This window comes from Phacochoerus africanus, chromosome 2 (genome assembly GCF_016906955.1).
Source record: "Phacochoerus africanus isolate WHEZ1 chromosome 2, ROS_Pafr_v1, whole genome shotgun sequence".
In the NCBI taxonomy this organism is placed as follows: domain Eukaryota; kingdom Metazoa; phylum Chordata; class Mammalia; order Artiodactyla; family Suidae; genus Phacochoerus; species Phacochoerus africanus.
In genome coordinates this window covers 83,937,576-84,081,754 of record NC_062545.1, presented here as the reverse complement: position 1 = coordinate 84,081,754, position 144,179 = coordinate 83,937,576, and the positions used below count along the sequence as shown (strand labels likewise).

General features: G+C 37.8%; 1 protein-coding gene across 2 annotated transcripts; it reads right to left on the bottom strand.

Moving 5' to 3' along the window:
* Nucleotides 1–33,292: 33,292 nt before the first annotated feature.
* Nucleotides 33,293–135,576, bottom strand: IBTK (inhibitor of Bruton tyrosine kinase). 2 transcript variants are annotated; one of them, XM_047763349.1, is made up of 29 exons: nucleotides 135,387–135,576; nucleotides 124,511–125,198; nucleotides 118,959–119,055; nucleotides 117,707–117,831; nucleotides 114,399–114,509; nucleotides 112,207–112,377; nucleotides 110,397–110,514; nucleotides 110,127–110,307; nucleotides 107,956–108,079; nucleotides 105,190–105,367; nucleotides 101,779–101,953; nucleotides 99,804–100,397; nucleotides 98,878–98,964; nucleotides 97,557–97,639; nucleotides 97,439–97,476; nucleotides 96,915–97,011; nucleotides 92,440–92,541; nucleotides 89,506–89,623; nucleotides 85,972–86,032; nucleotides 79,702–79,823; nucleotides 77,951–78,063; nucleotides 76,039–76,187; nucleotides 73,844–74,007; nucleotides 72,149–72,241; nucleotides 71,477–71,620; nucleotides 47,594–47,728; nucleotides 36,315–36,386; nucleotides 35,789–35,921; nucleotides 33,293–34,513 (listed from the first exon to the last, which is right to left on the bottom strand). In XM_047763349.1, exons 2-29 carry the CDS (start codon nucleotides 124,829–124,831, stop codon nucleotides 34,382–34,384), a joined length of 4,038 nt encoding a protein of 1,345 aa, XP_047619305.1. In that variant the 5' UTR covers nucleotides 124,832–125,198; nucleotides 135,387–135,576; the 3' UTR covers nucleotides 33,293–34,381. The 2 variants fall into 2 exon arrangements, with proteins under 2 accessions (XP_047619305.1, XP_047619296.1); XM_047763340.1 differs by having other exon boundaries at nucleotides 101,779–101,956; nucleotides 135,387–135,548.
* Between the last annotated feature and the right edge of the window lie 8,603 nt (nucleotides 135,577–144,179).

Here is a 144,179-nt window from a genome sequence, read left to right as displayed (position 1 = left end):
GCTGTGCCTCAGGGGATGTGCATGCTCATATGAGGCAGGGGTTGGCATCCACAGAAGCTACTAGAGTCCACGGGCAGGAATCGAAATTTCTGAGGTCACAGAGAATTCCTCAGAGCACATTTAACCTATGAGATATCACTCTCCTGGACCAGCTGGGGTTAGCAACATGCCTTCCTTCTGCTGTCCAGACCCCACCTCCATAAGAAGTTAATTTGTCCTCATAACCCAGTCTTCTGGCTTAGACAAAAACATTTCATTTCTTTAGAAATTACCAGAAATATTTATAGCTTGACTAAGCTAATTTAAAACACACAGCAAAAGTGTGCCAGGCCTTACGTTTTCTGGGCTGCCTCTGTGGGAGTGGCCACACGTCTGGAAGCCAGCAACGCCACCCTCTCTGGTCATCAGGGCCGCTGCTCAGGTCACCCAAGACCTCTTGCTCACAAGGTGAGCACGTGTGCCACTCTTTCCTGTCACGTTTCCTTCAGAACTTAAAGAGTCCAAGGCATCAGAAGCCTGGAGCAAACTCCTAAACTCTTCTCAGATGGAGGCATTTCATGTCCTGACCCAGCAAAATATTTGACAATCCATTTCCTAATCCAGGAAAAGCTGAGTGTTACCCTTGCACAAACCGAAAATTTGCCCTGAACAATGAAAGCAATTAAATCAGACAGTTGGGAAAAGATTTCCATTGTTCTGCCCAGAGGACTCAACACATGCCCTAGGGCCGCAGCCAGGCCTGGCGAGGCTTCCTTTGGCACTTGAGCCAGACCCCAGACGTTTATGCATCTTCTCTGTGCTGCTTCAGTGCAAGCAGGGCTTCTTAATAGCTTCTTTACTGTTAAGGAGCACACCAGAAGGTTCTCTGATCTCCAGGTAGACTGGACAAACCATTTAAATTCAACTTGAAAAACTTGTGTCATAAATTAGAAGGCATGCCAGGAGAAATGTTTAAAAGCTTTTACTGGCTCCAAAAGATACATGAAGAAAATAGCAATGGAAGAGGGAGGCAGAAGGGAACCGTTGGGAAATGGAAGTGAGCGCCAGGCACGCTTTTTTAAAAAGTTCTCCAAGCATATGTTGACCTCACACGGGCCTTCCAATGAAAGAAAAGGGAGCAAAGTGACCAAGTCCAACACTGTCATCACCATAAAGTAACATGCAAATTGCCGGCTTAAAAGGAAGCCTGGGAAAAGCCTGGGCTGCTTCACCGCGTGAGAGCTATTTCTTTGTGATGTTCTTTGGGTTTAACCCGGCTCATGCTCACCGCCAAGGAAATGAACGTGGGGTTCCTACCAAGTGCGATGTTGTGATTCATGACATTTAACAGATGAGGAAGGCCCTCCCCAGAAATGAGCCACTGGGCTGAGACTGGGCAGAAAATTGCCTGAAATGAGTCACGCCATGTAAGACGGTACAAAAGATGAGTCATCAGGTCCTAAGGAAAATAAAAACCAGGGAAGGTCGGTTCTCCCCAGAGAGACTGGGTCCCCAAGGGCAGGCTTTATTGGTCCTGCGTCACACCGAGCCAGTGGGCGAGGGGCCGCTGCTGGGACTGTGAGCAGCAGTCTGGTCCAGGGTCTTGGTGGCTGGGGGTTCATCTGCACTAAGTGCTCGGGAGAGGGTGATGGGAAACGATTTATCCAGCAGACTGAACAGCTGGCGTCAGATAAAACATTTGGAATCGTTCTAGATGTACGTTACCTAGAGGCAACATTTCCTTTAGCCAACGCTAAATTTAAACCATTCCTGTCATTTCAGACTCTCTATTGAAATCTGTTTCTCATAGAATGTCTGTCTTGGAAGTAGCATGCGACACCCCCCGGCCCCAAAAATGGAAGGAAATTTGAAGCATATAAATCATACATTTTACCTCCATCCCTCTCTGCGCGCGCGCACACACACACACACACACACACACCCATCTTAAGAAACAGTTTCAGAGTGGAATGAGGAATGTATGGAAGGGAGAGAGCTGGGCTTCCCAGGACCAGGAGGCGCTGGGGGCTGGTCTCTGCCAAGGGCTCACAGGCAGTGGTGCTGACTGACTCATGCAAAAGCCCTGGGGGGTGGGTCACCGGTTTCCTCAGTCGCCCTTTAGAAGAGAGACAGAAAATGTGATATGAGAAATATTCCCACACAATCTCAGCCTTCCTAGATCCAAGGGAACCACAGGGTTATCCTGCTGCTCGCCATGCGTGAGTGTCAATAGACTGATGAGCCCTGCATAGCTAACAGCCTAATGGAAAACATTTCACATACACGAGATGCAGGATCCAGCGGGAAAGTTCACACAGTCTGCAGTGGGTCCTATTCTGTGCTTGAATATTACAGTAAGTTTTAAAACCTTCCAGTGTTTCTTGATGCAGTGAGGGCAAAATCAACATGTGAGTGTTAATATCCTTATCTCAATGGTAGATCCCATAACTATTTCAAGAAATTAAAAACCATGCTTAGGAAGTGCCTGTTGTGGCTCAACGGTAATGAACCCAACTAGTATCCAGGAGGATACAGGCTCCATCGCTGACCTTGCTCAGTGGGTTAAGGATCCTGCAGTGTAGGTCACAGATGCGGTTTGGGTCTGGTGTTGCTGTGGCTGTGGTGTAGGCCAGCAGCTATACTCTGATTCAACCCTCAGCCTGGGAACTTTCGTATGCCATGCGTGAAGCCCTAAGAAGCAAAAAAAAAAAAAAAAATTAAAAAAAATAAAAAGCAGAACTCAGGAAGATTTCCAGTTTGAAGTCCAATCAGAGATGCTATTTGCTGTCCATTAAACTGGGGTCTCGCTCACACCACTGAGGATTATAACCCACTGTTGCAAGAACCCCACATCTTTAACTTTTCCCACATATCTTGGTTCATCGTGATGACAGTGCTACTGCTCACCCTAGCTCTTCACTTAGCCTGGAGTGAGTTAGCCAAGGAATGGGGTGTGATTTCAGCGGGGCCAGGAAAGATGCCTGTGACTCTGCACCAATTTATAGCAGGGCTCATAAATGTCCGCAGGTGCAAGAAAGGGCTGGCCAGCTTTGTCATGTCTCAGTGTCCTCTGCCCTCCCCCACCCCGGGGAGGGGGGAGGTGCAGAAAGAGCCCCGCCCCTAAGGTGAGCAGCCTGCAGGCATCAGGAGCCCTTGTCAGCAGGGATTGAGAACTGGGGAAAGACTTGGACTGTCCTTTGCCCAAGGCAACAGGGCCTCTGAATACCTCCTTGGAGAGTTCAAACCCTCTGGCTGCATGGTCTTGTTAGTTCCCCAGGTTTTCTATCAAGGCCTTTTGCCAAAACTGCTTTGACCGCCAGGCTTTGAGATTATGGTACTCAGTTAATGTGGCTGGAAGCTTCTACTTGACTTTTAAGGAATGTGACATGAAGCCACCAGGGAAGAAAGTGGTTCTTTGTAGGAAGTCCTAGACCCCTACATCACACGTCACTTCCCATGTCAGAGCTGCCTCTTCTTAAGCCATATCATCAGTTCCTCTGGCTTTTTTTTTTTTTTTTTTTTTAGGGCCACAGTCACAGCATATGGAGGTTCCCAGGCTAGGGGTCAAATCAGAACTGTAGCTGCCGGCCTACACCACAGTCACAGCAACGCAGGATCTGAGCCATGTCTGCGACCTACACCACAGCCCACAACAATGCCAGATCCTTAACCCACTGAATGAGGCCAGGGGGTGAACCCGCAACCTCATCGTTCCTGATTGGATTGTTTCTACTGCACCACAACGGGAACTCCCCAATGCTTCTGGCTTTAATGTAAGGAAAACCACATGCAGGCCTCAAGCCACAGTTGGAGCTTTAGCCTTCCTGAGATTCTGCCACATTTTTCTCCTGTGTTAAGTATCGTCAGAACACCTAATACCCTCACACGTGTCTTAATGAGATATCTGCCATGGAGAGGAGGTTTTCTGAAAGGTCCACCCATTATTGACAACTTGGTGTGTATCAGTATTTACTGGTGAATGCAAATTACTGTTTTGTAGCACTTGCTGTATTACTTTGTGATGACTGGCCTACGAGTTCACTGCAAGATCAATTGCAACATCATCTGCAGAATGTCACCACCTCCATAGCAACATAGATGGCATTGCTATATTATCAAGACAAAATGTTCTACCCTGGCTCCAACCTACAAGCTGTATTGCTGCTTGTAACATTTTCTGGGTGGAGTCAGACCAAAGTAAATGTACTGCAATGAAGGTTGTATAAAGGAAGACCAGTCTACGCACTCACCCCCTTTATCATTGAAATGTAGTTGATTTACAATGTTGTGTTCGTTTCAGGTGCACAGTAAAGTGATTCAGTTATGTATGTTCTTTTTCAGATTCTTTTCCCTTTTAGATTATTACAAAATATTGAGTATAGTTCCCTGGGCTATAAGGAGGGAACTTGTTGATTATCTATTTTATATGTAGTAGTATGTATATGTTAATCACAAACTCCTAATTTATCTCTCCCCTCCTTTTCCCTTCAGTAACCATAAGTTTGTTTTCTATGCCTGTGGGTCCATTTGTTTTGCAAATAAGTTTGTGTCATTTTTTCAGATTCCACCTATAAGTGATATCGCATGGTATTTGTCTTTGGCTTACCTCACTTAGTGTGATAATCTCTAGGTCCATCCATGTTGCCACAAATGGCATTATTTCATTCTTTTTTATGGCTGAGTAGTATTTCATTGTGTAAATATACCACATCTTCTTTATCCATTCATCAGTCAATGGACATTTAGGTTGCTTCCATGTCTTGGCTATTGAAAATATTTCTGCATTGAACATTGGGGTGCATGTGTCTTTTCAAAGTGTGTTTTTCTCAAGATACATGTTCAAGAGTGGGATTGCAGAATCATATGGTAGCTCTGTTTTTAGGGTTTTTTTTCTTTTTTTTTTTCAGTAACCTCCATACTGTTCCTATAATAGCTACATTCCTACAAACAGTGTAAGAGAGTTCCTTTTTCACCACATTTAGCATTTATTATTTGTAGACCTTTTTGATGATGGCCTTCCTGACCAGTGTGAGGTAATAACTTCATTGTAGTTTTGATTTGTGTTTCTCTAATAATTAGCAATGTTGAGCATCACTCCCTGTTAGGTTGCTAAAATCTTTACTCAATGCGCAGAACAAAGTTTGATTCCCTGCTGACTTTCAGAACACACACAAAATCCATATTTTCTCTTTGATTAAAATATGCATTGATTAGCAGAGCCTGGCAACACATAGTCACTCGAATCTTTTTTTAAAGTATCAAGAGATGCTTGGGGTTCTCACTGGGGCACAGCAGTTTAAGGATCCAGCATTATCTCTCCAGTGGTTTGGTTTGCTCCATAGGAGCAGGTTCGATTCCTGGTCCAGAAACTTCCATATGCCATGGGTATGGCAAATATAAATAAGTAGATAAAAATAAGTATCACAAGATACTTTGTAGGCAAGGGCATCAAATCTAAAATGAGACTTTTTTTTTGTCTTAGCGCCGCATCCATGGCATATGGAGGTTCCCAAGCTACGGGTCGAATCAGAACTACAGCCAGCAGCCTACACCACAGCCACAGCAATGCCAGGATCCGAGTGGCATCTGTGACCTACACCACAGCTCACAGTAATGCCAGATTCTTAACCTACTAAGCAAGGCCAGGGATTGAACCTGTGTCCTCATGGATGCTAGTCAGATTTGTTTCCGCTGAGCCACAACAGGAACTCCAGGCGCAATTCTTGAGCATGTTTCCTTTCTAATAAAAATTATTTGCAGTGCTCTCCATTTGACATAAGAAATAGTTTGGGTTCTTCAGTTAGGTAGTTTGAAATCCTCGGTAGGGCCTCCCTAGAGTTTCCAAGCTTTTGGTCAAGGCTGGGCTGTGCTTTCTACAGAGGAACCAGGGTAATGCTCATAATGTGTGAGGGGGAGGAGTTCCTGTCGTGGCTCAGCAGGTGAAGAACCCAACTAGTACCCATGAAGATGCCAGTTCGATCCCAGGCCTACTTTGGTGAAGGATCCAGCATTGCCGGAACTGCAGCATAGGTTGCAGGATCCTGTGTTGCCATGGCTGTGGTGTAGGCCAGCAGCTGCAGCTCCAATTCGACTCCTAGCCTGGGAACATCGATATGCTATGAGTGAAGCCCTAAAAATAGAAAAAAAAGAAAAAGATAATGTGTGAGCTATGCCCTAGGGCCTGGACTCAGAATAGACAAATTTAGCCCCAGTATAAAAATAAAGGTGGAGTTCCCATCGTGGCTCAGCGGTTAACAAACCGGACTAGTATCCATGAGGACGTGGGTTTGATCCCTGGCCTTGCTCAGTAGGTTAAGGATCCAGCATTGCTGTGAGCTGTGGTGTAGGTCACAGGTGTGGCTTGGATCCTGCATGGCTGTGGCTGTGGCTATGGCCTAGGCTGACGACTACAGCTTCAATTCAACCCCTAGCCTGGGAACATCCATATGCCACAGGTGTGGCCCTAAAAAGAAAAGAAAAGTGAATTCCCATGTTGAGAGCTCAAAGAGCTTTATGATTTTAAAAAACTAACTTTGATGGCAACTCACTGAGATAAGGAACAAGTGCTAACCAGATTCTTATTGGAATATTGTGATACTAGGCCGGGGAGGGCACGGTATGCCAGCTAGCAGATTGCAGTACCATCAAACAACTGGGGTCAAACCTCAAGTACACTCATTTCCAGTCTGTACATCACCAGCCTGGGTTCCTGCTGAAGCTTCACTTCATGCTTTCAGGCAACACACTTATCTGATATGTGAAACTGAATTCAGAATCGTCTTCCTTTTACTCTAAAAACTCCTGCTCGGAGTTCCCGTCGTGGCGCAGTGGTTAACGAATCTGACTAGAAACCATGAGGTTGCGGGTTCGGTCCCTGCCCTTGCTCAGTGGGTTAACGATCTGGCGTTGCCGTGAGCTGTGGTGTAGGTTGCAGACGCGGCTGGGATCCCGCGTTGCTGTGGCTCTGGCGTAGGCCGGTGGCTACAGCTCCGATTCAACCCCTAGCCTGGGAACCTCCATATGCCGCGGGAGCGGCCCAAAGAAATAGCAAAAAAAAAAAGACCAAAAAAAAAAAAAAAAAAAAAACTCCTGCTATTTGAAGTCCTGGCATAAAAAAATTTTTTTTAAATAATAAATAAAAATGGGAGTTCCCATCATGGCTCAGTGGAAATGAATCCAACTAGTATCCATGAGGATGCAAGTTTGATCCCTGGCCTCACTCAGTGGGTTAAGGATCTGGCGTTGCCATGAGCTATGGTGTAAGTTGCAAATGTGGCTTGGATTCTGCATTGCTGTGGTATAGGCCGGCTGCTATAGCTCCAACTGGACCCCTAGCCTTGGAACCCTAAAAAGCAAAAAAAAAAAAAAAAAATCCTGGCCTTTAGAGCCATTGTGACATTTGGTACCATTTGGAGTCATGTTCTTTTTTTTTTTTTTTTTTTAAGGGCCGCACTCTCGGCATATGGAGGTTCGCAGGCTAGAGGTCTAATCAGAGCTATAGCTGCCGGCCTACACCATAGCCACAGCATCGCAGGATCCTTAACCCACTGAGCAAAGCCAGGGATCGAACCTGAAACCTCATGGTTCCTAGTCAGATTTGTTTCTGCTGTGCCATGACAGGAACTCCTGGAGTCATGTTCTAATGGAAAAATCTCTATGAAATACGTGCCAAATTTAAAGGTCATAATGGCAACTGAGCAAGTGCATTTATCATCGTAACTATTATTCACAAGTGCTCTGTGAACTAAGAGCATGCATTTAAGTAGTATCCTACACTACTGCAAGATTTTGAAGCACTGTTTATTCAGTAGTCAATGAAAACAGGCTTCCCATCTGTGTCGAAAAATGGATGATCAAATTGATTTTTTTGGGCCATGCCCCAGCATGCAGACATTCCTAGGCCAGGAATCAAACCCACGCCACAGCAGCAACCCAAGCCACAGTAGTAACAATGCCAGATTCTCAATCCACTGAGCCACCAGGGAACTCCTCAAATTGATCCTTTTTTTTTTTTACTCTCCTCTGTGTAAAAGTCAGGCATTCTGATTATCGCTAGAGATCAAATTTGGTCCTAAGAAAGGATTTGCATGTGTGTTCAGTTCTTGACATTTTTAGCATTCAGCTAGGGAACTGAGTCACAGCTATGTGGGGGGCAGGAGTATGGCATTGGAACAACTACAGGGCCGTGGAGGTAGTTCTGTATGGAACCTTAGTCCCAGGGATGGGGTGGAAAAGCACCAACTCTGAATGAGACAATCAGCATTAATTCACATGACCGTTTACAACCATCAGGAACATGCACGCAACCTCCTGGCCTATCCCAGTATCCTGGGGTTCAGGGATGGGAGGAAAGTGCAAATAACATCCCGGTTTACCATCTTGGAAAGGGAACAAGAGAGCTATTTGGTCAGGGAAAATTTTAAGCCCAGATGATTAAATGCCATTGACCTAGGTTTATTGGGGGATTACACTGAGATTATTTTAGAAGCTCTTCTTTCCTGTTCACAAAAGCAAGGACAGTGTCCAAGAAGCTCATCGCCACTGAGAACCCATCCCCTGTCCAAAGAAACAGAATGACCTCAATCACCCCTGGTGGTTTGATTCTGCCTAAGGATGACCTAAAGCAGTATCTTAGTTCTGTAAAAAGAAGTGTAGTACTTGCAGTTGTTTCCTGATTGCATTCCTCATGAGAAATGTAATGGTAAAGGAAAGGAGGTGACACTTAAGATTCTTCGGGGAAATGCCCTAGTTCTCTTTGTGCTTTGACCCTCACATGATTTCTGCTGTCTGCATTCTCTAGCCCCTCACCCTGAGGGTCTGTCTGAGGTCCAGGGCTGTTTCCAGTCTGTGCATTTTACCTGCCTCTGAAACCCACACTGTAGGGCTTGGTGATAAGGCCCACAGCCAGCACAGGACCCGCTGGCTTAGATCCCCCTGCTGCGGAACACCTGGAGTCTGCCTGATCCCATACTGCCCATTCCTTTCTCCAGTTTGGTCTCGTTCTCAGGAGTGAGTCTCAATCTACATTTTCCTTTAATTTTCATCAGTTGGCTGCCTTTAATTTTCATCAGTTGGCTGCCCTATCTGGTAGATGCTTCATCCTTGAAGACAGACACCACCTCCTGAGCCTGGGTTCCTGGAGATAGATGATTCTTTCCAAACCTGCCCTGTTGTCTTGTTCATTGGCTCCAAGAGCCCAAGTTCTCTGTTCCTGTGCTATTTATTCACTGAGTTGAGGGACTGTGTAACTTGTCTCCAAGGCAGTGGCAATGATCCCTTCCATCCCACATGCACTTTTTTTTTAAACTTTAGTATTTTAAAATAATTATAAAATATAGACTCACAAGAAGTTGCAGAAATGATTGAGTCCTCTGTAAACTTCAGCCACCTTCCCCAAATTATATCAGAATTACAGCTATAGTATGACATCACAGTCATCGGACAGTCTACAATGCTATATAGTACAGTATCGAGACCAGGAAATGGGAGTTCCTGTCTTGGCGCAGTGGAAGGAATCCGACAAGGAACCATGATGTTGTGAGTTCAATTCCTGGCCTTGCTCAGTGGGTTAAGGATCTGATGTTGCTGTGAACTGTGGTGCAGGTCGCAGACCCGGCTCGGATCCCGAGTTACTGTGTCTGTGGTGTAGGCCAGTGGCTACAACTCCGATTCGACCCCTAGCCTGGGAACTTCCATATGCCATGAGTGTGGCCCTCAAAAGACAAAGCACAAAAAAAAAAAAAAAACACAAAAAAACACAAACCAGGAAATAGAGGAGTTTCCACTGTGGTACAGTGAGTTAAGGATCTGGCATTGCTGCAGTGCAGCCAAAAAAAAAAAAAAAAACCTAGGAAATTGACCTTAGTATATTACTGTTCACTGGACTATAGACTTTACTCAGTTACCATCATTTTTTACCCTGTATTCATGTATGTGTGGCTATAGTCCTATTCAATTTTATACCATTTATAGTCACATAACAACTACCACAATTAAGACTCAGAACTGTCCCATTACCAGAAAAGATCTCTGTCCCCTGCCAACCATGAATCTCTTCTCCATCTCTATAATTTTTACCATTTTGAGAATGTTCTCTACATGAAACCATACAGTATGTAATCTTTCCAGATTGATTTTTTTTTTCTCTAAACATAAGATTCTCAAGGGCTTTCCAGGCTGTTGCTTGTATCAGTAGTTTATCCTCTTTCTTGATGTGCCAGAGTTGATTCAGTTCAGTATGGTCAGGAGGGTTGTTGCTGCATCTCTGAGACAAGCTATACAATCCTCCAGCTGAGTGAGTAGATAATGGGCACAAAGAGCAATTCACCCCTAAGGGGAAGCTTTGGGTTGAAGATTTCAGTTGCTTCCAGCTTTCACCACCACAATTAAAGCTGCTATGAACATTTGTATGCAGGTTTTTGTGTGAAGACAAGCTTTCATTTCTCTAGGATAAGTGCCCAAGAGTGCAATTGCTGGGTCACATGGTATGTGCTTATTTTTTGGTTTGTTTGGTTTTTTGTTTTTTGGCTTTTTAGGGCCACACGCATAGCATATGGAGGTTCCCAGGCTGGTGGGTCGAATCAGAGCTCTAGCTGCCAGCCTACACCACAGCTCACAGCAACGCCAGATCCTTAGCTCACTGAGCAAGGCCAGGGATCCAGCCTTCAACCTCGTGGCTACTAGTTGGATTTGTTTCCACTGTGCCACTATGGGAACTCCCAGTATGTGCACGTTTTGTTGTCCAAGAAACTGATGAACTATTTTCCAGGGTGGCTCTGCCATTTTACCTTTACACCAGCAAATAAGACACCTAATTTCTCCCCTCCTCCCTCACTAGCATTTGGTATTACCGATGCTTTTCATTTTAGCCATTCCAATAGGTGTATCATGATACCTCGCTGCATTTTAATGTGCATTTTTCTGATGGTGGACGATGTTGAACATGGTTTCATGTGCTTATTTGCCTTTTCTCCTCTTTAGTAAAATATCTGTTTATATCTTTTGCACATCCTATAATTGGATCATTCTTTTTTTAAATGTTCTTTATATAGTCTAGATAGAGCCTACAGCTTGTCTCTCATCCTCTTAAGCATTTTTCACAGGGTAAAATTTTATCTATTTTTTCTTTTATAGACAATATGTTTGATGTCATGTCTAAGGGCTCTGAAAGAAACAAAACCATGTGCTTGAATCTGCATAAAGGAATTGGGGGACAATGACTCTAATAAAAGCATTAAGTAATCTGTAGTGGGAAGCAGAGAATGTGGGTAGGAGCAGGAGGTGTGATGCATCCTCTTTTTCTGTTATTTGACTTTTTAACTATATGAGTGCATTAGTTTAAAAAATAGATCATGGACTTTGGAGTCAGATCAGAGTTTCAGTACTGACTCCACAGATTAGCTTGGGAAAGTTATTACTTCAGTTTTTTCATCTGTAAAATTAAATGTAAAAATAGACCATATCTCAGCACCTTTTTATGAAGATTAAATGAGATAATGTATGTGAAAATACTCAGTTTAATAAGTAGGGAATCAATTACAGGATCAAATTCTGAATCATGAACCAAAGAAAAATTTAGATTTTAATACACAAGGGTTCAACTTTTTCCTATTGCTTCACAATTGTCTTCATTGACATACTACTCAGATTTTTAGGCTTGTTACATTTGGCTGAGAAATCATAGTGGCTGCATTTGTGACCTCTGTTTCTCCAGTTAATGCTGTTTTTGTAAGTATTTGTAGTAATTATAATAAGTTATGCTCTTTACATAAAGTAGCAGAATCTCTTAATGATGACATCAGGTAGGAATTTTTTTTTTTTTTGTCTTTTGTCTTTTTACAGCCGTACCCATGGCAAATGGAGGTTCCCAGGCTATGATCCAATCGGAGCTGTAGCTGCCAGCCTATGCCATAGCCACAGCAACATGGGATCCGAGCCATGTCTGCAACCTATACCACAGCTCATGGCAACGCCAGATCCTTAACCTACTGAGCAAGACCAGGGATCAAACCTGCATCTTTCTGCTGAGCCATGATGGGAACGCTGGAATTACTATACTTTTTTTTTTTATATATAATTTATTTTTTTCCCACTGTACAGCAAGGGGATCAAGTTATCCTCACATGTATACATTTTTTCCCCCACCCTTTGTTCTATTGCAATATGAGTATCTAGACATAGTTCTCAATGATACTCAGCAGGATCTCCATGTAAATCTATTCCAAGTTGTGTCTGATAAGCCCAAGCTCCCGATCCCTCCCACTCCCTCTCCCATCAGGCAGCCACAAGTCTATTTTCCAAGTCCATGATTTTCTTTTCTGAGGAGATGTTCATTTGTGCTGGATATTAGATTCCAGTTATAAGTGATATCATATGGTATTTGTCTTTACCTTTCTGGCTCATTTCACTCAGTATGAGATTCTGTAGCTCCATCCATGTTGCTGCAAATGGCATTATGTCATTCTTTTTTATGGCTGAGTAGTATTCCATTGTGTATTTATACCACTTCTTCCGAATCCAATCATCTGTTGATGGACATTTGGGTTGTTTCCATGTCCTGGCTATTGTGAATAGTGCTGCAATGAACATGCGGGTGCATGTGTCTCTTTTAAGTAGAGTTTTGTCCGGATAGATGCCCAAGAGTGGGATTGTGGGGTCAGATGGAAGTTCTATGTATAGATTTCTAAGGTATCTCCAAATTGTCCTCCATAGTGGCTGTACCAGTTTACATTCCCACCAACAGTGTAGGAGGGTTCCCTTTTCTCCACACCCCCTCCAGCACTTGTTATTTGTGGACTTATTAATGATGGCCATTCTGACTGGTGTGAGGTGATATATCATGGTAGTTTTGATTTGCATTTCTCTTATAACCAGCGATGTTGAGCATTTTTTCATGTGTTTGCTGGCCATCTGTATATCTTCCTTGGAGAAATGTCTATTCAGGTCTTTTGCCCATTTTTCCATTGATTGATTGGCTTTTTTGCTGTTGGGTTGTATAAGTTGCTCATATATTCTAGAGATTAAGCCCTTGTCCATTGCATCATTTGAAACTATTTTCTCCCATTCTGTAAGTTGTCTTTTTGTTTTCTTTTGGGTTTCCTTTGCTGTGCAAAATCTTTTCAGTTTGATGAGGTCCCATGGGTTTATTTTTGCTCTTATTTCTGTTGCTTTGGGAGACTGACCCGAGAAAATATTCATGATGTTGATGTCAGAGAGGGTTTTGCCTATGTTCTCTTCTAGAAGTTTGATGGTGTCCTGTTGTATATTTAACTCTTTCAGCCATTTGGAGTTTATTTTTGTGCATGGTGTGAGGGTGTGTTCTAGTTTCATTGCTTTGCATGCAGCTGTCCAGGTTTCCCAGCAATGCTTGCTGAATAGACTTTCTTTTTCCCATTTGATGGTCTTGCCTCCCTTGTCAAAGATTAATTGACCCTAGGTGTCAGGGTTTATTTCCGGATTCTCTATTCTGTTCCATTGGTCTGTCTGTCTGTTTTGGTACCAGTACCACACTGTTTTGATGACTGTGGCTTTGTAGTATTTCTTGAAGTCTGGGAGAGTTATGCCTCCTGCTTGGTTTTTGTTTCTCAGGATTGCTTTGGCGATTCTGGGTCTTTTGTGGTTCCATATAAATGTTTGGCTTGTTTGTTCTAGTTCTGTGAAAAATGTCCTGGGTAATTTGATAGGGCTTGCATTGAATCTGTAGATTGCTTTGGGTAGTATGGCCATTTTTACAATATGGATTTTCCCAATCCAGGAACATGGAATATCTTTCCATTTCTTTACATCTTCTTTGATTTCTTTGATTAAAGTTTTATAGTTCTCGGCATATAAGTCCTTTACCTCCTTGGTCAGGTGTATTCCGAGGTATTTGATTTTGTGAGGTGCCATTTTAAAAGGTATCGTATTTTTGTATTCCTTTTCTAATATTTCATTGCTGGTATACAGAAATGCAACTGACTTCGGAATGTTAATCTTATATCCTGCTACTTTGCTGAATTTATGAATCGGTTCAAGGAGTTTTGGGGTTGAGTCCTTCGGGTTTTCTATGTATAGTATCATGTCATCTGCATACAGTGACAGTTTTATCTCTTCTCTTCCTATTTGGATACCTTTTATTTCTTTGGTTTGTCTAATTGCTGTGGCTAGGACTTCCAAAACGATGTTGAAGAGCAGTGGTGAGAGTGGGCAACCCTGTCTTGTTCCAGATTTGAGTGAGAAGGCTTTCAGTTTTTCCCCATTGAGTATTATATTTGCTGTGGGTTTCTCATAAATGGCTTTGATTATATTCAGGAATGTTCCCTCTATACCCACTTTGGTGAGGGTCTTGATCATAAATGGATGTTGGACTTTGTCAAATACTTTTTCTGCGTCTATTGAGATGGTCATGTCGTTTTTGACTTTTCTTTTGTTAATGTTGCGTATGACATTGATTGATTTGCATATGTTGAACCATCCTTGTGAACCTGGGATGAACCCTACCTGGTCATGGTGTATGATCTTTTTGATATGTTGTTGGATTCGGTTGGCTAAGATTTTGTTGAGAATTTTGCATCTATATTCATCAATGATATTGGCCGATAGTTTTCTTTTTCTTTTTTTGCTATTTCTTGGGCTGCTCCCACAGCATATGGAGATTCCCAGGCTAGGGTTCCAGTTGGAGCTGTAGCCAATGGCCTACACCAGAGCCACAGCAACGCAGGATCCGAGCCGCATCTGCAACCTATATCACAGCTCACGGCAACGCTGGATCATTAACCCACTGAACAAGGGCAGGGACCGAACCTGCAACCTCATGGTTCCTAGTCGGATTCGTTAACCACTGCGCCATGACAGGAACTCCCGATAGTTTTCTTTGTTGGCCGTATCTTCGTCTGGTTTTGGAATGAGGGTGATGGTGGCATCATAGAATGTCTTTGGGAGTATTCCTTCTTCTTCAACCTTTTGAAAGAGTTTAAGGAGGATGGGCACCAGTTCCTCTTTATAGTTTGGTAGAATTCGCCTGTGAAGCCATCTGGTCCTGGACTTTTATTTGTAGGGAGTGTTTTTATGACCTCTTCAATTTCATTTCGAGTGATCTGTCTGTTCAGTTGGCCTGTTTCTTCTTGACTCAGTTTTGGCAGGCTGTAGGATTCTAGAAAATTGTCCAAAACTGTCAAATTTGTTGGCATATAGTTGTTCATAGTATTCTCTTATAGTTTTTTGTATTTCTGCAGTATCTGTTGTGATTTCTCCTTTTTCATTTATAATTTTGGTTATTTGAGTTCTTTTTCTCCTCTTTTTTAGTGAGTCTGGCCAGGGGTCTGTCAATTTTGTTTACCTTTTCAAAGAACCAGCTCTTAGTTTTATTTATTTTCTCTATTGTTTTTTGAATCTCTACTTTATTGATTTCTTCTTTGATCTTTATAATTTCCTTCCTTCTGCCGTCTTTAGGTCTTGGAATTACTATTTTTTTTTTTTTGTCTTTTTGCCATTTCTTGGGCCGCTCCCGCGGCATATGGAGGTTCCCAGGCTAGGAGTCGAATCGGAGCTGTAGCCACCAGCCTATGCCAGAGCCACAGCAACGCAGGATCCGAGCCGCGTCTGCAACCTACACCACAGCTCATAGCAACGCCGGATCGTTAACCCACTGAGCAAGGGCAGGGATCGAACCCGCAACCTCATGGTTCCTAGTCGGATTCGTTAACCACTGCGCCATGACGGGAACTCCGAATTACTATTCTTAATGACAATAATTAAGTATAAGTGAGGACTCAAGGCTCAGATAAAATAACTTGCTAGTTTGTCTAATTCCAGGGCTTTTTATATCTAACTTTGATGCCAGTGTGATTCAGAATATTTTCCATAGAACTTCAGTCCCTAGGGATATTGCTACAAAAGAAAAGAAAAAGAGCTCACTGGTTAAATGAATTTAGATGCATTTTAAAGTACAGCATGTTATTAAAAGTCCCTTGTAACAGTTTTCAATGTCTATTAACAAATTAAGGTTCTGAGAAGTCCTGTAGTCTTTAACCCAGCACTTCTCAAATTAACTTAGCCACAGGGCTTTTTAGAAATACATAGATTAAGAGTTCTCTGGTAGTCTAGTCATAGGATTCTGTGCTTTTACTGCTGGAGCCTAGGTTCAATCCCTGGTCTACGAACTGAGATCCCACATCAAGCCACTGCTCACTGCAGCCAAACCCCTAGTACATTTAGAAATATATAGATCAACCCCCCCCCCCAAATTAGCACTCCATAGAAAACATTTTAGGGAACCCAGCACTGAGCCTTACATTCTGCCCTGTTTTTTGGTTTGATCTTTTTTTTTTTTAAGGTTTTTATTTTTTCTATTATCATTCATTTACATTGTTCTGACAATTTCTGCTGTACAGCAAAGTGACCCAATCTTACATACATATGTACGCACACATACATACATTCTTTTTCTCTCATTTTTCTCCATTGTGCCCTGTTTTAAAACACTTGATATTTCTGTAAACTATCTAATCCTGATGTGATACCAAAAGTGCCGCGGCTTCACCAAAATTCTACAAATAGTTCATCTCTATGGCATTACAGCATCTTACTGATGAAAGAATAATACTATGGCAGATTTAGTGAAATTTGATTCCTATGTATATCTACATGTATATAGATATCTATATGTGTGTCTATATATATGTATATAAATATACATACCTATATCTATATATATACACATACACTTTTGGTTTCTGAAGATAACCCTAGGGGAATAACAAGTTTACACCAATTCTACTGGCAAATGATATTAAAGAGAACATTATCGCCTTCCTAATCAGCCTGCTTTTCACCTTGAATGGTGTACAAATTTTGAAAAGTTTAAGATAAAGTCATTTTGAGGGCTCTAATTAATGCCAAACAAATGTTGTTTAATGTATAACCAAAGGACAAATTGATATTCTTTAAATGTCAGGCCCTACCTTCAATTATAGTACTTTGGTTACCAACGTCTCTTTGTATAAGCCTTTAGAACACACTACATTGTATTATTTTCTGCCACTCACGGCCAAACGTCAGTCCCTAGACAGGAGGAGTGGGTTCTATGCCCTGTCCTTGAACTCTGCCCTCTGTGCAGTAGCTATTTAAACAAATGCTTGGTGATAAGTGTGCTGTTACTGTTGATGGTTTTAGATAGTTATGGGCATATGTCTACCGTGATTTCATTCATGTTCAGTGCCTCTTTTTTATGATTTTTATTTTTTCCATTATAGTTGGTTTACAGTGTTCTCCCTTTTTTTATTTTTTAATGCCTCTTTGCCTCTAAAATTTTTCCATTTCTAGTGATGCAAAAGGAGTTAAATACACTATTTTATTTTATAGACCTGCTTTAGAGTAGTGAGCAAACCCAGGCTGGTCACTGCTGTTATTCTTAGAAGGTAAAGGAAAATTCATCTTCTCGATCCAGTTTAATTTTATTTCCATTTCCCTGGAATTGGAAATAAAAGGAATGCCAGAGTTATAAAACTTGAATGCTTTTCTGTTTTTATTGATAAGTGAAATTAGTCATTTGTTTCAAAATCATTTTTAAAATCTTTAAATCACATAATTGCTGCCATGCCTATGGAACAAATAGCACTTTAGAGATACAATAGTTATGAATTCATTTTTCTCTAAAAATTAAGATGTTTTATTTCCTCAAAATATTATGCAAGAAATACAGAATTTAGTTATAATAATGAATATAATACTTTGCTTATTTTAATAGTACATCTTTAATTTTTACCTATAGAATACTTTGAGTCTAAATTAAGACATTTAATAGTATAAGGCATAAGTTGTTATAAATTGAACTTAAGATGCTTTTATTTTCAATCTTATCAGTAAATCATTTCTTTCCAGTGAGAGTATACCTTTGTCCTAAACTGCTTAAAGTATACAAAATATACTTTTAAAATATTCTAAAATATATTATTTCCTAGAACTTTTTTTTTTTGAAAGCCATCATACATTGATGCTTTATTTTCAGGATATTCTTTTTTTTAAATTATTTATTATTATTTCCTAGAACTTTAAAGTTGGGTTATTAGAATAAGCTGGAATGTTGCAAAAGTTCGATTGATTTGAAGTTCTTGACTTGATTTAAAAAACAAAACCTTTATTTTACCTTCTGACTTTTTAAAGCTTATTTGGCTCATAATAAAAAGAAAACAAAAATAAAGTAGATAAATGCACTTTGTGCAATTCTGTTTAAACATTTATCTGCCTAGCAACTGTTTTCATACAGAATACAAAAACAAACAAACAAAACCCAAAAAAACAAAGAACTGTTAACTTTTCCAATTTTAAGCTAACAGTTGTGATACAATTCACGGTTTAAAATTCTAAGCTAACATACAGTCTGTTGCTATGAATGTGAAAGATAGTGCCTCATTTGGAGACTTATTAGAGCATGAAATTTGGACTTTTGTACTCCCAGTAACCTATAAAAAAAGCTATAATTTCTAATTTTGGAATATCTTTACGGCAATTCCAAAAAAGAATCTGAGGCTTGAGTGCAACGAAATTCAAACCAGTTTTACAAGTGCTTAACTTTAGAAATCAACTTGAAGCATTCATAAATTTTAACTGATTTTCTTAACTTTGGATTTATTTTCTTTACTGGCTGATAGTCCATATAGGAAGACAGTAATTAATATGCTTATTAGAAAAGGGTTTATTTAGGAGTTCGCATCACGGCTCAGTGCAAACGAATCTGACTGGCATCCATGAGGATGCAGGTTCAATCCCTGGCCTCTCTCAAGGGGTTAAGGATCTGGCATGGCCATGAATTTTGGTGCAGATCACAGATGCCGCTTAGATCTGTCACTGCCAGCAGCTACAGTTCTGATTCGACCCCTAGCCTGGGAACTTCCATATGCCATGAGTGTGGCCCTAAAAAGACAAAAAATAAAAATAAAAAAGAAAGTAAAGGGTTTATTCCAATCTGCTTCTCTTTTGCTATTGTAAGGCATATATTTATAATTTATTAGACTACATAATTTAGCTGTGTCTTCATATCATTAATGCATCATATAGGATTCAGAAGTTCAATTTTACTTTGACAATTCTAAAGAGTACTCAGGGCTATGAACAATATTTTATATATGTAAATAATCTAAATATTTGTTATATTCTGCCATAGATTATGCCTTAAAATACCTAGTACAGTGACAATACAGAGTGAAGATAGATGTTTTATACGTGCACATTTTCTGAAAGTAGGACTTGTTTTATGAGGGAAACTTGGCTTAATGATTAGAGCTTTCAGGAATTTCCTTGTGGTGCAGCAAGTTAAGGATCTGGTGTTGTCACTGCAGCAGTTTGGGTCACTGCTGTGGCAGGGGTTTAATGCCTGGCTCTGGAATTTCCACATGCTGTGAGTGTAGCCTAAAATAAATAGAGCTCTCATATTAACCAATTTTGGGGTACTTGTTTTACAGCCTTAAGTTTTAAGATTAAACACAAGTTAAATCAGTATTTATACTGAGCAAGAATTAATGTCTAGTTCTCTTTCTCTAAAGCCATCTATCTACTTACTACATTTTTGAGTTTATTGTTAATTTAGCAATCTCTAAATTACTATAAAATATACACTTGCAGAGATTAGAAGTCAAATTCTGCTAAAAAGCTTTGTGCCAAAAGTTGCCTCCAACCCCAGCTCAAACGCAATGATTTTCACCTCTTCTGTTTCTTTTTTTTAATTCAATTTATTTTTAAAACCACGTTATTGAGGCAAGATTGATATGCTAAAAACTACTATTTTATACAACCTGATGAGTTTAGGAATAAGAATAGCTCCATGAAAGCATCCCAACCATCAAGGTCGTGAATATATACATCACCTCTAAGTTTCTTCCCACCCTCCCTTATTAGATTAGTATTTTGCACATGTGCATGATAACACATGATCTGCATGTTTTAAGTATACAATCATACCGTTAACTGTAGGCACCGTGCTGAATAGATCTCCAGAACTTATTTTTGCAAAGTAAGTTAATGCTGGCCCTTTCCAGTCAACTGGGGAAGGAGCAAACTCTCAAGATCACTACAGGAAAAGTGAGGTCATGCTTTGTGGGCTGTACCACGAAAGCCATTGGTAAAACTGATGATGAGCCAGTGAGAGGCTGTGCTGGGGTCAGCCTGATACTGAAGTGGCTTGGGGAGTAAGCAAAGCAGCATACTGACGTCTATAAGCTTGTTTCATACGTTGTCGCACAATTCCTGAAACTCACCAAACTGGATGACCAAGTCTACTCTGAGCACTGGGAACATTTTGAAAGCTCAGGATAGATGTATTGGACCCAGAAGGGCTCAAATCAGAAGTAGCAAAAAAGTTAAATTCCTCAAGAACAAAGACTTTATATAGTTAAAATCAACAAATAAATGTGGAGGCCATTCTAGAAGTTTTTGAGATCCATATATTCTGTCTTCTTATCCTGTGTTTCATTCTTCTGATTTGATCAAAAGTGACTATTGTATTTTTGCTTCTTGCTTTCTTGTTATTTAGAAGTGATTTTCAAGGAGTTACCAGGTAACACAGCAGGCTAAGGATCCAGTATTGTCACTGTCGTTTGGGCGACTACTGTGGCATAGGTTCGATCCCTGGCCTTGGAACTTCTGCTTGCCATGGGTGCAGCCCCCCTCTCCCTCCAAAAGTGATTTTCAAGGGAAAGCTGAAGATGTCTTTCCTCTGTCATTCTAAAACTATAAATCATAGTGCACACCAAACTGTGCTTCCAAAGTCTCTATAAAAAATACAAAAAGTTACACCACCTCCAAATCTTATTTTTTGTCTTCTTAGGGCCACATCCATGGCATATGGAGGTTCCCAGGCTAGGGGTCTAATCAGAGCTATAGCTGCCAGACTACACCACATCCACAGCAATAACAAATCTGAGCCACATCTGCAACCTATACCACAGCTCATGGCAATGCTGAATCCTTAACCCACTGAGCAAGGTCAGGCATCAAACCCGCATCCTCATGTATCCTAGTTAGGTTCATTAACTGCTGAGCCTCAACAGGAACTCCCAAAATCTTTTTTTTTTTTTTAATCATCTCATGTGCTGATGAAGGGACTGGAGATTCCCTTAATATTTTTAGCCAAAATTTCTTAAAAGGTACAATATTATTTGCCATCTATTTAAAAAGTAGTATATTTATAGGCTCTTACTTTTTAAAAGCTCCAAATACATATAAAATTAAGCTCTGTAGCTAAACAAAAATTGTAAGTATTTAGAAAATATTTGTATTATAAATTCATATGTACAGCAATTCAACAACATATCCAATTCTTCATTTTCTATGCAAATGAATCTCAAGGTTAAAGATAATTTACCAGGTATGGAATAGAAAAACCCTATTTTAAGTGACCCTATCTGTACATAATTAAGTGTATAAAAGATGAGTGAAGGGAGATATTGTAAGACAAAATACCAAATTACTTGAGAAGTCGTGGTCTTGAATATTTGAAATTGAGTTTGGCCCTATAATAATCCCCATGCAGTCATGGCCTGAGCCATTTAATTTTTATTTTCAAAGAATGGAACTAGAAAAACTTGTTCTGATGTATAACTGACATAAACATTGTATTAGTTTGAGGTGTACAACACAGGGATTAGATATGTGTAAACACTATGACATGATCACAATAAACCTAGTTAACATCTCTCACCATATATAGTCACAGAAATTTTATCACAAAGCTGTACATTATATCCCCGTGACTTATTTTATAGTTGGAATCTAGTGCCTTTTGAATCCTTTCACCCATTTTGCCCACCCCTCACCTCCCACTTCTGGCAACCACCAATCTGTTCTCTATATCTGTGAGCTCTTATCTTGTTTTTTCTAGATCACATGTAATAAATGAGATCAAACAGTATTTATCTTTCCTGTCTAACTTATTTCACTTAGCATAATGCCCTCAAGGTTCATCCATATTGTTGCAAATGGCAAGATTTCCTTTTCATGGCTGGGTAATATTTCACTGTGTGTACATGTGTGTGTTTCACATTTTCTTTATCCATTCATTCATCGGTGGATACTTAGGTTGTTTCCATATCTCCATTATTATAAGTGATGCTGCAACAAATATGGGGGTGCATATATCTTCATGAGTTAGTATTTTCATTTTCTGCAGATGGATACCCAGCAGTGGAATTGCTGGATTGTATGGTAGCTGTATTTTTAGTTTTTTTGAGGAATCTCCATACTGTTTTCCATAGTAGCTGCACCAATTTCACTCACACAAACAGTGCACAAGGGTTCCCCTTTCTCTACATTCTCACCAAACCATGTTATGTCTTGTTTATTTGGTGAGAGCCATTCTATAGGTGTGAGGTAGTATTTCACTGTGGTCTTGATTTGCATTTCCCTTAAGATTAGTGATGTTGAGCACCTTTTCCTGACCATCTATCTGTATGTCATCTTTGGAAAAATGTCTATATGGGCCCTCTGCCCATTTTTTAATCAATTTTTTTTGGCAGCTGAGTTGCATGAATTTTTTATACATTTTGAACATTATCCCATATCAGACATATGAGTCGAAAGTATTTTCTTTGGTTTAGGAGGTTGCCTTTCCATTTTGTGGATGGTTTACTTTTCTGTGAAGAAGCTCTTTAGTTTGATGTAGTCCCACTTTTTTTTTTGTTGCCTTTGCTCTTGGTGACAAATCCAAAAAAAATCATCTCTAAGACTGATGATAAGGAGCTCACCAGCTGTTTTTTCTAGTTTAATGGTCTCAAGTATTTCAAATCTAATTCATATTAATTTTTATATGATGTAAGATAGTAGTCAGGTTTCATTCTTTCACATGTGGCTGTCCAACTTTCCCAACACCATTTATTGAAGAGACTGTCCTCTCTCCACTGTATCATCTTGGCTCCTTGGTCATAAATTAATTGGCCAAATATATGTGGGTGTCTGTTTGGTTCCATTGATCTGTGTGTCTGTTTCCATGACAATACCATTCTGTTTGGATTACTATAGCTTTAAAATCAAGAAGTATGATATCTCTAGCGTTGTTATTCTTTCTCAAGATGGCTTTGGCTATGAGTTCTTTGTGGTTTGATACAAATTTTAGGTTTGTTCCTTTTCTGTGGAATTTTGACATGGATGGCATTAAATCTGTAGATTGCTTTGGGTAATGGGAACATTTTCACAATATTCTTCCAATCTGTGTGCACAGAATATCCTCCCACTTACTTGTGCCATCTTCAGTGTCCTTCATTAGTATTGTATACTTCTATAGGTCTTTCATCTTTTTGGTTATATTTATCCCTAAGTATTTTATCCCTTTTGATGCAATTATTAATGGGACTTTCTTAGTTCTATTAGTTTATCATTAATATGTAGAAACACAACAGATTTTTATATAGAGATTTTGTATCCTGCAACTTAACTGAATTCATTTATTAGTTCTAAGTTTTTTCGGTGGAATCTTTAGGGTTTTCTATAAATAATGTTATCTGCAAAAGGTGATGTTTTACATTTTCCTTTCTGGTTTGGATGCCATTTATGTATTTAGCCTAATTGCTCTGGCTAGGATTATGTTGGATAAAAGCTGAGTCAGCATCCTTGTTCTGTTCCTGACCTTAGAGGAAAGAAAAGCTTTTAGCTTTTCACTGTTGAGTAGATGTTGGCTCTGAGGTTGTCATATATGGCCTTTTATGGTGCGGTACATTCCTTCTAAACCCACTTTATTGGGAGTTATCACAAATGGATGTTGGATTTTGTCAAGTGCTTTTTCTGCATCTATTGAGATGATCATACGATTTTTATCCTTCATTTTGCTAATGTGGTATATATCACATTGACTTACAGATGTTGAATCATCTTTGCATCCCTGAAATAAATTCCACTTCATCTTGGTGTATGACCCCTCTAATGTATTGTTAAATTCAGTTGGATACTATTTTGTTGAGGGTTTTTGTATTTATGTACATCGGGGATATTGGCCTATGGTTTTCTTTTCTTGTAGCGTCTTGCCTGGTTTTAGTATCTGAGTAATGCAGCTGCATCAGAGTCACCTGGAGGCCTTGATAAAACACTGGTTGTGGAACTGTCCATGTTTCGGATGGACCTGGAGTGGAGCCCGATAATTTGCATTTCTCCTAAGTTCCTGGTGGTGATGATGATGTTGCTAATGTGGAGACCAAACTGAGAACCACTGACCAATGACTAGCTTCAATTTCTTCCCTGAAGTTTAGGAGAAACAGATAGTACTTCCTTCCAAGATAGTACTTGATTCCATCTTCATCCCCATTCTGAATTTACTCCCTCTATCCCCAGCGCCTTCAGTCTCTTTCCACAGGCATTGACTTCTCACTTTTTGCTTTCTTGATGCAGACCCCCATTTTTTAAAACAGAAAGCAACTGCCCCATTTATCATTTTTGTGCCTCATGCATCTACCAATTCACTGACAAGTTACTAAATAAAATATCCTTGAATCAACTCCATTACTTGGATTATCTCTGAATCAACAGATAGCTCTCTCGACTTGGATAAATTACTAAAGGCCTCTTTATTAAAGTGTGGGCAGCATAGTGGGAAACTACAATGGATACTGTAGTAATCTGGATAGAAACAGTAAGAGATCTTCTGCCATTCCTCGAACTGAAAGGGTGAAGGGAGGCAACATTTACCAGAATCTGGAGAGTGCTGTGTGGCTAGCGAGCTGCCTAATAGGAGCTGTAATCTTTTAGTGAGAAGCGTGGCCCACAGCAACACCATGGAGGTGAAGGAAAGAAACAAACAAACGAAAAAAACCAAAAAAACTTCCTTCTCTTTTCTCCTGTCAATATGCCAGTATTATGCTAGTACTCCAAACTGGCTAAAGTAACCAGCACCCAGAGGGAAAATGAGCTGGCTGATACAGTCCTAGGTTCAGCCTCACAAGACATAGTAGTGGCGGCAGGGGGGGGAGGGAAGGGGGGGGGGGGGACAGAGAACGGATCTAAGATGCAAACGCAATATCGGAAGTTCCCATTGTGGCACAGCAGTAATGAACCTGACTAGTATCCATGAGGATGTGGGTTTGATCTCTGACCTCACCTAGTAGGTTAAGAATCTGGCACTGCCATGAGTTGTGGTGTAGGCCACAGATGTGGCTCAGATTCTGTGTTGCTGGGGCTACAGTGTAGGCTGGCAACTGAAATTCTGCTTTGACCTCCTAGCCTGGGAACTCCCATATGCTACACCTGTGACCCTAATATATATCTATCTAGCACTGTCCACCTCTTCTGTCCTGCATCTCTTCTCATCCTTTATATAGGTAACAAATTGTGTCCTCAACTAGGAAACTTACCAAGTCCTGTAAGCTACCATTTCATAAGAGGTTGATGCCAATTCAGTCATACTCTTCTCTTGAATATGATGAGAGTTTCTCCAGGATAGACCATATGATAGCTGATAAAACATGTCTCAAATTTAAAAGGAACGAAACAATACAAAATAAATTCTTCAAACTGAACATTAAATCACAAATCAACAACAAAAGGATATTGGGGGAAGTCCCCAGATATTTTGAAATTAAACAATATACTTTAAAATAATTCATGGTTCAAAGAAGAAATAGAGGAAATTAGAAAATATTTAAGCTGAGGGAACCCTCCTGCACTGTTGGTGGGAATGTAAACTGGTACAGCCACTATGGAGAACAGTCTGGAGATACCTTAGAAATCTATACATAGAACTTCCATATGACCCCACAATCCCACTCTTGGGCATCTATCCGGACAAAACTCTACTTAAAAGAGACACGTGCACCCGCATGTTCATTGCAGCACTATTCACAATAGCCAGGACATGGAAACAACTCAAATGTTCATCGACAGATGATTGGATTCAGAAGATGTGGTATATATACACAATGGAATACTACTCAGCCATAAAAAAGAATGACATAATGCCATTTGCAGCAACATGGATGGAACTAGAGAATCTCATACTGAGTGAAATGAGCCAGAAAGACAAAAACAAATACCATATGATATCACTTATAACTGGAATCTAATATCCAGCACAAATGAACATCTCCTCAGAAAAGAAAATCATGGACTTGGAGAAGAGACTTGTGGTTGCCTGATGGGAGGGGGAGGGAGTGGGAGGGACCGGGAGCTTGGGTTTATCAGACATAACTTAGAATAGATTTACAAGGAGATCCTGCTGAATAGCATTGAGAACTTTGTCTAGATACTCATGTTGCAACAGAAGAAAGGGTGGGGGAAAAATGTAATTGTAATGTATACATGTAAGGATAACCTGACCCCCTTGCTGTACAGTGGGAAAATAAAAATTATATAAAAAAAATTTTTGAACTGAATGAAAATGTAATGAAAACACAAAATATACAAATTTATGGGACTGATCCCCAACATGGTGGTGTCTGAGCACAGAGGATTGTGCCTCTATTGAAGACGTTAATTTAAAAACAAAATGACAGATCCAGATGGTGGTATAGGAGGATATGGGGCTCACCTCCTCCCACAAACACATCAGGTACACATCTACAAAGGGACCACTCCTCACAGGACATCTACTGGACACTGGCAGAAGAACTCAAACACCTGAGAGGACAAACAGGGTCTCCACATGACCAGGTAGGATGAAAGGGGGGATAAAAGAGGTGGAAGTGGTTCGGGACCTGGGCCCCAGGGAGAGGAGAGGTTGCCGTGCCTGGGGAGTACCCTCACCATCAGAGAGACCAGCTGGGCAGGAAAGGGAGGACAGCATAACAGTGGGTCTGTGACAGGCAGTACAGAATGAGGCCTACACTGAGTCTGAACTGGCTATCCACTGCTTGGGACAGTGGGGGGCTGAGTGTTGGAGTGGGGCTGGAGAACACACCTGGGGATGAGGATGGCTGCTGGCAGTGCCAGAAAGCCTGGAGGAGTGAGAGCAGAGTGCTAAATCCCAGAATAGCATCCCAGAATATTTGAGGTTGGGGCTGACACAGAGCCTAAGTGCCATTGTTAGGGTCATGAGAGGGGCAGAGCTGCTATTGTGGCTTCCTTCCCCACGAGGCCTGTGCCTCTGCAGCCTCTGGAGGAGGCTCCTGCCTGGGCTGGACGGGGCCCTCCTATAGTAGCCCTGCCACCCACCCCCCACTGGAAAAGGCCTGTGCACACCTCTGATCATGGCCACCCCTCACCCCCGCACTCTGACAGCCACTCTTCACCACTGGCTCCTGTGCACCTGCTGCCTCGGGAGCAGTCCCAGGTGGGTTGCCCCCATGTAGAGGTGGGGCTGAAACAACAGCTGAGCCCCAGGAGCCTTGCAACTAAGGATGAAGACCTGAAGCCTCTCCTCCTGGCTGTGTGTATCAGCCTTTTAAATTCAGTGCTGGTGAAAAACCAAATAGGCAAGTGCTCCTGCAGCTGTAAGGGGTTTGGGTTTAGTAGCTGTGGGCTTTGTGGACACATACACATGGGAGTTAGACCAGGCCAGAGGCTGAGATGCCTCCACAGCTCCCACAGCAGGCCTAAGTGCATGAAGACTGCAGTCCTGGGTCCTAGCCTCAGTGGATCAGTGCTGGTGGCCAGATGAAAAGATGACCTGAGAGACACTAGGGCCAATTACCAATATACCCATGGTTAAGGCTTAAGGTTTAAAATTTCTTTGGAAACACAAAAGACCCCAAATAGTCAAAGCAGTCTTGAGAAAGAAAAATGGAGCTAGAGGAATCACACTCCCTGATTTCAGAGTATATTACAAAGCTACAGTCAACAAAATAGTATGGTACTGGCACAAAATCAGAAAATCGCTGGAACAAGATAGAAAGCCCAGAAATAAAACCACGCACCTATGGTCAACTAATCTATGACAAAGTAGGCAAGGATATATAATAGAGAAAAGACAGTCTCTTCAATAAGTGGTGCTGGGAAAACTGTATGGCTACATGGAAAAGAATGAAATTAAAACAGTCTCAACACCATATACAAAGGTAAACTCAAAATAGATTAAAGCCCTAAACATAAGGCCTGATACTGTAAAATTCATAGAGGAAAATATAGGCAGAACACTCTTTGACATAAATCATAGCAATATCGTTTTGGATCCATCTCCTACAGTACTGAAAATAAAAACAAAAACAAACAAATGGGACCTAATTAAACTTAAAAGCTTAATTAACCGTCATGGTGCAGCAGAAACGAATCCAACTAGGAACCATGAGGTTTCAGGTTTGATCCATGGCCTTGCTCAGTGGGTTAAGGATCTGGCATTGCTGTGAGTTGTGGTGTAGGTTGCAGACACGGCTTGGACCCTCCATTGCTGTGGCTGTGGCATAGGCTGGCAGCTGTAGCTCCGATTCAACCCCTAACCTGGGAACCTCCACATGCTGTGGGTGCAGCTCTAAAAAAGCCAAAACAAACAAACAAACAAACCTTAAAAGCTTTTATATAGCAGAGGAAACCATTAAAAAAAAAAAAAAAACCCACAGAATGAGAGAAAATCTTTGCAAATAAAGTGACCAACAAGGGATTATTCTCTAGAAATACAAACCTCTTTTACAGCTCTATCTCAAAAAACAACCCAATCAAAAAGATCTAAATAGACATTTCTCCAAACAAGACATACAGATGGCCAACAGGCACATGAAAAGGTGCTCAACATTGCTAATTATTAGACAAAACTACAATGAGGCATCACTTCACACTGGTCAAAATGGCCATTATCAAAAAGTCTACAAATAATATATGCTGGAGAGGGTGGGGGAAAAAAAGGAACCCTCCTACAGTGTTGGTAGCAATGTAAATTTGTGCAGCCATTATGGGGGACAGTATGGTGGCTCCTTAAACTAAGTATAGAACTACCATATGATCCAGTGTTCCCACTCCAGGGCATATATCTGGAGAAAACCATAATTTGAAAAGATGCATGCACCTTGCCGTTCACTGCAGCACCAATTACAATAGCCAAGACAAGGAAGCAACCTAAATGTCCATCAATAGAAGACTAGATAAAGATGATGTGGTATATTTATACAACAGAATACTCAGCATAAAAAAGAACAAAATAATGGCATTTGCAACAACATGGATGGACCTAGAAATTATCGTACCAAGTGAAGACAGACAAATATTATATGAGATCAGTATTATGTAGAATCCAATTTTTAACATGAAACAAAAGAACTTATTCATGAAACAGAAACAGGCTCAAAGATTTTGAAACCCAACTTATTGTTACCAAAGGGGAAATGTTGTGGGGAGGGATAAATTTAGGAGGTTGAGATTAACATACACACTACTATATATAAAATAGATAATTAACAAGGACCTACTGTACAGCACAGGGAAATCTACTCAATATTCTGTAATACACTATGGGAAAAGAATCTGAAAATGAATGGATATATACGTAATTGATTTAATTTGCTGTATACCTGAAACTAACACAACACTGTAACTTTTATTGGAGTTATAGTATAACTCCAATAAAATACAATAAAAAAATTTATGTAATGTAGGAGTTCCCACTGTGGCACAACGGGATTGGTAGCATTTGGGGAGCACTGGATGCAGGTTCAGTTCCTGGCCCAGCACAGTTGATCAGGTCACAACTGCAGCCCGGCTCGGGAACTCCATATCCTGCAGGATGGCCAAAAAAAAAGAAAAAAAAATTGTGGAATGCAGATCAAGCAGTGCTTACCAGTCAATTTACAGCTTTAAATGCCTGTATTTGGAAAGAAGAGCTTAAACCAATAACCTAAGCTTAAACATCTCAAAAAGAAAAGCAAACTAAAGCTAAAGCAAGTAGTAAAAAAGGAAGTAATAAAGATGAGGGTTGAAACCAAAGTGTGGGGAGACAGTAGGGAAAGATCAAAAGTACCCACAAAGTTGGTTCTTTATTAGAACAATAAAATTGATATGATAAAGGAAAAAAAGAGAAATGGACTACCAAAATCAGGAGTAAAAGTGGGGCCTCACCACCGAACTTACACAAATGAAATGGACTAGAAGTAAATGCTATGAACAACTTTATGCCAATAAACTAGATAATCTAGGTGAACTGGAAAAACTTCTAGAGGCACAAATTATTTAAACTGATTCAAAAAAATACAGAAAATTGCCTGTGATATGTAAAGAGAAAGAAATTGAATAATTTAAAAATCTTCTGACCAAGTAAAGTCCATGCGCAGCTGGACTCACTGGTTAATTCTATCAAACATTTAAAAAATAAATAATACTAGTCATTTATAAACATAACCTCCAGAACATAAAGGGAATACTTCTTAAATCATTCTATGAGGCCAGTATTAAACTGATTCCATAGCTAGAAAAAGAAAGCAAAGGAAAATCACAGACCAGAATATCATGAATTGTAGAAAGAAAAATCCTCAATGAAGTATTAACAAATCAAATCCAGCACCTCTTTCCAAAGTGCTCTTAGTTGTCCATTTCTTGACTTACTTGTAAATCACTGAACTAAATATTTTTGTCTTGTGAAGTTATCTGTTTGTGTTATGGTTCAAGATTTTAAAGATATAAACACAAAGAGTACCTACTCTATGCTTTCAAACTAATTTAACAAAAGTTAAAGACTAACAGAAAAACAAAATAATGGCAGAATTTGACAAGTTTCCTAAAAGGTATAAAGTGTTAAGGAATGGGAACATAATTGATCCATGTATGCTGTTTTTCTTTTGAGTTACAAGAAGAAAAAAAAAAAGAAAAACTTTATAAAAGAAATAGAATTGAGGTTGCCTTTATCATGGATGGACCTTCAGTAGGTGAAGAGAAAGAATTTAGGCAGAGATCTTGCATGGGCAAAGCTTGACTCCTGTTTGGGAGAAATAACAGGTCAGGTTTGGCTCCACCACTCCATGTGTAGGTTAAAAATATTTGTCATTGGAAGGCCAAGCTAAGGAAATATGAACTTAAAATGGAGGGGGAAGAACAAGTTTTCAGAGCAGGAAAGAGACAACACATGTGCTTTGGAGGAATTCGTTTCAAAGTTAGAGTTTAATGTCAGAGTTCCTACTGTGGTGTAGTGGATTAAGAATCCAACTGCAGCAGCTTGGGTCCCTGCAGAGGCACAGGTTCGATCCCTGGTCCAGGGATTTATGGCTGTGGGTGCAGCCATAAATTTAAAAAAAATTAATGTCTTGGTCCAAGAAGACAGAGAATGGGGTAGCCAATTAAGCAGCTAAATGGATCACATTCTCAACCTTTTAAGAGTTTGGTGAGATCAAAACTATTTTCATAACATGTTATTTGCCTTTTTCAATTTCAGTCTTTTAAGTTTCCATACAGGATATGACATGTATTTTCACAAAAGATTAAATGCAGAAACAGACCTGAAAATCTAGGAGTACTCTATTAAACCAGGCAGTAAATACCTAAACCTCTATTAAGCCAGGCAGTGAAGAGACTTAAACCTGAAATATTGAGTTATGTATTTTTATATATGACCATGAAAATATAAAATAAGCTCACTCTAATTTTTTGTAGAACGGTTTACATTCTCACTAAAAATGTTATTTATGTTAGGATGTGTCAGTTTATAACTTTTACGTTTAAAGTTTGTTCTACATTAGAATATATTAAATATGGATAGGTATGTAGTCAACATATATAAAAAGATTAAAGAAATTGCAGAGACAGAACTGATAGAAGATGGACAATAAATGTCAGGGCAAAATAGGAAAAGAGTCAAAGAATCAGAAAGTTTAGCCTGAATGACTAGACGGAATGTGACATTAAGAGATAAGGAAATAAAAAAGATCAGAGAGTTTGGAGGAGACAAGAATTCAGTTTTAAAACAGACAGCCAAGGGCCAAGTGGAAACATCTAAGAAAGTGAAATACATAGGGTCTAAGATATAGTGTGATAGTCCTTTGTGTAGGAAAGACCAAGTTGTTTTGGTATCTTACATGACGGAGCATCACTTCAAGCAAAAAAGTTACATAAACATTACCATGAATATCTTGGATCACTTGTCCCCATTTCCTTGGTGGAAGGTTGTAGTTTCTTCTGCAAATAGCTCTTTTACTGACCATTCTGGAAGCTTCTGGGTTATATTTATTTTTACTAAGTGTTTTTTAATATTTTCTCAGTCTTGGCTGAACTGCTATAGACAATTAACAATTTCTAAGAGGCAGTGTGCTATAGCTGTAGACTTCAGAAGACAGAAGACTTCATTCTCAATAGTTACTTTCTTTAGAGTTCACTTTCTTCAGTTTATAAAATAGAGAATATAGAAGGCTAATCTATATGGCTTCCTCAGATCTTAAATTTTATGAATCAACTACAACACCCCCCCTTACCATGAACAAAAAAATATACCCCGGCCTCCAAAAGAGTTATAGAACCAAACCAATTATTAACTAGCAATAACCCTCTTAAATTACTGTCTGTTATTCTTATATAAAGTAGGATTGTCTTCAATTCATTTTAAAAGCCATCTCTTTAGAACTTCATGAGAAGTCCCAAATCCCAGTATTTTGTCAACAAATATGCCTTTGACTGGTAGACTTGATTTTGCAAATTTTAAGCATATTCTGCTCTGACACCTCTACCCCTAACCCCAAATCCCCATCTAATCATCACCTTTCCAGGCTAAGGAGTGATTGTTTTGATCCGTCTTAAAAACCTTCCACCCCATTGATCTCTTAATTGCCCACTTCTAGATGCTATTAAGACTTTCTTAAAATTATGGGATTAAAGGTGAGTTATTAGAATAATGTTAGGGAGAAAACCTGTCACTTCCTGGGCTTTTTGGTCACAGCATATCAAGTTGTTATTTTCATGGAATCATTTATGAATTAGTTTATAGCAATGCTTATCTTTCATTTTACTAGCAAAAAAGAATTTGTTTTTAACCCAAATGAAATTCTGTATAATATATAAACCGGGCCATAAAGTACCACTGCTCTGAATGAGGTTCGTAAAGACATAAAACTGTACAGACCTGGTCAGCTCCAGCTCCTCCTTCACATCCAACCTACTAGAGGCCCTTAAAGGGTGCTTTCCAGAGAGTGTGGAGTACGCCATGAAAATCATCACTTTATAGCATCTCTGAATATTAAAGATGCCAATATGCATAGAAGAATCAAAGTTTCAAGTGAAATAGAAGATCTCTTTAGAGCAATATCAATAAAACATAAAATTCATTGTTTGCAATTTACTCAAACATACATAATATAAAACTTTTCACAGGTGGATTTTAGGAAAACTGCCCCTTTTTAGGCATCTGAATGGATAGAGGATCAAGTTCAATAAAATACAGGCTACAATATATGACAGAATCATTAGGAATTCCTCCTATAATAGATATCAGTATAGTTTAAGATAGCAAACACATTACCAGTGAAGTGATCAACATTAGTTTTTATTGCACATTTGCTTACAAGTCTGCTGCTCTGGGTGGAGCTAAATCTCCTGTTGGGTTAATTTCAGCCCTATTTTTATCAACCTAATTATAGCAGTAATTTGCCCCACTCCCCTAGGCTTATTATGTCCCAGAAAAATTAGCTTTCCCAAATTGTCTAGGAGCACAAATTTAACATTTGTTTTTAAAATCTTTAAACATTCAAAAACAACCCAAACAGCATACTATAAAGAAAATAATGTCTATTCCTATAACCCAGGCTCAAAGAATCTGATTATGTAACATTGTAAAGGTAACTATAAACCAAAATTCTTGCAGATTTTTCAGTTCTTGGATGTATAATGAAGTATTTATTATAAAAGCCTAATTGTGAAAGAATTTTTCCAAGTGTTAAAGTTTTCTAAAAGGTCTCCTCATCCCAACCAATAACAAACCCCACAGTAACTCCAAATCTCACAAAGGAACTATTATCTTAGACTCTTCCTTTCTTTCTACCACATTCTACAGTTCAATGCAAAATGGAGAATGTGCTGTTCAAGCTGAAATAATATGACATTCAAGCAGTTCAGGTTTTAAATACCCAGAACACCCAATGCCTGATCAAAAGACACATGAATGGAGACATAACTACTGCAGCAAACACAAAATTTTGACCATTAATGATGCTCCTAATTTAAGTTCATCGGTGTCACACTAAAAAAAGACAGCTATTTGGCAAAAATCTTCTAAATTACTTATCCCAAATTCTCAAATGAAGTTATCTTTAATGCATCACTCTTAAATTTTATACTTCAATCACTCATGTTTTCCTTTTAAGACTATTCAGAATAAATAGTTCTATTTAAACTTAATCTACTAAGTTTTTCCTCTCACACATCTTTACATAGTTACTAAAATCACAATTCTGAGGAATTTCTTTTTAATCATATAAACATTATATGCTCAAAATGCAGTAAAGAAATTAGACCCTTTCTTATTCTATCTAGAATGCTGTTACCAATCTTCTGCCACAGCATTTATTTATAACAATCACAATTTATGAAAAATGTATCTCAAGTCCATGGTGAACTAGCATCCGTGCTTATTCCACATAGGTACTGCCAGTGGTCCCTGTGGTGTCCTTTCAACAATGACAAACTCATCAGGGTTGCCAAATGCCTCATAGAAAACCAATAAATCTTGAATCGCACGCTCCTCAATCTGAAAGGAGGAAGGGGGAAAAAAAGAAAATTTGCTTTACTCTTTCAATAACAAATTAGGCAGGATTCTATCAGCCTTCCAATTTCCTCTTGTGGAACTACCACTTTCTAGGCATACAATACAGCAGAATTACATATCCTACTATCCCCTCAGCACTTGGAGAGTTGAGGCCTAAATAGATTAATCAGATAGCCACCTGCCCTTTATTTTAATCTGGAGCAGAAGGAAAAAGTGAAGACAGCTGTTGGAATCCATTCAATCCAATAGCTTTTTCTGTGAGGTATTTTTTGTTATTGTACCAGTCATCTAATTCTTTAAGCTCTTTAGGGCAACTAAGAGTGTTATTTGCTTCCTAAACCCAGCTCTCTGGTTTTCAGCTATGTCAGTGGAATCTTAGTATCTCCTAAATAAATTCTCTTTTCCTTGTTAGCCTGAGTGTGTGTCTGTGGCTTACAACCTAAGAGCTCTTACTGAACCCAAGAACTAGACAATGCCAAGTTCTCTGTGGGTCACTTTCAACAACTAAAAGAGTCAAAAGCATCACCAGTGGGAAAACAAAACAAAACTAGTTCTAGCACAATTTATCAGTTCTAAATTAGTTATCCTGAATTACAATTCAGTTAATACTTGCTGATGCTCCAGTTTACTCTTGTACTGCATTTACATGTTAAATGTGATAAATATATGCACCTCTACAAAGAAAACAACAATTTTCCTTCTTTCTTTTTCTTTTTTTTGGCCACAGCACACATGCAGCGTCTTAATTCCCAGACCAGGACTGAACCCAGGCCACAGCGGTGAAAGTGCCGAGTCTTAACCATAGACCAGCAGGTAACTCCCCCTTCCCCTAATTTCCATGGGGTTAATTTCTTCCTTTTCTGCTGTTTTTGCTTAAATGTCACTTCCCCCAGAAAGGTGGCCACACATTCCACTCCAGACCATCTTCCTCTGTTCCCCCACCAGTCCTGCCTACCAAGCAGGGCTGAGTTAAGGACTAGGGTAAGCTGTTGGCCCAGTTAAAAGTCCAGTGAAAAAGAAAAATAGCAAGAACTATCATTATCAATCCCAAACTTAGGTCCACTCACCCACACACAGTGAAGCCAAACTACTGATACCAGGTTGTGGTGAAGAAGTGTAGTGTTAACTGCAGAGCACCAAGCAAGGAGCCAAAGAAGCTAGTGCTTAAAACACTAGAATTCCCAGGATTTTAGGACCTCAGGATGAAATGTAGTATAGTTCCTACCCAAAATAAACCCAAACAAGCATGTTATTTACCTGAATCAAAGCCAAGGGTTTTTCTCGACTTCTGATAAGGGCTGCTTCCTGCTGTAGCTCTTCTTCCACAATAGATGCGAAAGTGACTGGGGCTGCTGTGGAAGGAGCAGTCACTGAAGAAGATAGCCAGGGACTGAAATAGTAAAAATGAATTTTCATTCATCTTGCACATTTTGCACACAAAATCTCCCCGAAATACTCTTCATGTTACATTTTTTCCTTAATGACCTACAACATAAAGGGACCTAGAAACTTTTGCATTTCACTTATAGAATGACAAGGTGAGAAACAGAAGGAGAAGTAGTATTTTATTTGGATCAGAGCTATAGAGAAAACTTTGGAAATATCAAAAAGTAGAATGGAGCAAAGCAATATAACTAAACAGAAAGGTAACTCAAACTGTGGAGCAGGGAGTATTCCAATACATTCTATTCAGTATCATACTAGTCCCAGTTTCTTAACATTCTCTCTCAGGGCTAAGCGTCAGTCTAGCTTTGAGGTCCCAAAGCTAATCAATTAACCTTACTTGGGACTGTCTAGAAGTGGTACATCTGAAAAACGGTTGCCTTCTGGTCCTGGGGAACCATGAGTAGAGCATCTGCAAAACATATGCCAAAGTGGAGATTAAAGCTTCTAGTAACACTAGTAAAATCACTCATTAATAGAAGTGTCAAGGAGGAACTGCAAGGCCCTGGTTCAGCAGATTAACTAATATACATAGTCAGACTTATCTTTAACATCATTAAATAACAACAAAAAAGTCAAGAGGTAGTTATAGGAGTTCCCGTCGTGGCGCAGTGGTTAACGAATCCGACTAGGAACCATGAGGTTGCGGGTTCGGTCCCTGCCCTTGCTCAGTGGGTTAACGATCCGGCGTTGCCATGAGCTGTGGTGTAGGTTGCAGACGCAGCTCGGATCCCGCGTTGCTGTGGCTCTGGCGTAGGCCGGTGGCTACAGCTCCGATTCAACCCCTAGCCTGGGAACCTCCATATGCCGTGGGAGCGGCCCAAGAAACAGCAATAACAACAACAACAACAACAACAACAACAACAACAAAAAGACAAAAAGACAAAAAAAAAGAGGTAGTTATAAAATCTTGTGTATAAAATACCACAGGGGAAGATCTTAGAAGAAATCGACTATTTTTTCTAATAATTGTCATACATGGCCATTTATTGTAATCAATCATACACGAGGAAATAGACAAGTCTGTAAAGAATGTTTTACATTAACATTTTATAAATAAAAGTGACAAATTAGTACTAGGTCTCAAAATATATAGAAACCAGATAAATAGCAGCTGAACTGTATAACTAATACATAGTCTAAATTTTGTGAACAATAAGAATATAGTAGAGACTTTGAAACTGTAGGGACTACAGATAGGACAGAAATTTAAGGCATAATATGCCTTCTAGGAACTCACAAAAAGATGAGGAAACAACATATAAAATGACATAATACAACAGAAATGAACTTAAATGTATCTAACAAAGTTCTACTGACAGTATGGACTACAAAAATAAAGATTTGGTCATTAAGAAGATCTCATGGCAAAGACAATAAAAGGGTTTACAGGATTGGGGAAGAAGCATTCCTGTAAAGAAAAAAATTACCAAAGGAACTATAGAGAGTAGCCTAAGTGGAATTTTAGCCTTAGAAAGATAGCCAGAAATTACTTAGATTAATCCAATGCCCTCTTTCAGCAATAAGCAAATTTAGGTCTAGCTGGATTTCACAACAGCAAAGTCAAACAGAAGGTGAAGAAATAGGGCCTAAAATATTGACTTCTTGACTCATTTATGCACATTTACTGGCTATGTATCAGTTTTTGTTGTTGTTGTTGTTTTTGGTCTTTTTAGGGCTGCACCCACGGCTTATGGATATTCCCAGGCTAGGGGTCCAATCGGAGCTGTAGCTGCCTACACCACAGCCACAGCAACCTGGGATCCGAGCTGTCTGTGACCTACACCACAGGTCATGGCAGCGCAGGATCCTTAACCCACTGAGAGAGGCCAGGAATCAAACCCCCATCCTCATGGGTGCTAGTCGGGTTCGTTAACTGCTGAGCCACAACAGGAACTCCTCCATCAGTATTATGGTACTGAAAATCAGGCTGTTTAAAACTCAGTCCCCTCCACTCAAAAAACTCTTATTGAGTTTTTTAAAAGGTATTTAAGCAATGATAAAACAGTATGAGCGTATAGGAATAATTTGAGAGTATACCAACATGTACCAAGAGTACATGAACAACATTTATACCAACAATATGCCAGGTACTCAGGACTTGGACAAATTAATGTATCATGGGAGAGGGTTGGCTTCACTGAGGAAACGGCATGAAAGCTGAGGAGAGTGGCACTGAGACAGGGCTTTGGTCATACGAATACATGGATGGTTAAAGATTTTGTTGGCTTCAATAAACAGAATGATTTGATTAAGAGTATGGAAGATATTAAAAAGGGAAATAAAGTTAAAATGTACAAAATGCACTAAGAACTAGACATTCCTGTTGTGGCACAGCAGAAACAAATCCAACTAGTATCCATGAGGATGTGGGTTGGATCCCTGGCCTTGCTCAGTGGGTTGGGGAGGCAGCGTTGCCATGAGCGTGGTGTAGGTTGCAGGTGTGGCTTGGATCCCACATGTTGCTGTGGTATAGGCTGGCAGCTGCAGCTCTGATTCGACCCCTAGCCTGGGAACCCCCATATGCCATGGGTGCGGCCCTAAAAAGCCAAAAAAAAAAGCACTAAGAACTAAAATATTTAAACCTGATGTATATATGTGTAAACAAATTTACTGTAAGTGTTTTCACATACATTATCCCAATTAATTTTTGTAGTACTCTGTGAAGAAAGCATATATTATTTCCATTACACTGATCGGGAAACTAATATTCAAAGAATATTAGATAATTCGCCTGATTTGCAAAGTGAGTAAATGCTAAAGACAGAACTCAAATCCAGGCCTTTTCACTCAGAGTACAGTGTATTTCCCTTTCTTACAAAGCTACCTTTATTTCTCCTCTCCCCTGCAGTCTATAGACTACAGTCCATTACAAACGTCTTCTCATTCTTCAAGGACTGGCTCAAATATCGCCTTGTCTTGTGTGCACTGGTGGCACAGTGGTGAACACAGCTGCCTCCCAAACATCACCTCCTCTCTGCTCTCAGACCATGTCAATTACTACTCTAGACCTTCACACGTGGTATTTGTACTGTTTACACATCTGTGTCTTAACTGCTAGACTAGTCTCTCAAGGTACAGGACTTTTCTTTCATCTTTGTATCTCAATGTCCAGCAGAACACCCGGAATATATAGTTGTTTGTAAAAAACTAGAAAATAAATAACTGAAGCAGAAAGCCAAAGGATTTTAAGCATGGGATGGAATAAAAGCAGAGGTCTTTTTTTTTTTTTTGAAGTTCCTTATTGTTTTGAATTACTGATAACTTGTTTATTCTAGATGTAGGTACTGAAATACAAACTGAAATGAAAATAGGTAGATAACAGGCTCTTAGTTTTAATGAAGTTCTATGACTTGAAACTTACTGGATACCTGACCATTGATATCCAAAAAATAAGTCTCCAGGATGAAGTAAAAGAAAACTTCTGACCAGAAGAAAAATAAAGCCAAGGAGATGAACTAGAAGGTTGTTGGGTTAAACTTGTTATGAGATGATGAAAATCTAAACTAGAATGACTGTAAACTAAATGGAAATATGCTACATTCTGATAACTACCTTAGACAGACTAAATGCAAAATCCCCTTGGTTAAGTTCCTTGAAAAATTCTTAAGTCAATTAAGACTGGAGACTAGAGGCATTTTAGGACAATAAAGTATAACACAGAGTAACGAAAACATGACTTAACTGGTGCTCAAAAATCATCCTTGGGGCCTAAGGATCAGCTTGTGTTTTGCACTTTCAAAGAAATGTGAAAATAATGTAAAACCAATTATTTGCTAAGTAAGAAGCAGTAACTACAAGCCCTATCTTTGGTTAACAGAATTAAATATAAGGACTATAATATCCTACATAGGTTCTGTTAAAGTTAAGCAATCAGAGCTTAGGTAAAAAACTTTATGTAACATTGTATAGTTTACAGAGTACTTTCATATAAATTATCTGACATGAACCTTTGTAATAAACCTATATGGTAGGCATTACTGTTCTCAATTCAGAAAGGTTCACAGAAGGCTACTGGTAAGCATCAGACTAAAACTCAAATCTGTTTCATAAGATTATAACGTTACAATTCCATAGATGACTTTCAATGGAGAAAATCATCAATTATAAATTTACTCAAACAACTTGAAATCTATCAAAATTTCATCTTAGAATGAAGCAAACCAGTTAAAACAGAGCTATGATTAAATATAAAATGTCTAAGCTTTCAGATAAAAAATAATAACATTATGAAGCTTTAGGTATTTGCAACATAGAAAAAGACATCCCAATAGATAATCTGTATAAAATTTAGCCTTCTGAGAGAAGAAACAACATAAAATGGCTGGCTAAAGTCTTTCAAAGACTTTTGTTCAAAGTGAAGAACATTAATCTTGCCAAATTTAGACTTTAAGAGAACAACTAAATTACTTCTTGCTTATACAATTGACATTTTTAAAAAGAACTACGCATTATCCCAATTACAAAGGTTTTTATAAAAAATGGGAGCTGATATGATTTTGTCTCACACATAGTTTTTCTTACTAATTAGAAACACAAGTTCACATTTTCTGCCCAGAATTACATAAGGGGGTATTTCAGTGAAAGGAAAATGAAAGAAAACACATTAAAATGGAAAAGAACAGGAGTAACAATAAACAAACAGAAACTGCATAAATTTCTCTTTTCACATCAGTAAGTAACATTGCCATTCTTGGATATCCCTAATATTAGAGGGGGAAAAAAAAAATCACATTTTCTACAATTAAAACAAAAATGTGTTATTTGTGGAATTTCCTGAGAGGAATTTCCTCTCTCCCTGCTATCCTGATTCCCTAAAGAATAATAAGCATTCCTGTCTTCCTGCTTTAATTCCCACTATTTTCTCTATTTGTCTCTCCTCTCTTCTTTTAATGATCCCATCCTATGTTAGAATAAGCATTCCTATCTTCCTGCTTTAATTCCCACTATTTCTCTATTTGTCTCTCCTCTCTTCTTTTAATGATCCCATCCTATGTTAGAATAAGCATTCCTATCTTCCTGCTTTAATTCCCACTATTTCTCCATTTGTTCTCCTCTCTGCTTTTAATGATCTCATCCTATGTTCAAAAGCTTGTAGCAATGAAATGGATCAGTATTTTTCTAATACTGTTCATATGGCCATAAATATAATGATTAAATATTTGGAACAGGATAGGGAAAGAGTTTATAATACTCCAGCTTGTACTCCTCAATGAGTACAAGCCCATGGTCATTTTTCCTTCTCTGAACCTCTCATATAGCACTTAGTCATACACTGCTTTGTGACTTCTTTAACACTGTTAAACTGTAATTTTATTCTTCTGTCAATGAACTTCCATGTGTGCATATGTAGACACACCACCTAGACTTCAAATACATTTAAGGCTGGGCCTGTGTATTGTTTACCCAAGAGAAGCCAGCAGAATACCATACATATACCAAATGTCACATAATTTGGTGAATTAATAAATATTTTACTTTATCTGTTATATTTTATTACTTCCTTTTAAAAAGGCTCTTATGATTACATATTTCCTATGATTAAATTAAAATGAAATCCAAGCAGTTTTCTTTCTCAGTGATCAGATGACAACACATAACTATTTAAAACATTAACTTCCACTTACCAAACACCCAAACTATGGAGAGAGCATGATCCATCATATGCTCCTTTAGCTAAAATTTCCAAAACAGTGTAACAGCACCCTTTTCACAATTAAGAGCCCTGATGTTATAGCACACTCTAGTGATCAACTATGAAACCACAAATCCACAATATTTTAAAAGGTCCACAGAAGACATATTTATCCAAAGAAATTAAATTTTTAAAAAATAATGTAAAATTTTAAAATGTTAAAATATTAAAACCAACTGAACCATTCATATCTTAAAATACATACATCTATGGCATATAACCACTACATTAAAAACAAGTTACTGGAAAGAGAGCTACAATTCTGTTTCATTTATTCATCCTCTCGTTCACCAGATGCTCACTGAGCACCCACCACCTGCTAGGTAACATTCTAATCACTGAACATACAGCTGAATATACAGACATTCCATGGGGAGTACATTCCAGGTAGCCTAGTGAATGCCAGAAACTGCAGAGTACTGAACCCTATATATACTGTTTTCCCCCTATATATACATACATATCTATGATAAAGTTTAACTTATAAATTAAATTAGGCACAGTAAGAAAGTTACCACAATGATAAAACAGAATAGTTATAACAATATATTGTAATGAAAGTTAGATGAATGTGGTCTTTCAAAACATCTTATACAAACTTAATGTCTTTTCCACCTTAACTAAGAACTAATCATGCATGCACTTTGGCTTTTGCACATACAAAAAAGTTTGGTCTGATGTGCAATAGCAAAACTATTATGAATTTCTCCTTCAATAATTTTATAGATGAAGATTCATTTATGCCAAACTCCTTAGCAACCTCAACATACAATTTTTTTTCTCATCTTATCAGATCGAGAACTCTCCATTTTCTCACTTAAAGGAAGCAATTTATGGCTCCTCTTTGGCATATCTGAATTGCCAACATCACTAGCTCTGAAGGAAACATCCAAATAAGATGGAAATATCAAGAAGGCAGAGGGAGAGTTAAATCTGCCTTAGATGTGGACAGGCAATTCAACTCTTTAGTGTAGAGCTGATAACTAAACATAGAAGCTCATGAAATAGCATAGAAACAATATAAGTGAGGGAGTTCCCATCATAGCTCAGTGGAAATGAATATGACTAGCATTCATGAAGACACACATTCAATCCCTGGCCTGGCTCAGTGGGTTAAGGATCCGGTGTTGCTGTGAGCTATGGTGTAGGTCACAGACATGGCTCAGATCCTACATTGCTGGGGCATAGGCCAGCAGCTGCCGCTCCAATTAGACCCCTAATCTGGGAACTTTTACATGCTATGGGTGTGGCCCTTAAAAGCAAAAAAAAAAAAAAAAAATGTAAGTGAAATGAAAGACGACCTACTAGTGAACTTCAAGTACGATGAGTCATATAAAAAGTCCATGGTGTTGGCAATATGGAGGTCACTGCTGAACTTAACCCAGACAGCTTCAGTTTAGTAATGGGACTAGAAGCCAGAATGGATTAAGAAGTGAGGGTGCTGACAGCTCTTTTGAGAAATCTGGCTGTGAAGGAAGCAGGGAATTGGTAATAATAGGACAACTGCTAGAAGAAAGTGTGGGGGCTAAGTGAGGGATTCAATACCCCACCCATTCTACATGCTAGTGACTTGAGGATATTCAAAACCAGATGGGAAGAATCTACTTAAAAGGAAAAGGTTGAACATCTATGAGAGAGGGATAATAAATAGTTTAAGCCTTCAGAAGTGAAAAGCGGTTAAGATACAACTATAGGTCTAATTCCTAGTGTTAGATGGGAAGGATAACTCTTCTATTGCAAAACAAGAAAGGAGGATGAGATGAAGACAAACAGAGGTGGGTTTCTGTGTATTTGAAGTAGGAAAATAAAGAAGTTACATGTCTTTCTATAAGCATGCCTATGGGATAGCACTTATAACTCACAAAAACAATGGTATGTTTATTTTTCTATTAAAAAGTCTATTAAATTTAAAAAAAAATATTATCACAGGAATTCCCGTCGTGGCTCGGAGGCTAATGAATCTGACTAGGAACCATGTGGTTGAGGGTTCGATCCCTGGCCTTGCTCAGTGGGTTAAGGATCGAGTGCTGCCGAAAGCTGTGGTGTAGTTTGCAGTGACGGCTCTGATCCCACGTTGCGGTGGCCCTGGTGTAGGCCGGTAGCTACAGCTCCGATTGAACCCCTAGCCTGGGAACCTCCATATGCCATGGGAGCAGCCCAAGAAATGGCAAAAAGACAAAAGACAAAATATTATCACAGATGTAGGTTCATTACGGAGGATGACCAATACCCAATTAAATTTTTTTTTCCAACTGAAAATTTGAATAGAAAACCCTCATGAAATATGTATACATAATGACTATTTTAGAACATTTAAAAATTATAATTAGGGGGTTCTCATTGTGGCTCAGCGATAACGAACCCATCTATAGTATCCATGATGTTGGGGGTTCGATCCCTGGTCTCACTCGACGGGTTAAATATCCAGCATTGCCATGAGTTGCAGTGTAGGCTGCAGACATGGCTCTGATCTGGCGTTGCTGTGGCTGTGGTGTAGGCTGGCAGCTGCAGCTTTGATTCGACCTCTAGCCTGGGAACCTCCATATGCCATGAGGGTGGCCCTAAAAAAAAATTAAAATTATAATTATATAATAAACACATTTATGAAATATATATAAAATATACATGCATAAGTGTGTGTGTATATACAAGTAGCACTCAAATGTAGTTTGGACATGGAATGCTAAGAGGGGTTGATTTTTTTTAAATCATTTATAATGACATTTATTTCAACTAGGATTTTCTTAATACTGGACAAAACAAAATGAGAAATAAATTGAATGTTGAGGCTGATAAACTTCCTCCTCATAATGCTTTATACAGTTTTAAGTAATCATTTGTTTAAGGTTGTTCTTTCAGGCTGCATGTTCTATATGAGCAGGAGCTGTGTTAATATTTTTCACCACTGTAACTCAAATACCTATGGTAATATCTGATCCAGAGCAGTTAATAAATGTCTTACATTGCACCCAATTTGTATTTATAAGACTTATCAAAACAGCCTTAATATTATATTATCATAAGAATGTGTTGGGGTTCCATTTAAGATTTTAATTTAATTTTATTTATTTTTGTCTTTTTCTGGGGCCACATCCACAGTATGTGGAGGTTCCCAAGCTAGGGGTCCAATCGAAGCTGAAGCCACCAGCCTATGCCAGAGCCACAGCAATGCCAGATCCGAGCCACATTTGCAACCTACACCACAGCTCATGGCAACGCCGGATCCTTAACCCACTGAGCAAGGCCAGGGATCGAACCCGCAACCTCATGGTTCCTAGTCGGATTCGTTTCTGCTGCGCCACGACGGGAACTCCAACATTTTAATTTTAAAATAGCAATCCACTGCCAAAGCTATTTAAAAAGTTGGACAGACCAGATGACTCCTTCAGGTCCTTCCTAATCTCTGCTTTTCTGTACTAGAAGTAAACAGCTCAAGAACTTTAGCTGCAAATGTACCTGTGTATAATATGAAAGCAGGTCACGTTATCAACGCTAAAATTATGTTTAAAACAGTTCACCTAAACAGCAGTTTCCAAGGCTTTTAGAAGACCGACAGTTCCTGAGCTGCTTCAGGGCAGGTAAGGCAAGGTTAACTAATGATTCCCATCCCCTTCCTCACTTCAATCAGAAGTTTATATTTCCTAAATATAGATCAATTGGACAGGATAGAAAGCCCAGAATTAAACCCACACACCTACAGTCAACTCATCTATGACAATGGAGAAAAAACAGCCTGTTCAATAAGTGGTGCTGGGAAAATTGGACAGCCACAGGAAAAGAACACTCCCTAAGACCATACACAAAAATAAACTCAAAATGGATTAAAGACCTAGATATAAGACCAGACACTATAAAACTCTTAAAGGAAAACATAGGCCAAACACTGCGAAATAAACCAACCACAGCAACATCTTCTCAGATCCACCTCTTAGAGTAATGACAGTTAAAAACAAATTAAACTTAAAAGTTTCTGTACAGCAAAGGAAACCCTAAACAAAACAAAAAGACAACCCACAGAATGGGAGAAAATCTTTGCAAATGAAGCGACTGACAATGGATTAATCTCCAAAATGTATAAACACCTCCTACAGCTCAATACCGAAAAAACAAACAACCCCATCAAAAAATGGGCAGAAGATCTAAATGGACAATTCTCCAAAGACATACGGATGGCCAAAAAACACATGAAAAGATGTTCAACATCACTCATCATTAGAGAAATGCAAATCAAAACTGCTATAAGGTACCACCTTACACCAGCCAGAATGGCCATCATCATAAAGTCTACAAACAATAAGTGCTGGAGAGGGTGTGGAGAAAAAGGAACCTTATTACGCTGTTGGTGGGAATGTAAATTGGTGCAACCACTGTGGAAAACGGCATGGAGATTCTTCAGAAAACTAAAAGTAGATCTACCATTTGATCCAGCAATCCCACTCCTGGGCATCTACCCAGAGAAAACCATGACTCCAAAAGACGCATGTACTCCAGTGTTCATTGCAGCACTCTATACAATAGCCAAGACATGGAGACAACCTAAATGTCCACTGAGTGGCATGGATCAAGATGATGTGGTACATATACACAATGGAATATTACTCAGCCATTAAAAGGAACAAAATAATGGCATTTGTAGCAACATGCATGGACCTAGAAATTATCATGCTAAGCGAAGTCAGTCTGACAATGAGACATCAACATCAAATGCTATCACTTACATGTGGAATCTGAAAAAAGAAGTTTATATTTCCTATTTATTATAACTGGATATCAAACTTGATTTTAATGAAGGGCTTGGGGGGGTTTGAAATTATTTATCATTATGAAAAAGTTATTAACCTGGTCACGACTGATTTTTAATTTTTTGTTTTGTCTAAAACACTCTGGGGAGTATATTCTATCTTGGAAAGATGTCACATTAGCAGAAATAGGAAAAAAAAGAAAACACTATTTAGTCAACCAACTTGAAATAGTTTTTTCTTCCAACACTAGCCTAATACCCATAAATATTCTCTTTTGAACACTGATTGAGAGAACTTGGATGTATCATGGTGGGGAAACTATTTTTATTAAAATTCTACCTTTAAACTAGGTTTATATGTTTGTGTTTCATATAGGCATATGAAACATCTTTTTAATATACACTGGACTTTAAAAACCAGTATCAAAAATAGCTAAAAGTTGTAAACACCCAAAGGTTGGTTAACAGATGCAAATAAACAGATGATTTTTTAACCATACAATGAAATATTACTGAGTAATAAAATAGAATGAACTACTAATACACATAACAATGTGGATGAATCCTAAAATGTATGGTAAGTAAAAGACAGATTTAAAAAAAGTACAGGGGTTTCCACTGTGGGGATCAAGAGCCTCTCTGCAGCACTGGAACGGAGGTTCAATCTGGAGCCTGGCACAGTGGGTTAAGGATCCTGTGTTGCTGCAGCTGTAACAACTGCAGATCGGATTCTGATCTCTGGCCAGGGAACTCCATATGCCACGGGGCAGCCAAAAAAGGAAACAAACAAACCAAAACAAAGTACATGCTGAATGACTTTACAGGTCTAAAACTGTAGAATATATAAGCTAGTCTGTACTGAAGAAATGAGTGAGTAACTGCAGGGGAGCAGGATAGGGAAGGAAGGACCACACAGGGGCATGAGAGTGGTGGTTACATCCACCAACTGGAAAAGCTGTGATGATGGTTTCATAAGGGTCTCCATAGGCCAAAACTTCCAACTGTATACTTCAGATATGTACAGTTTACTGTGAGCCAATTATACCAAAATAAATCTTAAAAAAAATAAACACCGTAATTTTGAATGTAAAAGAATGTATAAAAATCTACCTCATAATTTTTAAAGACTACTTCAGCATGTAAAATCACCACAGAACACTTTAAGGTAGAATATGTTTATTACCTTACAACTTTTGGATCCTGGGAATTTTCAATTCCTTTGAAACAAACTTTTCTGACATAATCAGTAGCAGATTTTTTTTCTTCTACTAAGAAATCCGGGAATGACTTGGATGAAACTGAATGTAGAGAAGATGCCCTGAAAGAACAACAGAGATGATGTAAAATACTCATTGTTTTTAACAAGGTTGCTGCTGAAAGTGACAAGGGGACAATGGAGAGAATGTATTATATAGTTACAGTTTTCAATGCAATGTTGGATTCTTGCTGTCAACTGTGAACTAACAAAACTGTGTATTATTAAAGCACAACCAATGGAGACCAACATGGGCAATAACTCAGATGTTGAAACTAGCAATGTTAGGAGTTCCTGTCATGGCACAGTAGAAACATCCAACTAGAAACCATGAGGTCGAGTGTTCGATCCCTGCCTCGCTCAGTGGGTTAAGGATCCAGCGTTGCCGTGAACTGTGGTATAGATTGCAGGCATGGCTTGGATCTGGCATTGCTGTGGCTGTGGTGTAGGCCAGGAGCTATAGCTCCGATTAGACCCCTAGCCTGGGAACCTCCATGTGCCATGGGTGCAGCCCCAAAAAGAAAAAAAAAGCTATTATAACTATGCCTTAAGTAAAGACCAAAAATTTGCTCTGAATAAATTAATAAATAAGCTCAGCAGAGGGAAACTATGAAAAAGAACAAAAAAATTTTAAATCAACCAAAGTGACTTACGGGATAATACTAAGGTTAATTACATACATGTAACTGGAGTCTCGGAAGGAGAGGATATAATGGCAGATAAAAATACCTAAACAATAGCCAAGCATTCTCCAAATTTGGTGAAATACACAAAATTAAAGATTCACGAATTTTAACCAACCCCAAAGAAAACAAACACAAAGAAAACCACACTTGGACCCACACTGGGCAAACTGCTAAAAACCAGAGATCCAAAAAAAAGTCTTGAAAGCAGTCATAGAACTTCAACACAGCATGAAAACACCTAACTTATTAGAAACAATGAAGGCCAAAATCTTTAATGTGATGAAAGGAGGGAAAACTGTCAATTCACAATTCCACATCCATATGAGTGAGCCTGGGCAAGGATCCTCTCCAAGTCAAGCTCTGAAATAAACCACAGTCCTGTACGAACCTTGACTCAGTAATGTGGGAGACCTTGGACCAGGCACCCACCTAAATGTTAAGCTAAGCCATAACAGATTCCTGACCCAAAGGAACTCAGAGACAAAAACAGTGGTTGTTTTAAGCAACTGCTTAGGGATTATTTGTTACAAACCAATAGATAACTATAGAAGATAACATATGAGTTAAAAGGACAATGAAGACATACTAAAAACTGCTGAAATTAACTTAAAAGTTTACATGTCATAAAATTCACCCTATCAGAGTTCCCACTGTGGTTCAGCAGGTTAAGAATCCAACACAGTGTCCATGAGGATGCAGGTTCAATCCCTGGCCTTCACTCAGTGGGTTAAGGATCAGATGTGGCTTGGATCTGGCATTGCTATGGCTGTGGTGTACACTGGCAGCTGCAGCTCTGATTTGACCCCTAGCCCAGGAACTGCCACATGCCACAGGAGTGCCCTTAAAAAAGAGAAGAAGAAAAAATTTCACCTTATCTCAAAACAATGGGCCAGGGACCTCTTACCTCGCAAAAATACAACCAGCAAGTATATAGAAATTAACTGCCTAAGAGAATATGTGAAAAATTAAAAGGAGGGATGTGTACCTTACCTGAACATTTTATGTTGGTGGAATATAATGTAATTGGTCAAATAAATACCTACCTAAATACATACATAAATAACTATGCAAATTAATTTGATAATCTACATGAACTAGACATACCTTGAAAAAAACAATTTATCAAAGATAACAAAAAATAAGAACTCAAAAATATACCTTCATGTACATAGTCATTTTACTTTCAGTAACTGAACTGCCAAAGCAATCCAGTGGGAAGTGTTTTCTATAATAAACAAATGGATTAGAGAAGAAAAAAAAATAAACTTTTACCTTTCACACTATACCCCCAAATTATTTCAAGGTGAATTATAGACCCAACATAAAAGCTACTATCCTGGAGTTCCCATTGGGGCTCAGCAGAAACAAATCTAACTAGGTTCCATGAAGATGCAGGTTCGCCTCAATCAGTGGGTTAAGGATCTGGCGTGGCTGTGGCTGTCCTGTAGGCTGGCCGCTGCAGTTCCGATTTGATCCCTAGCCTGGGAACCTCCATATGCCGCAGGTGCAGCCCCCAAAGGGCAAACAAACAAAAAACTACTATCCTGGAAGAAAACAAAAGACTACCACAACAACTTGGTGGTAAGCAAAGGTTTCTTAAAGACATACATAGCAATAACCATCAAATCAAGAAATGATAAATTAGGAAGTTCCAGTTGTGGCTCAGTGGTTAACGAATCCGACTAGGAACCATGAGGTTGCAGGTTCGATCCCTGGCCTTGCTCAGTGGGTTAAGGATCCAGCGTTGATGTGAGCTATGGTGTAGGCTGCAGACCCAGCTGGGATCTGGCTGTGGCGTAGGTCGGTGGCTACAGCTCTGACTGGACCCCCAGTCTGGGAATCTCCGGTATGCCTAAGGATTGGCCCTAGGAAAGGCAAAAAGACAAAAAAAAAAAAAAGATAAAATTAGACTTAACCAAATTAAAAACTTCTGCTCACCAGGAGATATCATTAAGAAAAGAGAAAATATTTGTAAAACATACATCTGACAAAGGACTTGCATCCTAGACTCTGAAAAGAAATCCTAGAACTGAAAAACAACTCCAAATATAAAAGACAAGGCAATTTCAAAAAGCATGCATGAAGGATGTGAATAAACACTTCACAGAGGAAGATATGTTAATTGGTCAATAAGCACATGAAACAGTGCTCATTACTCATTAGGGAAACACAAATTAAAACCACAATGAGAAGCCATTATACACCCGCCCCTCACCCATGGGTAAAATCAACTGACAATACCTACTGTTGGCAAGATGTGAACAACCAATACACTCATAAATTTTGGTGGGAGGATAACATGATACAACTTCCGTGGGGAAAGATTTGGCAGTTTTTTTTAAAAAAGTAAACATATACTTTGTGTAAAATCCAGCAATTCTACTCCCTAGTATTTATGCAAGAGAAGTTAAAACTTATGTCTACAGAAAGGTCTAAACAAGAATGTTCAGAGCAGCTTTATTCATAAGAGCCAAAAACAAGAAAGAGTACAAGTGTCCATCAGCGAAGTTGTGCTGTATTCATACTGTGGAACACCACTGAATAAAAAAAGGAATAAACTATTGGTATACACATCCAGATAAATCTGAAAAGCATGCTTTCTGATAATAAATTATAATATTAAGCCAGATAGAAAAAAGTATATCATGTTACATAAAGTTCTAGAACAGGCAAAACTCATCTATGGTCAAAAAAGAAAAACCAGGAGTTCTCGTTGTGGCTCAGTGGTTAATGAATCCGACTAGAAACCATGAGGTTGCGGGTTCAATCCCTGGCCTTGCTCAGTGGGTTAAGGATCTGGCATTACCGTGAGCTGTGGTGTAGGTCGCAGACACGGCTCAGATCCCACATTGCTGTGGCTGTGGTGTAGGCCGGCGGCTACCGCTCTACTTAGACCCCTAGCCTGGGAACCTCCATGTGCCGTGGGAGCGGCCCTAGAAAAGGCAAAAAGACAAAAATAAAAATAAATACCACAAAAAAAAATCAATATAATTCATCACATTAACAGGATAAAAATCCTATGGAAAAGTTCTGTGATCAAGTCGATGCAGCAAAAAAATGAAATATTTAGGGATACATTTAACAAAACATGGATGGACATGATACATACACTGAAAAGTACAAAACACTGCTGAGAGATTTTAAAGAGGCCCTAAAGGACACCATGTGATAGATACTATGTTCATTCTTAGAAGGCTCACTGACTCAATAACAATAACCTATCCATACTGTGCCATTCATCTGTAGATTCAAAGCAATACCCAAAAAATCCCAGCAGGGCTTTTTTTTGATAAGCCAAATCTAAGATTTACATAAACATGGTCAAAACTGAAAATAGAGAAGATAATTTTGAAAAAAAAGACAAGTCAGAGAAATTGTCCTATCTGATTTCAATACTGATAAAAGCTATCATTATTGAGTCAGTGTGGTGAGGGCATAAGCACATACAAGCTGGTCAAAAGGAACTGAGTTAGGGTCCAGATCTAGACCCACACATACTTTTTCCAGCAAAAGTACAAAATAATAAAATGGAGAAAGGACAGTCTTGTAAAAAAAATTGTGCTGAAACAACTAGGAACATCTGTATGAGAAAAAAGAATAAAACAAAAAACTTGACCTCTACCTTATCAACATATAAAAAGAAACTTAATCATAAACCCAATCACAAAAGCTAAACTTAGGAAACATCGAGATCAAAACAAACACAAAATTTTGTAACCTTGGAATAAAGAATTTAAAAGCCCTAACTTTAATTGAAAACAAACAAACCCTGATGTAATAGGTTTTACCAAAATGAAAAACTTATGCTTCTCCAAAGAAAAAGGTTATTAAGAAATGAAAAGGCAAAATACCAAGTGGGAGAAAATATTCACAAAACATATAGCCAACAAAGGCCTTATTTCCAGAATAGAAAACTCTTAGAATTCTATATTAAGAAAATATATTGGGAAATAACAATTTAAAAAAATTAAAAAAAAAAACAGCCCAATAAAAGGAAAAGATCTGAACAGACATTTCAAAGATATGAAAATGGTCAGTAAGCCCCTGAGAAATGTAAAATAAAAAACACCAACTAGAAGAGCTAAAATTAAAAATTAAATATACAAAGTGTTGGAAAGGATATGGAATAATGGAAATTCTTTTTTTTTTTGTCTTTTGTCTTTTTTGTTGTTGTTGTTGCTATTTCTTGGGCCGCTCCCACGGCATATGGAGGTTCCCAGGCTAGGGGTTGAATCGGAGCTGTAGCCACCGGCCTACGCCAGAGCCACAGCAACGCATGGATCCGAGCCGTGTCTGCGACCTACACCACAGCTCATGGCAACGCCGGATTGTTAACCCACTGAGCAAGGGCAGGGACCGAACCCGCAACCTCATGGTTCCTAGTCGGATTCGTTAACCACTGCGCCACGACGGGAACTCCGGAATAATGGAAATTCTTATATGCTGCTAGTAGGAATGCATAATGGCATGACCATTTTGGGAAACTGGTACTTTTCTCAAACTCACTCACTTAGCAATTCTACTCCTAAGTGTTTACTCAAAAGAAGTAACACAAGACTTGTACATAAGTAATAACTTTTTTCATAAAGATAAACTGGAAACAACCCAGTATTTTTCAACAACAACAAAAAAAGAAGAAATTCCTAATACATGCAACAACATAGATAAAGCTCCAGAATGAAGGAAGCCAGACACAAGACAGAGCCCACTGCACACAGGTGCCAATTACATGAGTTCTAGAACAGGCAAAAACTAACCCTATTATAGTAATAGGAATTTCATTACTTGTCAAAACTACCACTATACACTTGAAATCAGCCCATTTTACTTTATGTAAATTATACCTCAGTAATTGCAAAAAAAAAAGAAAGAAAAAACAAACAAACAAAAAAACCAGAATACCCAATGAAATCTATACTCCTCTAAATGACAAATAATTTCTTATGGATAGGAACTGGAGAAACTGCAACTCACATACTGCTGATGAGAATGTTTAGCGGTATCTACTAAAAAATGAATACATGCATATCCTATGACCTGCTAATTTCATTCCTAGTTATATACACAACAGAAATGCAAACATGTTCAACATGGACATGAACTAGAATATCTACAGCAACCCTAACAGTAAAACAATAAAGCTACTCAAATGAAGTGAATGAATAAACTGTGGTATATTTACATATGGTATATTAGACAGTACTCATCAAAGCATAAATTTCATAAATATAACGTTGAACAAAAGCCAGAAACAAAGATGATTCTATATGTATGTATGCATATATTTCCAAAAAGAGAGAAATTTCTCCATGGAACTAGAAGTCAAGATAGTTGACTGGGGAAGAGGGGATTTCTGAGGTGTTGGTAAATATTACCTCTTGATTTGAGTGCTGGTTTCACAAGACGTATTCACAGTTTATGAAAATACAACAACCTAACGAACATAACTACACTTCTAAGTGTATATATTATACTTCAATAAAAAGTAATTAAAATTTAAATCTAATTTTACATGGATAAGAGTTCCTGTTGTGGCTCAGCAGGTTAAGAATCCATCTTGTATCCACAAGGATGTGGGTTCAATCCCTGGCTTCGCTCAGTGGGTTAAGGATCCTGCGTTGCCTTAAGCTGTAGTGTAAGTTGCAGACACGGCTGACATCCCACATTGCTGTGGCTGTGACATAGGCCAGCAGCTGCAGCTCCGATTTGACCCCTAGCCTGGGAAATCCCATATGCCGCAGATGCGGCCCTAAAAAGAAAAAATAATAATGATTTTACATGCTTACCAAAGAGGAAAATAAAACTTAAGTTGATCTGAATAATCAAAAATATACAAAATTAATCACACCCAATAAAGGTTGTAATACTTTGAGAATAAGGGTGGGATGCACTTTAGAATATCCACCAAAAAACTGTAAACAAGTTTAAAATCATTTATACAGATTGATTTAGCCTCCAAAGATTTCATGCTCATGTTTTTATGGTATTAGAATCATTTTAGGAGTTCCCGTCATGGCTCAGCAGAAGCGAATCTGACTAGTACCTATGAGGACAGAGGTTCAATCCCTGGCCTCTGGCGTTGCCATGAGCTGTGGTGTATGTCACAGATGCAGCTCAGATCCCATGTGGCTGTAGCTGTGGTGTGGTGTAGGCCAGTGGGCTCCAGCTTTGATTTGGTTCCCTAGTCTGGGAACCTCCATATGCCACGAGTACTTAAAAGACCAAAAAGAAAGAATTGTTTTATCTAGCAATCAGTGTTTTACTTTATAATCAAAAATATAAAAAGATTTTGCAGGGTAGTAGGTAAGGCACACAGGCTCTGCTACTGACTGCATGGGTTCAAATCTTGGCTCTGCCAAGTAAAAGCTTTGACCTTGGGGAGGCACTTAACTACTGAGTTTCAATTTCCTCATCAATAACATGGAGATACTAGTACCATCTCCTTCATTATAATGGTTGTCATGAGGATCAAATGTTAATTTATGATAAAATACTGAAACAGTACCTGACACATAGAAATGCTATGTTAAGTCTGTTACTATCTACAATTTTTACAGCATTCAAACAAAACTGATTTTTCCCCCTGCATTTATTTCTCAATTATTTACTTGGCTGCATTCCTGGGCCAGGAATTGAACCCACACCACAGCAGTGACAATGCTGAATCCTTAACCTGCTAAGCCACCAGGGAACTCCCAAAACTAACTTATTTTGATTTAAGAGAAAGACAAGAAAATAAGAATAACATAGACATTCTGACACAAAGAAATGTAGTCAGCTAATAGACATAATACCTCTTCCTTTCCTAAAATGTGACTTAGAAAATAAATTCAAAAAGATAATCTGTAGTTACTATTTTGTATACCAGAACTGTATCCTTAGCATCATTTTTGGAATTCTTAATAATAGTCAAAATTATGAACAATAATAATGTAAACAGCTTCCTAGTCTAACATTAATTTTCTTCTCTTTTATTTATTCAGAAAATAAAGGGAGTTCCCTTGTGATGCAGTGGGTTAAATATCTGGTATTGTCATTGCAGCAGCGTGGGTTCAATCCCTGGCCCACAACTTCCACATGTCACAGGCACAGGCTCCCCACCCCCGCCCAAAAAAAGAAAAAACAAAGTGAACACAAATGCTGACCAGTTAATTTAATTTAAATACTTCGAAAAAACCATGAAATCCACACCCAGATTAATTTCATACACTATTTGGGGTGCCCCATAAAAAATTGGCAAGGCCTTTTAAAATCCTTTATCTTGTTAGACCAGCTCACTTGTACTGACCTAACCACTGAAACACTTTTACATGCCTTATCTCATTTAGTCCTTACAATAACAACCCTTGAAGTATTTTCATCACTACCTAAGTTTAAAAAAGTGAAAACCAAAGCTGAGGGATCTCAGTGATCCTAAGATCACCCAAGATAAGGCAAAATGGGATCCAAACCCAATTCGTAATGATCACAGAACTCATTTTGCCATCTAGTCCACCACTGGCTTCAATACGAAATCAGAACAATACTCGCATAAAGTGCCAAAGATGACACAAATGGGAGGAATATGATGATTCATACTCTGTTTTGTTAGCATATGAGCTAAGAGCATCCTTTCATAACAAAATCAGCTACAAATTTTTACCAAATTTCTATTTGCTCAATAATAAAATCAATATAACCTGCCTCACATGGAATTTTTCAAAAAAAAAAATCATCATACACTTACTACATGTCAAAGAAATCAGTTAATCATGTGAATATATTACAAATTAAGTTACAGTTTAAGTATATAATAATGGTTAACATTTATACATTTGATTATACAATGTTAAAGGTACTGTGCTAAAAAAATGTGTTTCATTTATTAACTCAGTTTAGCTTTACAACACCCCTGGTGAAATTCCTTCTATGTTTAGCCCTATTTATGAACAAGAAGACAAAGACTGCATCACCGATCTGAATTCACACTGCTACCAGGCAAGGCTCTCTCCTGAACCCAGGCTTAATCATTATACCCTACTGCTGGTCCACACTTAAAAATTACATACCCTATGTAGAATCTTAAATTATATGAGAGAAATGTTCTTTACAGATTTGTATCTGAAACAAGACCTATTAAGTCACTCCTATTCAAGATATTTCTTCGAAAGGAACTTAACCATGATTTTATCACAAAATTTTCTCCAAAACATATAAATATATAGAACTTTAAAAAATTAAATACATATACAAAGAACCACTCCTGATTTCCTTATCAATTCCTTTCTCCTCCTCCAAACACACAAACCTGAAGGTTTCTACTGGAAAACAGGGTAACTATGGTGTAAGTACAGTACAGTGTATCATTAGTCATTTGGGAACAGTGCTGGGAAATATTATGTCAAAAAATTGCTGAGTGTCTTTTTAAGTAATTCATGTCTCTGAAACTTCACAACAATCTGTATAAAACCCACAAGTTGTCAGACTCATCTTGGTGGTAATTTGGAAACTCCCAGATGTGGTAAAATTTATATACACCTTAAAATTTTTTATTTATTTAATAGCCATTTATGATAATGTCTCCTTAAGAATAAATAGAGGTAACCGTGCTCAAAAAATATCTTAAACTCACAAGTTCATTAATCACGCATAGTGGTTACCTATAAAATGTCTTACACAGATCTCTTTTAAATGAGTTCTATTATTCTTTCCACTGATCATGCCACGATTTGACACAGTGTCTGATTTCCCAAGATCTTACTTTTCTAACTCAGGCTCTGGCTATTTTCCATTTTAGCAGCCAGAGAAACTTTATGAAGAAGCATTTCAAGACATTTGTAGCCACATAAAAATTAATAGAGATTTTGTTCTTTAAAGCAGCGCTAAAATTTTGCTTTAATGAATAACACTTCTAGCTTTAAAAAGTTACATAATTGAAATTAGTTTGTAATTTATAGGTTATCTCCAAATGGAATTCCGAAGAATTTACATTCATACATCAAGCCAGGCCACAAAGATTGTACATTCTTCCACTCAAGATGACTGGTGAGAAATGTATTATTCCTCCAAGTAAAACATTTGATAATGAAAAATGAGCAACTCCTATATACGCTTGGTGTTTTCACATTAGATTTAAAATGCAACTGGTTAGAACTTCACTGTAATGCAAAAACCAGTTGTCTTTAAGCATTTAACACTGCCACATGTAACTGCATACAGCAGTACTGCCTACAACTAAGGAGTCATGCAGACTAGGTGAATGAATGTGTGAACAAACTAAATAAAATTCCTTATCACAACCAGAAGCAGACTTAGAGGGCTAATTTGTGATTTGCTAAGAATTGCACTTTAACCTTATTAAAATAAACATAAAAAATAAGTATAAAGATAACATTATAAACATTGAGTATAAAAAAATCTTCTAATAAATAAAATTATATTAGATGATTCATCAGGATGATGAAGATGTACCTCTGAGAAGTACTTAAAAAAAACAAAGATAAATCACTACGGTAATGAATACATCCCATAAATACAATCTGTAAATCAGATTAATTTTCTACTTTTTTTCAAAGCTATGCTAAGTTTAAATTCTACCAACTTTTTTAAGGCCAGTATTTATAAGAAATAGTCTCAGGAAAACAAATCTTGCTTTTTTAAAACTCCTTCAAGTATATACCACATGCACTTACACCCTATGTGTATCTGATTAAAAAGCAAGTGATATACTAAAATGCAGCCTTCAAAGGATTAAAAAAAAAAACATTCAACAACTGAATAATGACTGTTTCCATTTATACTAAATACACATCAAAATTCAGGAATACCAACATCAATCATTTTACATAAGTATGTTCTTAAAATTTCTAAAATGTTTGCCAATCCATGCTCTATAATAAAATTTCCATGACCAAATTATATGTATATATTACATACATCTATGCTTATGTATGATTACTTACATATACATATTTATACCTTACATAAAATTTTACTAAGTTAGCTATTTATTTGCTTTATACTGCTTGAATATATAAATTCCAAAGATTTTAGCAGAAATGAACTTTGAAAGAGCCTTCATCTACCAAAAATATAGTCTCTCAAGAAGTTATAAAAAGGTTTAATAATCAGTTTTATGACAATTTAGATATCTCTCACTTTAATAAAAATTCAAAATAAAATTATAATCAAATTTAGTTCCCTAAAATATATAAGATCCATTATATGTTTGTATTTAAATTTTCCAGTTGCATTTTCATAAAATAAACATATAATAAACATCACTTCTAATTCACAGTCACCAAAATACTTTTCAAAGAAAAATACCCTGATTATATCTATGGCCAAATTTTATGGCATTTTTCTTCCCACATTCCTAGAATTCTCTTTAATAGACCACAACGGATTTCTTCTGAAATTTAGAAAGTCTCTTCAATGTAGGAGATGAGCTCATGTTGCTAATAGTGGGGAAAATGTTTTCCTAATCTGAAAACCAAAGTCTGAAGTTACAAATAAATGATTACTTTAATCCTTTTCTCTGAAATCCCATATAAAGAACGAGAGTAATCAGAAAGGCATAAACCCACAAAGGCAAAAGATGAAGGCATTAAGACAATAGCAGACTAAAAGCTGTGATATCCTAGTGGAATGCAGAAAAAAGCCAGATTGATCACTGATGTAGTGGAAATAAAGGGAACCTGCCCTCCAGTGGGGTGGTGGGAGAGCATGGAGCTCGGAACCCTGAAAAGGCATGTACACTGGACACATAGTATGTATCAATCCTGAAGTAGGCTTGAGAATGAAAACATGAATACTAGCTCAAAGGTGACCTGTGGAGTGGCTGAGAATGACAGCTGTCCCCCATCTCCATGTGGTCAGGTGACCTCTTCCACTGTGGTAGAAGAAAAATTTTGATTGAAAATCACTAATTATAGGGGCAGGTCAAAATGAATACAATCTAAACACTAAACAATGAGCTACGTAAAAATCTAAATCAGATGGGGAGAAGCTCAGTCCCAGTCCTAAGTGGTTCACCCCCATCAGTGGTGAGAATGCTGGGAACCAAACACAAAAATTGAAAAGCCTCCTCTGTAGAGAAACTGAGAGACCAAGGAGAAAAGATATGGGGATAGTGAATATTAGGTCCTCTATACTGCTAAGTTATCCTACAGTCACATTAACCAGTCCACCTATTCCTCACAGGCACACAGAGACTCCAAGCAGAACTTGAAACGATTAACCAAATAAAATAAAACTAAAATAAACCAAGATATACATAAGAGTGGATAAACACGAACGTAAATCATGACTATTTTTAAGTTTTATAAGTGAAATCATACAGGTTTTGTTTTGGGGTTTTTTTTTGTTTTTTTTTTTTTAGGGCTATACCTGCTGCATATGGAGGTTGCCAGGTAAGGCGTTGAAGCGGAGCTACAGCTGCCGGCCTACATCACAGCCACAGCAATGCCAGACCTGAGCTGTGTCTTCGACCTACACCACAGATCATGGCAATGTGGGATCCTTAACCCAATGAGCGAGGCCAGGGATGGAACCTGCAACCTCACAGTTCCCAGCCGGATTCGTTTCCACTGCACCACAACAAGAACTCCTTTTTTTTTTTTTTTAAATTAGGGCCAAACCCTCAGCATATGGAGGTTCCCAGGCTAGTATTTGAATCGGAGCTATAGCTGCCAACCTACACCACAGCCACAGCAATGCCAGATCCGAGCAACACTGGATCTTAACCCACTGATCAACACCAGGGATCAAACCCGCATCCTCATGGATCCTAGTCAGGTTTGTTAACAGCTGAGCCACAATGGGAACTCCCATACACATTTTTTTTCTTGATTGGCTGCTTTTGATCAATATCATATTTATGAAATTTATCCACACAGCCGTATTTAGTCAATTTGTTTTTCATAATTCACTACTCTACAAATAAACTACAATCTATCCATTTACTACTGTAGACATTTAGTTTGTTTCCAGTTTTTGGCTTTTACAAATAATATGAACATTCTGATACATGTTACCTGGTGAGGATATTAAGATATTTCTGTTGATATATACTAAAGAGTAAAAAAGTTTTATAAAGTACAGATATATTTAACAGTTGACTATTACATAAGATACTATAAAAACAGCACCATCAGAAAATAAGAAAAAGCTCATGGCAATTGAAGATTTTATTAATTAAAATACTCAGTAGAAGGGCTGCAAGATAAAGTCTGGGAAATGTTCCAGAAAAGTAGAATAGGAAGATAATTATGTAGACAAAAGAGCAAAAGTAAGAAAATTAGCAAAGTACAGGAAGAGCCACATCCAGCTAACAGGAAGGTGGAAAGTATCAATAGTACATAAGATGTTCCTAGAACTTAAAGACATGCTTTTCCCAATTAAAAGAGTACATCAAGTATATATTTTGATAATATAAAAGAACCCTCATTAAGTCACACCACTATGAAATTTGAGAATACTGGAGATAAATAAGTGGGGAGGGGGAAAAGATAGGAAGCTGCTAACACATTAAGAGTTAGGAATTGGAATGGTATTAGACTTCCTAATAGCAATGAGAAAGAAAAAGGACTCTACAAATGATTTCCAACTCAGACATCTGGTCTACCTTATCAGTCAATAATGAAGAGAATAATTCACAATAGCCAAGACATGGAAACAACCCAAATGTCCATCGACAGACAACTGGATTAGGAAGACGTGGTATACAATGGAATAGTACTCAGCCATAAAAAAGAACGAAATAATGCCATTTGCAGCAACATGGATGGAACCAGAGACTCTCATACTGAGTGAAGTAAGTCAGAAAGAGAAAGACAAATACCGCATGATATCACTCATATCTGGTATCTAATATACAGCACAAATGAACCTTTCCACAGAAAAGAAAATCATGGACTTGGAGAAGAGACTTGTGGTTTCCCGGGGGGAGGGGGAGGAAGTAGGATGGATTGGGAGCTTGGGGTTAACGATGCAAACTATTGCTTTTGGAATGGATTAACAATGAGATCCTGCTGTATAGCACTGAGAACTGCCTAGATACTTACAACGGAGCATGACAATGGAAGAAAAAAGTATGTATACATGTACATGTAACTGGGTCACCATGCTATACAGTGGGAAAAAAAATTGGGGGAATAACAATAAAAAATATGTATATACATATATAATAATTTTTAAAAAATGAATAAAAACATTTTCAAACATGTAAGAGCTCCAAAAATGTATGTCCTATACATCCTTCATCAAAAAACTACTGGAACTGTGTTATATCAAACCAAAGAGTAAAGCAAGAAATACAAAAAGATGGGATCTTGAAAACTGGAGATGACACACTGGAAGTAAATAAAGGCAATTTCTGAGACGACAGTTAAGGGCAGTCTCAAGATCACAGATATTAAGCAGGCCTGGAAAAGGCCTAGTTTGAACCCAAGAAATCAGATTTCTAACAAAGAGGACTCCAAGAAAAAACAAAAGTTGGAGTTCCCATTGTGGTACAGTGGAAATGAATCCAACTACTATCCATGAGGATGCGGGTTTAATCCCTGGCTTTGCTCAGTGGGTCAAGGATCCAGCTTTGCTGTGAGCTGTGGTGTCGGTCACAGATGTGACTCGGATCTGGCATTGCTGTGGCTGTGGTGTAGGCAGGCAGCTGTGGTTCCAATTCGACCCCTAGCCTCGGAACTTGCATATGCTACGTGTGCGAACCTAAAAAGCAAAAAAAAAAAACTAAAAAAAAAGTCATAAATTACCCAATATATTTCATCATACTGAAGAGAGTTCTGTTTTAGACGGTTTGAGGGGAGAAGGAGAATCAGTGATGAGTGCATAGGTAGCAAAGAAAAATTGAGGGAATTACTTATTCTAGGGAAAAATAGAAAAGTATTTTTTTAATATTTTTTAAAAGTATTTATAAAAAGGATATATAATCATACTCATAATACTATTCTGTTGTGAATCTTCATTAACCAGTCATGTCATAAAAGAGGTTTGGGGAGTTCTCATTGTGGCTCAGTGGGTTAAGAATCCAACTCATATCCATGAGGACATGGGTTCAATCCCTAGCCTCACTCAGTGGGTTTAAGGATCCAGCATTGCCATGAGCTGTGGTGTACCCTGCAGATGCCGCTTGGATCCTGCCTAGCTGTGGCTGTGGCACAGGCTGCAGCTCTGATTTGACCTCTAGCCTGGGAACTTCCATACACCACTGCTGCGGCCCTAAAAAGACAAAAAGAGAGAGAGGAGGTTTAGGACGGGGACTGCTATCTTTCATGATAAGCCTTCAAGTACTATCATATTATTACATTTTTTAAACTATTATGTTTTAATTTGATTTTAAAAAATCTTTTGGAGTTCCCGTCGTGGCACAGTGGTTAATGAATCCGACTAGGAACCATGAGGTTGCGGGTTCGGTCCCTGCCCTTGCTCAGTGGGTTAACAATCCGGCGTTGCCGTGAGCTGTGGTGTAGATTGCAGACGCGGCTCGGATCCCGCGTTCCTGTGGCTCTGGCGTAGGCTGGTGGCTACAGCTCCGATTCGACCCCTAGCCTGGGAACCTCCATATGTCTCGGGAGCGGCCCAAGAAATAGCAAAAAGACAAAAAATAAATAAATAAATAAATAAAAAATCTTTTACTGGGTTGGGAAGAAACAGACATAGATCTGAAACAGATTCTGAACAAAAAGTATTTATTAGTTGGATTTCCTAACTTGAGAGATCATTGTTTTTTTCCTCCTTTTGTTCATTTACTTTCTGTTTTTAAATAAGGAAACTGGTTGATGGCATGCCTAAAACTCTATTACTAAGCCCAAAGCTTCCTCATGTGCTTAGTTATTCTTTCCACTGGCAATATATTTAGTATTTTAAAAACGTTTTAAAAAATTGTTTCTAACACTACAGGCCAGGAGGGAATGGCAAGAGATATTTAAAGTGCTAAAAGGAAAAAACATGCAACCTAGAATACTCTATCCAGCAAGAATATCATTTAAAATAGAAGGGGAAATAAAAATTTTTTCCAACAAACAAAAACTTAAAGAATACTGCAACACAAAACCCAGGTTAAAGGAAATATTGAAAGGGCTTCTCTAAACCAAAAAGAAAGGAAGGAAAGGGAAGAAAAAAGAAAAGAAAAAAAAAAAAGAAGAAGAAGAGGAAGAACTAGGACTGAGGAAACCGCAATCAGAGAGCAGTCACTCAAATAAGACAGCATACAGATTTAATCATGAACAGGCCTCAAACAAAATAAAATTAAAAAGAAAAAAATAAAAAAGTCATCAAAACCATAAAATGTGGGCAAGGGATGTTAGGAAGTAAATAACCCTTTTTGTTTGTTTGTATGTTTCTCTTCTTAATTTTAATATAGTAATGAAGTGTTTGAATTTACAGGACCATCAGGCTAAAACACACAATTATGGGAAGGGGTTAGCATACTTAACAAACAGGGCAACCACAACCCAAAACCAAATATTGCATTTGCAAAAAATGAAAAAAAAAACACACTCAAGCAGATAATAACAGGAGACCATCCAACCAAAAAAAAAAAAAAAAGAAAGAAAGAATGGAGAACCATAGAATCAATTGGAACACGAGGTTCAAATGGCAATAAATAATCATCTATCAATTATCACCTTAAATGTCAATGGACTGAATGCCCCAATCAAAAGACACAGAGTGGCTGAGTGGATAAAAAGGCAAAAACCTTCAATATGCTGCCTACAAGAAACTCACCTTAGGACAAAAGATACATATAGATTGAAAGTGAAAGGGTGGGGAAAAATATTTCACGCCAATAGACATGACAGAAAAGCAGGAGTCGCAACGCTCATATCAGACAAAATAGATTTTAAAACAAAAGACATAAAGACAAAGCAGGACACTACTTAATGATTAAGGGATCCATCCAAGGAGAGGATGTGACTATCGTCAACATATATGCCCCAAATACAGGAGCACTCAGATACATACAACAAATATTAACAGACATAAAGGGAGATATTGATGAGAATACAATCATAGTAGGAGACCTTAATACCCCCCTCACATCAATGGACAGATCCTCTAGACAGAAAACCAATAAAGCAACAGAGATCCTAAAGCAAACAATAGAAAAGTTAGACTTCATTGATATCTTCAGGACACTACATCCAAAAAAAGCAGAATACACATGCTTCTCAAATGCTCATGGAACATTCTCAAGAATCGACCACATCTTGGGACACAAAGCTAATCTCAATAAATTTAGGAGCATAGAAATTATCTCAAGTATCTTCTCTGACCACAATGCCATGAAATTAGAAATCAACCATGGGAAAAGGAAAGAGAAAAAACTTACTGCATGGAGACTAAACAACATGCTACTAAAAAACCAATGGGTCAATGAGGAAATCAAGAAGGAAATTAAAAACTACCTTGAAACAAATGATAATGAAGACACAACCGCTCAAAATCTATGGGATGCTGCGAAAGCAGTGCTCAGAGGGAAATTTATAGCAGTACAGGCCTTTCTCAAAAAAGAAGAAAGATCCCAAATGGACAACTTAACCCTCCACCTAAATGAATTAGAAAAAGAAGAACAAAAAAGTATTAAAGTCAGCAGAAGGAAGGAAATTATAAAGATCAAAGAAGAAATCAATAAAATAGAGACTCAAAAAACAATAGAGAAAATTAATAAAACCAAGAGCTGGTTCTTTGAAAAGGTCAACAAAATTGACAAACCCCTGGCCAGACTCACTAAAAAGAGGAGAGAAAGAACCCAAATAACCAAAATTATAAATGAAAAAGGAGAAATCACAACGGATACAGCAGAAATACAAAAAAACATAAGAGAATACTATGAACAACTATATGGCAACAAGTTTGACCATCTGGAAGAAATGGACAATTTTCTAGAATCTTACAGCCTGCCAAAACTGAATCAAGTAGAAACAGACCAAATGAACAGACCGATCACTCGAAATGAAATTGAAGAGGTCATAAAATCACTCCCTACAAATAAAAGTCCAGGACCAGATGGCTTCACAGGTGAATTTTATCAAACATATAAAGAGGAATTGGTGCCCATCCTCCTGAAACTCTTTCAAAAGGTTGAAGAAGAAGGAATACTCCCAAAGACATTCTATGATGCCACCATCACCCTCATTCCAAAACCAGACAGAGATACCACCAAAAAAGAAAACTATCGCCCAATATCATTGATGAATATCGATGCAACAATTCTCAACAAAATCTTAGCCAACCGAATCCAACAACATATCAAAAAGATCATACACAATGACCAGGTGGGGTTCATCCCAGGTTCACAAGGATGGTTCAACATACGCAAATCAATCAGCATCATACCAAAAGAAAAGTCAAAAATCATATGATCATCTCAATAGATGCAGAAAAAGCATTTGATAAAGTCCAACATCCATTCATGATCAAGACCCTCGCCAAAGTGGGTATAGAGGGAACATTCCTGAATATAATCAAAGCCATTTATGAGAAACCCACAGCAAATATAATACTCAATGGGGAAAAACTGAACGCCTTCTCACTCAATCTGGAACAAGACAGGGATGTCCACTCTCACCACTGCTCTTCAACATCGTTTTGGAAGTCCTAGCCACAGCAATTAGACAAACCAAAGAAATAAAAGGCATCCATATAGGAAGAGAAGAGATCAAACTGTCACTGTATGCAGATGACATGATACTATACATAGAAAACCCTAAGGACTCAACCCCCAAACTCCTTGAACTGATTAATCAATTCAGCAAAGTAGCAGGATATAAGATTACCATTCAGAAGTCAGTTGCATTTCTGTATACCAGCAATGAAATATTAGAAAAGGAATACAAAAATACGATACCTTTTAAAATGGCACCTCACAAAATCAAATACCTCGGAATACACCTGACCAAGGAGGTAAAGGACTTATATGCCGAGAACTATAAAACTTTAATCAAAGAAATCAAAGAAGATGTAAAGAAATGGAAAGATATTCCATGTTTCTGGATTGGGAAAATCAATATTGTAAAAATGGCCATACTACCCAAAGCAATCTACAGATTCAATGCAAGCCCTATCAAATTACCCAGGACATTTTTCACAGAACTAGAACAAACAAGCCAAACATTTATATGGAACCACAAAAGACCCAGAATCGCCAAAGCAATCCTGAGAAACAAAAACCAAGCAGGAGGCATAACTCTCCCAGACTTCAAGAAATACTACAAAGCCACAGTCATCAAAACAGTGTGGTACTGGGATCAAAACAGACAGACAGACCAATGGAACAGAATAGAGAATCTGGAAATAAACCCTGACACCTATGGTCAAGTAATCTTTGACAAGGGAGGCAAGACCATCAAATGGGAAAAAGAAAGTCTATTCACCAAGCATTGCTGGGAAACCTGGACAGCTGCATGCAAAGCAATGAAACTAGAACACACCCTCACACCATGCACAAAAATAAACTCAAAATGGCTGAAAGACTTCAATATACGACAAGACACCATCAAACTCCTAGAAGAAAACATAGGCAAAACTCTCTGACATCAACCTCATGAATATTTTCTCAGGTCAGTCTCCCAAAGCAATAGAAATAAGAGCAAAACTAAACCCATGGGACCTCATCAAACTGAAAAGCTTTTGCACAGCAAAGGAAACCCAAAAGAAAACAAAAAGACAACTTACAGAATGGGAGAAAATAGTTTCAAATGATGCAACCGACAAGGGCTTAATCTCTAGAATATATAAACAAGTTATACAACCCAGCAGCAAAAAAGCCAATCAATTAATGGAAAAATGGGCAAAAGACCTGAACAGACATTTCTCCAAAGAAGATATACAGATGGCCAACAAACACATGAAAAAATGCTCAACATCGCTGGTTATAAGAGAAATGCAAATCAAAACTACCACGAGATACCACCTCACACCAGTCAGAATGGCCATCATTAATAAGTCCACAAATAACAAGTGCTGGAGGGGGTGTGGAGAAAAGGGAACCCTCCTACACTGTTGGTGGGAATGTCAACTGGTACAGCCACTATGGAGAACAGTTTGGAGATACCTTAGAAATCTATACATAGAACTTCCATATGACCCTGCAATCCCACTCTTGGGCATCTATCTGGACAAAACTCTACTTAAAAGAGACACGTGCACCCGCATGTTCATTGCAGCACTATTCACAATAGCCAAGACATGGAAACAACCCAAATGTCCATCGACAGATGATTGGATTCGGAAGAAGTGGTATATATACACAATGGAATACTACTCAGCCATAACAAAGAATGACATAATGCCATTTGCAGCAACATGGATGGAGCTAGAGAATCTCATACTGAGTGAAATGAGCCAGAAAGACAAAGACAAATACCATATGATATCACTTATAACTGGAATCCAATATCCAGCACAAATGAACATCTCCTCAGAAAAGAAAATCATGGACTTGGAGAAGAGACTTGTGGCTGCCTGATGGGAGGGGGAGGGAGTGGGAGGGATCGGGAGCTTGGGCTTATCAGACACAACTTAGAATAGATTTACAAGGAGATCCTGCTGAATAGCATTGAGAACTTTGTCTAGATACTCATGTTGCAACAGAAGAAAGGGTGGGGGGAAAATGTAATTGTAATGTATACATGTAAGGATAACCTGACCCCCTTGCTGTACAGTGGGAAAATAAAAAAAAAAAAAAATCGTTTCTATACTTTTCCTTAGAGAAAATACAATTTGCCATTGTAACAGCTACCCTATAAACCCTACAGCGGCAGTGATCAAAACAGTTTTGTACATTGCCTACCATTAGAAACTAGAACAATGCCTTGCATATAGAAGGTACACAACAAATACCAATGAATTAAAACATGTTACTAAATCCATTCCCTAGAGTTTTCCCATTTTCTTTTTTAGTTGAATTTTCCTACTTCTTGTTTTATTTTCTTTTTCTGTGATCTTGTTTCAGGCTTACTAGTAGTTATAACAGACATTAATTTAGTCCTACTGATGGCACTCAAAATAAAATGAGTTGTCATTCTCTTCAATATAATTTACATTTTAATTGGTAAAAATATTCCCTCTTACAAATAGAAATGGTAGCATTAGAAGCAATGAAGGGATGCTCCCAAACCAAGAAGACTCTCCCATGGCCTCTTCAATGCTTGTGAAAGCAACAGGGTTCTAGTGATCTTTCCTGCCCTTCACACTGTTCTTCTGCCTCTAAAATTGCTTTCCAATTTTGATGATATTAGTTACAAAGAAAAAGGAGGATGGGAGGGGAGCAGGAAGTACAACCTATTTAATAGATCTCAAAATTGCTCTGATCTCTTTAGAGAATATTCCTATTAATGCTGTATTACGGGGAAATTCTAATGGAGAAAACTTATATAATATTAAGTAAACAGCCCTGCTTTTAAAAGTGATAATAAGGAATGATTATAACAATGTAAACATAGTTGTGATATCCGAATTGTAAGGGAAGAAATAAAATTGTCATATGCAGATAACATTATACTATATATAGAAAAACCTAGGGACTCCACACAGAAACTACTCGAGTTGATCAATGAATTCAGCAAAGTAGCAGGATACAAGGTTAGCATCCAGAAATCAGCTGCATTTTTATATACTAACAATGAAATGTCAGAAAAGCAATGTAAAAAAGCAATACCTTTTAAACCACACCAAAAAAAAAAAAAATACCTAGGAGTAAACCTAAACAAGGAGGTGAAAGACTTATATGCTGAGAACTATAAAACGTTCATCAAGGAAATTAAAGAGGATTCAAAGAAATGGAAAGATATCCCATGCTCTTGGATTGGGAGAATTAAATATTGTTAAAATGGCCATACTACCCAAAGCAAGCTAGAGATTTAATGTGATCCCTATCAAATTACCCATGACATTTTTCATAGAACTAGAACAAAGAATCCAAAAATTTATATGGAACCATAAAAGACCCAGAACTACCAAAGCAATCCTGAGGAAGTAAACAAGGCAGGAGGCACAACCCTCCCAGACTTCAGACAATACTACAAAAAGCATAGTAATCAAAACAGACTTACAGATCAACAGAAGAGAAAGTCCTAAAATAATAGTCAATTAATCTTCGATAAAGGAGGCAAAAATATAAAAAGGGAAAAATACAGTCTCTTCAGCAAATGGTGCTGGGAAAACTGGACAGCTGCATATGAATCGATGGAACTAGAACTCACTCTCACACCATGCACAAAAATAAACTCAAAATGGCTTAAAGACTTAAATGTAAGATGACACAATTTTAATGCTCCTAGAAGAGAACACAGGCAAAACATTCTCTGACATGAATCATACAAGTGTTTTACTTAAGTCAGTCTGCCAAAGCAATAGAAATAAAAACAAAAATACATCAACAGGACCTAACCAAACTTACAAGCTTTTGCACAGCAAAGGAAACCATAAACAAAATGAAAAGACAACCTAAAGAATGGGAGAAAATAGTTGCAAACAATGCAACCAACAAAGGCTTAATCTCCAAAATACACAAACTCAAAAACAACCCAATTGAAAAATGGGCAGAAGACCTAAATAGACATTTCTCCAAAGAAGACACATATGGCCAATAGGCACACAAAAAGATGCTCAACACTGCTAATTATTAGAGAAATGCAAATCAAAACTACAATGAGGTACCACCTCATACCCATCAGAATGGCCATTATTAATAAGTCTACAAATAAGAATGCTAGAAGGGTGTGGAGAAAAGGGAACTCTCTTACACCACTGGTGGGAATGTAAACTGTATAACTGCTATGGAAAACAATATGGGAAGTTCCTCAGAAAACTAAATATAGTACTACTGTATGATCCAGCAATCCCACTCCTAGACATATGTCTAGACAAAACTATAATTTAAAAAGATAACAGGCAAATCAACTATAATGGAAAAAATAAACTGCCTGGAGGTGCAGTTTCAATTCAGCCCCTAGCTCAGGAACGTCCACATGCCACAGGTATAGCCGTATTTAAAAAAAAAAAAAAGAAAAAAAAGAAATAATGCCATTTGCAGCAACATGGATGCAACTAGAGATTATCATACAAAATGAAGTCAGAAAGACAAACACCTTATGATATCACTTATATGTGGAATCTAAAACATGGCACAAATAAATCTATCTACAAAACAGAAACAGACTCACAGACATAGAAAACAGACGTGTGTTTGCCAAGAGGGTGAGGAAGGAATAGGATGGACTGGGAGGTTTGGGGTTAATAGATGCCAAACTATTACATTTAGAAAGGATAGACAATAAGGCCCTACTGTATAGCACAGGGAACTCTACCCAATCTCTTGAGGTAGAACATAATGGGAAATAACATATTAAAAAAGAATGTGTATATATATATAATATGTATGACTGAGTCACTTTGCTGTACAGCAGAAATTGGCACAATATGGTAAATCAACTATGATAAAAAAATTTTTTTAAATAAAGATATTCATGATACAGATGGACAAAAACTAGTGGTGGTAAAAATATTAATGTTTGCTTTTATCAAATTTTTCTATGATAGCTAGTATTTCTTATAAAAATGAAAAAATAGAATCCTCCTTTAAATTGCTTTAGCAATAAATATTAAATAGCAAGAAATCATATCTATATATATGAAAAATTTTTGAAAATCAAGATGTACTTGTCAAAACACACACACACAAAAAAACAAACAAAAAAATTAAAGTCTTGGAGTTTCTGTCATGGCTCAGCGGAAGCAAATCTGACAAGTATCCATAAGGACACAGGTTCAATCCCTGGCCTCACTCATTCGGTTAAGGATCTGGCGTTGCTGTGAGCTGTGGTGTAGCTGGTAGACGTGGCTTGGATTTGGCGTTTCTGTGGCTGTAGCATAGGCCAGAAGCTACAGCTCCCATTCAACCCCTAGCCTGGGAACCTCCATATGCCGTGGCTGCAGCCCTAAAAAGACAAAAAATTTTTTTAAAAATAAAAATAAAGTCTTTATTTCCCAAATTCCAATTTTTAACTGAGAAGCAAAGAGAATGAAATAGTTGGAAAGATAGGAGAGAAAAAAAATTCCAAAGCCAAGAAATACCTTAAAGCTAATGTACAAATATATGCTTATTTTAATAAACATTAGAGCATACCATGCATTCGCTGGTTTGGAGGTTTTTGAAGGAGCAGTTAAAGCTGTTTCCACGCTATTCATTCCTGAATTATTATCTTTGGTAGTCATTGCAATCATTTTTCGTTGCTTCTGAGAAAGTTTAACTCCATGAGAAATCATTTTTCTAGAAATTAAGTTAAATTAAACCAATTACTTCCACTGCTTCTGAGAAAGTTTAATTCCATAAAAAATAATTTTGCTAGAAATTAAACCAATTCACATTAATTTCTGACTAACAAAGTTCACAGGTAATTACACTGCTTTCTGTTTGGGATTTTACTATTACTAGATCAAAATGACCCTAAGTTTCAGTTTATATTATCAATGATCATGTAATAGCTACAAGAGCCATTCTATTAATATATTTGCCTCATTTGTATCAGAAATGATCATTTTAGAGGCCTACAATGATCATTTTAGAGGCAAATTTCTGGCATAATACGGTATTCCAAAAGAGCTGGACTATCAGCCCAACTCAATCTTTAGCATATATTTAAGAATCATGTTATGAAGGCTAAATTACCTAGAAAAGAGCTTATAATTAACTTTAACTATCAAATGCAGAAAAATAAAAGGAAAGGTCCAGTAGGTCTTTCCAAATCTTTAGAGCAGAACTATAATACAACATGGTCTTTATGATTTTGTAACAAACCCCAAATTTGTCTTTGGTGTAGCTCCACATTTTTGTCTACTTTCTTCAATTTGCATGATGGTTCTGAGATCCACGACAGGAGGGCTGACAGGACTACAAGACATAAAAATTCTTTACAATCCATTCACTTACCAATACACCCAAACGTCAATGAAACTGTAAATTACATATAACATCATTAATGAGAGGATAATTTAGGTCTATTTTGCCAGCTATGGCCAACTTCAAAACAGATATTTTGAATGGAAGACACTTTTACATATACATACATAAATAACAGCTAAAAATACATCCAAAGTCATAATGTTAAGTGATACATGTTTAATAAAATTTTCTAACAGTGATTAGTAGGTACTTTAAGGTGTTCTCACAAATTCCTTCATCAAAAAATTTGAAACTATATTCTGAACTATCTTTAGACTATGAAGCATCATAAAACAGGACATCATAATCTTTGTTCCAACTGTGTAAAATAGAGCTTATTTCAAAATAATGACACAAATGCCCACATAATATAATTAGTAAGTTGATTAACAGTTTTAGACTATTATGAACCATACTGGATGTATAAAGATGAACCACAAGCTCAGTAAGCACTTTGAAAGAATACTATAAGTTTAAGGACCTGGCGTTGCCATGAGCTGTGGTGCAGGGCTCAGATGCAGCTTGGATCGGGCATATCACTATGGCTATGATGTTGGCCGGCAGCTGCAGCTCCAACTTAAACCCTAGCCTGGGAACTTCCATATGCTGCAGGTACAGCCCTAAAAAAATTAAAAATAAAAATAAATAAAATAAAAGAAAAATGTGGATAGAACATAGATAGGTTAAGTTAAAAGCATGGTATAGGAGTTCCCATCGTGGCGCAGCAGAAACAAATACAACTAGGAACCATGAGGTTGTAGGTTTGATCCCTGGCCTCACTCAGTGGGTTAAGAATCTGATGTTGCCATTAGCTGTGGTGTAGGGTCGCAGATGCAGCTTGGATCCTGTGTTGCTGTGATTGTGTGGCGTAGGCCAGCAGCTGTAGCTCCAATTCCACCCTTAGCCTGGCACCCTCCATATGCCTCGGGTGCAGCCCTAAAAAGCAAATAAATAAATTAAAAATAAAGCTGCAATTCTCACTTAAAAAAGTATAGTGTAACATCAAATAAATAATCCTTTGAAAATTGTGAAAATCAACACATTTTGTGAGATCTTAAATATCCTTTAATGTGCTAAAGAAAAGATAAAGTAAGGCTACAAATGACAAAATGGTCTTCCTGAGTGGGAGTTTTTACGAATACACACTACCTGTTAAAAAAAAAAAAGTTGATATCAAGTCACTATATATATACACGGTTGTAGATGTCCTTATAGAACATTTACTAGTATTCACAAAAGCAACTAAATTTTGTCTGCGAAAAAAGAACCTATTTTATTTTATTTAGCCATACCTGCAACATGCAGAAGTTCCTAGGTCAGGGATTGAACCCTCGATGTAACAGTGACCTGAACCACAGCAGTGACGATGGTAAATCCCTAACCCACTGAACCACCATGGAATTCTGAGCCTGTTTTAGCTGGTTAGTAATTTGTATGCATTTAGGAAAGTTTCTGTATATTAGGAATTTATATTAATATTTTTAATATTCTTAAAATTTTTCATTTGACTGAAAATGAACAAACAGGTACAGGACAAAATGAAAATCCTACCTGAAAGAGCCAGAAACCCAACTGGAAGAGCTTGAAGAATCAATTCTGCTACTGGGAATGGGCTGTGGAGCAGATATTTTAAGTACTGGTGATTTTTCCCACGGTTTTAAATCTTCCCTAAAATATGTAGGAGGTGTACCATTAGCATATGATTTAATTTTCCCCTGGGGGTAAAAAAAAAAAAATTAAAATTAAAATTGAGTAATACCAGGCACCCCCAGCACAGTAGCTAACACAGTTGGTACTTAGTAAATGTTGCTTTAAACTACATTAAAGAGTAAAGTCTTATGACAATAATCATTTCACATTTTCAATTTAGTTCTTCTACAGTTTAGTATCTTGATCAATTTTAAAACCATATTAGTGACTATAACCCAATTTTTGAAAGCTTTGGGAATAATTTTTAGAGAAATAACTTTGCATACTAAGTCTCTACTTGAGCACTAAACAAAAATGTTAATAAATGTTATTCAAATAAGATATGAAGCAATAACTCAAATTAATGTCTATAATGTTAAAATGAAACAAAATCAAAGTCTGGTATAAATGTCATACAATTCAATCTGAATATAAATGATTTGGTATAAAATTAAATCCAAATAACAGTGACACTTCAAAAGGGGCCCTAAAACTATTGCTATCACAATAGGTCAAGGAAGTTATTGAAATATTATTTCCACTGCCAGGATAGATTCTTCTACTACTGCCAGAAATTCACAGCATGCCTTCAATCCTCCTTTAAACCTCAACTGTCTTCCAGACCAGCCTTAGTGGTCTGGAATATGACTTTCCCCCAACTTTTACCCTACATAAAAAAAATGTTAATAAAAATTTGTTTAAAATCAATCCTTGAGGCCTAGAAGACTTATAAGAAAGGGTAAATTTTCTATTCTCTCACAAATTTCTAGATGTTCTAGTACATTTTATGGACATACAGAGGTTAAAAAAAATTACTCTTTTAAGTTAGACATTATTCCTTCCCTATAGATTAATAATCAGGTAATAAAATGTTAACAGAGGTCTAAAAAATGGCCTCCCTAGAGTTGCCCAAACTAGGAATTCAGCAGCTTAGTGTCATTTATGCTAGACTACAAGAACTCTATTCCAGATTGCACTGCTCCAAATAACACCATGGAGGAAAGACTAAACAGATTTTTAAATGAGGCTTACTTTCAAAATCATTTTTGACAGTTTTTAGCTGGTGTTAACTTATATTTCACAAATTTTAAGCAATTTAACTTTGAATATATATTTCAATATGCCTACACGGTATTGCTATATTTGACACTGACATTATATTTTACTGCAGAAGGATTAGAAATACATCATAAAAGGCTTAAAACTGCCATTAAAATCTTTTTTTTTTTTTTTGGCCACCCTGTGGCATATGGAGTTCTCAGGCCAGAGATCAAACTGCATCCTGGTGCTACAGAGATGATGCTGATTCTGTGTGCCACAGCAGAAACTCTTGCTATTAAAAAATTTTTTTTCCTCATTTTAGGGCTGCACCCATGGCAGAGAGAGGTTTCCAGGCTAGGGGCTGAATCAGAGCTGTACCTGCCAGGCTACACCACAGCCACAGCAACATGGGATCCAAGCCATGTCTGCAAACTACACCACAGCTCACAGCAAGGCCAGATCCTTAACCCACTGAGCGAGGCCAGGGATCAAACCTGCATCCTCATGGATTTGTTTCTGCTGGATTTGTTTCTCATGGATTTGTTTCTGCTGAGCCATGATGGGAACTCCCTAAAATTTTTAAAACTAGAAATATTAGACAAATTTGAGAAAACTAATACTACATATATATGTCATTAATTAATTTTCTTTTCTTTTCTTTTTTGGTCTTTTCAGGGCGGCATTCACAGCACATGGAAATTCTCAGGATAAGGGTAGAATCAGAGCTACAGCTGCCAGCCACAGCCACAGCCACACAGGATCCGAGCTGCATCTGTGACTCACACTGTAGCTTGTGGCAATACTAGATCCTTAATCCACTGATCGAGGCCAGGATCAAACCCACATCCTAATGGACAGTGAGTTCCTAACCCACTGAGCCACAACAGGAACTCCCTAATTATATTTTCTTATAAGCCAGCCAGAAGAGTGTTTTAGAGTAAAAATAATGAGAAAATAAACTTCTACAAACCAAAACTTGAAGAAAATAGTGCATTAATAAACAAATAAAAACAAACCTCCATTTTATCTGAATGAAATCCTGTTGTGAAATCAGGAGACTGTAAATCTCTTGGACTACCCACCCCTGCATAGCTCCCTTCAGAGTCTGACGTCAACAGTTCTGGAAGAGATTCTACAGAATTTGTCTTACCAGACTTTAATAACCCTAAAAGGTAAGAATTTTTAAAAGATTAAAACACATATACATTAAACATATATATATTACATTTAACAAACTTAAATGCATCCATTTATCCGGATTTAGTAACATTTAAAATATAGTCAATGGACCAAAATCTTAATAATTCAAGCTAACTGAAAAAAGAAATCAGTTGAAGTGAAAAAATGAAATGGAGATTTTAAAACAAGTTTTATTCATTTCAATTACATACGAATTATGTTATAAACCTGAGGAAGACAATTCTTTGGTATCCAATTTAAGAAGTGAGCCAGAACTTTTTTCCCATGAAGATAAAAAAGGCAAAATTAATAAACTCTAGACCCCTCTCCTTTTCCTTTCTCATCTACCTCTCTGCACCTATGGGGAGGGGGGTGTGCTTGCCTCAGTCTGTGTGGGACAAGCACTGTAGCCTTTCTGCCACTCATCCAGCCAATCAGACTGGCCATGTAGCATAGGCTTTGCTGAAGTCAATTACAGCATGTTTGAGGGGTTTTCCTTCTGCAAAATTCTGTGAATTGAGAGCTATTTGCGATTAGCTTATCTTCTACAGCATAAGTCAGTATGAAATATATATACCATCTCTTCTCTTAGGCAAGCTAAATACCTGTTTAGCTTGTTTTGTTTTTGATAAAAAAATATTTTCAGAGTGTCTTCTAACTTTAAGGATCAACACAAACAAGTGTTAAGGCTTCACACAACTGTCCTTGATGAAATTTGCTTCATACTCAAATTTTTTTTTCCAGAATAGGCCCCAATTAAATTTAACTTTTCAATTATTTGCTTTGGCCACAGAAAGAGCAGTATAGCAGGAAGAATATAGAACAGGAATCAAGAAAATAAATTCTATCTGTTGCTACCTCAAATCACTTAGGTTTTCTGAGCTTATGTCCTCAAGTTTCAAGGATGGGGCATAAATTAGTTCATTACTGATGTCTCTTCCAACTCTGAAATGCTGACTCTAGAACATGTGCTAACAATAACATCATTTAAAACAAAACGAGTATCTGCTTTTTTCCATAAATCTTTTAGGTGTTTAGAAACTCACCAGTTTCATGACTGAACCTCCATTTATTCATCTTCCAACAGTGCACCCTGCTGGATTATAACCCCCTTATGTACATGAATAACCCCCATATGCCATCACACCTGGAGCCCTGATGCACAGGAACTGAATCCATGGGATAACAGTATCTCTGTCATGTCCTGCCCACCTCTATCCCTCCATGCCAGTAGACAGAGTGGTTTTTCTAAAAACATAAATCTTATCCAGTCACACTTTGACTTAAAAATCCATCAATAGCTACCTATAGCCTTGAGATTAAAATGCAAATTCCTTAGTGTGGCATACAACAACCTCTGAAAGCTGACCCTCTTCAGCCTGTTTCCCATCTGCACATACCCTATATGGTTGAGGCCCCCTCTTCTTAGCATGTCAGTCTGCTTCCTTTTCTTGGTTACCTTCTCTTCACACTTCAGGTGTCACTTTCCTCTAACAGGTGTTGCCTGATCTTTTCAGACCAGTTTGGGTGCCTCTTTTGCACTCACAAAGCAAATGTCAATCAGAGTACTTACCACAATACAGTACCATTTTCTGTGGCCTCCCTAAGACAAAGACTACTTTATATTTGTATAGCCCCATCAGAGGTGGCATATAATAATATTTAATAAGTGTTAAATGAATTAGATAAGGAATAAAGATAAGAATGATTAGATCAGAAAATTTATATCCTAAAACACTTTCCACTAACCTGTAGATGGTGGACTCTGAATAATATCTGAAAGGTTATAACCTCCAGAACTATCTGACCGCTTACGTGGCTTCTTTTTTGCTTTTGTTTTTGTCTTCTTGAACATACTTTCCCTAGGAAAAAAGCAAATGTAAAAATCACTTTAAAAAAATAAAGTTAGAAGTGAAACATGCACTTTGAGCAACAGAATATAGTATTTTAGTCAAACAGAAAACACAGAAGAACATGCATGCTCTAGTTCCATTTATCTATGTGGCCTGGAGCAAATTACTCAGTTTCACCAAATCTCAGAGAGATCTACCACTTGTTCTAACTCTAGCATTTCAGTAAAAGTTAGAAGCAAGATGTTATATAGGAAAATACTTTGAAAAATAAAATGCTGCACATGTTCACACCCAAGCTATTACAAACTATGATCTTGGACTAGAAATAGTTGGCAATAAGTTTTAAAGCATTTCAGGGGCCTCCTTAATTCTTTGAATTAAGTATTGTTAATCAGAAAGGGAAAATAAAACTATCTATGAAGACTACAATGGTCTTACTTCACCTAAGAATTTTAGATCTCATTATATAATTTATCCAGTTATACAGGTCAGCTATGAACACTATTATTTTTTAAAGAATATTTATGTCAATGTTAATAAGTTTATTATAATTTTCAATATGATAGGATGTCATACATCTAGGTCAGATATCAATAAAATTCAAGTATCCCAGGCTACCATCAAGTCCTAGAAGAGGTTAAATTTTTTTTTCTGGCAGCAAGAACAGTTTCTCAGTGAGCTTACATATTTAATAAACATACATATATATATATACATTCACACATATATGTAGTAAACGACTTGAACATTCAAAGATTTTATTTTAATAGGTCATTTACCAAGTAGAAGGACAGTAAATGCTATAACCAGCTGATAAGTGAGATTAAAATGTGGATGGAAATTCTAAACAGGACTTGTCAAATGGCCAACAGGAAATTATGTAGAACATGGGATATTTCGTTGCAGGACTCTCAAATGACAGTGATTGAAGGTCACAGCTCCTGAACCAGTAAAGTTCTCTATACAGAAGGGTCGAGAAGAATGGCTGATGCACTCCCCTTAGTTCATCCTCCTCAGAAGGCAAATTTCTCATCTTCTGCTGAGAAGGAGGAGGGCAATCACGTGGTTGAAGGGGGATCAGGAAGAGAGCAATGCTTTTTGAAAAAGTCTTTTTAAAAAAATTCTATTTTCCAAATCTAACCACCTAACCCTGGTCTCCATAAGCCTAGTACCCCTAATTCTTAAACCTTTCCATAATCCTGTTTTAATTTTTTTCTGTTCTAAGTCATTACTGCTTGGCAACCACCTTCCAGCCTCCAAAACTGTTAACATCTCCTGACTGCAATTCACTCCTTTCCTGTTCTCTTTGCTATAGTGCAATATGCCTTTTGAATTTTTTTTTAAACTATAATCTCATCAGGGTTCAGAAAGGTAATTAAGGTAAATGTGCTTACTCAACCCAATATATTTAACCAGAAGGCTACCTTCCTTTTATATTTCTATATAATTTTTTATATCTATAAGAATTAATTTTGCATTTACTTTGTATTATATCAAGGCTAAGAATGAACACAAATAACCTATTTTTTTATGTCAGGTTTCTCAGTTTTTCCTTCAGTTATTAATATAAAAGTGTCATCAGTATCCAAGATTTGGTTGGGGAGAGGAGGAAAGGAAGAAAAGGAAAAAAAAGAAAACAGAGCTCACGAATAATTCTGTTCCATATTTATTTCTTCTTTCAAAAATATATCTCCATCTTCTATATCCAAATAGCTAATATCTGGTCCATCCTGATATGGTGTAATGACTCTTTTATCCATTGCTGGAATCTATAGAAAAAAGATGTCACTTTTTAAATACAAATTTATAAAGTAATTCTCTCTCCCCTTCAATCTACAACCAGTAAAACATCTACAGTCAACAAAGGTGACACTAGGACACCACAGAATTCCATACATTTGCACATCTAAAGGTGGGGGGATTGGAACATGCAGCAGACGGAGGTGGAATCGAGGGAACAGCAAAGTCCATGTCAGCAATCCTGGGCCTCTAACTATCCCTGAGTCCACAGCTTCCGAGAATTCAGTGGCAACAGGCAAGGTGGTGCACACAACTCTGGCATCCTGAACAAAGGGTGCTGACAACCACAGGTAACTGGGTGGCAGTAGCAGTGGGCCCTGGAATCCAGCCTTGCCACTTCACCATCTACAGTGGCAGGGCCCATGGACTTTACCCAACACCAGACACAAGAGGGACATACACAAACCTGGCTCCCCCACCCCAATCATCCTCTTCACCCACACAGAGAAGCCTGTTACTCAAGGAATCCTGGACACTGGGAAAGACCCCATCATCCCAGTGATGACAGTAGCTCTGGCAGGAAAAAAGAAGTAAGGACCCTGAGGGAACAAGAAGTAATAGGGAAGGCACAGAGGCACACCTCTTAGAGAGCTGGTGAAGGCTGGAAAGTGTCAACTCTCAAATATAACCAGAGACAGCTCAGGTAAGAGAAACCAAAACCTTGTGTTACAGCGCCATCTACTGGAAAGCAAAAGCAAGGACCTTGTCATTAACTTCAAATGCACTTGCAGAGGAACAATTCATCAAGCAAAGTGAAGAAGCACTGTAACACTCTATCACAAGAAAATGACAATTCCCCAGAAATCAAAGTCACAAAATATTGCAATCTAACTTAAAGAATTCAAAATAGTTATCATGAAGGAACTCAATGAGCTGTACAAAAGTCAGAAAGGCAATTTAATGAACTCAGGAATAAAATTAATCAATAGAAATACTTTTTTTTTCCTCAGAAGAAATACTTTACCAAACAGATTAAAACTCTAAAAATGAACCAAACAAATGGTAGAGCTGAAGAACTCAATAAATGAGATGAAGAATGCATTACAGAGCAATGGAAATAAAGCAGATCACATGGAAGAGAGAATTAGCAAGCTCAAAGGTAGAAATCTTGAAATGATACAAGAGGAAAGTGAAACAATATTTAAAAACTGATGAAATTCTATGAGAGCTATATGACTCCTATAGGCAAGACAGCATTAGGGTAGTGCATATCCCAGAAAAAGAAAAGAAGAGGAAGGGAGCAGAGAGTTTATTGAAAGAAATAATAGATGAGACCATCCCAAACCTGGAGAAGGAATTGGACATACAAGTCCATGGAATTAAGAGAACACTTAGTTACCTAATGCAAAATGACCTTTTCCAAGACACATAACATAAAATTGTCAAAAGTCAATGATGAAAAAAGAATATTAAAGGCATCCAGTGCCTTTAATATGGGTGGTGCCTACAAAGTAACCTTCACCAGGCTATCATGTCTCGGTGGAAACCTTACAGGCCAGGAGGGAGTGAAATGACATCGTCAGAACACTAAGAGATTAAAACTGCCAGCCAAGAATACTCTATCCAGCAAAGCTAGCATTCAAATATGAAGGAGTGATAAAGACTCTCAGACAAACAAAAGCTGAGGGAGTTCATCACTATTAGCCCTGCCCAACAAGACTTGTTGAAAGAAGCACTTCTAACAGAAACAAACAGGCAGAAAGTACACAAGACTCAGCATGATGATAGAAACGGAACCAAAAAATTGCAACTTTTTATCAGAGCATAAAGGTTAAAAGGAAAAAAAAAAGAAAAAAATAACTGGTAGCAAACTCACAAGATAAAATGGCATAATTTAGGAAGAAAAATATAAAAGAGGATGAGGAAAAACTCCTTTAGGTAAATGAAGATAACATACTATCAGCAGAAAAATGAGTATTTTATCTATGAAATGTTTTATACAAAGCTATAGAGCAGAGACATGAAACATAAGAAGAGGGAAGAGAATTCCCTTTGAGGTGCAGCAAAACAAATCCGACTAGTAACCATGACGTTGTGGGTTGGATCCCTGGCCTCACTCAGTGGGTTAAGGATCTGGCATTGCCATGAACTGTGGTATGTAGGTCGCAGACATGGCTTGGACCCTGAATTGCTGTGGCTGCAGTGTAGGCTGGCAGCTGTAGCTCTGATTTGACCCCCAGCCTGGGAATCTCCATGTGCTGCAGGTGCAGCCCTAAAAAACAAACAAACAAACAAAAAAAAAAAAAAAAAAAAGAGGAAACTGAGTAAATATCACAGAAAACCACCACACCAAAATGACAGAGAAAAACACAAGAAATAACAAACAATGGAGATAACAAGAAATGAAAAAACAAAACATAAAATTTCAGCACTAAGTCCTCATCTATCAATAATCACCCTAAAAGTAAAATGATTTGAATTCACTAATCAAAAGACACAAAAAAATGGATGCATTAAAAAACAAGATTCAACTATATATGGCCTCCAGGAGACACACCTCAGGTCTAAAGAAAACACAGGCTCAAGGTGAAGAGATGGGATTACACTCCAGGCAAATGGCAGCCAAAAGAAAGTAGGTGTAGCCATACTCATACAAGACAAAAACAGATTTCAAGCCAAAAACATTAGCAAGAGACAAAAAATGATCAGCATATAATAATATAAAACAATTAACAGACCCAAAGGAAGAACTTGACAACAACACAACAATGGTAGGGGATATTTAATACCTCACTTATATCAATGGATAGATCATCCAGATAGAAAGTCAATAAGGAAACAGTGACCTTAACTGAAATGTTAGACCACATATATTTGATAGATCTGAACAGAACATTATATCCAAATGCAACAGAATACACATTCTTCTCAAGCAGATGGAACTTTTTCTAGGGTAGGCCATATGCTGGGACACACACACAAAAAGTCTCAATAAATTTAAGACTAAAATCCTATCAAACATCTTTTCTGATCACAATGGTATGAAACTAGAAATAAAAAATAAAAATACTGGAAAAATCACAAGTGTATGTAAAGAACATTCCACAGGACAACTAGTGGGTCAATGAAGAAATCAAAGAAGAAATTAAAAATTACCTGAAGACAAATGAAGATGAAAACATAATACACCAAAATCTATGGGAAACGGTAAAAGTGGTACCAAGAATTTGTAGCAATAAATGCCTACCTCAAGAAACAAGAAAAAGTTACCCACCTAAAGGAACCAGAAAAGGAACAAATGAAAACCAAAATCAGTAGAAGGAAGGAAATATTAAGATCAGAGAAGACAATAGAAAAGAAATATTTTTTGAAAGGATAAACAAAATTGACAAGCCCATTATGTAAACTATGGAAAAAAGGCGAAAGCCAACCTAGAAGAAACGGACAAATTCTTAGAATCATATGACCTTCTAAGACCAATTTAAGAAGAAACAGAAAATCTGAATACACTCACCACTAATACAGAGATTGAAAGAAATCAAAAAACTCCCCAAAAACATAACCCCAGGACCAGATGGCTTCATGGGTAAATTCTACCAAATATTCAAAGGAAATTTAATACCTATCCTCAAACTATTCCAAACAACTGAAAAGGAGGTAATGCTTCCTAACTCATTTTAAAAGGCCAACATCACCCTGATACAAAACCAGACAAGACAACTTACAAAAAAAAATCACAAGCTGGGAGTTCCCATCGTGGCGCAGCGGAAACGAATCCAACTAGGAACCATGAGGTTGCAGGTTCGATCCCTGGCCTTGCTCAGTGGGTTAAGGATCCAGTGTTGCTATGAGCTGTGGGGTAGGTGGCAGACGCGGCTCAGTGTTGCTGTGGTTCTAGCATTGGTCAGCAGCAACAGCTCCGATTAGACCCCTAGGCTGGAAATCTAAATATGCCACAGGTGCAGCTCTAAAAAGACAAAAGACAACAACAACAAAAAATCACAAGCCAATATTTCTGATGAACATAGATGCAAAAATCTCCAAACAAAATATTAGCAATCTGAATTCAAAATACATCAAATGGATCATAAAACGTGATCAAGTGAGATTTTCACTACAGATTTAAGGATGGTTCAACATCCACAAATCAATCAGCATGATACACCACATTAACAAAATGAAGGATAAAAAGCATATGGTCACCTCAATAGATGCAGAAAAAGCATTTGGCTAAATTCAACACCGATTTATGATAAAAACTCCATATATAGTGGGTATAGAAGGTATGATATGCGACAAACCCACAGCTAACACACTCAGTGGTGAAAAACGGAAAGCTCTCCCTCTAAAATCAGGAATAAGTCAAGGATGCTCATTCTCACTACTCTTATTCAACATAGTATTGGAAGTACTAGCCAGAGCAATTAGGCCAGAAAAAATTAAGCAAAACACATCCGAATTGGAAAGGAAGAAGTAAAACTGTCACTATTGGCAGGTGACCTGACTTTATATATAGAAAACCCTAAAGACTCCATGAAAAATCTGTTAGAAATAAAAACAAATACAGGTAAGTTGCAGCATATAAAATCAATGTACAAAAAAACTGTTTCATCTCTATACATGAACAATGAGTTATCAGAAATAGAAATTAAGAAAACAATCACAGAGTTCCTGTCGTGGCACAGTGGAAACGAATCTGACTAGAAACCATGAGGTTGTGGGTTCAATCCCTGGCCTCGCTCAGTGGGTTAAGGATCCGGCGTTGCTGTGAGCTGTGGTGTACGTTGCAGATGCGGCTCGGATCTGGCATTGCTGTGGCTGTGGTGTAGGCCGGCAGCAACAGCTCTGATTAGACCCTAGCCAGGGAACATCCATATGATGTTGGTGCAGCTTTAAAAAGACACAAGACAAAAAAAAAAAAAGAAAAAAGAAAACAATCACATTTATAATCACAACAAAAAGAATAAAATACCTAGTGATAAATTTACCAAGGAGGTGAAAGACCTGTATGCTAAAAATTGTAAGATATTGTTGAAAGAAACTAAAGATGACACAAATAAATGAAAAGATATTCCATGTTCATGGATTGAAATCATTAACATTATCAAAATGTCAATATTACCTAAAGCAATTTAATTCAATATAATCCCCATCAAAATCCCAATAATATTTTTCACAGAAATAAAATTCTAAGTTCTAAAATTTATATGGGTACAGAAAAGACCCTCAATGGTCAAAGCAATACTAAGAAAAGAGAACAAAACTGGAGGTATCACACACCCTGATTTCAAATTACAAAGCCATAGTAATCAAAACAGCATGGTATTGGCAGAAAAAAGATACAAAGTTCTTAGAATTGAAAGAGAACTGAAAGTCCAGAAATAAATGCTTGCCTATATGAACAATTAATTTATGACAAAGGAGCAAAGAATATACAATGGAGAAAGGAATCTCTTCAATAAATAGTGCTGGGAAAACTGGACAGTCACATGCAAAAAATTTAAATTAGATCAACATTAGTTAAATTTTTGGTGGTGAGCAAGCTGGAGGGTACATATACAGAAGTAGAAATTTAATGTTGTACACAAGAAACATATGTCATAAATCAATGTTAAAGTCAATAAAAATAAATAATATTGTTAAAACCCCATGTTTTTACACTGTCCTGATCTTTGACAAATAATGGGAGGTCCCCTTGTGGCTCAGCGTGTTAAGGAGCCAACGTCTCTGTGAGGATATGGGCTCAAATGCTTGGTCTCACAGGTTAGGGATCCAGTGTTGCCACAAGCTGTGGCATAGGTCGCCAATGCAGCTCAGATCTGGTGTTGCCTGGCTATGGTATAGACCACAGCCAAAGTTCCAATTTGACCCCTAGCCCAGCAACTTCCATATACCATAGGTGAAGCCACAAAAAGAAAAAAGAATTAAAAAAAAAAAAGACTCTGAAGCTTTCAACAACTTTCGTTTATAAAGGAATTTAATATAATTAATTTTATCATTAAATATCTTCAATTTTGATAATTATATTCACCTGTGGAATCTGTAAAGAAAGCCTATTTCCTCATCTTTAAAAGATCCTAATGTATCAGAATTCACTAGAAAATTGTTCCATTAAGTATGACCAAACACACTGCTTTCTTTAGTTGACATTATCATTGACGAAAACCTAAACCTTACCATTTTTCGGTAAAACACAGAAAGATCCTTCAAAACACCATCACTTAAAACATCAAGAGACCTAAAAAAATAAGATATAAATTCTATCTTAAGACTCAAGTAATTTAATACCTGTCAATATTTTCAAATATGTAGAGACATTTTATATTGTTGATAACAACATTGATAACATAATGTTGTTTAACATTTTTTTTTTGTCTTTTTGCTATTTCTTGGGCCGCTCCCACGGCATATGGAGGTTCCCAGGCTAGGGGTCCAATCGGAGCTGTAGCCACCGGCCTACACCAGAGCCACAGCAACGCTGGATCCGAGCCGAGTCTGCAACCTACACCACAGCTCACGGCAACGCCGGATCGTTAACCCACTGAGCAAGGGCAGGGACCGAACCCGCAACCTCATGGTTCCTAGTCGGATTCGTTAACCACTGCGCCACCACGGGAACTCCTGTTTAACATTTTTTAAAGCATTAATATGCCAGCTGCAACAAATTCTTATTGGAAGTATGTGCAGTTCTATATTTCATATAAACAGCAAACATATTAGAGAAACATCTTGAATAAAACTCAATGTAAATAAGAAAGAAAAACCTTTTCTATCATAACAGCAAGTACTAGTTTTCAACCTTCCTTTTCCACAAATTATAATCTTTACCTACAGAAGGAGTATTAAATTGATAGAATGATAGCTTAACTATCAGGTACATGAAATCTATCTAGAATTATCACTGCTCCCAATTACCTGCATGATATTAAGCAATTCACTTTCTCTCTCTAGGCTTTAATATCTTCATGTGCATATTAACATTGGAACTAGACTTTGAAGTAGATTTTAAAGAACTCAGGTTCCAAAGAGGTACTCTGAGGCATCAGTAAAACTTTAAATCAAAGTTTACATTCTAAAGTATATTTCAAACTACTTTTAAAACTAATACAAAGCATGTTCAAATCTGTACTATACCAGTTTTTTTTTAACATTTTGAAGATAAATAACTTGTGATGCTTGACGTAGCTCTCCTTTCTCAACATCTCTGTGCATATTTATTTACACTTCTACCAAACACATATTTGATTAGGAATGGTCATGTAAATTTTTGCTTTAATGTTAAGTTTAATGCATGTCTACTCGTAAAATTATTCCCTAGAGAACATGTGCCACCCTTAATAGTTCAGCTGACAAACTTGTCATAATAACTGAACAATAGTAGTGTAACACATCATTTTCTAATATGTTTTAGACAGATTTGGCACTTATTTCACATTGTGGTTGACTTATCTACAAATTAAATGAACTTAATTTGGCAATACAAAGTAAAAAAAGTTTCTATGATTAATGTAATGTCAGCAAAAAAATTAAATTTATTCTGAAGCCTTTGCCAGGTTATAACATTAAAATACTAGAGGAAATCTGAAATGACATTGTCTAATATCCCATAATACTAATTTGCATTTGAAAAGCATTTTCACAAAATAACAAAGCATTATACTGCCAAAGAGAGTTTCCTCTAAATTGAACACTAAGTGGCAATTACTAAGAATCTGACTGATATGCCTTTAAAAAGAGTAGAAAACTTTAATTCAAAATGTATTTTAGAATTTCATTAAAACATCATCCTGGAGTTCCCGTGGTGGCGCAGTGGTTAACGAATCCGACTAGGAACCATGAGGTTGCGGGTTCGGTCCCTGCCCTTGCTCAGTGGGTTAACGATCCGGCGTTGCCGTGAGCTGTGGTGTAGGTTGCAGACGCGGCTCGGATCCAGCGTTGCTGTGGCTCTGGTGTAGGCCGGTGGCTGCAGCTCCGATTCAACCCCTAGCCTGGGAACCTCCATATGCCGTGGGAGTGGCCCAAGAAATAGCAAAAAAAAAAAAAAAATCCTGATTTTGAAAGATGAGTTATCAAAAAATTGTTATCATTTATAATTAATTATATGGATCAAGGTTTTCTTGACTATTGGCCAAAAAACTTTCATGGGTTTTCTCATCTTCATATGAGTATATAAATAGAATCTACATCATAAGGTTTTCATGAAAATGAAGTAAATCTTTATATATAAAATATATATAAATCTCCCTATATAAAAAATCCTGAGAATGCTGCCTAGCACATAGTTTATCATTATTATTTTTATTTATTATTATATTACTAGTATTGGTTTTTACTATTAATAACTATTATTATGGCAGTGTTAACTATTGTTACAGTTAAAACAAAATAGACTTACATTGGACACTGACTTTAAATATCCAAAAAAAAAAGGCAACTGATACCAAGTACTCTAATCTGAAATTTCTGTGTTCATCAAAAACACTCATTTCTTCTCATAACTGACTTTTTGGTGAGTAAATATAATAAAATTCTGACCTTATATTAAAAAATAAATCTGTAAATTTATCTCATTAAAAATTCTGCTAAAAATAGTGGGAAACAATAGGATGAAATTTCCTCTAATTCTAAAATGTCTATGACCCCTAAATCATTAGCATTTATCAAATTCTTTCCAGGAGTTCCCATTGTGGCGCAGCGGTTAACGAATCCAACTAGGAACCATGAGGTTTCAGGTTCCATCCCTGGCCTTGCTCAGTGGGTTAAGGATCTGGCGTTGCCGTGATCTGTGGGGTAGGTCGCAGATGCAGCTTGGATCCCGCATTGCTGTGGCTCTGGTGTAGGCCAGTGGCTACAGCACTGATTAGACCCCTAGCCTGGGAACCTCCATATGCCATGGGAAGCAGCCCTAGAAAAAGGCAAAAAGACAAAAAAAAATTTCTTTCCATCCAGGTAAATATCAATATATTGAAATATTAGCTTATGAAACAGGATATATATATAATATTATATATATATATATATATAATTATATATATATAATTATATATATATAATATATATATAGCCCCTGATTTATATATATAGATGATTTTTCATGTAAAATGTGTCACTTTTCATAAGGAATATTCCACTACTCATTGATTTCTACATCAAGGCTTGAACACATGTATCTGTTTACAATAAACTAGACCAACAAAATTTTTTAAGCCATCTGCTACCTACAGGCTAAGTTTGACAAAAAAGTCAATATACAGTATAGAAGATATATTATAATAAAGAGAAAAATAGAAATCAACTAGTAATCTATTACACGCATGCATATATGTGAAATAATTCAGTACTGGCTTAATTAGTACTATAGATAGTTTTCAAAAGCCAAGATAACAATTGTATAGTTATACATTAGCCTAAACAAGCAAAGAGAGATAAATATATATAAAAATACCGTTGTGGTAATACTGTCCCACAACTTTCCAACCATAATATAAGCTCCATTGAGAGCAAGGATAGTGTCTATTTGTTCACCACAGAATCTTAGCAATTGCTGTATATTATATATTAAGCATCTAAATACTAATGAAATGATTAAATCCTCTTACATTTTCACTTTTTCTACAAAGCTGGAATATATCATCATTCACTTTTAAGTTATTAATATATTTGCTATTACATATACATTGTTTTCCAACAGTCTATATATACCTAACCTACCTTGCTTCAAGTAAAGCTGCCATATTCAGTCCTATAAACTGTAAACAAGACAGTTTCAATTGTTCAGCATTATACATTGCTGCAAATTCCAGTAGCATCACAGAATTCTTCAGGGTAACTACAAAAGAAAAGATTTGTGAAATGAGATGAAAGGCATGCTACTATAGCAAATGAAGTATACTGATTTCTCAAGCTGATAGGTTTGAACATTTTAGAAGAAGGAAAATTAAAAGTAGTGTCTTGGGGTTCCCTGGTGGCCTAGTGGTTAAGGATATGGCATTGTCACTACTGTGGCTTGAGTGAGGGTCACTAGTGTGCTTTGGTTTGATTCCTGGCCCAGGAACTTTCACATGTCACAGACATGGCCAAAAAAAAAAAAAAGAAAGAAAGAAAGAAAGTAGTGCCTTGCCAAAAATAACTTATACTAGGACAAATATAAAACTCATTTTCCCTTCCAATATGCCAAAGAAATTTTAAAGAATTCATTCTGAGGAAAAATAAACACATAAAATTTTAAGCAAAAGAAAATACACAAGGTATGTGTAACTGGGTCACCATGCTGTACAGTAGAAAATTGACAGAACACTAAACCAGCTAAAATGGAAAAAAAATAAAAACCTTTATATTTAAAAAAAAAGAATACACAAGGTACGTCACAGTGCCATCTAAAAGCAAACACATAAGAATTGAAATCTTCCATCTAACCTTTCTGGAATATTTTTAACTTTCACTGATAAACAACATTCCTTTTCATTTATATAATGTGGAATAGGCATCCTCTTGAAAACTAAAAAGATAAAACTAAAACAAACTGATGAAATCATTCTATAAAATATATTTATGTTGAATAATCTATCAGACTTTATGTGAGTATATTTGCATTTGTAAACACACACACATACTCTATATTTAGAAAATAAGTACATCTAAATCTTACTGTATTATCATTCATTCCAGTGCAGAATCTGGCATACTGTACAAGAGATGCTAGATTTTGTTACAATCCTCGTAACTTTGTATATGCGCTGTGTTTTGCTAGAAACTATCCCAGAATATTCTACTTACCTAACATGTTGGCTTCCCAAACCTCTCCACTCTTTTCCTTATTTAGTCTGAGTCCCAGCCAACAGAGGAACACAACTATTTTCTATACCCGGCTTCCTCCATTTCTTTTTTCTTTCTCTCTTGTAACTCAGTCAAAAGTTATAACTGCAGACAATAATGATTTCTGCCTCACTCTTGACTAACCCCAAGTTTCAACTAATGATGAACCCAAAGTCTCCCATTTCAGAGAAATACAAATGGATCATATAAAGTTTTTGGCTGGGAACAAGAATTGCCAATAATCGGAGACCAAAATTCTTTTGAGCACTTCTCTTGCTAGACTCTAGGAAGATCATGGAATTCATTAATAGGGGCAACTGTGCAGTAGGAGCCAAAAAGGAATAACCAAGGGGTGCCAGGAAAGTCAGCTGAACAACTGAAAATATCACCAATACGTAATTTTTAAACCTACTGTATATTCTGGTCATTATTTTAATGTACAGTCAGCCCTCTGTACCTGCTGGTTTCACATCTCTATATACAGAGGGCCAGCTGTATTCATGACACTACACCATTTCATATAAGGGACATGAGCACCTGTGAATTTCGGCATCCACAGAAGTTCCTGGAACCCCAACGTACACTGAGAGACAACTGTATTTCCCTTTTCTGTCTTTAAAGATCAGAGCTGTTGTTCTCTTTTTGATAATCAAGGAGAATCTCCTCCACAGAGCTAAAGAAAAGTAAGAAACTAGAGCTAAGAGAAACTATCAGCAAGTACAAATTGGAAAAATTTGACAGGAAATCCCTTCACACTTTCTGAAGAGGCAATGAAGGAGAACAAAAATAAGACTAGAGAACAAAGAAACTTTTATATCAGGCTAAGGAAATTTAAACTTTATCCCAGAGTAAGCAACTAAAAATATATAAGCGAGGGAAGACATAATTACTTCCTATAGAAAGATTAAAGAGGAGTTTCCATCATGGCTCAGTGGATATGAATCTGACTAGCAGCCATGAGGACACAGGTTCAATCCCTGGCCTTGCTCAGTGGGTTAAGGATCCAGTGTTGCTGTGAGCTATGGTGTTGGTCACAGATGCAGCTCGGATCTGGTGTTGCTGTGGCTGTGGTATAGGCCAATGGCTACAGCTCCAATTTGACCTGTAGCCTGGGAACCTCCATATGCCTGGCCCTAAAAAGCAAAAAAAAAAAAGAAAGAGAAATTGGACTTAACAAACTAGTATGACACTACTCAGCAGGGATGGATAACAATCATCTCAATAACCACAGCGAGAAAGAGAATACAAAGGTGAGGAAATACAATTAACACAGGATCAATCAGTTTTGACAGCTGCGATTTGAGTGTAAGTTACAAAATTACAAAAAGTAACTTCAGGTGTCAAAGTTGAGTGTTAGGATGACAATCATGCAATTAACTGAAATAATGAACAGAGAGAGGAATAAAAGAGAGAAAACAGAAGTGTTTGATCAAATATAATGATGAAATGGTTTACATTAAAATTTCAGCAAACAGCAGGGTAGCTAAGCACACACTTAAAAGACCAGGGCAAGGGTAAAAGACCTCTGCTTTCAAACTCTCATCCTTAAAATTCCAAAATGAATTTCATGCTATCTTTATTATTCACAGTTGTATGACATTTCCAAAAAATTAACGTATTTCAATTCTAAGATGTACATGTTTTCACATATTACTATCTCTAAAATAAGTATGTACTTACAAATGATGACATAAAATAGTCAAAATATCTTGACATTTTTCATGATACAAAAACATGTATTTTACCACAAGCTGCATCATAAAGTCAATAAAATACCACAAATCCTGGATCAACCTGAAAACACTAAAATTCTAATTCAAATATACTCACGTTTTTCAGTTAATGCTACTTCGCAAATCTCTTTCAATCGAGTTATGAGAAGCTGATCAGCCACCACAAGAACACTGCAAATAAAATCCACATTCTGAGATTCTAAAAAAGAAAAAGAAAACAAGTATCACTCTTTATTATTTTGTACACATTATACCTAGGGGGAAAATTTAGGTAGTTAAGACACTGCAAAAGAATTATGATGATTTATTTTCTAAAGGTTGAAATGGCAAGAATGATCAAGAGTAGTAATTTCAAAATATTCCTATCCTCTCTTTTAGATAGAAGGCTGTTGGGGAAAAAAACACAATGCTCTGGTTCACACTAAGACCATAAAATGGGCAATTTGAATAGGTCTTTTTTAGTGTAAAAGGCTATTAGAATGCCTGACTTATTAAAATCTCCCATTGCTGTTAAATGTTTCTCAAACTAATAAAGTGGAAAGTCAAATCTCACCATTAAAGGTAACATACAGGTATATGTTAAACAGATACATATATGTTAATATGTATATACATGGGGGAAGGAAGGAAGAGAGGTCAATTAACACTCTTAGGTTCCCTATTTAAAACAAAATTAGTCATCAAAGAGTACATTTATTAAAAACTATAGAAGTTCCTGGAATTGCCAACATGGCGCAGCGGAAACAAATCTGACTAGGAACCATGAGGTTGTGGGTTCGATCCCTAGCCTTGCTCGGTGGGTTAGGGATCTGGCATCAGAGTGAGCTATGGTGTAGGATGCAGATATGGCTCAGATTCCGTGTTGCTGTGGCTGTGGCCGGCAGCTGTATTTCTGATTTGACCCCTAGCCTGGGAACCTCCATATGCCATGGGTGCAGCCCTAAAACACACACACACACACACACACATACACACAAAAGTTAAATACATAAATAAAAACTATATAAGTTCCTTAATTTAATACAACCTTGGCCCAATGATAACGACCTTAGGCAATGCTGGAGTCACTGCCAGAACAGTAAAATAGGAAAAAAACCAATACAACCACCATAGGAAGAAAAGAAAAAAAAGGGTTAAAAAAGAAAAAGTGAAAGTAGAAAAACCATTTTAAAAACTGAGGGAGAGATGACATCATTGTACATGGCAGACTAAGAACACCTCAAAAATTCTTCTCTACAAAAGCAATAAGAATATTACAAAAAAAATTTCAAAAATCAACTCTTTCAGAATTCAAGACGTTAGCCAAAACCCTGCAATAATCTAGGGAGCACTGACTCAGAAAAACTGGCTGAATCCTGCGCGGAATGGTGAACTTTGGGACATAGCAGCCTCTCCTATTTAGATACTCCTCTCCTCATCTCTCCTCCACAGTAGTCTTGAAAACCATTAATCCTGCTATCACGAGCAGAAAGGAGCACCTAACAGCCACTGAAGGAGACAGAACAGCTGTGGAGCAACATTATCAAATAGTTGTCATTATTTGACCTATGTGGCAATTTCCTGGGAACCCCACAGCAGGGTTTTTTGACCTGACTCAAAACTTACCCAGTGTGCAAAGCCTCAGGAGAGGGCATTTATTTAAAACAATCAGCAACTACTTAACAGTGAAGCTGCCTGATACAATAGGGGACAGAACAAACAAGAAGCAGGTCAAAAAACCTTAAAAAGAAAAGAGCTATCATGACTAAATGTTTGTGCCCCCTTAGAGTTTGCATGTTGAAGCTGTAATTTCCAAAGTGGTTGTATTTGGAGATGGAAGCTCTAAGGAAATAATTAAGGTTAAATGCAGGTAATAAGGGTAGGCTCTGTAGAATCTGATTTCAAGAGCTGCTGCATATTAAGTTATTTAAGCATCCAGTCTTCAACACAAAATTATGAAAAGATGAAACAGAGATGTTAACTATGGCCAAACAGAAAAAAAGCAGCCAAGTAAATCTGACCCTAAGAATGCCAAGATGCTGAACTACTACAGAGTTTAAATCAGCTATGACCTGTGAAACATTATCCAGCATAGCAAGATACATATGAGAGTCCCAGAAGAAAAAGAGGACATAACAATATTTGAAGAAATAATGACAGAGAAGAAGAGAAGTTAAGAAGTGTAGTGTAGGTTTCAGGAGTTCCCGTCATGGTGTAGCAGAAACGAATCCCACTAGGAACCATGAGATTGTGGGTTTGATCCCTGGCCTTGCTCAGTGGGTTAAGGATCCAGCGTTGCCATGAGCTGTGGTGTAGGTCACAGGCATGGCATGGATCCTGAGTTGCTGTGGCTGTGGTGTAGGCCAGCATATTAGACCAGATTAGACCCCTAGCCTGGGAACCTCCATATGCCGTGGGTGCAGCCCTAAAAAGACAAAAAGACAAAAAAAAAAAGTGTAGAGGTTTCGTATGCAATCAAAGTTAAGTTGTGGATAATAGCCAAGATATGGAAGCAACCCAAGTACCCATCAGCAGATGAATGGATAAAGATATATACATATCACACATACAATGGAATACTACTCAGCCATAAAAAAACCCTTTGCAACAGCAGACCTAGAAGGTTTTATGCTTAGTGAAATAAGTCACATAGAAAGAGACAAATACTCTATGTTATCATTCATGGAATCATGAAATCTAAAAACAATACAAAAGAATGTACATAACAAAACAAAAACAGACCAATAGATACAGAGAAAAAGACAATGGTTACCAGCAGGGAGAGGGAAGAGAAAGGGGAAAGGCAGGGTTAAAGGATTAAGAGATACAAACTACTATGTATAAAATAAATAAGCAACAAGGATATATTCTACAGAAGAGAGAAATAATATTATTTCATAATAACTGAATATAATCAATAAAAATATTGGCTCGCTATGCTGTATACCTGAAACTAGTATTGCAAATCAACTACACATCACATTACCTGACTTCAAAATCATATTACAAAGCTATAGCAATCAACTCTGTAACATGCTGACATAAAAGCAGACACATAGACCAATGAGACAGAATAGAGAGCCCACAAATAAGCCCTCATATATAGCCATCTTATCTTTGACAAAGTTGTCAAGAATACAAAATGGAGAAAAGACAGTTTCTTCAATGAAGGGTATTAGGAAAAACTGAATATCCACATGCAAAAGAAATAAACTGGACCCATATATTACATTATACACAAAATTCAACTCAAATAGGATTAAAGACTAGAATTTAAGACCTGAAAGCATTAAGTCTTTCAGAAGAAAAAAGGGGAAAAGGTCCTAGACATTGGTTTTGACAATGATTTTCTAGATGTGAAACCAAAAGCAAAAACAGGAGTTCCCTGGTAGCTCAGCATGTTAAGGATCTGGCACTGTCACTGCTATGGTTAGGGTTCAAACCCTGGCCCTGGAACTCTGTATGCCACTGGCATGGCCAAATAAATAAATAAATAAATAAACAAACAAGTGGTATTACACGAAACTAGAAAGTATAGCAAAGTCAACAAAATGAATAGGCAACTCTGGAATGGGAGAAAATATTTGCAAACTGTATCTGAAAAGAGATTAATACCCAAAATACATAAAGAACTCCTACAAATTAAAAAGCAAAAAAAAAAATTAAATTAAAAATGAGCAAAAGACCCACCTGTCCCAAGAAGACATACAGTGGCAAACAGGTAAATGAAAAGGTGCTCAATGTTCGTATTTATCAGGGAAATGCAAATCAAAACTATGGGATGTCACCTTATACCTGTCAGAAAGGCTATTATTAACAACAACAACAACAACTACAAAAAGATAAGTGTTTTGGAGAAAATGGAACCCTCGTGTACTGTTGGTGGGAAGGTAAATTGATACAACCACTATGGGAAACAGTATGGAGATTCCTCAAAAAAAATTAAAAATAGAACCATAAAATGATCCAGCAGCCCTACTTCTGAGTATTTAGCCAAAGGAAGTGAAATCAGGATCTTAAAGATATAACTGTATTGCCATGTTCATGGCAGCATTATTCGCAATAGTTATAATATAGAAACAATCTTCAGATGGATGAAGAAAATGTGGCATACACATACACACAACAAGAGACTACACCACTCCTATGACTAAAGACACCTACCTGGTAAATTAACATGGCTGTGTTGCCTAACAAAGTGTCTAAATGCTTTTCATAGATTTCAGTTCAATTATCAGTCTATTTCTTTTACTTCAGACGTGTTCATGTTTGCACAAGGGGAAATACAGGCAAGAAGAACTTTTATAGGCTATTTGTCAAAACTACATTCCTTGTCATTTCCTCATCTCAATCATAAGCAGCTGGGTGTGAAAATGTTTAATCTTAAACACTATTAACAATTCTTAAAAGAATTCATTTTCATATAGGTAATGAAAATTTTCTTTTCCATTCCTTCACTGTTAGTAGCCATTACTATTGCTTAGTTTCAGTTAAAGCCTCTGTTGATGGCTTATTTCAATTAGAGTAGAAATTAATATTCATGTGATTTTCTCATTTGTGATTATATTTAAATGTCCTAACTCTTATTAATACCTTTTATCACCGCAGCTTCATCAGTATAGAGGTAGTCCAAAATAACTTTCAGTATATCAGAATGTATTGGCATTTCCAGAGCTGCACAACTGGAAGCCTGAATAAAATAAAATAAGATAATTTTACACTACAAAAATACTACTACAGACTGAGGTTATTGATACGAAAAACTTTTAATAGGAATCATATCAAACACAAAAAAATAACACTATATAAAACATAAAGTTAAAATGAGATACATTTCATTTTAAAATGCCCTGTAACATGAAAAGGAATCAAGAAAAATTGAGAAAAAAAGAAACACACTGGTATTCCATATACAAGTCTAAACAATAACGAGGAACTTATTTAAGTAGCTTTTTTGCAACAATTTTCATCTCAAAATGTTGCTATTTTTCAGTAGGCTTAAGCCAAAGTTCAATACAAAAGAAAAAATGAGTTAAAAATTTAATCTCTTTAGTAGATAATTTCCCCATAATATAAAGTGTCATTACCAACCTGTGTGGTTTCTACTTAAATCTTACCTCAATCCATGAGCTACTCAGCATACTGTAAAAATATTCTGAAAGGAAAAAAATTCAGTAAGAATAGAAAAAAAATACTAAAACAAATAAAACAGCAACTAACAAAAAATGTACCTACCAAGTCTAGCACAAAGAACACATTTATGACAAGGAAATTCCTTTCCATCCACTGATTTCATGGTCACATCACATAAAAATGAACTGGGGAAAAAAAAATTTAATTGAAGCAAGAGCAATTTCATTACATAAGTAGCAAATAAGCAAATAGGATCTGTCTTAACTTTAGATTTTCTCCTAATTAAAGGTGGCAGAGGAATTCCCTTGTGGCACAGCAGGCTAAGGACCCAACACTGTCACTGCAGTGGCTCAGGTCGCTGCTGTAGTGAGCGTTTGATCCCTGACCCAGAGACTTCCATATGCTGTGGGCGCAGCTAAAAAGCAAACAAATAAAAAGGATGGCAGAGAAGGGGCAACTTGAAGGTACACATATATAAGGAAGTACTTCATTTCCTTCCACTTTAGGGAAAATAAGGCCTTACAATAAAGATAATATTTGAAAAGATAACTGAATAAATACAGATAAATATTTTTAGAAGTCTTCTAATGTTCCTTTTTATTATAGGCCAGGTGTTAGCAATATGATAATCAGTGACCCTGTTGTCAAAGGTCTTGAATTCACTTATTTGTACAATCTATTTTGTGCTAAGCAGGCTAGATTCCTCCCTTTGTTTTCTCCAAAACTTTTCACTAACAAAGTATAAAATAAACATATTTTAAAATAAACATATTTTAAAATAAACATATTTTAAAATAAACATATTTTAAAATAAACATATTTTAGATGAGTCTATTTATTATGGAAAAAATACTAAAGGAAATAATCTTCATAATGAAATAATTATTTGGTTTTTGAATTAATATCACTGTCTATTTATAAAAAATACAAAATTCAGGAGTTCCCATCATGGTGCAGTGGAAACAAATCCAACTAGGAACCATGAGGTTGTAGGTTCGATCCCTGGCCTCGCTCAGTGGGTTACGGATCTGGCATTGCCATGAGCTGTGGTATAGGCCAGCAGCTACAGCTCCAATTAGACCCCTGGCCTGGGAACCTCCATATGCTGCCAATGCAGCCCTAAAAAGACAAAAAAAAAAAAAAAAAAAAAAGACAAAATTCAGGGAAGAAAAAAATTAAAATTTCCTTTCTTCATTGAAAAGTAATCAGAAAAAAAGTGAACTATATCAATGTCTTACTGAGCAGTTAAAATTTTATCCATTTGCCTCAATGCTCTCCAACATTTCCAGAAATGAAGAATATTAGTAAAGATAAAAGGGAATTCATCTATACATTTTGCTTCATATGAGTAAAAAGAGCTCTATTTCCACACTTAGGTCCCCAAATCTAGACACAAAAAGTTTATCTTCATTTCCTAACTTACCATTTTTTCTGACTTAGTTTTAGTTTATTCCCAGTTTTCTTGGCAATGACATTAATTTCTTCATTTTCAAATCTGACTCCATCTAACCTATCAAGAATAGATAAAAATTAATTGGTGAATATATTCCCCTTCCAAAACAAACAACAGAAATCCAGCAAATTAGCTCACAATTGAACACAATTACATAATTTGTATCACCTAGAAAAGTATCTCCACAAATCCCTACTCAGTGACAAAGAAATATCCTACATTCTCCTTCAATTTTACTTAACATTCAAAATATATTAAACATCATTACTGAAAAAACAAATGAAAGCTATGACACAAAGCCCTTCACCTTTTTTTAAAGACACCATACACTCTTCTCTCTTGCTCCTGCCCCACAACTAAGGTTATACTGCCACAGGCAACATAAATACCTTAAAAGTAGAAAATTCCAAAAAAAAAACCTAGCTTATAAGATGACAAATACTGTGTAAGCACTTTACCAGTAATATTAAGTCAATCGTATGCCTCTGATTTTATAAACTGAGAAACTGAAGTTCAAAGAAATAAGAAATTTGCTCTAGGTAGTCATAGCAGAGCTAAGAGGCATATATAGGTCATTCTAACTTCAGAATAGCACATTGCCTGCCAGTCCATCACTGAGAGTTCAAACCCACTAACAGCTTTCCCATTCTTTAACATTTTAATCCAGGGAACCCCAGAGAAAGCTTGAGCATAAAATGGAGAAATGGCAAGGAAAGGAAAGGAGAAGGAAGATGAAGAGGACATGTGGGAGGGTGTGGAGGTCAGAAGGAGGAAGAGAAGCAGGACTAGGAACAGAAGCAATAGCAGCAGCAGAGAGGAGAGAGGGCTAGCAGAGAATTACTAAAAGGAGGACATAATAATAAGTTACATGAATGGACATTAAGGAGGAGTCATACCTACTACTCAAATTACTGAAGCCAAATTTCTTTGCAACATTTTGCAACATTCTCACAGGATCATCTTCCCCAAGGCTTTTAACTTTTTTGGAAGATCTGGATTTACTTTTCTGCTTCTCACTATGAGCTTGATTACTTTTATAAACTTCAAATGCTGACTTCTGATTATCTTCATGTGAATTTTTTTTATTCAAATGGCAATTCACAGTGCCCTGATACTCTTCTGGTTTTTTGTTTAAATTTATTCTTGGTTTGAAGCCATGAGTTAAAAAGTCACAAGTATCTGTGTATATAAACTGTAGAAGGTATTCAAACAAGTCAGGATGAACCTTCTCTACCACAAAGAGATGGCATCCTGCAGAATCTTCATCTTTCTGGTAAACATCTGTAAAGTCTGAAGTAGTACCATCTGAAAGAAACAGTTTCTGGAAAAAGTCAGAACGCACTGCCAAAATATATTTATGTGCAGGGAAGATTCTATTGCCAACTTGAAATGTCACATCATGGATGTTGTCCATTTCATCTGTTTCCCTCAACAGTTTGCCAAAGTCTTCAAAAAGGGATGATGAGGACACAGTTGGAATTTCATAAAGGCTAGAAGTGAAACAAAAATTATTTTTACTTTCAAGATAATGAAAAAAAAAAGAAAAAAAAAAGAAAACGTCCCTGCCCAATTCGTTTAAAGTGTAATTTCTTTTTTATTTAACTTAGAAAATTTTAAATTTGGTATTTCCAATATATAACATTGCATACAGGCTTAGATACTATGTCACCCTATAATTTTTTTCTATTCCCTTATGTATGTGTTTTTTTTTCCTAAACTAAAACGACAAAAATTAAGTTTCCTTTCAAAGCAGTGTTTTCTATTTCCACAAGGAAACACTATAAGATAAATTCAAATGATTGTTTCATAGAATATCTTAATTATTGAAAGTATAACTAAAAACACTCAAAAAGAGGAGAGTACAGTCTCAACCTTTTCTTCTTTTATCTTTTTATTTCAGAAGTGGGGAAAAATACATACTGAGAAACTAGTAAATAAATACTTCAGGTCCCAGATCCTAGAATAGGTTAGAAACTCAAGAAAATAAACACACACACGGTAATATCAGTACCTTAAGAATGCATGCTCCCCTTCCCAATATACATATCACCCATCCTTCCACGTAGGGTGACCAACCCCCTGTTCTGCCTGGGACTGAGGGGTTTCCCAGGAGAGGAGACTTTCAGCGCTCAATATGGGACAGACCTGACAAACCAGAAGGGATGGTCACCATATCTCCAGAAACTTTCCCCTCTTCACTAATACCCTTGATATTTGTCTGGCCTGAGGTAATGGAAGATTTGCACTGAGACTCACAGTGCCCTCCAGATGACTCTACACTACTTCTTCTTTGTCATTTCTCATTGTATGCAAGGGTCAGCAATTTTTATATATTACATTAATGAATAGTTCTATTTCTCAGAATCTGAGAACCTCAAACAGATCACAAAGTACTAAAGACACGAACGTTACATATATATATAATCTTCAATATTTTCCATAAATATCAGTTTCCAAACTAAAAAGAACACTCATCATTTTCAATATAATAAATTCCACTTTTAATTTCTTTTTTTTTCTTTTGCTTTTTACAGCCACACCCACAGCACATGGAAGTTCCCAGGACAGGGGTCAAATCAGACCTATAGCTGCCAGCCACAGCCACAGTTACAGCCACACCAGATCCTTGACCAACTGAGCAAAGCTGGGGATTGAACCCGCATCCTCATGGATAGTAGTCAGGTTCATTTTCACTGAACCACAACTGAACTCTCACTTCTGATTTAACCTGGTAACATGATTATATGTCTGAAGTCTCTACAAGACTTGGCAACAGATCTTCAATTTAAATTTGTTCCAGGAGCTACTGAATACAAAGAAAACCCACTGACTGTTCCCTCTAAAAAAGAAATTTAATATATACAAGTATACCTTGTTTTAGGATCTGACTGCAAGATTGCGAAGTTGCATCCACTTGGATCTGTGCTGACACTAACAGCTCTGTGGGCAAAAGTAAGTTTCTCAAGTCGAATTCTTTCATACACACTATTTATATCAGAGACACAAGACATATCTGGTGAGGAATTATGAAGGTTTGATAAAATCTCTGCTAAAAAGAAAAAAATAAATTTCCATTAATCAAGGCTTTACTTACTGAAACAGTGACATAATTTAGGAGTAAATACAATAGGAAAACAATAAGGAGAATAAGGACATATCTTTTGTCTGTATTAAGTTCTGAAGAACTACATCTCTTTCTTCAACACAGTTTACACCCTATCTATTCACTGTATTACAAAGGAAAATTTGGTGAGTCAGTTCTCAATTACCCACAATTTTATCCTCCACATGCAACCAAAGTTGTCTAAAAGACAAATATAGTGTTACACTACCTTTAAAAATTTGTCAGCTTCCATTAAAAATATAAAAACTTGCGAGTTCCCACTGTGGCTCAGCGGTAACAAACCAGACTAATATCCATGAGGACACAGGTCCCTGGCCTCACTCAGTGGGTTAAGAATCCGGTGTTGCCGTGAGCTTTGGTGTAGGTGGAGGACGCAGCTTGGATCCTGTGCTGCTGTGGCTGCAGCGTAGGGCAGCAGCTACAGCTACAATTTGACCCCTAGCCTGGGAACTCCATATACCTCGGGTGTGGCCCTAAAAATACAAAATAAATAAATAAAAACTTAAAACATATAAACTTAGCACTGTCTATATATTTTAAAAATACATAAACATGGCATCTTCATATAGTCTGTTTGCTTATTTACTTGCTCCCTTCCTTCTTCTCTCCCTCCCTTTCGTGTATTCAGCAAATATGAGTGACCACATCGTGCTACAGTGACACAGTGCTTATCAGTCTATCCCTAGTGATATAGTCATGAACAAGTAAGGCATGTCCCATACCACCTGGGAATATACAATCCAGCAGAGGAGACAGACACTAAATAGATGATTTTATTACTACAAGTCAGATCAAAGCTATGAAAGAAAAACATGAAATGTGCATGTAAAGCACTGATTCTGCCTGCAGTACAAAAAATGTTTAAATTAAAAAAAGAGATAATGTAGGAAACTAAGAGTCCACAAAACGAATGAACATGATGAAAACACAAAGAGATTAAAACTGAAACAGGGTAACAAAGTTTAGATTGAAAATAGGTGAAAACATCTCTGATGAAGTATAAAATTAAGCTGACATGTAAAAAATTAAGAAAGTCCCTGGAAAAAATCATAGCTGGACTAAAAACCTGAAGGTTGGTGTGTCTGTAGAGTGGTAAGTGAGGGGAAGAGAGCTCAACAGAGTCCATAGACACAGACAAGGGTAAGGGTAGAGGCCTTGTAGGTCATGTTCAGGAAGTGAGGAAACCATCACTGAGTTTTTAAACTCAGATCTTAAAAGCTCACTCTGGGAGTTCCCGTCGTGGCTCAGTGGTTAACGAACCTGACTAGGAACCATGAGGTTGTGGGTTCAATCCCTGGCCTTGCTCAGTGGGTTAAGGATCTGGTGTTGCCATGAGCTGTGGTGTAGGTTGCAGACGTGGCTCGGATCTGCATTGCTGTGGCTCTGGTGTAGGCCGGTGGCTACAGCTCTGATTCGACCCCTACCTAGTCTGGGAACCTCCATATACCTCGAGAGCGGCCCAAGAAATGGCAAAAAGACAAAAAAATAAAAAAATAAAAAACTCACTCTGTTAAAACAAACAAACAGATAAAAAGAAACAAGAGTGCAAATAAGAAAACTTATTCTTTGCAGTAGACCATGTGATGTGACGGGCTAGGGTGGGAGTGAGTAAAGAGAAGCAAAGAGGTAAATGAACTCCATTTTTTTGGGATGAAAAAAGATCGCTAACTATAGATAAAAGACAAAAGTAGGCAACCTAAGTTAAAAAACAATGTAAATAATCTGTAAGTTTGTAAATTTAAAATCAGATATTTAAAAATGAACTATATAATGAATAGCTTCTATTTTCAATGGCAGCATCTTAATTAAAGCTCTCCTCCTTTATATTCAAGGAATAAATAATACTTGTCACCGATTATTCAGCAACTGTTTAATTAAAACTACTTGTACTTACTAAAATTCACAATGAAGAGTTCCCATTGTAGCTTAATGGACCTGACATTGTCTCTGTGAGGATATGAGTTCAATCCCTGGCCTTGCTCAGCAAGTTAAGAATCCAGCATTGCCACAAGCCATGGCATGGGTTGCAGATGTGGCTCAGAGCTAGAGTTGCTGTGGCTGTGGCTGTGGCCTGCAGCTGCAGCTCCAATTCGATTCTTGGCCTGGGAACTAACCTTTTATACAGTAGCAGCCATAAAAAAAAGAAAAAAAAATTCTTGAACACAAAAAACTTATTCTTCTTATTTTCCTCTAAGTGCTAATATACCTTATAAAACTTGTAAAATTTTATATGTAAAAAACAAAAAACCTATAGCATAAGTCACTCAATTCTCAATCTGGGAAGAGGGAAAAAAAAGGAGCTTGGAAGCTGGTTCAAAACCATCTAGGAAGTTTTTTTATTTTTTTTTCCCTTAACTTTTTTTTTTTTTTTTTAATTTTTCTTAGGGCTGCATAGCAGCATTATGGAGTTTCCTAGGCTAGGGGTTGAATTAGAGTTGCAGCTGCCGGCTCACACCACAGCCACAACAATGCAGGATTCAAGCTGAGTCTTGGACCCACATCACTGCTCAAGGAAACACTAGATCCTTAACTGAACGAGGCCAGGGATCAAACCCACAAGCTCATGGTTCCTAGTCAGATTTGTTTCCACTGTGCCACAACAGGAACTCCTCCCTTAACTTTCTAATTCCTTGCCCTACAGCCATGGCTAAAGATTAGCAATAATGCCCCCCATTGCCCATGGGAATGTACCACCAGTTCAGGGCATATTAAGATGGATAAGACTGGAGTTCCCGTCGTGGCACAGTGGTTAATGAATCCGACTAGGAACCATGAGGTTGTGGGTTCGATCCCTGCCCTTGCTCAGTGGGTTAACGATCCAGCGTTGCCGTTAGCTGTGGTGTAGGTCGCAGACGTGGCTCGGATCCCGTGTTGCTGTGGCTCTGGCAGCTACAGCTCCGATTAGACCCCTAGCGTGGGAACCTCCATATGCCGCAGGAGCAGCCCAAGAAATGGCAAAAAGACAAAAAAAAAAGATGGATAAGACTGAAAACTCCAGATTTAAGTGGAATGAATTCCCTTTGTTTACATGCAAGTACAAAACAAAATCAAAATAGACATGGGGTAAAACCTAATAACACTTGTCAATTAAACCTAATGATAAATACTAACAAAATTATACATTCACTTTTAAATGCCATTCACATATAGGAACTAACCTTTTTTTTCAGAACTCTTTCTTTTTTCTTCAAACCATTTCCCTCTAAATCCCTCTCCATCTCGTGTGACAAAAAGAATTTCATTTCTACTTAAAGCAATATCAGAAATGAAGACTTGGCGTGGATAGGCCCATCGACACTGCTTCAGAGAACTGCTGGCTGATCTCCAACAAAATACCTACAATAAAACCAAATAACATTGGAATAGAGAGCAATATAGCATTGGAACAACAAAAGGCTGAAATCAGGAGATACTGCCTCTAAAAAGAAAGACACTGATTAATATGTTTCAGGGTTCATTTTTCCATACATATATATGACTACTATAAAAGTCAAGATAGTTTTAAAGAACTGTCTTCCAGAAAATACATCAAGCAAACATGAAGCATTAAAAATGTTTCAGGAGTTCCCATTGTGGCACAGTGGAAACCAATCTGACTAGGAAACATTAGGTTGTGGGTTCAATCCCTGGCCTCGCTCAGTGGGTTGAGGACCTGGAATTGCCGTGAGCTATGGTGTAGGCGGAAGACCCAGCTCAGATCTGGCGTGGCTGTGGCTGTGTTATAGGCCGGTAGCTGTATCTCCAATTAGACCCCTAGTCTGGGAACCTCCATATGCTGTGGTTGCGGCTCCTAAAGAGACAAAAAGACTAAAAAATAAATAAATAAATAAATAAAATGTTTAAAAACACTATTAAGAGGTGATTTTTCAGGAGTTCCCATCCTAGTGCAGTATAAACAAATCTGACTAGGAACCCTGAAGTTGCAGGTTTGATCCCTGGCCTCGCTCTGGGGGCTAAGGATTCTTCGTTTCCGTGAGCTGTGGTGTAGGTCACAGACGTGGCTCAGATCTGGCATTGCTGTGGCTGTGGTAAAGGCCAGCAGCTATATCTCCGATTAGACCCTTAGCCTGAGAACCTCCATATGCTGCAGGGGTGGCCCTGAAAAGAAAAAAAAAAGAAAATAAAAGAAAGAAAAAGAAATGATTTTCAGTATTAAAATTTGGGGCAAACAGATATTCTACAATGCTAAAGAAAAACAAAGGTCTTAGTGCTAAACCTTAGATGTCAGACTTGCTGTAGTACCATCTATTTGCAAGAGCAATGAAAATCGCCTATGAAAATCCAAACTTTGCTCTTGAGGGAAAAAAACAGATGTCTGCATAACTCAGACAACCAAAACAAAATCTTAGGGACAGAAAAATCATCAGAAAATTTAATGGCTCCCACATGGTTCTCCCTTAGTGTTCCAGAGTGATAGCTCAGGCACTGCTGCTCAGGATGGAGAACAATGAGACAGGACGCTGGGCTCCCAACCCAGCTTTATCCAGAGCAGCAACCCTTTCATCTGCTCAAAGCCTCGTGTTTTAAGGATGATTTCACCTGAACAATTAATAATGCTGATTTTTAAAAGTTCATTCCCCTCATAATTAAGAAATCTAAAGCACAGAATGGTATCTGCCAAGGTCACTCAAAAGCTATGTACACAAAAAATGGACTATATTGATTTGATTCCTTCAGAGCTTGGTTGTCACTTTTATAGGAGTAATTAATTTCACAGAAAATTCCACATGTATAAATAAGCTAATCTCTATTAATGTAAATGAAATACATCCCGAAGTCAAACGGTTTTATATTCAACTTTTTAAATCTAAGTCCATGCCTCTGCTTCCTTCTTTCAATATAAATTAGATATTTAATTCTTAAATATAATTCTCTCTAATAAAATAATCAACCAGTAGGTTTATACCTGTAATGTACCAGCAGGTAGGGCTTTATAATTAATTTTTCAATCTCTAAAATGTCAATTTTTATAGCACTTAGGAAACCTAAGAAAATAATTTCTGTATTTTTTATATAAACAAAGCACAAAGTAATGCGTTTTTATAGACATGGTATAAAATTTTTTCAGTGTTTCTAATGTATGATATATTTTAGTTAACAATTTTATTAGAGAAATAAAAATTAGAACCCTCTTTACTGGAAGAGATAAGATTCTTTCTTTAGTGATCTAGAAATACATTACCTTTTATTTATGATAGTAATAATCTCTGCATTTATATATGCACATTTGTTTAGAAACCAAATCTGAGAGAAAATTTCCCATTATGTATCGAATTTTCAACATTGCCAGCTTAGCATTTTACTTTATCTTTAAAGAGTAGTTATATCTCAAATTTATGCAATTCAATTTTTTCATTACTCAGTGTACACATTAAATAACCCATCAAAATCCCTTACTTCCATTTTAAGCACAACAAATGAAATTTTAAACTAGTTTAACAAGTACAGTGCAAGATTAGGTAAATGTCATGATACTTTCTGTGAAATACCAGCTCCAAACTAATTAGTACTGGACATCAAAAGCAAGGAGGGAAACAAAAGTCAATAGAAACTGTCTATCACAGCATTTATGATCCATAAAACATGTATTTTTACATCATCGGATCCTCTACAGTTACCAACTGAGAACAAGATTACTATGCCTTGGAGTTCCCGTTGTGGCTCAGTGGTAAGCAACCCAACGAGGATCCACGAAGATGCGGATTCTACCCTGGCCCTGCTCAGTGAGTTAAGGATCCCATGTTGCCATGAGCTGTAGTGTAAGTCTTAGACACGGCTCAGATCCCACATTGCTGTGGCTGTGTTGTGGGCTGGCAGCTACAGCTCCGATTCAACCCCTAGCCTGGGAACCTCCATGTGCCTCAATGTGGCCCTAAAAAAGAAAAAAAAAAAATTACTATGCCTTTGCCTAAATATATACTCACCCTTCCAGCTCCATCCATTGCAAGAATGCAAATTTTTTGACCCCCATTTTCTTTCAAATGTTCAGGATCAACCTTGTATTCCATATGCCCCCCAGATACAAGAACCTTTTTCAAGTTTAGTTGTCTGGGTAAAAAAGAAAAAAATTCTAGATTAATATGTTCTCTAAAGTATACCAGCTCAACTTTAAAGAACTTACTATTCAAACAATACCTCAGAGCAGTAACTGTGAAAGTTGAAGTGAGATGATGTGACGTCGGCATCCTCAGTCCCTCCTTTTTATAAGTTTCCCCTACACAACGGCCATTTGGCCACATCTCTCTATTGAAAATCCTTCCTTCCCAAAAGGCCCTACTACAAAGATACATTAAATACCTAAAACTGGAGTTCCCATCATGGCACAGTGGAAACAAATCCAACCAGGGTCATGAGGTTGCGGGTTTGATCCCTGGCCTCGCTCAGTAGGTTAAGGATCTGGCGTTGCCGTGAGCTGTGGTGTAGGTTGCAGATGTGGCTCGGATCTGGCATTGCTGGGGCTGTGGCGTAAGCCAGCAGCTGTAGCTCTGATTAGACCCCTAGCCTGAGAACCTCCATATGCTGCGGGAGTGGCCCTAAAAAGCAATAAATAAATAAATAAATACATAAAACCCCACTTGCTCATGTACACATTCACTCTATATTAAGTAACTGATAAAGCTAAAAGCTCATAAATATATCTGTATTTTAACAGAAAAATTTAAACCTCCAAATGAAATATAAATTCTTAATTTTGAATATGGACAACCTTAAATAGATACAGCTACCATAAAAACCATTCATATTGCTAACTTAATAACTCATCTGCTAGCCAATTCATCGCACCTGTCAATATATCTACATGTGATGTGCCCATAGCACTGTATGAAGCCTGTCTGCTGCTACTGCAATGACTGTCCTCCCTTTTGGATATTTTGCCTACATTTTCAAAAAAAAATTTTTCTTTTCAAAATTACTATGTTGTAACAAGCTGTTAACAAAAGAATTTTCTTAGTGAAAACTTGGATAGAACTTTAAACATTAAGTTTAAAGTGTAATTTAATGTTATCAGGGCAAGTTTTATAAATGTTAAGTAAAAACAAAATCTAAAACCTAAAATAAAGAAGTTGACATCTTCTGCTCATAAGATAACTGCATGGATGGTATCTTTATGAAATACCATCTCATTTACATTAGCAAAAGCACATTCTGCTGCATTGTAAAACCCTGATTGCTTTAAAAGTTGGATGGTCACTCTCTAGAATTCCTACACACTCTCGCTTCCACTAACTGAGCTACATTATCTGTTCAATGATATATTTCTCTACTTGTATTTAGTACTACAGTTATAATGAAATATAACTGTAAATCAATGAAAGATTTGTCTGAAAAGAACATCTGTTACAAAAGCTGGATACTTTAAAATGACACAATAATTATGAAAAGCAAAAAAATTCCTGTCAAAACAGATATGAATTAATCAACTATATAAAAGACTGAAAATGTATGAAAAAATATAGGATTCTGCCCTTGTTTCACAATTGTTTCCTAAATCATTAAAAATGACATCACTGGTAATACATTATTAGTATGGTTTATGCACAAAGGAAAGAGAACTCCAGTTGACAGATCCCTCTGAAATTAAACCTTAGTTTTATAAGTCCCTGCTTTAACTAAATTTTTGATTAGACAGCCAACTTCTTATTTATTGCAAGTTACTGTAACATGCTACCAGATAAAACTAATTACACAAAGATAAAAAAATATATCAGATAGGTTTAAAACTCGGACTGAGTAGAGGGTCCACAGAATATGAGTAACTACTTTTTATAAAATAAGTGTATAATATATAAAACATCACAAGTGACGACTGTGTCACAAACCAAGAATTATGATTAATCTACTTCTGTGCACTTGAAGCATAAAAAAGGAAGTTTATAGGTAATATTTAACTATATGTTATCATAATTCAGAAATACTGTTTTATAACCTTCAAAGAACTTTAACATATATTCACTAGATGTTTTGTCAAACGACTAAGATTATCAAAGGCAAAACTGTTGACTTTCCCACCATTCAGTTTTCTCCATTTGACATTTCAGAGGACAGCATAAAGCTGATACTCAGATATTTGCTGGAAGAGCTGAAATACACATACTTAGAAGCCAACTTCTTGCACTGATAGTCTGCAAGTAGGTAAATATCTCCCCTTGTGGTAACACAGACGGTGGCCCCATCACTAGCAGCAACCAAAGACAGAGCGATGTCCTTATGATGAAGGGCAGAGACTTGACGAGGAGCAGTTACACACTTTTCTCCACTGGGATCCAGTAAGTGACCTAAAAAATTACACAAATAAACAAATCACAAAATATCTGTTTTAAGAATCCAATTTATTTTTCTGATATTGTCATCACAGATTTCTTACCCAGTTGTCCACCATTTAGTCCCAGAGTGTAAACAGCTTCTCTAGTCCACAGCACTGTATGAAACCTGCCTGCTGCTACTCCAATGATTGTCCTTCCTTTCAGATATTTTGCTTGCATCTATTCAAAAGACAAACAAGACTTTCATTTCTTATGTATCTATGAACTAGTACAATCGTGCAAGAAACAGTATACCAGGGTGGGAAACACATGGCATCCTTGCTGCTAATTCTCCCCTCAAGTGCTAGGGGCAGTCATCATTAAAAGATCCCCGCACAAACACTGAGACCCCAACTCCTCTCAGAACATGAGATATTTTGGTGCAGCCACTTGATGTCAGCAGTTTTAACATGTATAAAGCTGGCATGGTACAAAAACCAAATCATTGGAAGTTCCTATTGTGACTCAGCAGTAATGAACCCAACCAGTATCCATGAAGATGTGACTTCGATCTCTGGCCTTGCCATGATCTGTGGTGTAGGTCGCAGATGCCATTACTGCGGCTGTGGTGTAAGCCGGCAGCTGTAGCTCCGATTCAACCCCTAGTCTGGGAACTTCCACATACTGCTCATGCAGCCCTAAAAAGCAAAAATAAAATAAAAACCAAATCATTAAACTTCTATTAACAAGCAATATGTAAAATAGGCATCCTCATTCTTATTAGAAAATATGATACTTTTAAATTTGACAAATTCAGAGTCTCTCAACAGTAACCAGATGATTCTTGGTTGTGGGGGACTGTGTTGTGCATCGCAGGAGGTTTAGTGATATCCTTAAACTCTGCCCCACTACGTGTGTCAGTGGCACTGCTCCCACCCCTAGCCCCCAGTTACGACAACAGTGTCTCCAGACATTGCCAAATGGCACCTGGGGGGCAAAACTGCCCCCACTTAAGAACATGTCCATATAAATCCAGAGCTCAAGGTAGCCACACAATGAGAATAAAAATGGAAGTAAAACCTACATTCCTAAAGAAGTCTATAAACTAATTAAATATCTACAAATTCCACAGTTCGTTGGGGAAAACAGATCTTCTAAAAAAATCGGATTGGAAACTACTTCTAGTTATTCTGGAGTAATTTCTATTGATTCATTAGCTACCCAGAATGGAAAAGCACTGGATTTTAAAGCTTATTAATAAAAATATATAACTAATAATTTAATTCAGAGGATTAAACCAGTGAAGAAATATATCACCTGAAATGCAACATTTTATGAGTTGAAAACACACTTGTGATGATTCTATTAACCTATTAATTTAAAGCACTGTGTAGTCTCGTCTTGGGTACTAGGTCCCTGGAGTTGAGATGAAAGGGCACCTTCAGGTCATGGCTGCTCAAATGAAAAGGGGAAAATAGAACAAAGAACAGTGGCTTTTGGACTTATGCTCACTCACATAAACTTACCAAGTGTGATTTCTGTGTGGAGACAGATATACCATAAAGCCAATAAGCTTAAGTTTCTGAGTGCCTCACTTGTACGGCCCATTTTTTATTTATAAACTTTGCACATTTTTAAGGGCCTAAAATTACTTAAGGGTCAAAGGCAAAATATCTGGACCACCTTCTGCTTCTGAATACTTAAAAGCTGAATCTAAGCACCTAATTTCCCAAGTGCATTTGTTCTCATGCCAAACAAATACTAATTTGTACTATGCTAAATCTCCTGTGAAAAATAAAGTTTATACCGTTGAAGAAACATATACCATTGAATATAAGTAAAATAAGTTGCTCTTTTAATACCTTCCATCTTTTTGTCCATACAGGTTTTATAGCAAATGGTCACCATATTGTTTAAAAAAGATATATTTACCTGTCTGGGGACATTACAATTGGAAGGTGGAGGGATGATTCCTAACTGATGAAAAATATTTAGACCAAATGTATAAACACATCCATCTTCAGTTAATACAACAGTATGGTCCTTAGCAGCTGCCACTTGAGAACAATTATGACCACTCAGTCCTTCCACAAGCCTTGGGACCTACAAAATAAAATTAACTTTAGTACACTACATTAACCATCTATATAGAAATATAAATAGAATCTGATACCACATCCCAAATGACATGACTGATACATGGCTGGATCTATCAGAGGCAAATGCTATAGTTCAGCAAGAAGAAGATGAGTTTAACATGAAATGGACATTGTTTAATGAGTAAAATCTAAAACTCCAATAAGACATTTCAATAAAAATAATGTGATTTAGGAGTTCCCGTCGTGGCGCAGTGGTTAACGACTAGGAACCATGAAGTTGAGGGTTTGATCCCTGGCCTTGCTCAGTGGGTTAACGATCCAGCATTGCCGTGAGCTGTGGTGTAGGCCGCAGATGCGGCTCGGATCCAGAGTTGCTGTGGCTCTGGCGTAGGCCAGCAGCTACAGCTCCAATTTGACCCCTAGCCTGGGATTCTCCATATGCCTCAGGAGCGACCCAAGAAATGGCAAAAAGACAAAAAAAAAGTGTGATTTAACAAATATTTTTGAGTTCTTAATATAAATCATACACCAAGTGCAAATTAGTTTGGTATGAATAAAAGGAGCTCTTCAGCTGAAGTATTCATTGGTATAGTGAAGAAATAAATAAAAATGCAAGAATCAATGCATCCCATCCATGAATTACCAAACATATAACAGCAGATTCCTTCAGAGTCATCTGTCCTGGGTTCAAATCTTAATTCTGCCATTCATTAGCTATTGAATCTCAAATGTCTTAACCTCTCTATACCTCATTTTCTTCATCTGAACACAAAATAATAGTATTTTAGATGATAATAAGATCAGTGTAAGGAGTAAATGAGTACGTAAGGACGAAACACAACAGTCTCTGGCTCAGAGTAAGCAACTGATAAATGGCTGTTATTATTACCATTGTCATTGTACATAAAGTGAAGATAATAACGCCTATAACCTCACAGGGCTGCTGTGAGGCTTAAATCAAGGTAATGATACTGCATGGAAAGCATGAATAATATCTAGAACATAATATACCCTCAAAAAATGGGAAGTTATTATCATAGCTCTCTCTCAATTAAAGCACCCCTTAATTAATGATGAATATACCACTAGTTTCCTCCAAAAAAAAAAAAATTACCTTAAAAAATAACTAGTAAGGTATTTTCTTGAATGTAATGATTACTAGGTTTCTTTCAATTAACACTAAGTGTCAGTGGCCTAAGAATCAATTTTTAAGGTATATGGAAGTTTCCAGACTAGGGGTCAAATCAGAGCTACAGCTGCCAGCCTACACCACAACCACAGCAACGCCAGAGCGGGGATACTAGTCCACAACCTCATGGATAGTAGTCGGGTTCATTATTGCTGAGCCACAATGGGAACTCCCCTAAGAGTCAATTTTGAGATTATACAATGAAAATACCAGCTCAATTTTTATAACACAAACACCTTAATGAGAAGTTAAAAATTGACAAAAACCTGTACTGCAAGAAAAAGTTTTTATAATCAGTCTGACTTTTTTAATTTCAATTATAGAAATACTTTAAAGCTTATACACAATTTTTCTTTGATGCTTTAGAAATCTGCATTATATCTAAATCCTTAATTTGAACATGATATATCAGAAAAGTAACCGATCTTTTAAAATCTATTACCAATCGGAGTTCTTGTCGTGGCTCAGTGGTTAGCGAATCCAACTAGGAACCATGAGGTTGCAGGTTCGCTCCCTGGCCTTGCTCAATGGGTTAAGGATCCTGCGTTGCCGTAAGCTGTGGTGTAGGTCACAGACATGGCTTGGATCTGGCGTTGCTGTGGCTCTGGCGTAGGCCGGCGGCTACAGCTCCAATTAGACCCCTAACCTGGGAACTTCCATATGCTGCAGGTGCAGCCCTAGAAGAGACAGAAAGACAAAAAATAAATAAATAAAATAAAATCTATTATCAATTGATATATTTTTTTCTCCTTATAGTTGGTTAAAAAAAATTTTAAGCTTCCAGTTGACCAAATTTTACTGAAGATACCTAAAATGTGTAATGACAATTCAATTACCAAGCATGTCTGCTCATCTCCATGGCCTAAACGTCCTCCAGGACCATGTCCACAGGTATAAACCTGCCCTTTCTGAGACAGAAACACTGAGTGAAATTTACAAAGCACCACCTATAGGAAAAGAAAATAAATTATTAAACTTCTAGGGATAAAATATCATTTGTTTTGTAAAAAAAAAAAAAAAAGAAAGAATGGAATATTACTTAAATATAGAAAACAGTGGAAATGCCTTAAGAGATTTTTTTCAGAACACCATCACCTATAAACAAGGACTAGAGGATAATCAGTGCATCCTTTTTATAACTCTGGTTTTGTAATCTATCTTTAACATTATGACGTGGCTTTAAATAACATTATACTGATTTTCAAGCTTTTCTCTCCTCCCCACTTCTTGTCTTATCTGCTTCCTTCCCAGACCCCTCCTCATCCTCTGAAGAACACTTCCATTGTTACATATTCTCACCAGAAAGCAAGGGTACTGAAATGGCTGGCTGAGTGTATCAGCGGAAAGCAAGAAGAAACACCTTTGAATATGTGTGTAGTTTCATACCTAACCCATAGGCCACACTTTGCTATTCTGTCAGTGAATCAGTATACTCATTTTACCTTATTATTTAAAAATCCTTTTTCCTTATTTTAAAAAATTATTTTCACTTATATTTCTTATGTCATCCATTCATATTTCTAACTCAAGATATTAAAAAAGGATTAAGAAATTAAGAAATCCTAGAATTATTTTCCAGAAAGTCAGGCTTCTTTGGAAAATATGACAATTATAAGCTGAGGAGTTCCCTGATGGCTCAGTAGGTTAAAGATCTGGCATTGTCACTGTTGTGGCTTGAGTCACTGCTGGGGCGTGGGTTAAATCCCTAGCCCAGGAACTTGCATATGCCTTGTGTGCAGTCGAAATAATTTTTAAAAATTAAAAAAAAAGAAAGTGATAGGCTGAACCGCAAGTTCTATTTATATATATCCTTAAACCACTTGGCAAATTCTCTAAATACATGTGCCTACCATAATACAAAAAGTCATTATCTTATTTAGCTGTACCATAAATATCTGAAAAGTCTAAAATTAAAACCCAAAGTTGTATTCGTATTTGTAATACAAAGTTAAAATCTGTAATGGAAAAATTATTTTATGAAATCAGAAATAATACATTTTGTTCAAGTCTATATTCAATATCAGAATGCCATTCTATTAATTTCTGACTTCTATTAAACAATCAATGCCAGAGTTTAAGATCTCCAACTTTAAAATCTCTGATTTTTTTTTTTTTTGGCTGCACTAACAGCATGTGGAAGTTCTGGACCAGGGACCACAGCTGCAAACTGAGCCACTGCAGGGACAATGCTAGATCCTTAACCCACTGAACCACAACGGAGCTCCAAAACCTCTGAATTTTTTAAAGGAAGTACTCATCATGCTTTTCATGTTAATTCTTAGGAGTATATTATGCATAATAATATCTGTCCCATGGCACTTAATTAATTTGGAACCATACTATAGAATCAGCCCCTTTTCAGTGACTAATGGAGCACTCTCGCTATAGAAGAGTTGTTCAGTAAATATTCCCATACACTTGCTTTCTTTTTTCTAACTAAAATTTACACTGCTTTCCTTCCTTTCCAATCCATCCATAGTGCTTTTATTCCAGCCCTTGTTTTGCAGTAAGTAAAATCCTTTATACTGTGAATTTCTCCACAAAGTACTCTCACTTCCTTACCTTAACCGAAATGTACCTTTCTCTTTGGGTATACTGATTCTTCCTTAACCCTACCAATGGAATATGCTCAATTCTCCTATAGCACATGTACCTTGTAATCAGAAGGTACAATCAGCCTATTTTCTAAAGCTAACATTATTCCTCCACTTTTGAGTAAAAATCTCTGCTTTTAAAAAAATCTCAGCTCATGAAATATGACTATATCATGTACTAAGTTAGAAAAGGAAAACAGGTATCTTTCTAAGTGCCCCAACTCTGATCAGTCATCAGTGGCTGCTGATGGATAGACGCTGAGGACCTGTTCAAGTTCAACTTAAAACAGAGAGGAGGAGGAAGAGGGACGGAGGAAGAGAGAGAACACACAAGAAAGCAAGAATAAGCCCTCATTTATTAGCAATGTCCACCAAAGGATATGAACCACGTGAGGTCTTTCTCCAGCAGCCAGCCCTGCTCTAACAGCTTCCCTCATGTTCATTAGAGACTGTGACACCAGGCTTGCAGCTCTTGGCCATCCCAAGTCTTTTCAGTATCCTACATTCCCTTCCAGTCCATGGAGATGGCCGACCAGAATCCTAGCTCGCGTGACACCACTCTTTCTACTTCTCTAGTTACTCCTCATTCCCATTTGGGCTCCTGCTCTTGGCCTCTCAAATTTTAATATTCTGTAGAATTTAACTCTATTTCATTTTTTTAAACTGCTGTGATACATTAAGTGATAACTTTTGGTATAAAAAGCAGTGCCCTAAATATAGTGGCCACATAATTTGCCACCTAAATATTGGGGGGACCAAGAAGGGATGATATTAACAATTATATCAGGGGAAAAAAAAAACACATGATGACCTCAATAGACATGTTCTGAGGTATACTCCTCAAAATTCAGAAACTAAGATCTATGGCTTATAAAATTAAATAAAGAATGTTTAGGAGCTGCAAAAATAGCACTTCAGAAAGTCAGGTTTTAAAATTTTGAGAGAATATCCAGACTATAACTGAAATGAAGCTGAAGAGGAAGAAATGCAGAGGCTAGAGATATAAATTATATACACACACGACACACACACCCAGCCTTATAGAGAAGATGAGTATGTCAAAAGTACCAAAATCCACGGAAGTAGAAGATATTACCCAAAACAACGACATGAGACCAAGACCAACCCTTCACAATTATCAGGTAATATTTTACAACTACTTATATGTAATAACTCAGGTCCACGTACCTCGAACTAGTAACACTAAGTTTCAACAACAAATTCATTTAAGAAACAATTTGAAGAAATTTAATTAAAAGGAAGCAAAAACTAGAAAATCAACAGAAGCTCTATCTTCTTAAAATCTGTATAGTGCCTTCTAATTTCTAAGCACTCCTTATACAAACATCTCACATAGTTATGAGATGTCTAAATATGGTTAGATCTAACAAAATCTAAAACAGAATTAGAGGAGTTCTGATCAGTTTCTTCATTCAAATATGTTATCATATCTTCAACAAAGTTAACAAAATCCAAATGAAAAGATGAGCTATCAAACGCAAAAGTTCTTTTTAATCTCTAAAAGTACTCATATATATACTTCAATATACCTGCTTGATATAAACCCCACTCCTGGAGAAGAGATCCACCAACTCCGGGTGATGTTTGCTATTCTGGCTTCCATGACCCAGGGTGAAATTTGTATTATCTCCCCAAGTGTAGACATCTGTAGGATCTAAAATAAAAATTGGGTTTTATATATACTCTTTTATATTTTAAAACAAGTATCAGTGTAGTTCAATTATATACTCCACTAATCAGTTTACCTCAAACATGACTCTTTACAAAAATTAATTTAACTACCGTATTTAAAAAGATACTACCAACACTCTAAATTTTGAATCTATAAAAATAAATAAATAAATAATGAATCTATTACTATATAATTCTAGGAACAGAAACCAGAAAATCTGAATTAGGCACAGGCCTGTCTCAATGTAAGCATTCTAACATTTGACCCTTGTTTCTTTAGCAGCTGAAGTTTAACTGACAAATGAGTAAAATGCCACCTGCCATATACCTCTAGCTTCCATGAATATGTGAACTGTTAAATATATACACACACATATAAAGGTTCTAAATGAGGCAAACATGATATTAGTTACTATTTCTACAGAAACATTAACTTCTAATAGTTTGCTCTTAATAGATGTAAAACCACATTAGTGATTAGGGTAATACCCATTAAACTGGGATAAAACCTAATCACAGCTAATTATGATACAAATCTTCATTTTATTTTGGAAGGCTTATACGGTTCTATATGACTGTGACTTGCAATATAGTGTCCAAGGTAGAAGTAAAAATGAAGAATGTGTCTTCACTTAGCTTGCTTACTAGTTAAATGCAAATTACAGACTGTTCTCATTTAAATCTCATCTCCTTTTCTGCCGATTTCAATTTCCAAAGCTCACAGGGCAAGAAAAAATGGAGAGATGAGTGCAACTAGAAGACAGTGGGTAAAAGAATCACTTCCTTTTTCCCTCTACATCAAATGCTGATGTTGCTTTCTCCGTGCACATTAATGATTTTTTCTATTGTAGTTACAATTCTAACTGCCTTTCCTTTTTAGGCTGTGTTTTTACACTTATAGACATAAATGTACACTGAAATTGAAAAGTGTAAAATAAATCAAAGTCTTCTAAAAGAAAACTAAAATTATCAACCAACATATACAAGAATAAAAGTCTTTGTAGATATCCACACACAAATCAATTTTCTCACATATTTTAATAACAATAAAATTTCACTAAAATTTTCTAGGCTGGACCTTAACAGAATATATTTGTGGAATTTCCTTACCAGTATTTTTGAATACTACATGAGTTGGTCTATCCTTCATTAAAAGATCCAGAGCTGACAAGCCTTCTTTATCTTGAATATAAAGACTAACACCATGCTAAAAAAAAAGGAAAAAATATAGGTGTGTATACAGAGAGAGATATGTATACATATATATTTATCAGTTACCTACAACCAGTAATTCACTCATATTAAAAACTCAGGCATGGAGTTCCCATCGTGGCTCAGTGGTTAATGAACCCGAGTAGTAACCATGAGGTTGCGGTTCGATCCCTGGCCTCACTCAGTAGGTTAAGGATCCAGCGTTGCCATGAGCTGTGGTGTAGGTCGCAGACCCAGCTCGGATCCCACATTGCTGTGGCTGTGGTGTAGGGCGGCAGCTACAGCTCTAATTCAACCCCTAGTCTGGGAACTTCCATATGCCCCAAGTGGGGCCCTAAAAAGACAAAAGACCAAAAAAAAAAAAAAAAAGACACACAAACACAAAACCTCAAGCGTTTCCCCTGCAGCACAATGGAATCAATGGTATCGCTGTAGTGGCAGGGACTTGGGTTTGATCCCTAGCCTAGCACAGGGGGTTACAGATTCGGCATTGCTTCAACTGTGGACTTAAGTCGCAACTCCAGCTTGAACCGCTCTCTGGCCCAGGAGCTCCATATACCATGGATCAGCCAAAAAAAAGACCAGGTGATCGAGCCCATAAATACATTAAAAAATAAGCATTTAATAACAATTATCACCTATGCTCATACATATTTTTTCTCACACAGAAAAAAACTAAAAGAAATTGAATATCCAATTCTTGGTGCAATAAGGAAAAACCAGAAAACGTGAAGAAATAAAATCAATAACCATTTATAATCAAAATGAACTAGATATTGAAAGTTCCACGGTAAGGCAGGGCTAGTTGCCTTGAAGGCTGTAGCTCTGGCTCTGTGTCTCTGTGTATGCACACACACACTTTTTTTCCTGTATTTAAAGAGCAAAACTCCACGTCCAATTAAGGGCTATAAACACTTCTATGAAATAGCGAACAATATTTATATTAGTATTTACTATGCATAATAGTATTTACTATATATAAATACGATGATCACCTATGCTCCATCTCTTTTTGCCTTGAATTCTATTATCCTTGTTATTGACATTAAGATAATTACATTCTTTCCCACTTGTGTATTAGGTATTTTTATGTTTTTCTACTTAAAATTTTATAGCAGTCTCATAACTTAGTTAAATTGCATCTAAAAAAAAATCTGCGAATGCATGTTTATACATGTTTTAAGGATGAATTCAGGGAGTTTGCTGGTGGCCTAGCAGTTAAGGACTCAGCATTGTCACTTCTGTGGCCTGGGTTACTGCTGTGGCTCAGGTTCCATCCCTAGCCCAGAAACTTTTACATGCCACAGGTGCAACCAAAAAGAAGAATTTAAAGTAATTTGTTGTTTTACATCTCCACAATTCAAATTCAAACATGAAATAGAACATTTTCTGTCCTACTTATTTATCCCTTCACCATTCTTACTGTCTTTTAAAATATAATGGGGGGGAGACAAAGAGCAATGTTCATATTACTGTTACTTCATTCGTTTTTTAAATATAAAACATAGACCTTTTAAAGAATAACTTTTAATATTTTCTGATAGTTTAATAAGGCATTCAACAATTATTTTGATTTCTATTTTAACTGGTTTGAGTCATCAACTGCTTTTCTACACACAGTTTACCTGGGTAGTTATGGGCCAAGGTAAACCATGAAGTTTTTAAACCCTAACATGCTGGAATACTGTTTGGGGTTACCTAAGAAACAAAATCTCCTCTTACCCTATAACAATGGATTTTAATAAACTGAAATCAATTCTAACTTCATTGTGTTCCAGATGGTTAATAATACTTGATTTCACAAGATCATCAATGAACAAAAAATTCTCAAGTCAGTGAGCTAACAAAATTCAGAAGTGATCTAAGACCTTAACAATTTTATGTTGCCTACTACTTTCAAATTAGATACTATTACAAATTAGATACTATTAACAAGCCCATGTGGGAAGAACTGAAACGAGCTTAGCCTTTATAAGAGTAAGAAAGGCAGACTTTAGGGTAGAGCGTTCCAAGCTATGAATCTAATGAATAGGATCCCAGAAGCTTAGATTCCTGGAGAGTTTAACAGTTTTATAAAATTTATATATAGTCCTGAACCATACCAACTGAACCCTAGTAAGACTACATACTAAGTAGCCCTAACTGTAGCCCTAACTGTATAAAGGACTAGGGACTTTTTTTTGCCCAAACAGTTTCTAATATGTTCATCTTTAAAGATAGTAGGACCAGTGTGTAGTTTATTCCATTTAAAAGATCAACTAGGAGTTCCTTTATGGTGCAGCAGATTAAGGATCCAGCATTGTCACTACAGTGGCTCAGGTTGCTGCCGTGGCATGGGTTTAATCCCTGGCCCAGGAACTTCCATACACCATGGGCACAGCCAAAAAAGTAAAGATCAACCCTTTACAAATCCCCAAAATAGTAGGTAAATTCATTAGTTTATTAAACAGCATCTAACTATAACAAAAAACAAACAAGAAAAAAATTCTGTCTTGTTCATTACAATATCCCTAGCACTTGGATCACTGCCATCAGGCACTCAAAAAATTTTTCTTTTTTTCTTTTTTTGTCTTTTCTAGGGCCAAAGCCACAGCATATGGAGATTCCCAGGCTAGGGGTAGAATTGGAGCTGCAGCCGCCAGCCTACACCAGAGCCACAGCAACGCAGGATCCAAGCCATGTCTGTGACCTACACCACAGTTTCACGGCAATGCCAGATCCTTAACCCATTGAGCGAGGCCAGGGATCGAACCTGAAACCTCGTAGTTCCTAGTCGGACTCGTTAAACACTGAGCCGCGATGGGAACTCCTCAAAAAAATTTTCATTCCAAATATTTTACAAATAGTATATCATTTAATCCACACAATCTTATGATTCAGTTCTTCTATTTACCAGTGGGGAAAATTAAAGCAAGTTCTTCCAGATAAGTAATGTAAGTAGACAAACAATATTAAGGAACAATAGTACAGTGTTAACAGCTTTATCAGTACCCTACAAACATAAACATGCATCCTGTCATGGAATCAAGGAGGCAATGAAAAACTGCATAGGAATGCTGTTTCTACTGTGGCTTTTGGTGGACAAGTTTCTGCTGAGGTTTTTTCATCACTGGCAACTGGGAATTGATAGCATGGGTGTCCATTTATTGTACAATTTATTTTGGCACTGAAATTTAAAATTTCATATCTATAAACTATTTATCAAATGTAATTCATTTAAAATGTGTTTTTCTGTATGGCTCTTCCTGCCAATCTATAACACCTTAAGTGTTTCAGCTGTCCCCAGAAGTGGAACTGACATAAACACCCCATCACTGCAGCCCTTCAGATTAAAGAAATGTTAAAAGGCCAAAGGAAAGAAGTTTGTGCTAAACAAATACAGTTACATTACAACAAAATGTGGATACTAAATGGATGAAAGAGGTTTTTGCAGGAATATTTTATCAATAGAATATGTCCATGTCAGAAGTCTACCATTGATCAGAAGGTCTCTGATGATAAGTCAAGCCAAGGGCAAAGGTGGCCCAAGGCATAACCTGGCTTTTCTGAGCTACAGCAGTGATGATGACTGGGGATTTCTAAAGGGAAATGAAACTGAAAAGGAGGAAGTTCCCAACTTCAGACCAGACCCTATTTCAAACTGAAGCCACAAATCCCAAGACCTGAATGGCAATCCTAGGACAGGAGAAAACTCAAGGACACACCCACCCTTGAAAGAATTGGCAGTCATCCAATTTTCCAGCAGAAATTGGTGGGAAAGGGTAAAGGCAGAGCTGATAGATGCTTTAATTCTTACTAACCTAACTTTCCCTATAAAAGAGATTACAAGGGAATTAAACAGATGCCCAAAGGTTTTAGATATAAAAGGAATTAACAGTACTATTAATAAACTTAAGACAAGTTTTTTTTCCCACAGAAACTCCCAGGGGAAAAGGAAATAAGGAAAGTGCTACTATTATTCTCTTTTTACAGATAAAACTGAGGTTTAAGATTTAGTAACTTGTCCAAGATGACTCAGTAAGTAATAGACCTGGATAGTTTAGTTGCAAAAAGGATATTTTGCCATTAATACATGTTGAAAATAATTTTGATCAGTAAATGTTACTACATAAAAACCACTAGGTAAACTTTTTTTTTAAGTCAAAATAGCTACCAAAAATTAAGACATTGAAGATAGTGCTCTAATGCCCTAATTTGACCACAAGTTTCTTGAGGACAGGAACTGCTTTGTTCTCTGGGTCCTCTACAAACATAACAAAATGCCTATACAAAAGAAAATTGTTCATTTTAAAACTGCATGACTTCTGATAGATTTTAATTTGCATTCATTAGCGAAATGACATCAGGGGATACTTCAAAACACTTCGTATTTTTTGGCGAAACAGTAGAACAAACCTAGATTTAATCTACTTGATGGGAAATTTCAAAATAAATTAGGTTGATTCTAATTTTTAATATATAAAAACTATCCTAGGAGTTCCCATCGTGGCTCAGCGGTAACAAATCTGACTAAAATCCATGAGGATGCAGGTTTGATCTCTGGTCTTGCTCAGTGGGTTAAGGATCCGGTATTGCCATGAGCTGTGGTGTAGGTAGCAGATGCAGCTCAGATCTGGCATTGCTGTGGCTGTGGTGTAGGCCAGTGGCTACAGCTCTGATTCGACCCCTAGCCTGGGAACCTCCATATGCTGTGGGACAGGTCCTTAAAAAAAAAAAAAACTATCCTAGTCAAACAAGAAATAAAGGCACTATTCAAAACACAGTCCCCAAGTGATTTCAATAACTGCTGCCCTTTTGAAGTAGATAATAATATAAATAAAAGGAAACCATATCTCTTAAAAATATTAAAAGATACACAGTACTGAGTAAATGACAAAATGTCCAGGCTTTACTTCAAAATAACAGAGAAGGGAGAAAGTCAGTAGAGAGACATATATAACACAAAACTGGCCAACAGTTTATCAATATACTGCAAATTTGGTATATGCTTAAAATTTTACATCACAAAAGGTTTAAATTAGAAAGATATATGAAGAGTTCCCATTGTGGCTCAGCAGAAATGAACTCAACTAGTATCCATTAGGATGCAGGTTCAATCCCTAACCTCACACAGTAGGTAAGTATCCAGCATTGCCATGAGTTGCAATGTAGGTCGCAGACGTGGCTCGGATCCTGTGTTGAGTGGCATAAGCTGGCAGCTGCAGCTCCAATTCAACCCCTAGCCTGGGAACTTCCATATGCCTCAGGTGCAGCCCTCAAATACACACATACATACATTTATAAACAAAAAGATATACGAGGTGTGAATTCTATCTTAAGAAGAGTTACAATAAAAGAGACATCAAACAATTGATAAGAACAAATTCTAATCTCTTTTGGAAATTGGAGCATATGAAAAAGATTAAGAAAACATATACCAGACCAAAGAGTTTTAATTAAATGACACTTACCTTCAAGAGAGACCAAACACAATCAATATGTCCGTAAAAAATGCTTCTATGCAAAGCTGTCCATCCTGACTCCTTATCTTTCACCAGTGGATCCACTCCTTTCTCAATGAGCCAATCTAATACTCCTTTCTTTCCGCAGGAGGAAACAAGGTGGAGGGCGTTTCTGCCAAAGGCATCCTTGATAGTTGCAGCATTGTAACAGTAACTAGAGAGAAAAGCCTTAATCTGGTTTTCACTCCCCTTGGTTACCACAGAAAGGATGTCCAAAGCATGCTTCAGGGATCGACACTTTGATGTGCAGTCCGGGATGGAAGAATTCATCCTAATTGCTTTATACAGTTTACTGCTTCAGAATAGTCAGATAATTTAAAAAAATCCAAAAGCCAGGACAAAGGTGCTATTCAGAGAGATGTATAGAGAATAAATGGCCTGTTTAGTATTATACTTTAAACCCTTGTGGCAACAGTATAAAACTATATAGAATTGTACAATTTATTTGGCACTTCAGTCAGAAAATTATAAATAGCTCTATAAAGTTTATATCAAATACAAGTTATTTAGTTAAAAAAAAAAAGCTTTCCGCAGTTTATAAATTACTCCTGGAGTCAAGCACCAAGGGGGAGTGGGGAGGGGAACTCCCCCTCCACACTGACTGATCCTTTCAAATATCCATAATTGCAAGGGTGACCTAGAAGAGAAGAAAGAAAGAGTAAAAATTCAAAATCTATCTCTTATTCTCCTCAAATACTTTATAATACAAGTACCTCTTTAATTTCCTATAAACTTAATGCCCCAATTTCCTACTTAAAAAACAAACAAACAAAAAAAGAATCTATCAACTTTTCACTGATAGAAGAAATTTTCACATAGTGAGACATGGGGAAGTCACTTCAGCTTATACAAACTTGGCTTGAACTTTATGCTAACTACAGCGGCCTATTTCATGACCTATGAACATACACTGTAGATCTGTTTTAATCATTAAAGAAGAGTGTGGCTCATCATTCAGGTATACAAAGGTTAAGTCCAAACCCACTACAGAAGTCCACCAACAGTGCATACTGAGGGAAATTTAGGATGGGAAAAACAGGATGAAGGCTCCTAAGTAGTTAAAAAGAAGACCAGATTCTTGCACTTCCCATATATAGAATAAGACTAAAATCATTAACTCAAGGTATCAGTTCTTTGTGATTAACAGTAATCATTTACCAACATATATGCTTGACTATATATATTTCCCAGTCAAAATAATTCATACATATACTGTCTCCTCCCCTACCTCTGCAGAATAGTTCCCTCAAAGCTACTGAGAGGCTGGTTCCTGGGCTCTTGTCCTATTTGACTGGAATAAAACCCTCTTCTGTTCTTATTTTTCTTTTTTTTAGGGCCACACCCACGGTATATGGAAATTTCCAGGCTAGGGGTCGAATCGGCGCTGCAGCTGCCGACATACGCCACAGCCACAGCAATGCCAAAGCTGAGCCACAAGTCTGCGACCTACCCCACAGCTTGCAGCAATGCTGGATCCTTAACCCAATGAGCAAGGCCAGGGATTGAACCTGAATACACATGGATTCTAGGAGAGTTCATTATCACTGAGCCACAATGGGAACTCCCTTCCATTCTTATTATAGATTACTGGTTATTTGCATTAATATCACTTTCACAGCTATAATATTCTGTATCTACATCAGTCAATCTCACCTTTTTTCCAGTGTCATGTTGAAGGTTAACCTCTGTGTCTAAAGAGTCCACCTCTTTTCTTCCAAATCATCATTCCTTCTCTTCTGCATTTTTTACACTCAACTAGTTATGCCTCTACAAGCTATAAACATGCTTAAATCTACGATTTTTTTGGACTACCATTCAAAATCTTTACTCCTTAAAACTACATAATCATCATCACCATCACCTCCACCTTCACCACCACAATAACCAAGGCTCTCTTCATTAGTTTTTACTAAGTGCCAAGCTCGGGGCTAACACTGTTCTCTCTGCCTGGAAGGTCCTTCATCACAGGAGATGATAATCAAACAACAGGTATCAAGAGAACTGGTTAACTCGCTAGAAAAAAATAGCTTTAAATACTTACTTTATATCTTACACCAATATAAATTCCAAGATGAACATAAGAAATGACACTATAAAAGCACCAGATGAAAACCAGAGACCCTTTTTTTATATATAATCTTAAAGCACAAAAGGCCTTTCTTGGAGTTCCCGTCGTGGCACAGTGGTTAGTGAATCCGACTAGGAACCATGAGGTTGCGGGTTCGATCCCTGGCCTTGCTCAGTGGGTTAATGATCCGGCGTTGCAATAAGCTGTGGTGTAGGTCTCAGATGTGGCTCGGATCCTGCGTTGCTATGGCTCTGGCGTAGGCTGGCAGCTACAGCTCTGATTAGACCCCTAGCCTAGGAACCTCCATATGCCATGGGAGCGGCCCAAGAAATGGCAAAAAGACCAAAAAAAAAAAAAAAGCCTTTCTAAATACGATCTGAGGAGTTCCTATTGTAGCTCAGCGGTAACAAACCCTACCAGGATCCATGAGGGTGTGGGTTCGATCCCTGGCCCAGTTTAGTGAATCAAGGATCCAGCGCTGCCGTGAGCTGTGGTGAGGGTCACAGACACGGGTCGAATCTGGCGTTGCTATGGCTGTGGCACAGGCCAGCAGCTGCAACTCTAATTCGACCCCTAGCCTAGGAACTTCCATATGCCATGAGGGTGTAGCCCTAAAAAGATAAAAACAAAAAAAAACAAAACAAAACAAAGATCAGAAATCCAAAAGTTATAAAAGATCAATGAATCGGTTTAAAATATACATAAGAAATGTCAAAGACAAAAAAGGAGAAAAATTATTCTTAAAAGAAATGCAAAAACTACAAGACACCATTTTTCATCTATTAGAATGGCAAAGATCAAAAAGATTGATATTACTATGTATTGATGAAGCTGTGGAAAAATAGAAACCCTATTCCATTGTTGGTGAGTGTAAATTAGCACATCCTTTATGGACAGCAATTTAGTAATAAGTACCAAAATGTAAAATGCACATTGCTTCTGACTGAAGCAATTTTACTCCTAGGAATTTATCCTGTAAAAATACATCCATGTGCAAATGACATAAGCACAAATATATTCATTGCATCCATCACTGTACGGAAAAAAAATAAACAATTGAGAGATGATTCCATATGATCATGCAACAGATTATTCATGTATCAAAAAGAATAAAGTAGCTATATATTTCTTACAATGAAATAATCTGGAAAATGTACTATAAAATGTCATATCCATAATGTCTAGATTTTAAAGCTTTTATAGCAGAAATTCTATGTAAATTCTCTTCTCCAAGCTATCAAATTATCCTAAATACTAAGTTCCCCCAAAGAATTTTTTTTGTTTTGTTTTTAAAATACAGCCGGCTCTCCACATTTGCAAGTTCCACACTTATGAATTCAGTCAAGCTCAAGTAAAAATATTAAAAAATTCCAGAAAGTCCCAAAAAGAAAAACTTGAATTTGCCCCATGCTGGCCAACTATTTACAAAACATTCACAATTATAGTTGACCCTTGAACAACACACTGACCCTCTTAACAGCCATCCAGCTTTTCCCTATTCATGGTTCCACATCTGTAGTTTCAACCAAAGGCACATCTTGTAGTACTACAGTACACATTTATTGACAAAAAAACCAAGCATAAGTGGACCCATCACTTAAAACCCAAGTTGTTCAAGGTTCAACCATATTTACAGAGCACTGACACTGTATTAGGTATCATAAGTAATTCAGAAATAATTTAAAGTATGCTGCAGGATGTATGTGGATTATATGCAAATGCTATGTCATTTTATACAAAGGACTCTGAGCATCTGTGGATTTTGTTATCTGCTGGGGTCCTGGAATTAATGCCCTATTGATACCAAGAGACAACTCTATTTACTCAATGACAGAAAAACAGTTATAAGAATAACATTTAGTGGGACATAAGTAAGTTTATATGCACAAGAAAAACTATTCTCATTTCCCCATCTGGAAATGAGCATAGAACTAGATGACTCCTAACCCTTTCTAGCTCCAGCTCTGTTTCTACTAGACTATATGTTTTATAATTTGATAGAATCCTTATAAAAATCAGCTCCACCTTATCTGAACCAAAAATCAGCAAAAAGTATGTGGTAGTTGACATAAAGAAAAAAGTACCAAAGTCGCAAGTAGTTAAAATGTTAAATTGGAAAACATGATATATGGCAAAATAGTCAAAGGTAGTTAATTACATTGCTTCGAGGCTCTAAAATTTTGCCATCTTTGTTTTTTCAGTATCTTCCTAATACCTGAAAGGAATCACTTACATAAATCATTCAAAGCCTACAAAAAGAATTAAGGTACAACAGAAAAGAATTCCCTAATTTGTTACTACACATAATTTAAACACTTAAAATGTAAAAAAAGTATTAAATATAAAAGTAATACCATACTATAATACATGAAGAAAGAAGAATAGAGTACTATGAACATAAATACGGAAGTGACTAAGAGCTAGCAGTTCTTAGAATCCTACATATTTGGATTCAAACACAGCAATGCTGTTACCAATTACGCAACTCTAAAAATTACATAATCTAAATAAGCCCACATTTCTTCATCTGAAAATAGAGACAATGCCACCAAACCTCATGGGATTACTGTAGTGATAAATGAAACTGCTTAGCATGGTGCCTGGCACCAAAATATATTCAACAAACAGCAGCTTTTATTACTATCACTTCTTCAGTAAAAAGTTAACAAATTTTAATCCTGAAGTTCAAGTCTGGGCTTCGGTGTCTCTGATACCTGGTTTCTATGCATTCTACTCCAATGAAATCATTAACATAAGGTTACTATTGACCTCCAAATTGCCAAATACTTTTGGATAATGTTACTTTATAGTCCATTCTCCTAAGAAATCTATAAAAGAATACTAAAAGCATAAGAACCACTGAAGCATTAAAGCAAGGGATCTCTTTCCTTCCACTTCTTCCAAAGGCATTCCCCTTCCTCTAACCTTCAAATGCTGGGCTTCTCTCGGTGTTCTATCTTCAGTCTCCTTTTCCTCTCCATTTCATATTCTCTCTGGATAACTTCAATCTCTTCATATTAACTTTATTTAACCTACATGCTCATAATCCCCCAATCTGTCTCCATGTATACTCTTCATGTATCTCCTAAATTTCTGGCCTATATTTCCAATGCCTAGTGTCAGTCTTATTTATGCTTTCAACAAGTGCTTACTGAAGGCCAAGAAAGCAAATGAAATAATTATTAAGCATGTGGTATTTTACACGGTATGATATTATTCATCACAGAGAGGTTAAGTAAGCAAATAACGCCACCAGTAAAAGAGGAGTTGAAATTCAAACACTGATCTAGTTAACAGTAAAGTCCAAGCTATTTCTACAACATTATGCTGCCTCTTCAGTGTATCAATAGGTCATAAGGTACTGGGAATACAAAAATAAACAGAACTTAAATATTTTAGATAATAAAGCAAAGATTCATGGATAATATTTGAGTAAAAATATAGCTCATTTAACAATCATACTAAGCGAATGAAATATATTATCTATTATACTGTCTCTACCATCAATGGGTCACAGCTTGGTAGAGAATAACTTTTTTTTTGGCCAGGCCCATGTGGAAGTTCCCAGGCCAGCATCTAAATCCGCACTGCAGGATTGGCAACACCAGATCCCCTCCCCGCTGTACCACAGGGGCACTTCCAAGAATGGTTTTTATTTAACCACTAAAAATATATCATTCCACAGGTGTGGCCAAAAATAAACAAATATTTTTAAAAATACATCATGATTATAAACCTATGGTAAAGATATAACAAGTGGCCTACAGGAATGGGGAGCTGACAAGAGGGACAGAGGCAAGATTTCCCAAAGGAGACTTAAGATGAGTACATGTTTGCCTCACAAATTTAGGGTGGGTTGGCATCTGAGGCAGAAAGAACAGTAAATGTAAAAGCACTAAAATCATCTTGGTCCATTCTGAAAATTCCATGTAATTCAGAAGACAGCAATGTGTAAGGCCTAAAATACATATAAGGATGAACTAGATTACACAATTTTATGTGCCTTTCTTTAAGGATAAATAAAGTGAGTGATTCAGAAACATGTTTAGGACCTTGAATTGACAGTACAAGGTGATAACTCCTAGGTTTGGGGTTTGATTACAGATAGGGCAGCAAGGAAGAAGAGTAAGGGTTATAAATACTTTGGAAATCAGAAAAATAAACAAAGGAACAAAGAAATTAAAGGCGAAGATTTCTATTATGTACGTGATGACAGGAAGGGTTGACGAGAAATTGAGTTGAGAAGTACAGATAGTTGCAGGCCACTGTTTAACCTTGAGGAATGGTCCACCACAAAGGTGCCAACCACTAGAGGCTGAGCCCTCGACAAATGCTCACAATCCTATTCATCCATGGCTGAGTTCAGTTATCATCCTAAAAAACAAGACTGCTATTCTCTGACACAGCCAAAGCCAAAATCAACCAATATCTATATTTCATGTGTTAAAAGCCTTGTGACCTCAAGAAGAGGATGTCAGTTAGACCTGGCAACGATGTAGCATATCAAGTTCAGACTCAATGAATTCAGAATGCTGGGCTAGTAACTCAGGTACACAACTAATAAATGACCCTGGGCGCACAATCATAATTGCCTAAGCTTCAATTCTCACATTTGTAAAATGGGAATAACAACTATTTATCTTCTGAGTTGTTCTGAAAAGAAAACAATTCATTCATGAAAGCACCCAAAAAATGTCACATAGGAAAAAGGTACACATATGTGTGTGTCTGTGTGTGTGTGTGTGTGGGCACAAGAAAATAGCATAACTGTATTAGAATCCTTTCTACTTGGAAAGCTTTTTTACCCAAACCTTTACAAGGCTGCCAATCTGCCCATGGCTTAAAACCATCCATCTACCACCTTGTGAGCTTTCACATGGACAAACATGGTGCTTTACATAAAATCTTCCTTCTAGCCTATATTGCCCTATATATATTATTACTCTCAGTTTACAATAAGGAAATTGATGTGAAAGTTTAAGTAGCCTACCCAATATCACAGACAAAAAGTCCTCTAGATTCCACATATTCTACTCTACCCAAATTGCACTCTCAAAATGCAGTTAGGAAATCTTCAATGAGAAGTAGAATAGTGTAACAGAATTAAAAAAAAAAAAATGACTCTTATTTGTAGTCATAAAATTTGAATTCCTGCTACCTAAAACTTAAGTCAAATGGTTTAATCTCTCTAGCCCTCAATTTCTTCATCTGCAAAATGATGATAACACGCCTTGTAAGGAGGTACCTTGCCTCCTTAAGGGAAGGAAGCAGAGAGAATGCCATGCTTACGTTTCTCACAAAAGAAAATATTCAAAATTCAATAAGCAGTTTTTTAAAAAAGAGCTCTCTAAAACCAAAGTATCTTCCCTATAAGCTTGCATCTATATTAAAATAACTGTTACAAAGCTGCAAATTACAATGACTCATAATTGAACAATTTTCAAGATTTTATATCCCTCTGCAAGCCCTGAAAAGAGTTCACATAGTTTTAAAACATCAAGACTTACTACTTCAGGAAATTAATAATTCAGCTTTATCAATATTGTATTTCATTCTAAAGTTTTTTTCAAATACTCTCTGGGAACAAAGGAAACTTCAATATTTTATTAGTGCAAAACTCAGTTTCACAACTAATAACTTCCCTAAATTTTAGGGGGGAAAGAATTATTGTCCTATTCATGACAGTAAACTAACTTTGACATCATTTATAATAATTAACCAAGTAATGGTGAGCTCCTTATGTAATTCGGTCTATAGAAGCGTATCATTCTAAAGCACAGAGAGTTAAAAACGTAACAAGTTCCTTACTCAAAATTTAGCATACTGAAAGATCTGGATATAAGTTTTTCATCTTTTTTTCTTCCTTTTTTTTCTTCCTTTTTAGGGCCAAACCTGCAGCACATGGAAGTTTCTAGGCCAAGGATCGAACCCACAAGGATACTAGTTGGGTTCTTAACCCAGTGAGCCACAACAGGAACTCCTTAGTCTTTTTTTAAAATAATGGACGAGCCATGTATTTAATTCCTTGAAGTAACCTACTTTTAATTCCTTGAAGTAAAATTTGCTTTGCTTTGACTAAAGTTTCTGCAAGTATCTGTACCCTCTATAATTCTTTTTAGAAAACAGCTCTTTCTGCCCTTATCTACCCTATACCAGTTTCTAAAAACCAATAAAAAAAAATCAAGAATTCAAAATTGAAAGAAGAGGAGTTCCCATCGTGGCTCAGTGGTTAACGAATCCGACTAGGAACCATGAAGTTTCGGGTTCGATCCCTGGCCTTGCTCAGTGGGTTAAAGATCTGGTGTTGCTGTGAGCTGTGGTGTAGATTGCAGATGTGGCTTGGATCCCACGTTGCTGTGGCTCTGGCGTAGGCCAGTGGCTACAGCTCCGGTTCGACCTCTAGCCTGGGAACCTCTATATGCCATGGGATCGACCCAAGAAATGGCAAAAAAGACAAAAAGAAAGAAAAAAAAATAGAAGAATTCCCACTGTGGCTCATCAGGCTAAGGACCCGATGTCTCTAAAGATGCAGGTTCAATTCCTGCTTCAAGTCAGTGTTAAGGATCCAGCATTGCCATGGCTGTTGCACAGGATTCAGCTTCAGCTCTGATTCAGCCCTCACCCGGTGAACTTGCATATGCCGCAGATGTGGCTGTGAAAGAAAGAAAGAAAGGAAAGAAAGGAAAGAAAGGAAAGAACGGAAGAAAGAAAGAAAGAGAAACAGTACAAAGATGAAGGAGCTATGGAAGGATGTGAATTTGCACATCATGGGCATATAAACTCTACCACTCATAAGAGTCACATTCTTTCAGTATTTCTGATAAATTTTGATTTTCTACTAAAAATAGAATTGCCATATGATCCAGCAATCCACCTCCGGGGTATATATCCAGACAAAACTATATCTCAAAAAGATACATGTGCCCCAGTGTTCACAAGCAGCACTATTTACAATAGCTAAAATAGGAAAACAACCTAAATGTCCACCAACAGATGAGTGGATTAAAAAGATGTGGTACATATACACAATGGAATACTACCCAACCACAAAAAGAACAAAATAATGCCATTTGCAGCAACAGGGATGGTCCTAGAGATTATCATGCTAAGTAAGTCAGAAAGAGAAAGGCAAACACCTTATTATATTATTTATCTATGGAATCTAAAACATGACACAAATGAACCTATCTACGAAACAGAAGCAAATTTACTGACACAGAAAACAAACTAGTGGTTGCCACAGGGGAAAATAGGTGGGGGAGGAATGGAGTGGGAGTTTGGGGTTAGGAGATGCAAACTACTGCATATAGAATGGATAAACTACAAGGCTCTACTATACAGCACACAGGGAACTATATTCAACATCCTGTAATAAACCATATGGAAAAGAATATCACAACATTGTAAGTCAACTATACTTTAATAAAATTAAAATGTTAACTTCATCGATTTAAGAATTTTTTTTCCAAGAAAAAACTATTTTAAAAAAGAATGTTGTGGAGTTCCCTGGTGGTGCAGCAGATTAGGATCTGGCATTGTTGCTACTGTGGATCGGGTCTGATCTCTGGCCTGTGAACTTCCATATGTCACAGTGGAGGCAAAAGAAAGAAGAAAAAAAAAATGCTGGGAAATCCCTAGTGCTTTCACAGCTGCCGCAGGGTTCAATCCCTGGGCTGGGAACTGAGATCCCATATCAAGGCCCTGCAGCCAAAAACCAAAAAACAAAAAAAAAGCGTGAGAGTGTATGTGTGTATAACTGAATCATTTTGCTGCGCAGCAAAAATTAACACGTTGTAAATCAACTACACTTCAAAAAAACTGTTTTTCAAATTTCAATTTTCAAACACACTCTGCTTCCAGGCATGAGGGGGAAAAAAAAGTGCTACTACATCGGTCTCTGCTTCCTGAAAAATAACCTGTCTGGTCAACAGACTTTAAGTTTTTTTTAACTACGTTGGAGATCAGAAGTCACAGATGTCCTGGGTTACTTATTTCACTGCTGAACTAAAATTTTTTAGAAATAAAGCAACATGATATCAGAAAAGGCCTCCATCGGGGAGTTCCCGCTGAGGCGCAATGAGATCAAGAGCATCCTGGGAGCCCGGGACTCAGGTTGGATCGTTTGCCTGGCGCAGTGGGCTAAAGATCTGGCGTTGCTGCACCTCAGGCTTAGGTCGTGACTGTGGCTCGGATCTGATTCCCGGCCCAGGAATTCCATACGCTGCGGGGCGGCCAAAAAAGAAAAAGGCCTCTCTCCTGTCCACCCCACGCCCCCCCAAAACACACACAGGTCCCTTTTCACAGACAACTGTAGATTCACGCTGAACTTCATCGTTAGTATCCCCACAGCGACTAAAACTTCAGTGACGCCACGAAAGAGATAAGGGACAGGGGCTCCTGGAGGAATGGCTTAAAACTCAAGGCTCGAGGGAAAGTGACACGAGACAACTATCAAAACCCAGCACCTCTACGTCGACGGAGGGCGTGGCAGGCAGGACCGCAACGTAGCACGTCGCCTACACAGACCATTCATTAGCTCGAGGAGGCGGCCTGAAGGCGGCCGCCGGGACCAGGCCACTCGACTGGCCCCGCGCCAATGCGCGGGCAGCCGGGCAGCCTGTGCGTCCCCGCCCCGCGGCCCACTCGCACCCTCAGGGAAGCTAGAATACTGTCCCGACGCCCGACACCACCCTGCTCCGGGGAGGCCACCGCCCCTGCCGGCTCCGCGGGGTGGGACCGTGCCATGCAGTCCCTCACCAGTCGCTAGATGAAAATACGCCAGTGTTCTCCGCGGGGTGGGCACACGGCCGCGCAGGGACTCATCCTCAGTGAAGGCAGCAGAAGAAACCGAAGGGCGCCAGTGGAGGCCCGTTCCCCAGGCCCGGGTCAGTTCCGGAGGCGGCTGCAGCTACAGCCGCGACTACAGGCGCGCGGAAGGGGGGCAAGGAGGGACGGGCCGGCGCGGGCGGAACCCGGGAATAAGACCGGCGCTAATTGGTTGACTGTCGTGTATGCCTCTTGCGGATTGGCTGGAGTCTGTCCAGAATGCTTCGCGTGGCAGTCCTAAGCTCTGGCCTTTCCCTGGCCGCGTGAAGGAACTTGACCCCGCCGGCCTTGGGGCAACAAGCGCTAGCTGGGGGCGGGGCAGGCCTCAGCCGGGGACTCTCGGCCGATCGGGGCGGTGGGGAAGGTGACGGCCCTTTCGGGGGTCAGCCGTCGCCCAAGAGGAAACGTCGCTCCCCCGCAGCAGGAGATTTGGAACTCAGGATAAACCTGGGTTTAGAAACACTTTGGGACACCTGGCTGGATGCCTCGGGCAGCGGAATGCCTTGGCCACGCCGCAGAAGTCAAAGGCGTTGTTGGCATGTTGCACCTACGAGAGTGCCCTCCCGTTGCCCTGACCCTGGGGTCACAGGAAAGCCAAAGGCGTTGTCTTGTAGAGACTCAGCCTCGCCCCTCACCGGCCGCTCCTACACCCGCATTATATTGGGGTCACTCCCTTAATCAGGAGGCGTCACTGCCTCCTTAGATCACTGCTGTGGGACCAGACCAGGGTCATACCACTCACCAGATCACTGCACTCAGTCCTCACCCTAGGCTCTTGCACTATGCTTTTTCCCCTTTAACTCTGCATCCAAGGGCCATTTTAAAAATGGAGTGAAAATAATTAGGGAGGAAAGCAAGTAGCCGATAATCGATACTAGGATAGGGAAAGGGAAACATCCTGCGAAGTAGGCCTGATTCAGTAAATGTTTGTTCAAGGAGGGCTAGTGTGACTCAAAACAAACAACGCTAGGAGTCAAGACACAGCTGTGCAGCTCTGCCACGTGTCGATTATACAAGCCACTTAGTCCCTCTCATCTATAAAACGACAGACTTGAACTAGATGTCTTCTTAAAGGCCCATTCGGCTTTACTTTTTTTGGAGCCTACCTTATGGAATCCCCAAAGCCACGCACCTCCCTAGTGAAGGGAATAGGAAAATAACTAGCTCTCCTGCCGCCCTTCCCAAAACCTTGTTCTGTCTCTTTGCCCCTTCTAGGTGCCTGACTTCCTCCTTTGACATGTAACAAAAACCAGTTTGTAATGTAAAAATCGGCTGGTTTTCAAAATAAGCTATGTATGATGACCTTTATAATCATGGAGAAGCTAGGAATGGCAAGTAAAGCCCATAATGTAAATAAATGCATTGACCTAAATTCAAATCTTTTAAATCTTTTGTTTGTCGCTGGGCAAGTTCTCTCTTTTTTTTTTTTTTTTTGGAGGGGGGAGGGGGCAGTGGGCTGGGGTCAAGCCCACAGCAGGTGGAAGTTCCAAGGCCAGGAAATGAACATCCTTAGAGCAGTGACAACCCTGGATTCTTAGCCTGGGAACTCCTAGTTGGCTTTTTTGAAGCCTCAGTTTCCTCAACTGTAAAATAGAAGCAATAATGCATTTTAGGGTTGTGAAAACATAACTATGTACAGATATATCCCACTTAACAGAGTGTCTAGCACACAATAACACTTCATAAGTGGTAGATCATACTTTTTATAAGTAAGAAGTATTTCCTTAGCAACAGAATTATTCCAAGCATTCATTGATTTTGTGGTAAGCACTAGGGATCCAAAAGTGAACAAAACACAAACTTGATAATCACACATGTAAAAATAGTTTGCAACCCTTACAAAAACTGCAAATAATGCTATGATAAATTTAACTTTGCAAAGAAGTGACACTTGAACTGAGACTGGCAGATTGGGTAGGAGATAACCAGATGAAATAGATTGCAAGCCATATGGGATTACTCTCCATTTCCCTGGAAAATTAAGTGTCTTCAAAGATACTGATAATTTCTAGGACAGAATATTGCAATGATTAGGCAACAGTACAGATGAAATACAATTAAATGAAAACTGCATTGCAGATGTGGTTAGTGAAAGAAGAGATCAAAATCAACCATTTAAAAAAATTTGTTGTGTTTACCCATAGAAGGAAAGATAGAAATATACCAAAAACAATGATTGTCTCTGTGTGGTTATGAGTGATTCTTGATTTCTATCATTTTGAATTGTCATTTTTACTTGTAATAGTTGAGTTACTTGATTAATTTTTAAAAATCAAAGTTTAGGAGTTCCTGTTGTGGCTTAGCAGTAACAAAGCCTGCTAGTATCCATAAGGACATGGGCTCCATCTCTGGCCTCACTCAGTGGGTTAAGGATCCAGCTTTGCTCTGAACTGTGGTATAGGTCACAGACATGGCTCGGACCTGGTGTTGCTGTGGCTGCATTGCAGGCCAGCAGCTGTAGCTCCAATTAGATGCCTAGCCTGGGAACTTCTATTTGCCATGGGTGCAGCCCCCAAAAGACAAAAAATAAAATATTAAAATAAAATAAAATACCAATGTGGAAAGAAAGAAGTCTAAGGATGGCTTTAGAAGAGGGCAGTGATTTAGAGGAGAAAGAGAAGAATAATCCAGGCATCAAGAATGGAGTTTGAGATGAGGCCAGGATAGAGTGCTGCAGAAATGACTGAGCCACATCATTTGCAGTAAACTCCCTAAATGCCATTTTTCCAAAATAAATTAATACCCTTCATAATCAAAATGTATTGACTTTAACAACCATCGAAGGTGTTAATAATTCAGCTTGTCTCTGTGGTGGTGCCTGTTCGATCCCCTGCCCGTCACATTGGGTTAAGGGATCCAGCATTGCTGAAGCTGTTGCATAGGTCACAGCTCCAGCTTGATTCTGATCCTGGGTCCATGAACTTCTATATGCCTCTATAGATACTGCTTAAAAAGAGAAAAAATAAAAGAGAGAGAGAAAGATAGAGAACATCAGAGCTTGTAAGGTCGCAGTGGATCAAAACCCAAACCTGTTCAGGTTCTGCAAGAATGATTATCACCACGGGAAGAACAGCAGCACATCTGGCCTGCAAATGACTAGAGCCTTATTGTGTGGCCATATTCTCTTTTATTCTAAACCATCTTCCGCTTTCCGAATCTAAACACATGGCTGGAAGCAGCTTTCTTTCTTTCTTTCTTTCTTTTTTTTTTTTTGGCCATGCCCACATTATGGGGAAGTTCCCCGGCCAGGGATCAGACCCAAGCCAGAGCAGTGACCCATGCCAAAGCAGTGACAATGCTGCTGTGCCACAGGAGAGCACCTAGGAGCAGTTTTCTGACACACATCTCAGCTTTGCCGTTAGGGAAGGTCACACTGAGCCCTCTGCTTCAAGCATGAAGATCCCAGAGGCACCGATATGCCCTCACATCGGCTCAGGTTAGCTCAGATTAGGTGAGGAGTCAAGGGTACTGTGACTGACAACTTTTTAGAGGTCTGTGGTTGAAGCAGGGTGACAAGTGTTTTCTCAAACGAAGATGGGGCAGAGCAGACAAAACAATAGACAACTAAAGGGTGTTTCCACACCATTAGTTCCAGGGGATAGGGCACCCACTGCACTCTTCCTAGGTAATGACTTCCCTGCAAATTCTCACTTAGAAGAGTCCACCTCCTCATAGATTTGTGACGCCTTCCCTGATGACTTTTTTTAACAGTTACCTCCTCCTCTCTATAGTTTATTCATATTACTGTTTCACCCTGTGTTGGTTCTAGATTTATTAGTTTTACATGAGGGTGCAGTAAAAGTAAGTGTTCCTTTTTTTTTTTTTTTTGTCTTTTTGCCATTTCTTGGGCCGCACCTGCGGCATATGGTGGTTCCCAGGCTAGGGGTCTAATCGGAGTTGTAACTGCCAGCCTACTCCAGAGCCTCAGCAACGCGGCATCCAAGCCGAGTCTGCAACCTACACCACAGCTCACGGCAAATGCTGGATAGTCAACCCACTGAGCAAGGGCAGGGATCGAACCCTCAACCTCATGGTTCCTAGTCGGATTCGTTAACCACTGTGCCACGAGGGGAACTACTTTTTTTTTTTTTTTTTTGCTTTTGCTTTTTAGGGCCACATCCACAACATATAGAGTTCCCAGGCTAGGGGTCGAATTGGAACTCTAGCTGCCAGCCACAGCCACAGCCATGCCAGATCCGAGCCGCATCTGCAACCTATACCACAGCTCACGGCAATGCCGGATCCTTAACCCACTGAGCGAGGCCAGGGATCGATCCCATATCCTCATGGATCCTAGTCGGGTTCATTAACCACTGAGCCATGGCAGGAAAGCAAACGTTCTGAAGGCAAACGTCCTGCATGTAAAAATTTACTCCTATTCTTACTAGCTGTAAAACCTAAGGCAAGTTATATAACCCCTCGAGGCCTCAGTCCCCTTATTTCTAATACGGGATTAACAGTTTAGGAACTTGGAGTTCCTGACATGGTGGAGCGGAAATGAATCCAACTAGGAACCATGAGGTTGTGGGTTCGATCCCTGGCCTCCATCAGTGGGTTAAGGATCTGACGTTGCTGTGAGCTGTGGTATAGGTTGCAGATGTGGCTCAGATCCCACGTTGCTATGAGCTGTGGTTTAGTCTGGCGGCTACAGCTCCAATTAGACCCCTAGCCTGGGAACCTCCATATGTCATGCGTGCGGCCCCAAAAAGACAAAAACAACAACAACAACAAACAGTTTAGGAACTGCCTTCCTAAATGTCTTATTAAGTTTAACAATTTAATATATGTAGAACACTTAGTACTGCTGTTTACACCTAATAAAAGTTGACATACCTGAACTGTTCTGGATAGAAATGTTTGCATGAGTTTGAGGGGTGGGATTGGGAGACAGGAGGAATGACCCACAAGATGGCAGTGTTTGAATATAACTTCAGAAATGTATAAGCTTGAAAGAAGACTCCACCAATAAATCTAAAAATGCAAGGCAAATACTGGAGGAATTCAAGACAAATTCAAAGCCTACATGAGACAAACAAAAATTGTGAGAAATCAAACCTATGAATTTGGCAAGCTTAGCACACTTTTCCAATCAGAACAAACTCCCCTTCACTCTGAAAGTTTGTAGTGTTCTTTTCGCAGCTCATCTTACTTAGAATTTCTTGTATTCTTTCTTTACCTAACTTCACTATTAAATCAGACTGTTATCAGCACTGCTTCCCTAAGAAAAAGAGGAGGGAGCAGATGGGGATGTCGGGGGAGGGGGAGAAGCACATTTTATGTTCTTTGTTTGTTTGTTTGTTTGTTTGTTTGTTTGTTTTGTCCTTTTTAAGACTGCACCCAAGGCATATGGAAGTTCCCAGGCCAGGGGTTGAATGGGAGCTATAGCTGCTGGCCTACGCCACAGCCACAGCATCACCAGATCTGAGCTGCATCTGTGATCTACACCACAGCTCATGGCAATGCCGAATCCTTGACCCACTGAGCGAGGCCAGGGATTGAACCCACGTCCTTATGGATTCTAGTTAGGTTCGGCACCACTGAGCCATGATGGGAACTCCAAAGCACATTTGATTTTAAATGCCAATGGCAGACTGGAGGAGTGCCTGCTGTGGCACAGGGGTTTGGAGGTGTCTCTGGAGCACTGGGATGCAGGTTCTATCCCCAGAACGGTGGTTTAAGGATCCAGCGTTGCCACAGCTGTGGCTCAGATCAGATCCCGGGCCCAGGAATTACATATGCTGTAGGGTGGCCAGAAAAGGGGGGAAAAATTAAAATAAATAAATAAATAAATAAAATGGCAAACTAGACACATACTACAGCCTTCTCTACATGCCACAAATCCCTAGACTTGGTGGACAAGACATCTTGAAAATTGATATTTAAAATTCATAAATTCAGGAGTGCATTGGAAAATAACAAGATTAGCTATTGATGGTCCAGAATTTAGGAGTCCCTGAAAGATGGAGAGGAGGCTAGGTTGGACAGTAGAAAGGAGAAACAGCCCAAACAACAAGAAGATGGGACTGCTGCAAAAGGCAGTAGTAGCACCCACATCTACAGGTGGCTGTCAGGAGCAGGAAGGAATTCACACTAAGTCACAAGGTGATAGATTGGAGTATCACAGCAGATAGAGTAGGATAGTTACACAGGTAGTTGTAGAAGTCCCAGTAGGAGACCACAGATAGAGAGGGAAACCTAGGGAAATTTGGGAGACCACTGTTAGTTAATAATTGCTCAAGAAAGCCATCAGAGGAGTATCCATTGTGGCTCAGTGGTTAACAAATCTGACTAGCAACCATGAGGTTTCGGGTTTGATCCCTGGCCTTGCTCAGTGGGTTAAGGATCCGGCATTGCCATGAGCTGTGTAGGTCACAGACACGGCTCAGATCTGGCGTTGCTGTGGCTCTGGTGTAGGCCGGCGGCTATAGCTCCAATTAGACCCCTAGCCTGGGAACCTCCACATGCCAAGGGTGTGGCCCTAAAAAGACAAAAGACAAAAAAAAAAAGTCATCAGAATGTCTGGAGAATGAAGCAGTCTTGCTTAAATAAGAGTTCTCACTGTGGCTCAGTCAGTTAAGTACTCAACTAGTATCTATGAGGATGTGGGTTTGATCCCTGCCTGACTCAGTGTGTTAAGGATCCTGGGTTAAGGATCCAGCCTTGCTGCAAGCTGTGGTGTAGCTTGGATCTGGTGTGGCTATGGCTGTGGCTGTTGGGTAGACCAGCAGCTGCAGCTCTGATTGAACCCCTAGCCTGGGAACTTCCATATGCTACAGGTGCAGTACTCAAAAGAAAAAATAAAATAAAATAAAACCATAAGTAAAAGCACGCGACATGCCTCAGGTTGTTGGAAATTAAGATAACTCTGGCTTGGGTCACCAGTGTTGGAAAGTGAGACACATGGACAAAGAGAAATCTTGACAAGGCTCTTTACTTCTGCAGAAAAGCACGGGTACTCCAAAAAGTGTGCCCACCAAACAAAGGACCCTCCCCTATTTATCCCTAATGCAGGTGATTTACCTGTCCCCTTCCCCTTGGTCAGGTCAGGGTGCACATTCTTCCTGGTTGGCTAATTGAAACAAATTGTTGCTGGGAAAAAGAGGTAAACAGAAAGGGGGTCGCAGAGGCATTTAGGCCAAAACCAGAGCAAAATGGAGTAACCAAGATTTCCTCTGATAGAAAAGACATTATGTTACTTTCCACAAGGTCTTTGAGTGAAAGATAAAATGACATCTGCATTCAAGGTCAGCAACAAGATGATGATCCTGAGGAACAAGGGCAGGAGTTTAAGGGAAAGATGATATTTCAAAGTAGGAGACCCTGATTATACAGAAATCTGAGATGATTCAACACATTTTAGCATATGTTACCACCCTTCTGCTGATTTAAATAAGCACCATGACAATCCTAGTTTGACCTCAGAGGGTCAAATACTCTCTTACCTGATACAAAGGGGGAGCTGGTGATATAAGCCTGATGTCTACTCAAAGGATGAGGAAGAAGCCCATCTTTTCTCACTCCCCACTTTCCTTGGATTATAAAAATGTAGCCCAGCTAATCCTCGGGGCAGAGCTTCTGTGCCTGCCCACTTGCATCGCTCAAAAGCATTCTATCTTAATAAATCTATTTCTTGCCTATCACTTTGTCTCTCATTGAATTTCTTTATGCTGAGACACAAGGAACCAGAGCCTTAGTAAGTCCAGACACCAGGAAGTGATTCTTTTTTTTTTTTTTTTAATGCTCTTTTAGTTAGTCAGTTTTTTTTTTAGGGCCGCACCCATGGCATATGGAGGTTCCCAGGCTAGGGATCAAATCAGACCAGCTGCCACCAGCCTACACCACAACCACGGCAATGCCAGATCTGAGCCAAGTCTGCAAACTACACCACAGTTCATGGCAACACCAGATTCTTAACCCACTGAGCAGGGCCAGGGTTTGAACCCGACCCCCAAGAATACTAGTCAGGTTCACTACCACTGAGCCACAGTGGGAACTCCCTCCAGGGAGTGATTCTAATTTAAAAAAAAAACAGGGAGTTCCTGTCATGGCTCAGTGGTTAACAAATCTGACTAGGAACCATGAGGTTGTGGGTTTGACCCCTGACCTTGCTCAGTGGGTTAAGGATCCGGTGTTACCATGGGCTGTGGTGTAGGTCACAGACGCAGCTCGGATCTGGCATTGCTGTGGCTCTGGCATAGGCTGGTGGCTACAGCTCCAATTAGACCCCTAGCCTGGGAACCTCCATACGCCACAGAAAAGACAAAAGACACATAAATAAACATAAAAACAAAAACAAAAAACTGTGGGTTCAAGTCCCACCTGTGTTGAACCTGGGTTTGAGTCAAAAGTGTGTTGGTTTCAGGAGCAGATAAGCTAGCCTCATCCATGATAGCAGCAGGTAGAATACAGGGCCTTTAGTTTAAAAGATAAGATAGGACATTCCATGTGGCAGGTGAAACCTAGAATAATCAGAAAGCTTGTGTGTGTGTGTGTGTGTGTGTGTGTGTGTGTGTGTGTGTGTGAGAGGCTGCACCCCCCCCATCCCTGTGAGGGTAGTCAGTGTAGGACCCTGGGCTTTGATGCATTCTTTGATATGGCCATTAATTAACATTTGCAGCTTAAGGGCTCCAGGGAGTAACACTCCCCACACTCCTGTTTACCATAGGGAGTGTAACTATGCCCAGATGGACATTAATCCCTAATCCCCTGTGACTCAGGTTACAG

Bases quoted from the DNA above. Each gene is read 5' to 3' on its own strand.
- IBTK (XM_047763340.1), bottom strand. From the start codon at position 124,831: ATGAATTCTTCCATCCCGGACTGCACATCAAAGTGTCGATCCCTGAAG. The intron at 110,515-112,206 runs GTAAATATATCT...TCTTTTGAATAG, and splicing joins ATTGTAATGTCCCCAGACAG to ATGCAAGCAAAATATCTGAA. The intron at 100,398-101,778 runs GTATACTTGTAT...TTTCACTTCTAG, and splicing joins CAGTCAGATCCTAAAACAAG to CCTTTATGAAATTCCAACTG.